This window comes from Polypterus senegalus, chromosome 16 (genome assembly GCF_016835505.1).
Source record: "Polypterus senegalus isolate Bchr_013 chromosome 16, ASM1683550v1, whole genome shotgun sequence".
Classification (NCBI taxonomy): domain Eukaryota; kingdom Metazoa; phylum Chordata; class Cladistia; order Polypteriformes; family Polypteridae; genus Polypterus; species Polypterus senegalus.
In genome coordinates, this window is record NC_053169.1 from 30860688 (window position 1) to 31004866 (window position 144179).

At 39.9% G+C, this 144179-nt stretch overlaps 1 protein-coding gene and 3 long non-coding RNA genes across 6 annotated transcripts; 1 reads left to right on the top strand and 3 right to left on the bottom strand.

The window, feature by feature from the left end:
• Positions 1-2511: 2511 nt before the first annotated feature.
• Positions 2512-17492, bottom strand: LOC120516334. The gene is made up of 3 exons (XR_005630830.1): positions 17430-17492; positions 6326-6550; positions 2512-2614 (listed from the first exon to the last, which is right to left on the bottom strand). It is a non-coding gene; the product is annotated as an uncharacterized LOC120516334 (long non-coding RNA).
• Positions 17493-18886: 1394 nt separating this feature from the next.
• Positions 18887-55160, bottom strand: cdc42ep3 (CDC42 effector protein (Rho GTPase binding) 3). 2 transcript variants are annotated; one of them, XM_039737931.1, is made up of 2 exons: positions 54433-55160; positions 18887-20644 (listed from the first exon to the last, which is right to left on the bottom strand). In XM_039737931.1, exon 2 carries the CDS (start codon positions 20335-20337, stop codon positions 19456-19458), a length of 882 nt encoding a protein of 293 aa, XP_039593865.1. In that variant the 5' UTR covers positions 20338-20644; positions 54433-55160; the 3' UTR covers positions 18887-19455. The 2 variants fall into 2 exon arrangements, with proteins under 2 accessions (XP_039593865.1, XP_039593866.1); XM_039737932.1 differs by lacking the exon at positions 54433-55160 and adding an exon at positions 40618-40698.
• Positions 55161-86937: 31777 nt separating this feature from the next.
• Positions 86938-99891, top strand: LOC120516782. Its single transcript, XR_005630913.1, has 3 exons — positions 86938-86973; positions 87965-88067; positions 99819-99891. It is a non-coding gene; the product is annotated as an uncharacterized LOC120516782 (long non-coding RNA).
• On the bottom strand, positions 94960-116232 carry LOC120516781. 2 transcript variants are annotated; one of them, XR_005630911.1, is made up of 5 exons: positions 116128-116232; positions 115869-115916; positions 115258-115470; positions 100458-100566; positions 94960-95186 (listed from the first exon to the last, which is right to left on the bottom strand). It is a non-coding gene; the product is annotated as an uncharacterized LOC120516781 (long non-coding RNA). The 2 variants fall into 2 exon arrangements; XR_005630912.1 differs by lacking the exon at positions 115258-115470.
• Positions 116233-144179: the final 27947 nt, after the last annotated feature.

Genomic DNA, 144179 nt, shown 5'->3' on the forward strand with positions numbered 1-144179 from the left:
GATAGGTCCTTAAGTTCGTCAAGCGTCTGCTTGCTAAACATACCTGAAGTAAAATGCAAGAAACATGGACAAGTAGCCTTCTGTTTTTATCCACCAAAGATTTATAATAACCTGCCCTTAGATATTCATCAGGCCTCTTCTCCTAGTATTTTTAAAATGCAGCTGAAAATATACTCTTTTACCTTGGCATTTAGTTAGTTTTCACTGCATTATATTCATGTATTTTTATTATTACTTTTACCAGTCTTTTATTTTTATATGCTTCCTTAATGTTTGGTTGTGTTTTTATTTAATTATTATTCTTATTGATTCTATTTTGTTTTTATTATTATTATTGTTTTTACCACGGATTGGCTTCCTCAAATTGGGACCCGAGTGCTGCCGGCAGCGGGTGACGCCTCAGCACCACACCAGTTATGGTTTTGACTCTTCCGGGGATGGGGCTCCCAAATGCTTTCCCCCATCCCCTTCATAATGCCAGCGGCCTTCCAATGGGTCAGCTGCAGCAGAGCTACTCCTGCAGAGAGCAGGAAGAAGTCCTGTCTGTCATCTCAGAGCTTTATGAAGTTTTGTTTACAGTGGCTGGAGTGCCAGTCCTGCCGATTACACTGCAAGTTGGAGGACCGCTTGCAGGGCCAGATGCAGTTTAACGTCATACCCATTCATGTCCCAGGTGACTCTTTCTATGAAGTCACTAAACGGATTGAGAGAGCATGCGGGGTCATGGTCACTGGAAAGGGGTGTGTGGTGCTCACCTATATCTATGCAAAAAGATGAAGGTCCAAGTCTTCAGAGTCCTGGTGCTTCCTGTCTTGCTTTATGGTTGCAATACATGGACGCTATCCAGTGACCTGAGACAAAGACTGGACTACTTCAGTACTGTGTCTCTTCAGGAGAATCCTTGGGTATCCCAGGTTTGACTTTGTGTCGAATAAGCGGTTGCTAACAGAGTCCCGAATGAGGCACATTACCTGCATTGTGAGAGAGCGTCAGTTATGGCACTATGGCCATGACTCCCAGAGGGTGATCTGGATCACAGGATCCTCATTGTTGAGGACCTGAGTGGCTGGACCAAGCCAAGGGGATGTCCACGGAAAACTTGGATGCAGCAGACAGACGGACATTTCTGGAGGCTGGGACTGGACTGCGTGTCTGCCTGGGTTGTTGCCAACCAGTATCCTGAGCTGTTTCGTTGTGTGGTGGGTGCATGCACTGATACACAGCAAACCACCTCTGATCCCAAATTAGGACCCAAGTGCAGCTGTGCAATGGGTAACACCTCAGCACCACATTAGTTCAGATGGAGTGAAACAGTGTGAGGTTTGTTACAGTGGCTGGAGTGTCCATTCTGCCACCAACCCCCAAGTTCTCCATGCAGGTTGGAGGATCTGCTGACAGAACTGGATACAGGTTAACGTCATACCCAGGATGGAGCAATTGCAGGCTAAGGGCTTTGCTCAAGGGCCCAACAGAGTAAAGTCACTTCTGGCATTTATTGGATTCGAACTGGCAAACTTTTGATTGCTGGCACAGATCCCTAGCCTCAGAGCCACCACTCCACCTACAGATGTATGAAACGTGCTATATAAAACAAAATTATTATTAATTAATATTAATAGAAAGAAAGTAAAAACCAGGAATTTCAAAAAGTAATAATGACACAAAGATCTTTTATCAATCCAAATCTTGGATGTTTAGGGGCGCAGAGTATTGTTTCCTTAAAATGTGATGTCATGACACCCAACCACTGACATGGCAGCATCCACAAGGGTAAACAAGACAGTGAAACGGGAGAAGGTAAATAGTTTTTAACAATTTTAAAGACACAACAAAGCAAAAGAGTAACATAACCATTGGATTCTTAAGGCTCAAAATCATACTCACCTAATTTTTAGAGGCTATGGAAAAGTTGGGAAAAATTCATCATGATCATGACACATGTCACACAACAGTAAAACTCATTTTGTTGTGTTATTGCATTTAGTTTTAATGAATCAGAATTCAACTTAGGTGTTATCACTGTCACCAGCACATGCTTCAAAACACAATTTATAAAACTCTCTCATTTATAAAAGCAGCTTAGAATTATTGGAAAATAAAACCAGCTTCTAAATATGAAGGATACTGAGAAATGAATGAATGAATGCATTTATTTCTAATAGGATTGACTACTGCAATGTGTTATTCACCGGCTGTTCAAACTATTCTTTATGCCGCCTTTAGTTAAAATTAACATGCAGCTGCAAGAATCATTACATGAGTGAGAAAGTAAGGCCATATAACTCCAGTTCTCAAGTCATTACATTGGCTTCCAGTTAAACTTTGGGCTGACTTCAAATCTTCCTTCTTCCATACAGTATAAAACCATAAAGGCCCATATTTACTTATCTAGATCAGAGTATGCCTTAAGATCTCCATATGCTGGTATACTAAAAATTCCAAAGATTAACAAAATAACAGTGGGAAGTCAAGCTTTTAGTTACAGGGACCCAAAGCCCTGGAACAACCTACCTGCTTATGTAAGAGATGCCCTTTCAGTCTCAACTTTTAAACCCAGGTTGAAGACTCGCTGCTTCGTCTGCTGTAGCATACCATGATTAGAGCTGCTGTTAAACTGTTGATATTGGATCTCTGTTAGTCATCCTTCATAAAACTAGCAGTAATACAACAATTATGAACCGTCCTCTGTTCTGGCACTCATGTCAGTATCATGCTGTTACACTTGGTGCCACTGCCCTTCTTCCAATTTGTTTTCCTGCACTTTAGAATGTGGACTCCTTCTTACTCACTTACTGCAATGTAACAAGACCTTAACAATGGCTTCCATTGTGATATGTACAGTAGCAATAAGTAATATATGCATTATAAGAGCCCCATTTAAAGTGAGATTTTTTTTTTAGAAAACAAAAAATCTATTTATAATTATTTGCACCACAGTTGACTTTGACAGAGGAACATGGAGCAGTAGAGACAAACCATATTCTGTTCTTTAAACTTGTACATTAAAGCAAGCTGCTCTTATTCTCTATTTGATCCTTGGAGAATCATGAACACAGACTGTCTAATTTTCATTGGACTACTGAAAGATTCTGAAATGAATCCAAGTTACAACCCTACTAAGATGAAAGGAATGTCCCCAGCGGCCAAAATGTCTGAGTGTTAAATGCAACTTTTTTATTTTACAAGATTTGATTTTGGGGATGGGAGCTGCTATAAATCAGCAATAGCACAGTATTCTGCTACTGAGTTAAATCTGGATGTACTGTAGGTGCTTGAATGTGTTTGTTAACTTTAAATACATTGGCATCATTTTGTTTTTCAGGGCTTTAAGTATAGTATGTGATGGCTGAGCAGTGGCATGTAGTTAGTGTAAGTGCCTTATAGCTACAGGACTCATTGTGCAGTTTGCCTGTTGTCTCCATGTCTGTGTGACTTTGTCCTGATGCTCTAGTTTTCATAGCGCATCCCAAAGGTATGCATCTTTCCTTATTTGATTAATCTAAATTTTTGCAGCATGAGTCTGCTGATGAGAATTATCCCATTCAGATTCTGGCTGCACTTTATTTTATAAATTGTATGTCCTGATAACTTAAATGTTTTTTTTTAATTATTTACACTCTTGAGTGTCCTTTCTTGTTCAGAGATTTCTATATATGAATAAATAACCGGTGATAGCAGTGTCGACATTGAATGGAATCGGAAGATTGCACAGATGGGTTGGAACTCGTAGTGTTTTACTGTGAAAACGTGTTCATGAAAGGAATTTTAACCTCCAAAGGTTTATTTTATTGGAGGACAGGATAATCTTGGAAATGTTTAAATTATTGGCCTTGGTTTACATGTAAACCCTGTAATACATACCTCTTTAATATTCACTCTTCACTCATATTCTCACTACCTTCTCTGTAAGGAGTTAACATCCACTCTGCAGTACCTTAACAATGGCTGAGGCTGGCTACCTCAGTTTCCTCCACTTCAAGGACTGAGTATACGAGTATGTTTGCAAAATCCAAGAACTGCTAATAGAGCTCTGCTCTAGCTAGGATTCACACATATACTGATCTGCTCCCAGACCTCTATATTGGAAAGGACTGAACTTTAGGAATAATAATAATTAATCTTAACATTAACCTTTAAACCGCCGGAACCGGCTATAGTCGGTCCCAAGTGCAATTTGCCAGCAAGCCGGAGCCAAGTATATTCGGCAACGTACATTCGTTGAACGCTGTAACTGGCTATAGTCGGTTCCAGTGCAATTTGCCAGCACGCCAGAGCTGATCAGTCCGTGCCGTACATTCATTGAGTAGCCGGCTCATGACCACTGCCACCCCCTGCAGCACTGCAGCATCACTGTCCCTGAGATTCAGTCTCTGCACTAGACTAGCCTGCAAGCATCAATGTTGGCCTCCGTGTGCTTGTGTGCAGCCAGTTCAAGCAGAGTTGGCTTTGTGATTTACTGAATTTCATCAGTGGCATCAGTTGGACCTTGTGCATATAATAATACATTGTTACAGTAGTTTTTTTTAATAGTTTTTACAGTTCATTGGCAGTGTGTAAAATGATCAGATCAGTGTTACAGTAATTGTGATGCTCTTTGCATGTGTTCCATTAAAATTTCACTTTGTCTTGGTGAATTGTGACGTTGCTTTTAAAAGTACAGCAAAAAAGTATTTGGCGTCCACGGGTGCAATGGGTGTGACAGGTTAAGGGTTAATATAGCACCTTTCTCACTACTCAAAGTGAGTGGGGAGCCACTTCAATCACCACCAATGTGTAGCACACACCTGGATGGTGCGACAACGGCCATCTTTTTGTGCCAATACACTCACCACACATTAGCTATAAGGAGGTAAAGTGGTGAGAGAGAGATAGCTTGTTAGGGGTGGGGGATGATTAGGGGGCTCAGAATGACTAGGCCATGGAGGGCAATTTAGACCGTTCATCGAGATACACCCTACTCTTTACAAAGGATGCTCAGGGATCTTTTGTAACCACAGAGAGTCAGGACCTCAGTTTCACGTCTCATCTGAAAGACAGCACCATTTTTACAGCACAGTGTTCCAATCCATGCACTGGGGCATTGGGATCCACATTCAGACCACAGGGTAAGCATCCCTTGCTGGCCTCACCAACACCTCTTCCATTCCAGGAATACCTTAGCAAAGGCCACGAGCCACTGCAAGAGCTCTTCTCTAGCCAGGATTCACACATTTGTCAGCCTGCTAACTTTAAGAATCTTCTTCTTGAATCACTTAAACATGCAAGAAGTTGCACACAGGGAGCCCACTCACACCTGATTGTCATCCCATTGATCGAAAACACCTGACTCTAATTTCACCTTCAAACTAACTGCTAATCCTAGAGGTTCACATACTTTTGCTCCTCACAAATATGTAATATTCGATCATTTTCCTTAATAAATAAATGACCAAGTATAATATTTTTGTCTCATTTGTTTAACTGGTTTCTCTTTATCTACTGTTAGGACTTGAGTGAAAATCTGATGATGTTTTAGGTCATAATTATGTAGAAATATAGAAAATTCTAAAGGGTTCACAAACTTTCAAACACAACTGTACAACCTGAATGATTCAGTTCAATGTCCTAAGCTTTGCAACAGTAAAACCAAGAGAAATGTCCGTAGAAACTGAAGACTTATTTCTGCTTCATCCAGCTAAGGCATTCTTTACATGTACACACCTTTGCATAGCTTTTTCCCTGTTGGGGTGCATTTTCATTTTGTAGGTCGTGTTGTACTTTCATCCTTTGACAACATGATGTTTAATTGTGTCTTCAAAACTATCTCTTTCTCGCTCTTACCAAACACTGCATCTCTCAGATCTAAAGCTGTGTGCCATTTCTGTCAAGTCGATAGTGGTGTCTTCTCCTAAAGTGTGACCTGATGGATATTTTAAGTAAGGCTACATCATTTGAAAACTGGACAACTGAAACATTTCCATGGTTTACTTATTTGTCAATAAAATTACTTGAATCTAATTATGAGAGACAAGTAAACAACAAAATCTCAAGCCACTATGTCACATCTTCTTATAAATAGGTTAGTTTATCTAAGCTTAAACACATACATTCTAATAACAGATAACACTCTTTCAACATTTTTCTTTTCACTTGCATATCCCCCATTCTTACTACAAATGTCTGTGATACGCCATCTGTTAGAATGACGAATGCGATGTTTTTTATTATTACAAGTGCTTGTGATGCACCATCTGTTGGAATGACACACAGATACATATAAACATATCCTTTAATTAAGTTGGATTTTTTCTGGGAGTGGAATACGCATTCAGGAATATACACTTACCTTTTCTGTGATGGTTAGAGCTGTCATCACCAGGGACCTGAATTTCATTCTCAGTCTATTCATTGTCTTGGCTTGATTTACATGAATGTTCTCTGAGGAAAACTGTCTTATTTCATACTGGATATATGATTATTCTAAGTTGACCCGGCAAAAGTGTGCATGAGCTATTGCTTCATCTTGGCTTGCACAGCATGTTTCCAAATTTTCCTCCAGCCTCCCCGGCACCTTGTAATGAGAAATGAGACAAACAATGGGTGAATGAACTTTGCTTTCCATCTAACTAACTTAGCGATGCATTTCAAATTATTTACCATTCACTTTCCTGTGTGCTCCAGTTATAGTACTGAGCCCCTCTGGTGATGCATGAAAGCTTCAAAGCATGCCCTGGTTAATGATTTATTTCATATCCATGGAGCATTTTATGTCATGAGGATCACAAGAATGGCATTGTTTCTATTTCCTGATGTGTATTATCTCCTTTGAAGAGTTTCTCAGAGTTAAGTTGTTTTCAAGACTTGAGCATGGCCGGTGAGTATCTTTCTAGTCCTAAAGTAGCTGCTGTAACAGCACATCTGGTATGAGATGGGTGGACTCTGCACCTGCAGTTTGACTGTTTTACTAAGAGCTTTGAAGAAATTTGGCAGGAGTTTTCTTGACCTTTTCCTTACACAGACTGTTGTTACCTTAAACAGAAAGCTTTCATATCAAAACATATCGAAAGGTTCATCGTAACCAGCAAGCAAAACTGCAGTTCACTTTATAGTTTCTAATCTGGAATATTAACATACTTGTGAGGAAATGGAAGGAGAAGGCCTGGTCAAGTTTACAGAGACTAGCAATTTTAACAGGGACTGTATGGTCTTATGACCTTACTGTGACTGCAGGCCATGTACTGTATGTCACCTTGCAGCCTTTTACAGGAAGTATTCAGACCCCTTCAGTCATTTTGTTATGTTGCCGTGTTATGCTAAAATAATTTTTTCCCTCTCATCAAACAGCTCTCAATACCCAGAATAAGAAAACAAAAGCAAGAATTTGGGAATTTATGCCCGTTCATTAAAAATAAAAACTGAAATATCACACTGACAAAAATATTCAGAGCCATTCCTTATTACTTAGTTAAAGTATCTTTGGCAGCGATTCAGGTCTGGAGTCTTTTTGGGTCGGACACAACAAGCTCCACACACCTGGATTTGGGGATTTTCTGGCATTTCTTACTGCAGATCTTCTAAAGCACTGTCTGGTTGGTTGGAGACTGTCAGTGGACAGCTTTGTTCAGGTCTCTCCAGAGATGTTTGATGGGGTTCAAGTCTGGGCTCTGGCTGAGCCACCTAAGAACATTCCCAGAATTGACTGTAAGCCACTACTTTGTGCTTGGGGTCATTCTCCTGTTGGAAAGTTACCATTCTGAGGTCCAGAACACCCTGGAGTATGTCTTCCTTAAGTATATTTCTGTGCATTGCTCTGTTCAGCTTTTCCTTAACCATGACTACTATCAAAGTCTTTGCAGCTAGAAAACAACCCCATCTGCAGCCACCACCATGCATCACAACTGGAATGCTCTTAAACATTTGATGTTTGGTCCATAGTTTCCTCCAGGTGTGACACTTAAAATTGAAGCCAAACAGTTCAATCTTGATCTCATCAGACCACAGGATCTTGTTTCTTATAGGCCGAGAATCCTTTATATGTCTTTTTGCAAGCACTAAGCAGCATTCATGGGTTGTCTGGTCACTCTGCCATTAAGCTCAGATTAGTGGAGCATTGCAGTGGTGGTTGTCCTTCTGAATCTTCCTCCCATCTCCACTCAGGTTCTCTGAAGGTCACCTCTCTTACCAAGGACCTTCTCCCCTGATTGCTCAGTTTGGCTGGACAGCCAACTTATGGAAGAGCTCTTCTACCATTTAAGAATTATGAAGGACACTGTGCTCTTGAGAACCTTTACTGCTCTAGAAATGTTTTTGTAGCTTTTCCCAGACCTGTGCCTCAATACAATCCTAAGCTCTGCAGGCAATTCCTTTGATCGCATGGCTTGGTTTTGCTCCGATACACATTGTCATCAGTGAGACTTTCTATAGACAGTTGTGTGTGTCTTTCCTAATCAGGTCAGATCAATTAAACTGACCCCAAGTGAACTCCAAACAAGGTGTAGAGCCATCTCAATGATCACTGGAATGGGATGTACCTGAGCCACATCTCAAGTGTCAAATGGTCTAAATACTTGTGTCAATGTGGTATTTCTGTTTTTTCATTGGTAATAAATTCACAAAAATTCCAAAAATCCTGTTTGCTTTGTCATTCTACACTACTGAGTATTGTTTGATGTAGGCAGAAAATAATTTTAAACAATTTTAGCACAAGGTTGAAACAAATATAAAAACTAAAGTTGAAGGGGTCTGAATACTTTCTGAAGGTGCGGTATACACAGATAGGTAAACATCCACCTTGTTCCTGAAATGACTTTTTCCATATCAGTGTCACCAACAGCATTAGTTCTAAGCAACCGACCCACTTATAAGGCATTCACCCCCTCGCTAGCCCATTTAAGGATGACAAGGAAGCCTGCACATCTTTAAGGGGAAAGAAGAAAGCTATGGCAGAGTCAATGAAGAGAACATTCAGACCCGGAACTACGAGGCAGCCATGCAAGGTGCCACTCTCCCAATCCGATAATCAAACAAGTGTCAATGACTGAACCGTGACAGCTTGAAATAAAGCAAGTATGTTTTACACCTTGTTATGACTGTGATATTTGAACTGTAATGCAAAAAAAAAACAGTAAAAAGTACCTAATATAACAGATTAACACTTAAAATAACAGACTTTTCAGAAATATGTGTGATTGGATATGCGCGTCCATATTCCTTGAAGTGAAAAAAGGAATAAAACAAGATGATTGATTTATAAATCTACAAAATAAAAGTGGCACATAAAGATTTTTGTTTCCTGTAGAAAAATTAAACATAAAATTTCAAAGTCAAGTTGGGAGTGTTTACAGGTCTTTAGGGTATTAAAGCTTTTTATTGTTCATCACAGTTGTAAAATAAGGCTCTTTGTGTCTTTGAAATATAAGCTTCCAGTGTGTGGTTTTATTGAAGAATGGTTTATTATGTAAAGGCAAAAATGTCATGTTTATATTTGCCTAATTCAGCATTAAAAGGAAAAATGGATCTGGGGAAAAAAGCTTATTTCAAGTAATTTCTGCTTTTCATAGGAAAAACATATCAGTGAAAATAACAGAAGAGTCGGGTTTTCTTTAGTTTACAGTATATGTGAATAGCTGTGACTTAAATTTTTTTCTCTCTTAAATGTATGTTAATAATTTTATAAACAATGGATTACATTTTTTGCTTTATATAATCATGATATCTGACTTTGTGGCATGCTGCTTTATAAATATTCAGCTTTGCTTACAGGGGCTATATCAAGGAAGGGGCTGAGGCTTATAATGGAAGAATGACATATCCGTCTGTTTCCTTCACAGTCTGGAAGTCGACGCCCTGAAAGATGATCTTTGATCTCCACGCGACTCCACCCTTTGGCTTGCTCTGCATTAAAGTAGCAACCTTGTCACTTGTGGTAATGGCAGTAGGTCTTTAAAAGTGCTACACTTAAATACCCTTTCATTTCATACAATTCAACAAATTGGATTTTGCCTATTTGAGACCCCCAATTTTCAATTCTTTTTTTTTTTTTTTTGCATTTTATTGATTTTATTAAAATCAAATAACATTCCATACAAGCAAGTCAAGTTTAACAAAACTAAGTGTGTAACAAATCAACCAATTCTCTATTCTGATATTTGTGATCTTTCTGTGTAAATTGACATGAAAGAGCATATAGTTATAGATAGGTATAAACAGATTTATTTCTAGATTGATACAGTGCCTTCAGATTCATACCCCATCACTTTTTAACATTTTGTTATGTTGCAGACTTGAGCTGAAATCATTTAAATTAACTTTTTCCCACATCAAGCAACACTGAAAACCCCAGAATGGCAAAGCAAAAACAGGAATTTTTGAGAATTTATTAAAAATCTTCTTCTTTCAGTTGCTCCCATTAGGGGTTGCCACAGCAGATCATCTTTTTCCATATTTTCCTGTCCTCTGCATCTTTCTGTGGGTCACACCCATCACCTGCATGTCCTCTCTCAAAGAATCTCTGAGAATTTATTTAAAAGAAAAGACTAAATCATCACATTGACACAAGTATTCAGCACCTTATCTCAGCAGGTCATCAAAACCCCCTTTTACAGCTATTCCAACCTGGAGACATTTTGGGACTAACCTTGACAAGCTTTGCACAATTGGATTTGGGGATTTTCTGCCATTCTTCTCTGCAGATCCTATCAAGTTCTGTCAGGCTGAATGGAGAATGGTCAGCTAGAAATGTTCTATTGGGTTCAAGTCTGGGCTCTGAAAAGGCCTCCCAAGAACATTCACAGAGTTTTCCCTAAGCCACTCCTGTGTTGCTTTTGCTTTGTGTCCTATTGTAAGGTGAACCTTCATCCCATTCTGAGGTCCAGAGTGTTTTGGAGCTTGTTTTCACTAAGGATATGTTTTTACTTTGTTCTGTCCAATTTTCCTTCAACCCAGTCTAATCCTGCTAAAACACAAACCCATAACACCATGTTGCCACCACCATGCTTCATCATTGCAATGGTATTGTACAGGTGATGAGCGGTGCCTGGTTTCTTCCAGATGTGTGGCTAATCTTCATCAGACCTGAGAATTTTATTTGTCACAGTCTCAGAGTTGTTCGGGTGCTTTTTTGCAAACTCCAAGTAGGCTTCTGTGTGGCTTTTACTGAGTAGAATCTTCTGTCGTGTCACTCTGTCATAAAGTCCTAATCCATGGAGTACTGAAGTGATGGTTGTCCTCCTGGAAGTTTCTCCCATGACCCACAGGTTCTCTGGAGCTGAGATAGAGTGACCAACAGCTTCTTGGCCACCTCTCTAGCCATGGCCCTTTCCCAAGATTGCTCAGTTTCAGCTCTAATAAAAATGGTGCTTGTTCCAAACTTAAGAATTCTGAAGGCAACTGTGCTCTTGGGAATGTTCAGTACAGCTGGAATCTTTTTGTAGCTTTTCTCAGACCTGTACCTCAACAAAATCCTGCCTCTTAGCTCTATAGGCAATTGCTTAGACCTCGTCGCTTGGTTTTTAGACGGATGTGTGCGTCTTTCCTAATCTTGTCCATCCCATTCAAATGACCACAAGTGGGCTCCAGAAAGTTGTAGGAATATCTCAATAATGATTAACACAATTGGAAGCACCTCAGCCAGATTTCAAATGTCATAGCAAAGTCTGAAAATTTGTTTCAATGTGATAGTTCAACTTTTATTTTTAATTAATTTGCAAATAGTACTAAGAACCTGTTTTCATTTTGTCATTCCAGGGTATTGAATGAATTTAAATGATTTCAGCAGAAGGCTGTAACATAATAAAATGTGAAAAAGGAAAAGAGGTCAATATACTTTCTGTGTTGCTATCTTTCTGATATAGTAAAAGTTCAAGTGGATCCTTCACACCTGTTTTGATTCACAAAAAATAATTTATTTTGCTCTTAATACATTTTCAAAGATTTTTTTGACATTGTCTTGCTAGCATTTGTTGATTATTATTATGTGCTATGTGCTCATTGTTTATTCATTGGTGTTGCCTTTTTAAGTAACTGTTGCTAGGATGTGGGTCCCACTTGTTAAGCCACAAATACCCCAGAAGTCACACCATGTGACTTCAGAGGTGTAGTGAATTAAAAGGTGGCACCGCATTCTCATGGAGAATTTGAGGTTGCTGTTATTAGTTTCCAGTGTGTTTGCCTCTAACATTTATCTTCGGTTTAAGAATCATAGCAAGCCTATTACGACTACAAATTTTGCCTGGCGTTTTGTAGTATTTGTTGATCTTCCGGTTTTGAATTCTGCTACATGCTAGGTAATAATTCATTTCTTGGTTCCTTTTTGCCATCTTCTATTCATAGCAGGGATGTCTGGGTTAAAATAAAAACAGGTGGGCTTTGCATATGCTGCAAGTTCCATCTTAGCTGAACTGCTAGGTCTTCCTTCTGGCATTTTGTTTTCGTTTATCTGCCTGTTTTCTTCCATGGCAGTACAATACCTAGTTAGTGAACCATGTCGTTTCCCACAAACGCTGCACAGTTTTACCATTTCTTTTTGCCAATGTTAAAGTCATTACGACAGACACATCTGAGTTCAAGCTCTTCCTTAGAGATAGATTTAGGAATGCTCCTTCATGATGGTCAATTGCCTTATTCAGAAGTTGACAGCTAACTTTTAAATCAAAGCTAATCTGCTTGCCCATCTGTATTTTCAACCAACGTTTGCCATCATAGAATCACAGAAAGCCAGGGGCAATTCTCGAGCAAGTTACGAACCATCTGGATGGTAAATTAGAGGCATTGTCTTTCTTAATGGAGCAGTAGCAGTGCTAATCATGGCGCCACATTTTGTTTCTTTTTTCTCTTAAAATGTCTTCATCTTCAGGTTGCCTTCCACCATTCCATGTTGCCAGTTGCCCACACATCTTCACACAATTCCTCATTAGAATGTTGCATCCTTTTGCTGTCCGAAATGTTTCAGTTGCAGTGAGTACATCCAGAAAATCTACCAAATTGTAAATGAAGCAGTTATCTGTACACTGTAATGAGCTCATGGCATGGCTCCCATCTTCTTGCAACCGTTGAGTTTCAAAATTGATTTATGGTCACTACTGGATATAAGGAATTTGTTAGCATGACACAGGCATTTAGGGAATTTTAAGTAGTTCAATGTAGCATCTAGAGAAGCATTGTAACGGTGCAAACAAATGGGCCCAGCACCTCAAAGAACTCCTGCTGGGGGATGCAAATGATCGGTATGTGGGGAATGTGAGAAGCAGCAGGGACTATCAGTCAAATCTAAATTAGCTATGCCATCTCACAGCTGCTGGTTTGAAAAATTCTTATTACTGACCATTACCATAGGGCAATATAAAAAGAACAGACAAAATGGCCAGGTTTTCTCTGTTTCATTTAAATGCCTTGAGCTTGGTCATACTCAGTTTTGTGCTTGAGATTAGCTGCCTTTATTTAACACTGGGGTGGCTGGGTGGTGTGACCAGTGGAGTTACAACCTCGCAGGACTTGCACTTCAGATTTAATTCAAAGCAGGCATTCAATCTGGATGACATTTTCATGTGCTGCCCAGCTCCAGATGAGTTTTCTCTAAGCATCTGGGGTCTTCCAGTATTCCCAAGCTGTATGACTGTAAATATGTAACTTTGCTTATTGGTACTGTAAATAAGGGTAAGCACTCTTGATTTCAGTGAAGAGCGCAGGATAAATGTTGGTGCGGCACAATGGTGCTGCCTTATAGTTCTAAAGTCCTATGACGGTAATTGTATGAAGTTAGCATGTTCTCTCTGGGTACGCACATTTTCTCCATACATCTCACTGATGTGCATATAAATTTAGTTGTCAGCTTTAAGCTGACCTTTAACGAGTGACTGTGGGTATGGAAGTGTGCCCTGCAAAGGACTGCCACTCCATCCAGGATAGTTTTTCGCCTTCTGCTCATTGCTGACAGAATGGGTGTTACCCTCAAATCGATTCAATGGGCTTGATAAGGATGATGAATTAATGAATGAATGTGTGTCATCCACTTACTCCAAATAATATTCTATGATTGTTAGAAGTGAAACATATGAATAAGGGCCAACACAGTAGTACAGTGATTAATGCTGCTGCTTTATCCATTCTGAATCTTTTGCCAGGGTGTTGTCTGGGGGAGTTTACACATTCTCTCCATGCCTGCATAACTTTTCTTCCAGGTACTCAGGTTTTCCTCCCACATCCTCAAAGAAGTGCTGGTTAGATAGACTTACAAATTCAAACTGGCCTGTTAGGTGTTTGAGTGGAACCAGGCATGGACCGGTGTCCATTCATAGTCATTTCTTACCTGCTATTGACTGGTGTGGCTCCCCGTGACCCTGAACTGGAATAAACAGGTTCAAGTACGTTATGTTATAAAAACAGAGGGGTGGCACAGTAATACAGTGGCAACACTGCCCTGGTAATTTTATAAGGTTTGATGTTTCTCCCATGTTCATGTGACTTTCTCTAAGTTCTTCAGATATTTCCCACATCCTAAAGCTGTGCCTGCTAGGTTAATTCACTTGAGTGTGGGAGGATGTGTGGTCCCTCCAGGGACTGTTTCCCTGTATTTACACTGAAGGTCTACATAGAGTTCCTTGAACTTCAAGTCTAGGTTTTTGTCCTCACATGCAGTGTCTATTGCTGGTCCTTGTATACACAGGTGTGTGCCTTTCTAACTAATGTGAAATCAGTTCAATTTGCCAAAGGTGGACTCTAATCAAGTTGTAGACACATCTCAAGGAGAAAAAAAGGAAATGGGATTCAGCTGACCACAATTTGGAGAGTCTCAACATAGGGTCTGAATGCTTATATGAAAGAGGGATTTCAGTTTTTGATTTTTAATACGTTTGGAAACCTTTCTGAAAATATGTTTTCACTTTTTGTCATTATGGTCCTCCAACTTGCAGGGAAAACTTGGGGTTGGTGGCAGGATTGGCACTCCAGCCACCAACTCCATCTGAACTAGCGTGGTGCTGAGGTGTCACCCATTGCACGACCGCACTTGAGTCCTATTTTGGGATCCTGAGGTGGTTTGTCATGTGGTGAGTGCAACAACACGCTGTATCAGTGCATGCCCCTAACCTCTCTCTCCCCTCTTTGCTATTATGGGATAGCTGAGTGTAGATTGATTGGCAGACATCACTAATTTATCCATTTAAAATTAAATCAACACAGTTAAGTGTGCAGAAAGTAAAGAAAACTCAATACTTCTGAAACAAATTGTGGACCCTGTGCAACAGAAGGCAGATTTGTAACTCTTACATATCCATCAAAAAAAAAAAAACTGTGTATAAAGTTTTACAAGAGAAAACAAGTTAGAAAATGTGTGCACAGAGTAACATTCATTTGCATTTTAGGTACTTAGTTAACCAAGTTAAAAGTTTGAGCAATTTTTGTTACTGTATCACTAGAGATGTGTGAAACAGTTGTGACGGACAGCCGGGTCCCATGCCCGGCCGGGACGCCTCTGATGCATACGTCCCGGGGGAGCCATCATGGACTTTGCAATACCTCCCCCGGGGCGCTTGGGGGCACTCTCCCTGGCAGTGGATTCCTCCTCAATCTCCCCCGTGGCTCCATGGGACATGGAGTCCACCACAGCAGCCCGGTTGGGAGATGGGGTGGCCGCTAGGGGGTGCTGCAGAGAGCCAGCCACCACTCTGGACGGTTTATCAGCCCCACCCAGAGGTGCAATTAAGACCAGCTGGTCAGGCACCTGGATCACTTCCGGGTGGGGTATAAAAGGGCCTGCCTCCCAGCAATCGAGGCCAGAATCGGGAGGAAGAGGACGAGGTTGCCTGGGAGGAGTGGTGGAGCAGGAAAGTGTGGGTTTGTGTTGGTTTGGTGCTTGGGACTGTGTTGGGCCGGTGGGACACGGGGAAGACGTGTGCCCACGGCTGAAGAGCAACAAAAATAAATACCTGTGAGTGTGAACACATGCCTCTGTGTATTCTGTGCCGGGTCGGGCGCTATATAGTGTCCTTATCACACAGTTAAGTTTCAGTTTGTATAAAATATCACAAAATTGGTAGTTTGCAATTGCAAAATGTGAAAACGCAGAGTTATGGGATTTTAAAGTCATTTTTGCTCCTGGAAAACGTGAAATACTAAAGCCTTGTTCACACGTCTGGCTTTGTTCATATGTCTGTGTTCATCTGTGATCTCCTCTGTAGCTGCGTTTTTAAAATTGTCAGATTTCAGGTACAAGGTCAAAGCCTGAAAGTTTTGTCATGCTCAGCAGAAGTGAAGTGTATTCTGGGAAAGCTGAAAGGCAAAGTAGGTTCTCTGAAGCTCAGCCTGAGTAACCAATTTTGGCCACCTCTCTTACCAAGGTCCTACTACGAAGATTGCTCATTTTTGGCCAGGTGATCAGCTCTAGTCATGGTTGTTCCAAACTTCTTCCATTTTAGAATTTTGAAGGCAGCTGTGCTCTTGGGAACGTTCAATACTGCAGAAATTTTTTTGTAGCCATCCCCAGATTTGTGCCTCAACACAATTCTTTCGCTAAGCTCTGTAGGCAATTCTTTCAACCTCGTGGTTTGATTTTTTGCTCATTTGTGAGGTTTTAAGTAGACAGGTGTGTGCCTTCCCTAATCCTGTGCAATGAATAGAATTAACCGCACAAGGTATAGAAACATCTTCTTGATAATCAGCTTTTTTAATTTTTAATAATAGTGTTGAAGAGAAGCGTGTCCTTCTGGACGTTTCTCCCATCTATACACAAGTTCTATTTTGCTCAGGCTGAATGACTAACAGCTTCTTGGTCACCTCTCTTACCATGCCTCAGTTTGATCAGCTCTAGGGAGAATGGTGGTTGTTCCATATTTCTTCCTCTTAAGAATTATGAAGGTAACTGTACTCTTGGCAATGTTTGGTACTGCGGGAATCTTTTTGTAGCTTTCCTCAGATCTGTATCTCGACAAAATCCTGTCTCTTAGCTCTATAGGCAATTGTTTCGACTTCATGGCTTGGTTTTTACTCAACTGTGGGTCCTTCTATAGACTGGTGTGTGTCTTTCTTATGCATGTCCAATTCATTGAACTGACCACAGGTAGACTCCAGAAAGGTGTATGGATGCAGCTCAGCCAGATTTCAAGTGTCAGAGCAAAGAGTGCGAATACTTGTCTCAATGTGATATTTTTAGTGAATTTGCAAAAATTCCTAATTTGCGCTTATCCCAAATACAATATGAAAGCAAAAATTTAGATGCATTTAAATATAAGTAATTTGTTTCCTTATTGTGTTTTCACGGAAAACGTTTGCCTAAATAAACTGTAATAGTTTGTTTTTGATGTAACTCATGATTTTTGCAGCTACAAGTAATTGTTTAGCTTGTGGGGGACCCCTGATAAGCTGTGCCCATGCCTTCAGGTTATCTGGTCCAATCTTGGCTTCAGTATTTGTGAAGATTTCATTTATAAAAGACCTTCTTCAAGGTAAACACTCACCTGACATCTGAGCCTTTTTGCTGCTTGTTTCCAGTAAACGTAAACCCAAACCATGAAAACAAAAGGCCATCCAGACGATAATTGGAATTATCTGTTTTGACATCAGTGCCATGACTCCGTATTCACTGGCAGCTTGTTTATCTTCAGACTTCAGGTTGATCACCTGTAGGGACTGAGACCTTTAATCCAAAAAAAGCCTCTAAATAACTATGTTGATTTTTTTAAAAATGAGATTCAGGGTCACAAAAACAGTTGTTTCTGTGATAAAACCTGCAAACTACAAGTCCAAACTACTATGCCACATGATCTTTACTTTCTTATTTTTAACATTCTTTTTAAATCAACCTATTCTTAATCCATTTTAGGTTACCTGTTTAAAAATATTTGTACAAAAATGTTGGAGGGGATAATAAAAAGTTGAATGTGTTAATGTGAAATGTTTTTGTGCATTTGCAGTAGATTCAGTCAGCACAGGATACTGTGCTGTAGATGTAATTTACAAGAAAATAAATTTACAATAACCCATTAATGATAAAACTGTTGTAGTCTGTATATCCAATTCATGGGTCGTGTTGCTCATATACCAGCTCAACTTGTCAACTGAGGCCAAGATCAAACTTTATTGGCCAAGTATTTTCATGACAGACACACAGGCCTTGGCCTTTTCTACATTTACTTATTTGGCTGACGCCTTTCCCCACGGTGACTTACAGCATTTATGATATGATTGATTACATTTCTTTCGGTTTTCCATTTGGAGCACAGGCAGGTCAAGTGACTTGCTCCTGGTCACACAGTGTCAGTAGTGGGATTTGAAGTCCAAAGCCTTAACCACTACACCACACTGCTGTCCTGCGTTTATATATAGACAAGCCACGGTACTTGTCAGACAGTTAATAGAATATTTTAAAAATAGTTGCCTATTGCCCTATGTGTACCTTCAGTGCCTTTCTTCTGTATTTGAATACATGAATGTGTCTTAACCAGCACTGCATCTCTTGAACATGTTCGCAGACTCTGTCATTATTTTCAAGACGCCTTTCTCACCTCCTGTCCACTTTTATTCTTTCCGTCTTTGAAGGCGACTCTCTCAGTGTGCCTCATATGCCTTTACTCCTCCTCATGCGCCTCACATTCAAACTTCCTCTTTTGTTGTATCACCAAAGCCAAACTGACCAATCACACCATAGCTAAGCTGACCAATCGGATTGCTCAGAGGGGCTGGACACACAGACTTTAGTGTCTTATTATATAGTATAGATAGACTTTCTGTTTTTCTCAATTATAATCCGAGCCTGGTTACCTGACTGGATTTCCAGACCAGACACTATACATCCATATTCCTTTTGCTGTTCTGTCTCTTACATTCGATTTTGGGTGACTCGAATGAATTGTGCCTTCATTATTATGAACAAACAGCTGTGCATTTTAGCCAATATAAAAATTAAAAAGAAAAACACATTTTAAATTTGTTTTTTATTTATTATTCTAAATGAATGTGGATGTTACCAACATCAAAAATAAAACATAAGGTACATTTTCTTGAGTTTCTTTGCATTTTACAGCTATAGTTAAGTGTACTGTAAAAAAAAAAAATAAAATAAAAAAATGAAAACAAAGCCAACAGACAAGCAGAGAAAATCAGAACAGAGATGGAGACATGAGAATTCTATCGAAAATGAGAATATTGCTCACATGTGCTTTAAATAATACTGCATATGTCTCACTATATCTAACGGTAGGCACTGAGTTGAACAATCTTATAAATAAAGCTGTTCAAGAGCTGCAAAGTATTGGGAAAAGTAAACGTAACACTTTCATGGCTGCATACTGACTTGGCAAATGCAGTTTTTGATAACTAAACATACTTAATGGCTTATCAATATTTTAACATATATATATATATATATATAACTTACTATAGTAATCAAAGTACCAAAAATTGTACATATTGCTACTCCCTTTTATTGAAGAAGATGAACGCAGGTTTTACAATGGTAACTGAGCTGTGCTTCCAGCATGACATTTACTGCTGATTAGTAAATTTGGGTTTATCCATGACATTGAGGACATCATCCAAAATGGAAGGTCCTAAATCAAGTTCCAGTGACAAGAGGGACCCAGTCATTTTTGAAATTGACTCCTCTGAGTCACTTTTAGTTTTTGTAAATTCAAACCGTAAGTCTGCAAGGTTGCCATTAGCAGTGTTCATGTTAAACCATTCAGAGTAGGATCCATTGCAATTTGTAGAGTGTGGAATCTTGCCGTTTTTGATAGGCTGATGTGAAGTAGACCATGTAAATCCATTCTCCCCAAAGTGGGATTTGCCATTTTCTATTGGTGTGCTATTCTGTTGTGGGACAGGCTCCTTTGCCTTCTCAAACGAAGACGGATATCGTATTATCTCCTCCAAAGAATCATGGTTTAATGGAAAAGTCATAGTTGAGAGGAGGAGGTCGTTTTCTTCAAGTAACTGTGGCTCCTTTGGTTTACCGCTGGTGAACTTTGAATGTGCAAAGGGATCTGTAATCGTAACAGTTGATAGGAGGGGCAGAGTTAGAGCCTGGGATTCACCAATTGAAGGGAGAGAAATGGCATTTTTGAGTACTGGTGAGGGCGTCTCAGGAAAAGAAGTATCTGGGAGACTGTTATCCCTTAAAAACTCCTCATGTGTGCTGTACTTCTGAGATTTTATTTCCACCTGACCTGGCAAAAGTTCATACCTTCCTTGCAAGAAAGACATATCACCAAAGGCATCGCACCCGCCACCCTTTCCAATGTGAGTAGTGTGACGGAAATCACCAAGTGGAGGGCTTATCATGTCAGGAGATAGAATGTCGCGCAGTTTACATTTCTTGCCCTTTTTGTTGTTGGAAACTTTGAGATAGATGGGTGTTTTAGCAGGCATCCTTGCAGAGAATTTGCAACGGTTCAGGGAAAGAAATAATACAACACGTATTCTTGACAAGCAGGCAGTTCTTTACATCACAGTCTTTAGGGTTACCATTTCTTTCACATTCTTGGATGGCACAAATGCTCTGTAGACCAACAGTTGCAAATGTTGTCGTCGATGTCTCTTTGTCTTGGGGCAAACCCTGTGCTCCTCAGATTGATGAAACTCTGTAGTTCTATTTTTTTTCACAACCCAGGATGTTTTCTTGTAGGGAATGAAACTTTAGAAGGAGTAAATCCCATGTGGTGTTTCTGTGAGAAGCCTAAATGGAGAAGAAAGAAACACTTTATCACTAAGCAGTCCTTCATGGCTCACTAACTGGTGTTTTATGAAAACAATTTATAATGCCACTGGCAACTCTTTCGTCGAGATTAGGCTTATGTTATCGTTTCCCTCCATTACACAAGTTAAAAACAAACCAAATAAATGAATTCATTGAACCTGCTGAACGCCCTTCTTCCACACTTGCCACCAATGCATTATTTTCAGAGTTTACAGCATCAGTTGTGCTTGCATTTATTATTTTACAGCTAAGATTTCTGAAAGATTTTGTAAGCAAGAAACATGTTTACACTGCTGTACTACTGGGTACAGGATTTGTAAGGAAATTTATTCCAATTGTCACTATCTATGGGTATAGCTAATGATAAAATGTAATGCAATACTAGATGTGTTTAGGCTGAATTCAGTTACATCAGTGATTTAGGATCAGGATGCCGAGGCGGAAAATGTTCATGCGATGAACGACTTTGGGGTAAAAGTGAAATTTAGTAAAATAAAAAACCCCATCTGGTTTGAGACCTAACCATTGGGCACAGAATGGACACATTCTGGCACACAACCACACTGTTAGTTTAGCTAATAGTTAACACAGCATGCACATGCTTGGGACATGAGTAGAAAATTGGAGTACCCAGCGGAAACAAATGAATATACTCAATATGAAGAACTCTGAACTGTAGCACCCGCATCTGATTGTGGTTTGTTACATCAAGAGCGAACCTTTGAGACTTGGGTCTGACCTGCTGTACATGGTAGTCCCTTGTATCTTTTGTTTAACTACTCTTTATTTTTTCCTTATTTTATGGGGCATAACTTTGGGAACTCCAACCCCTTTTCTGTGTTGTTTCATTTTTATTAAAAAGCACATTCTGTGTCACAGGATAGTAGAAAGCCATAACATATCTTATGGAGCAAGACAGTATATGCATTATTTAATGAATAGAACCGTGAGATAAAGTTGTCAAAACAAGCCATGGTCAAAGTCAGAAATGAAACTGATCAGAAGGAGTGAATTAAAATTTTAAACCAAACACTAAAAACCAAATAACAGAAAAAAAGAATCTTAATACAAATAGGACAGAGAAAGGATTATTCATGCATGCGTTTTAAGGTTTATATCCATCAATCTCAGATATGGGATAAAAGTCCATACTGATCTAAATATGGTCGAAATGATGATGTCACATTTGTTGCGCTTTTCAGATATTTCTAGGAGGTGATTGCCATGTGAGCACCTGAAGCATAATGACGATACTTTGCAACTTTTCTATATCATCCTCAAATGGGAAACTGATGTTATTTTTAGAATCCTTGACCCTAAAGCCCCCCAAATAGATACCTAATGTGTCCATATACTGTATAGAATGTTCTAGGGAACGAACAGGTCATAAAACGTTTGTGGCAACATTGAGCACATTACAAGAACTAAATGTAGAGTGGGTGCTAGTTCATCATAGGCCATACTGATACTGACATTAAGAAATGACTGTAAACAACAAACTTGAATGTTTGTGAGATATGGAAGGAAACTAGACAATCTACAGAAAGAACTAGTAGACTCTGGTAAGATCTGTGGGACTATGAACAGCAACACCACTATTTACTGTACAACATTGGATGACAGCCAACTTGATTTCATTTTGCACTTTTTTAAACCATTGGGTTCTAGATAGATAGATAGATAGATAGATAGATAGATAGATAGATAGATAGATCAGAAACTCAGAAAGTTTTTGTAAACCAGCCATCACCACCCACTACTGCATGTTTTTTTCACTGTATAATAGCGAAATATTCCAAAAACAAATAGTGTCAATCACATTTGTAGTAAAAATGCATGCAGATGCAAATGTTTGAACACTACTGGCCAAATAACATATTTGACATTTGAAGTACAAAACAGTAAATATTAACTTTGCAATGGCAAAAAACTAAAACTTTAACATTTTTAATGTTGTGATTTTGATGAAGTGAAAAAAGAGTAAATGTGGTTTTTGCAAAATCGGTTACACCCTTGCAGTTGTAAGGTCTCGGAACCCACTTGGCCATTACGCTGTGTGGAGGATTGTCGGCTTTCCATGCCGGTCCGCACCCCCAGGCCGCCAGGAGGAGCTCTCCCGACAGCAGGATCATGCCCCGAGGTCCAGCAGGGCATTATGGACCTTGTAGTATTTTTACACAACCCTGCTGGATACCTTGGGGGCCACCAGGAGTCGCTGTGGGGGGGCTTATGGGCTCTTTTATGCCCTATGACCCGGGAGTACGTCATGTTCACGTGACAGGAACGAACAACGTGCTCCCGGGTTAAAGAAAAGGACTGATTGCCCTGACCCGGAAGGAGTAAGGAACTATGGACTCTCAGGACAGGAATACCTCCGGGTCAGGGGCTATAAAAGGATGGTGCCTCAGTACAGACACTGAGCTGTGCTGGGAGGTGGAGGAGCAAAGTGTCTGGGCGAGGAGGAGAGGTTATTGTATTCATTATTGTTAGTTTATTGTATGAGTAGTGTGGAGGGTGCTTGGTGCACATTTGTGATAGAAGAAAATAAAGAGTCTTGGACTTTTACCCGGTGTCTGGAGTTATACCTGAGGGTTCAAGGGAGCACTAGCGCCCCCTACTGCCACAGCTGGTATAACTTAACTTGTTAGATGTTAGTCTGGTCAAGAATGGCTATTAGGAAATGGCATCTGATGACAAGTCCAGAGCCCAATACATTTTTCAGACTCTTCAAACACTGTGCAACACTTAACATCCTAAACCACTGACTGAGGATCTGAAAATTAAATTCATTGTGGCCTATGAAGCAAGAGAAGCGGGGGGAGGCTATAAAAATATGAAAACACTTCCAGGCAGCAATTTATACAGTCCAAAATGTCAAAGAAATGGCAGTTAAGATTAATCGTGGAAGTCACAATAAGATCCAGAAGAGACAGAACAGCTTGTATTCTGTGCAAGAAGGCAAAGCAAACCCCTCTGCTTGACTTGAAGGGACCTGCAGGTAGCTTTAGCTGAGAAATGTATAGTGGTGCCCTGCTCAGCTGAGAAACTTTACTTACACAAACATGGTCTTAATGGAGGAACCATCATAAGGAAGCTACTGTATACCTGCAATCAACAACATCTTAAGTAAGCAAAACCACTTCTGCATAAGACAGAGGCATTTTGGGACCAAGTACTGTGGACAGATAAAGTTAAAATCAAGCTCTTTGGCCACATCCATGAAGGCTTCTTTGAAAAAAAAAGGAGCAGCATTTGAAAAAAAATGAACACCTTGACAACTGTTATGTATAGGGGTAGATCTAATACTCTTTGGGGTTGTGTGGCAGCTACAGGCAGGGGAAACATTGTGTGAATACAAGTAAAGAAACGATTCTGCTAATTATCAAAAAATCCTTCTGGAAAATGTCAGAAAATCAGTCAGGAAGCTGAACCTAAATAAAGGATGGCTTCTACAACTCCAAAATGTACAATAAAGTACCTCACGAAAAACAAGGTGAAGGTTTTGGAATGGCCCTCACAGTCCACAGACTTGAACATCAATGAAAATCTGTAGATATATCTTACATATGTTGGACCTGCAGGACAGCCGAAGAATATCTCACAGCTGGAAGTCATCAACAAGGAAGAATGGGGTGAAACATGCAAAGCAAAGATTCAAAGACACATAGCTAGCAACAACAAAATATTTGCAAGCTTGCCAAATGGGGTGTTACTAAATACTAACCTAGTAGGTTACCCAAATATTTGCAAATGACACATTTATTCTTATTTTTTATTACTTTTTAGTTCACCAAATAAATTGAAACTGTACATTAACATTTTCAAAAAAATGACATTAAGTTTGTTTACTGTTCAAATGTGAAAAAAGTATGTACTTTGGCCATGTAGGTTTTCTCATTTTCGCCTGACTGCCTGCATGCCTGCATGCCCACCTACCTACCCAACCACCCACCTATTCTCCTTACCTATCCACCTACCTACTCAACCACCCACCTTCCTACCTACAATATCACACCCACCCAACGAACAACCCATCCAATGAACTACCTGTCCGCCGGCCTGCCTGCCTGATTAAATAGAGGCTACTTTAACCAACAAGATAAAAACTGAAACACCCTCATTTTCTATAACAGGTGATTCTGTAGGGAACGCACATATACACATTCAGACACTATAGAGACAGCAACTGGACTGAGATATGGAGTGAGTCTACTGTACACTCTTAAAAATCCTGCTTCTTGAATGGTACTGTGCTGGGTTGTGTGGTTCTTGTAGAATCACTCTGTGACAAAAAACTATTTAATTCTGGGAAGAGTTCTTTCCATATGAAATTTGTTCTTTAGAATTTGAAAATGCTCCTACTACATGGACAAAACACAAATGGTTAATGTATAGAAGGCTACCTAGCAGGATACCAAGAATACCTGAGCTTAGCTTGAGTTATTGTGTGCAGAAAGAGTTGTTTTAAAATCCCGAGTCCACTGGTATCTCTCAAAATTTGTTATCATCTATTTATGCTTATTTATGGAACCTGTTGCAGATCTAAATAAATCAAAGTTTTTTTTCTGGAGCCTACATGTGGATGGTTCTTTTGCAAAATTCTTATGTCACCATTTTGGCACCTTTATTTTTATGGTGTTGGTCCCAAGAGCGGAGAAGAAACAGTGCTGATCACCGCACCACATATCTGTTAGAAATATTAATGATATTCCTCAGACTGTAAATACATTTTTGTGACTTGAATTTAGATTTTATAGCATAACATAACATTCCCTTATGTGTTCATTCTAAGTTTATTCACTCATATCCAGCATGTGACTGTTTGTTCGCATTAACGGGGGCCAATTGGACAGGGATTACAATGGGAACAGTGTTTGAGGTGGCACCAAAAGTCACCTATTTGTTTCTCTTCAAGAGACGGGAACTAGTCAGTTTAGAAGAAGACCAGTGACCCTGACTAAGCTCTTCCTCATTGTCCTATATCAATGGTCCATAGCTCCCCAGCCCCTCAGCTTGCTCTCTGACAACAGAATGAAGAACATTCATATGTGCAAGCACACTGATGGCTGCATCAATAGCCACAAAGGCCTGTGCAACACCAAGCCAACAAATCACTTATTAAATTGGGAATTATTTAACTCAGGACCCCAAAACTTTGTGCTCTCTACATGTTCTTTATATTTATATATTTAAATATATTTATATATATATATATATATATATATATATATATATATATATATATATATATATATATATATATATATATTTTTTTTTATATTAAATATATGAATTCCAGTTACAAAACTGAGTGTAATTCTGGTCTAATCACCTACTGTGTGTAGTTTGCACAATCAATTTGTGACTGTGTAGGTTGTTCTCCAAGTACTGTGACTTCCTTCCCATATTGTAAATGTTAGGTTGACCGGCAGCTCTAACTTCACCCTCTGTGTGTGAGCATGTCTTATGAAGAGTTGGCACTCCATCTTCTTTAACTCCAGTGTTTGCTGAGGTTGGCCAAAGCAGGTTGGAAAATTAGTGGATGGAGAAGCATTTATACACAGTATTTAGAAAATAATGATTTTCTGTATGTTTGCTGTCAGGCATACATCCACTGTTAGGATAATGATATGTTAGGTTATAATCAAATCCCTGATACGCAGGTTACAGTTGGTCCAGAATGCTGCTGCTCGCTTTCTGGTTGGGGCAAGAAAGTCTGGAGATTCTGTTTCTCCAATATTAGCTTCTTTACACTGGCTGCCTGTCAGTTGTTGAATAGATTTTAAAATCTTGTTGATAGTTTTTAAATCTTTACATGGGCGTGCTCCTGCCTATTTATACGAATTATGTGTTTTACACCAGCCATCTACAGTGCTTAGATCTTCTGGTCAGTTGTCTCTTGTTGTCCCTCGTACCAAGTGTAAAACAGGGCTTTTACAACTGCTGCTCCTCGTCTGGGGAACTCTTTACCTCATCATATAAAGGAGTCGTCTACAATTGAACTGTTCAAAACGAGATTAAAGACTCATTTCTATTCACTTGCTTTCTGTGACCTTCAAGTAATACTGATGGTTTCCTCATTGTGATTATGTAATCTTACTTCTATTTATTATTTACAGTATTGTATTTATATTCATTTATTTTATTTCTATTTATGTTATTTATGTTAATTGTATGTTCTTTCTTCTTTTATTGTAAAGCACTTTGGCCACAGCATTCTTTTGTTGTTTTAAATGTGCTAATAAATAAATTGACATTGACATGTCTGTTAAACACTGAATGCCTCACCATGGTGTCATTAATAAGATCACCTTCACTATCAGAACCCTCACCTATTCTGTTTCTCTTCTTGGTACTCAAATGTGGCACTTGGTGCCACTGCCCACCTGCCAAGTTGTTTTGCCTGCCTAAGGTAAAGTCATCTCTGATGGAGAATCACAGAAATCGTCGGGTAGAGGGGTCCTTTAATCGGAATGGCTGGCCCAGCGCTGACTCAGCTGTGGAATGGCCAATAGGGGGAGGCAGCTTGATGGCCGAGTTCTCCAGGACTCTAAACAAATCCAAATCGTATTTTGTGATATCATGTACTGTTGAATTCTGCTCTGTACTTGTAATATTTCTATTGCACTATTAAATTGTATTGAGGATTACTTTTGTTCTGTTCTGTGTATTGTATTGTATTTACCCCCTTTTTTTGACACCCACTGCACGCCCAACCTACCTGGAAAGGGGTCTCTCCTTGAACTGCCTTTCCCAAGTTTTCTTCCACTTTTTTTCCGCCTACAAGGGTTTTATTTTTTTGGGAGCTTTTCTTTATTTTCTTAGAGAGTCAAGGCTGGGGGGCTGTCAAGGGGCAGGGCCTGTTAAAGCCCATTGCAGCACTCCTTGTGTGATTTTGGGCTATACAAATATAAATTGTATTGTATTATGATTTGTGGTCTGCTTGTTATTAAGTCCATGACTCTGTAAATCACATAAAAAGTCTGGCCAGTCACTGTTTTATGTTGACTGTCACCACACAGACATGTTTTTTTTTTCATTTGTAATAAATCACAATTTCATGCAAAATGAATATTTTAGTAACAAAACAAAGTGTTCAACTCCCTTGAACTTTATCAGTACTAGAGGTTTGATGGCTCATCTTAATTGGTACACGTGTACAGCAACGGAAGTGCAGAACTCTCACTCAGATATCTTGTTAGGACTTTATCAGTAAAGAATTCTATATTAAAATCGCACTTAAACTTGTGGCGAGAGGCTTCACAAAAAAATTTCAATCAAGTGGTACAACCTCTCATGTCTGAAAGCCTCTAATATGCCTCCTGCATAGCAGATCTAAATTTAGTCGGTTTAATAGAATGTAAGGCACGTGCATATAAGAGCGCTCCGGGGCCCGGCCAAGACACTTGAGGAATGTAATGAAGTGTTACTGCCATGCTGACCTTCAGAATGATCTTTGTGTGTTGCAGAATGTGTTCTGGGTTTATATAAACAATTCAAAAAGAATTAAAAAACAACCTTAAAACTGCAAGCTTTATCAAGGCCCTACCTTAAAAATGTATTTCTTTTAAACCAGAGTAACCTTAATCATCTTTTTTGTTCCGGTTTTACTAGTTACTAGATAGATAGATAGATAGATAGATAGATAGATAGATAGATAGATAGATAGATAGATAGATAGATAGATAGATAGATAGATAGATAGATAGATAGATAGATGGATGGATGGATGGATGGATGGATGGATGGATGGATGGATGGATGGATGGATGGATGGATGGATGGATGGATGGATGGATGGATAGATAGATAGATAGATAGATACTTTATTAATCCCAAGGGGAAATTCACATTTAGTCCGTCAAATTCCTTTTTGGTAGTGAAGGGTTAAATTGTTTAATATTTAATTGGACCAATTTATCTGGATTATCTTTATCAATGTCTTTGATAAAACAGGAGTAGGTTATTGGATTAGGTCCTCAAATTATTTCCATAAATTTCATTGGAATATTATGGCATTTGGTATGACATGCCCTTTAGCCCTTTGGGACTCCTACAGTGTGTTTTTTTCATGCCAGTTATCAGAATTGAGAACCTTAGCCTTAGATCGTAATTCCTTCCACACTGTTCTGCACATTGGGCAAAGAGTTGTTGCCAGAGATGCAATGAATGGAGTTTCTTCCCGCTTAATGTTGACGGCTTTGAGATCTTTTTGGCAGGTCTCTTGACACATCTTGAAAGGGCACCTGCCTGCTTTTTTCATTTCTGGGTGTCTGATTTATCACTGTCTTGTTGTTGTGGTGTGCTGGGTGCCTGAGGACATGCACATTAGGCACTTTCCACAGCCAAAAATAACATCTTCCAGTTTGGGAATCCACTCCTCTGCAGCACTTCCTCATTGGTAATGTGGATGAAGTACAAGATGCCCACATCGAAGTGCTAGATGATGTTCTTTGTCACCCTTTATGTTTCACTAGCATACACAGCAGTTACTACCGTCATGCTATCGTAAATCGTCAATGCATGTAGTCAACCAGATTCTACACATATGCTAGAACAGGGCTCCAGTGGCTACAGATTTCATTCTAACCCAAGCAACTGATGCCATATTGTTGCTAGTAGTGCCACAGTTGTTGTTCACATGATTGAATGTCAGTATACATTCAATGTCACCCTTATTACATTATTAACATGATTGAATGCATTGGGGAGCATCAGAGCTTTGGAAAGAACAATTAATAACGTGTTTCTGAAATGCTAAAGAATTAAAAGTCAGTCAGTCAGTCAGTCATTATCCAACCCGCTATTTCCTAACACAGTGTCACAGGGTCTACTGGAGCCAATCCCAGCCAACACAGGGCGCAAGGCAGGAACAAATCCAGGGCAGGGTGCTAGCCCACCTCAGGGCACACACACACACACACACACACCCACACACCAAGCACACACTAGGGACAATTTAGGATCGCCAATGCACCTAACCTGCATGTCTTTGGACTGTGGAAGGAGAATTAGAAGTGAGACGTTTCAGTTTTATGGGTGGCTTGAGGGCTTAGTACTGCTCTCACAGATTGGGGTTTATATCCTGTGTTCCCTGCATGAAGTATGCATGTTCTTTTTGTGCTCAGATGGGTGACTTTTAAATTAAGTGAACTGGCCCTAGTGAATGTGTATGTGTGTGCATGTGAGATCACCCTGCAATGATCTGGCACCCTGTCCAGATGCTGTTCCTGCCTTGTGCCCAGTGACTGCTGGGACTCCTGCTGTACTGCCACCATGCTCTGGATCAGCGTGTCAGGAAGATGGATCGAAGCTTCAGTTTTAATGGAGACCACAACATACAAGTGTAACCATAAGCCAAAAGATTAAACCAAAATCATAGCTTCCTTATGTAGTTTGCTGTAGTAAACCCATATAGCAAACCCCGATAATTTGTGTGGAGGTTGCGATAGCCACATTTTTTGCTTCACGAGCTTGTATCATGTCATAAACTTTTGATTAAGACCAACATCAATGTTTTAGCCCCAGTGGTTAGTGAGCAATCGTGTGACAGACAGACATAGCCCTTACCATTTTACATATTTATATAGATTATCTATATATATATAATGGGCGGCACGGTGGCGCAGTGCCTCGCAGTTAGGAGACCTCGGTTCGCTTCCCGGGTCCTTCCTGCGTGGAGTTTGCATGTTCTCCCCGTGTCTGCATGGGTATCCTCCAGAAGCTCCGGTTTCCTCCCACGGTCCAAAGACATGCAGGCTAGGCGGATTGGAGATTCTAAATTAGCCCGTGTGTGTGCCCTGCAGTGTATTGGCACCCTGCCTGGGATTAGTTCCTGCCTTGTGCCCTGTGTTGGCTGAGATTGGCTCCAGCGTGACCCTGTGTTTGGATTCAGTGGGTTGGAAAATGGATGGATATATACAAAACTCTTTTCGCAATTGAAACGGAAATTACATATGACCACGCAAAACGGAAATTACATATGACCACAGAACATATTATAATACAGGAACTAATCACTTCGTTTGTGGACAACATTTTTATGTCGTAGTTACAAATTATTATTTATGTGAGAGTTATTTTACTGATATTGAAAAGAAGTAAACACAAACACGTCGATCTATCCCATAGAAGTGCGCCCCGCGTCGCCCTCTCCCAGCCCTACTCTCTGGACTCCAGCGCTGAGCTGTCCGCCGTCATACGCGTTCTGACAAAGAAGTTTTATTTATTCGTCCACGTGACTGTCGCGGAAACTGCCACATTATTTTTTTTTTAATTGGCAGTACTTGATAGTAGAAGAGATGAGGAAAACAGCTTTGCGTCTTTGTACTTTTCAACTGCGCCGAGCTGTAAATAATGTGAAGACGATACCACCTTCAGTGGCGAAGGGTCGTGAGAACAAAGTGGACACTTGGAGGTGCAGAATGTCAGGCTGCTCCGCTGGGTCAAGAGCTTCATAGTTTCGGGCAGCATCCTCTCTTCTTGCACTGCTTGTGACACTTTGAGTGCCCCGTCGGCTCCTGGGAGTGTGGAAATCTTTGCGAATGAGTGTGATCTGAGCCATCGAAGCAAGACTTTCTTTGTAAATTGCGCTGCACGACTACTTACCATCCCGGTGAGTCCAGGTCACTAAAACCCCGCAACATTTAAGCTTGCTTTTGTGATGAATTCTTTTAAGAAGATGGAGGGTTTACATCTAAGAAGATGTACGGACCTCTTCATGTTAAGTTTTGGACTTGGGAATTGTTTGGACCTTCTGCCCGTTAAGCACGGAAGGGCAGCGTCCACATTTTTCAGAATAATTTTTCTCTTAAATCACAGGCACGTAGAACAAGGTTGTCAGGCAGAAATTTGCAGGATCGCCTAGAAAATGTAATTTCTATACCACAGAGGTCGTGTTGCGCCTTTCACAAGGATCTGCTACTGAGAGTTGATCCAAATACATTTAAGCTGCTGTTAGTGCTATTTACCTATTGTGTTATACCGCCTTTAAAATGTACTTTATCCGAAAGCACTCCAGTACTGCTCAATGTATCTTTACTTCTTACATGTTAATATTTTACTGTTTAATAATTTATATACTACATTTTATTTTTTTCCCTTGTAATCAGTGAGCGAAGCCACTGGGTAATCAGCTACTTATCAATAAATATTACTTCATCAAAAAACTTGTAAGCAACTGTTGTAAGATAAAAATGCTCTGGATGCTCAAAACTCTAACCAAAAAAGGCAAATTTTTAAAATTAAGTAAAGGATAAGAAAGTAAAATTTTAATTGGATTTACCTGCAGCCTCCTCCATTACAGGTAGGGGGACATTGTAAACTGTTTTTAGTGTGCCTTTCACTCACAATTATTTTCAAACTAACAAAAAAGCTAAACAGTATTAAAATTAGACACTAGATCCTTTATCTTAACATGTCTAAAACTGCTAAATTATTTTATTAAGCACAATTTCTTATAATGTCAAGGAGTTCCTTATATTTTATATTGTGATGCTGTGTTTCAGTTTTCATTGAGTCATCACCATTCATCTAACTTTCTTAACTGCATTCAAACAAAAGAGAGCAGTTCTACAGGAATACATGAAAGGTAAAATTTCACAAATGTAGATTTGATAATTCTGTACAATGGGGTTGAGTAGGCCTAATATCAGCTACATTGGTGATTCACTTTGGAGAAAGCCAAGACTCTCCTACACACAACTGAGACATCGAGAAGTCATTGCCCAGGGATGTCACAGATGAATACCAACCCACTATAGTTTATTTTCTCCCCTTGGGATTAATAAAGCATCTGTCTGTCTGTCTGTCTATCTATCTTATTAAGTGGATAGCAGAATGATTTTTCAGAATAAACAAGCATCCATCCATCCATCCTACCTACTTACCTACCTACCTACCTACACAGAACATTTTTTCAGAATAAACAAGCCTTCCTCCCTACATCCCTACCTACCTATCTATCCATCTATGTATCTGATGGTTTTCCACAACAGACAAGCAATTATCCATCCTTTCGTCTATTAATCCATCCCTTCATCACTCCACCTAATTTTTGCCTACCTACCTACTTATTCAAACGTGCTACCTACCTACAATGAGTAGCTAGAGTGGCACCACAGTTTAGAGCCAGAAGGAAATAAGGAGCTGTTACTAGCCATACTCACCAGGCATGATGAATTGTTTGTTGCTAAGCATTTCTTCTGTAAATCAAAGTAACAAGATTTTCTGCCCTCTGATGAAAGTTATTCCCAAGGTTGCTGCCTTGTTTAAATTGCAAGTACGTGCTGTATGTGCAGTGAGGACAATGTCCTACAAGAATACATTATGAAATATGACCTTGAAGGTGCTTATGATCCAAAAAAAACATTGAAGTTTCCTTGGTGTGTTTAGTATTTCTAAATAATGTAGCGGTCCGGTGCTGCTAAGATTAATTCCGTCAATACGATGGTGATTTATTTATTTTTATAGAGGAGATCCCAGGGACGCTCCCAGCCTTGGCCCGACCTGTACACACTCACAAACAGAAACAAAATAATGCACACGGGAATCAAACAAAAATTAAGGAATATAATGAAATTATGCCACCTCTGTACCCCTACGACGATATTACATTAAAATATAAACACAAGCATCTCCACACAGCAAAGTCCATGGAAAACAACACCGGATGCAATGAAAGATGATGATAGTAAGTCCAGAGATCTGCACGCTGAAAGGGGATGAAAAAACAGACACTGTAAGGGAGAAGACGGATGGATGGTTTAGGAGCACTCCTTTTCTTGCGAGGAAGCCATGAATCTTCTATCAGTTCTTAGCACACAGGTAGATAGAAGACTATCCAGACCCCAACAACGAAACAATCCAGAACACGACTAAATACGGCTTAATCAACAGAAGGCAGCCCGACAGGTAAACGGAACACAAAACACAACAACAAAAAATACTTTTTCTTTCTTTGAACACCTGCCCTCCTTTTAAGCCACTCAGACCACCTTTGACCCCAACAGCCCCTGTAGGGACTGCTGGGAGATGCAGTTTTAAGTTATACTGTAGTAGCACTGCTACAATACTGTTATGTAGATGTGTCAGGTTAGCAAGGTGGCACCAGGATAAGAAAGGCAAGACACAGAAGGCCAACAGCAAATAGACCAGCAACTCTTTTTTACCTCTTAGGAATGTGGTAGGGGGACACACAGTGTTGTTAGGCAGTCACTAAATCGATATGTGATTTGGAAACTTCTGGAGTGCCCTAGAAGTACTGTAACTATTCCATGGATGCTAATTAGAAGGTTATTGGGATTTGGTTTCCAGATGTTTCTCCCCATACTACAGTACAGACCACCTTCCTTATACAGGTTATGCTCTGTACCCTTTTACATGGGACAGAAAAAGCCAAGATGGACTAGGAGGACTGACCATTTAAATAAGCCACTGAGCCCACTAATATACAGAAGAACCAGAGGCAACCTGTGAGAAAGACAACTGGACCTCCATTGTTTGTTCCTGACTCCAAAAGTGGCTCCTGGGATTAAATGCCAATCCCTACCCTGGAGTTGAAGAGAGGTGGGGCAAGCGCTTAGAGTACCAGAGAGGTATTGTAGCCAAAGGTGGAGGTGAGAGATTAGGAGAGCATGTGAGAGTTTGGGAAGATAATTTGGAGAGCTGTCTCGGCACTTATAAACAGTGGGTTAAGTGGACCGCCCACCCAACTGGGCAGACTAGGGCTAAAAATCCACCCTGTTAGGCCCAAAGGGTTATGATTTATCTTTATTTTGTATTTTTCCTGGACTGTTTGGTTCATTTAAGGCTTTAGAAAGCTATTGTAACAGTTTTTTGAAAATTAAAAAGCCTATTTAAAGACATTACATATTTTATAGTCTTTCATGGGCACAGCCATTTAGGGCTTGTTTAAGTACTGCTGCTAGCCAAGTAACTATGCAGGACAAGTGAAGTTTGTGACCCATGATGTCAGAGGTCAGAGGTTATACAGGTCAGCTCAATAACTTCCAGGTTATCCAAGTTTGTCGACAGAAGCAAACTATCAATGTTACCGATTTCCTTTATGAGCTTTTTGATTTTTTTGAATTTGATTTTTGGAAATACTTGCCTACTTTATTTTTTTGCACCCTGCTCTATAAAAAAATCTGCTTCAGTTCTTTCTCTGCCAGAATACAAAGGGAAAACGGGGCTTGTTTTCTGTCTATACTTTTGCTACTCTGTGTTCTTCCATTGTTTCTCACTTCCTGGTGATTATTTTATATAAAAACTTATTTTTCACAAGGATTTTGGCTATGGGTAAGGGTGGAACACAGATGTGCCCCCGTCACAAAAATCAAGAAAAGTAGAAATGTCTCAACCGTACTGCAATACCTGAAACTGTTTCTGCACCCTCGAGTTTTCAGGCCAAGCTTTGTTATCAGTTTGGTTGGCTGGCTCTAACTGGTAACTCAATACAGAACAAGATTTTTAAAAGCAAAGTGTGGTGGGTTTCAACAATTTTTTGGAAATCTTAAAATGATGGGCCTCTTTATCCTGTCAATGAGAACATTGACGTCACAGTCAGGTGCAGGGCCATTGTGGACTTTATGGTGCATAGTCATCAGTTCCAAATCGATCTGCTTGCAATTCGTTGGAGAATTGACTGTTTTGGAATAATTTTTAAGGACAGGACTTTTGGTGGAGAAGGCAGACAGTTTACTATCTTTTTCCCTGGCCCAGTAAGAGGTCTCTGGCTTACCATGTGCTAAAGGCTACACACTATTACTTACACTGAGTTGATTGTTTTACTGATTCATCAATCACATGTTCTTTCATCTTTATTTTAAGCCTCTGTACCTCAGGTCATTGTGTTCACCAGACAACAAGTTCATTATAGATGCCTTAGTCTATTGTAAAGGATGGTCCCTCAGTCATGTTAAGCTTCCCGGTATCAGCAGAAGCTCAAGGAAAGCAGGCGCCAGTGGCCACCAACTTAATAATGGCTTGATACTTTAACCATCACATTTTTAGTCGTGAATGTAAATGACTGTCTGATAGAATAAGAGTGGGGGTGAACCAGAGTAGACAGATACGAGAAATATACTGTACAGTACTTGTGTTCCAACTCTCCTGTCAACTGGCTTTGAGCCATTAAGTAAAAACTGCTGGGAAACACAGTCCAAAGTGGTAAGAAATTATTGCCAGCTACTACTGCTATAAGGTGATAGAAAGCAAATTACATTTTTTCATGAAGTATTGTTGATAAAGAGTTGAGCTGGTCTCTATCTACACAACAACCCATTATCAGAGTTCATTCCACCTCCATGGGCGGAATGAGTGGAACTGACAGAAGACACCATTAAGAGGAGGGTTGAGAGCTGTAGATACTTCAGAGCTTGTTCTCCTTTCTTTCCCAATATAGGCCAGATGTGTGGTGAGAGCCAAGCCAACCCGTTAAGGTCGGTAGGTTGAAAGACAGGATTGGTCATTTCAGTCACGTGACCCCCACAAAGAAGATAAAAGGGGATGGGAAAGAAAGAAGGTCAGTGTGCCTGTGACCTAGACAAAAGCCAGAACTATTGATTTATGAGCTCCACACGGCCAACTAGGGAGCAGACACAAGACATTTGGCTTGATTGTAAGCATATTTTATTTACTTCCAGAGGGCCTCTTTGTTAACTAGGAAACATTTAAAGTTCTTTGAGCCTTGAACAGTGAAATAAAAGCTTTGAGCTTGGCTGCCAAGTGCCCCCTACCAGTCAAACCACTTACTGGCTTATGAATCATCAGTTGCATTTCTAGTATGAAGTCAACCATAGGTGAACAGTATTGTCAGTGTTATGCATATAATAAGGATCATATGTAGAAAAATTCATTGCACTATTCATTTTCCAGCCCGTATATGTAGTTCAAGTTCATGGGGAATGCCTATTTCAGCTCTATTGCACAATAATATGGAAACCATCCTTGAATGTGGCTCAACTTCATCTCACAACATGTCCATATATCCACTTTCACTGAGCCAATTCAAACCTGTGCATGTTTAGGAATGAAATCTGCACATGCATCAGGAAAACACACTCCATACACGAAGTGCTCAGGCTGGGACCTGAACTAACTGTGACATAGCAGCACCATTCACTGTGCTATTGTGCTACTTTATACTAATGTCACATTATGCGATTTCTAGTCGGAGAGGATCCTAAACTTCATGATCAAGTTGCTGATCTTGTCACTGGAAGATATTAGATTACGCAACTAGAACTCAGAATGTATGTCAAACTAGAGAATCTTCTAGCGCAGTTTCACCTTTCCAAAGTTTCTTGAGCCTACTCCTTTTTCTGAGAGCTAATAATGTGGTGCCTGATGTAACCAGTATCCATGCAAAGACTTTTAAAGTCTCTGTCTAACCTTTTTTCCATTCTGTAAAATATGTGACACACACACAGCCAAGCCTCTCTCTTCTGTTTGTCAAGCACCTGCCTTCTTTACTCCTCATCCTTGCATTATATGCATCGTACTTATGGGTGAGTTCTCATTGGTTATCAGCTCTCATGCACAAAAAGCCCAACCAATGACTTGGGGCGAGTCACTGACTGGTTTGACAGAGTTGCTGGCTATGTCAGACCATGCGACTGGGGTCATGTATATTTGTAAACTATGAGCAAGTTACTTCACTTGCCTGTTAGAAAAAGCTAAACTAATATATACATTTTATTTCAAATGTTGTAGTCACCTTGGATAAAGTAAGCCAAATAAGCAAAGAAGAAGAAGAAATGATGAAGCCTGTGACTGAAAATTGCTGGAAAGGTTGTGTAATGTGAAATGGCATTTAAATTTTGAAAATATTTTATGACTCCGGTGGGCTGGCACCCTGCTCAGAGATTTGTTCCTGCCTTGCGCCCTGTGTTGGCTGGGATTGGCTCCAGCGGACCCCCTTCACCCTGTGTTGGGATATAGCGGGTGGGATAATGACTGACTGACTGAAATATTTTATGAACTTTAAGCTAATATCTAGCTTAGTGTATCTATGCTCCAGTTCATGACTTTCTAAATAGTGATAGGTTTGACTAATTATGGTTTAATCGTAGATATAAACGTGTACATGTGGAAGTGTGTGTGTCTGTCTGTCTGGGCCTGAAGTGAGAGGTGGAGTTAGGGTAAAGGTTCCACCTCCGAGGAAACAGAAAACTTGCTTAGCCGCTAATAACACAAACGAGGTCAGCACATCAGCAAAACGAAACTTCAGAAGAAACAGGCACTCGCTTAGCTGCTAATATACAAACAATGCAAGCAAGTCGGCAAAACATAACTTCTGAAGAGTCACTCACTTAGGCGCTAATACAGAAGTAAGGCGAACACATCGCCAAAACAGTATCCCTATTACTTTTCCTCCCGCTGCTAATACACAAGCGAGGTGAGCACGTTGGCAAAATGAAGCCTCCGAAGAAAGAGAAACTTGCTTAGCCACTAATACACAAGCGAGGCGAGCACATCGGCAAAATGAAACCACCGAAGAAAGAGACAGTCACTTAGCTGCTAATGCACAAGCAATGTGAGCACATTGGCAAAACGAATCTTCCTAGGGGAGAGATGCTCAGAGTAGTTCCTTTCAATTACCTGACATCTCTACATTTCAATTTTTTTTCTGACGATTTTGATACTTTCTAGAACCCCAGGCTTTTTACAGCACGGGCTTACACAGCTAGTATTATATATTATGGTTTGATATCATACACAATTAACTAGTTATAGTTTAACTCTATATTGGTAATCTGAAACCTGTGTAACAAAAGTAGTTACATTTGTTAAGAATGTGTTGCTTTGTGTTACACTTTAACCATAGTGAATGTTTCTGCAGTTACTGAGTAAGTACAAAGTAAAGATGTCTCAATATGTGTTCAGACCTGAGTAAGATCAAGTATTGTATGCCTCACTCATGTATGAAACAACTGCAACATAATTCTTAAGAAAATAACATTGACAACTATAAAGAAATTTCCTTTTGGAAATACTTATTACATTTGCCAAGAGATTCTTTTGAATAAGTACACAGGAATGTTCATATTTCGGCAATGTTTGTCATCAAAACAGTCTAAAAACTTTCATTGTGGAGTTTTTGTGGTAATCTGTTAAAAAACAGAATGCTTCCTCTGCCCATAGACTCTCATGTTTCCAATATAAAAACAAATTCCAGTCATACATTTTGTTTGGAAATTTCCTTAACATATCCCTTATGTTCCTGCATACCTAAAAAAAACACATTTTCCTCTTTCCTTGGTTTTAAAGTGATCAGTGTTTGAGCCGGAGTTCTTTATGCCCTGTGGGGCTCTCCTCAGATCCTAAAACTAGGAGGACTGCAGCTGTGCTGCGAGTCAAACAGAGACGAGCCATTCAAAGGCAAAGAGTGTTTGCATTCCTGAAAAAGGCAGCATTGATGTGATAAGTGCAGGCCGTGCTATGACCTTGCAAGGGAGCCTTTCCGAGCTTACATTTTGGAGATGTAAGTTCTCCTCAAAACATTGGAAAAGCTCCCTTGGGTGAAAGAAAGCTGAATTTGGAAATTCTCTTCATTTAACGTTTTAAGATTATCCTTTGATAACATATAGATTTTAATAATGTAGGTTCTTTCATTTTCACATTATTGTTCATTCTAACTGACTGAGTGACTGCCTTTCTTTCTTTCTTTCTTTCTTTTTTCTGTTTGTTCGTTCGTTCGTTCGTTCGTTCATATTCACTAAACACCATTATAGTTTCCTACCAGTGTTCTCAGTATTCTGGCTTATTTCAGAGATATGCGCATCACGTTTACTAATCACGGCATCGGAGAGTGGTGACATGTTGCACCTTGATTAGGACATACAGTACATGTTGGAATTTCACTTTACTCTCTATAGGTGACAATAATTATTCATAATGAGAAAAGCATCCAAGTTTTGATCCACATACGGTTTCACAAAACTGAAACTAAAATTTATTGCAATTGTGAAACTCAAATCTCACTGAAGAGTTTTATGGGAGTTTTAAAGGGGATTTAAATGGGATTTTAACAAAGCAAAGAATTCTGCACCCTAAAACCTCATTCACACTTACATGGTTTTGTGTGTTATTTTCTGCAGCTGCATAAAGCATGTATTCCATACAAAAACTGGTAAAATCAATTCCATAAGGGGGGACCCAAAAATTCCCAGAATAGCGTGGGAGTAGGGTGCAGTTTCCGAATACGCCCCTAGGTTTAGTTTACCCACAGTCTTGTCAATCAGTACTGATATTGTGCTAAGTTAATTAAGTGCGTATTTCTGACATTTACTTTACAATTGTGCACATGACTTCTACTATTTTTTTTTTCTCCAAGCTGATTAAAGCACATCAGGTCTTATCAACCATCAAAGCAATGCTGATCTAGTTTTTGCAAACTGATGAACTTATTAAAAAAGAGTTTATTCCCCATGAACAGATGGTTAATCATTAACATTACAATAAAATGTTGAGGCATCTGCAGGAAAAGACCAGGAAAAAAATGTCCGGAAGCAGTGGCGCATGAAAAACTGCATTTTGTACCGTGACCTGCACTCACCGAGTTGCTGTTTTTCACTCCTCAAATTCGTCAGATCTCACTGTGACTTCTTTATGTTCCCAGCATTAAGTTTGAAGCTGAAGGGAATGCAATTAGCTACCGTGTTAGAAATCCAGAAAAAAAATTCTCAGAGGGCTCTAGATATAATAACTAAAGATGAATACAGGAAGTGTTTCCAGGAATGGAAGAAGTGCTGGAGCAAGTGTAGGGCATCTCAAGTAGAATATTTTGGCAGTGACTAAAATGGAATTTCTCTAAGATCTATAGTAGAGGATTCTTTAACAATTCTGGGAATTTTTGGGTCCCCCTTTGTAGTTCTGACACTTGTTTACAGAATGTTTTAAAAATGTGACATTTTGTGTACAATTCCACACAAGGCCACAAAAACACTCACCATTGCAAGGAGCAGTGTGAATTCTCCACAGGAAAGCTCAGTACATAGAAAGTTGTCTCTGCCAAACCCATCTTCCTTCACCTAGCAATGAGGATTATTAGGCACACTTCTGGTGACTTTTATTCAGGTTATTTTTAAATTTAAATACTAAATGACAGGCAAATGCAAATTAATACATGAAAACACTTCCAGACACAAGCAAAATGCATTTTTCATTGTATGAATGGGATGAATTCCATTGGAAGTGAAACACAATTTATTTTGTAAAATTTTTTTGTGAAGTTTGACTATCAATTCAAATCATTTCACTCATCAGTATAAATGACTACAAAAAGCAAGTGTTTAGAAAAGTTAATGCAGGAGGGTAAGCTCTAAGAATAACACTATTTGGTGCTTTTAAGCTGTTATAATGTTAAGATTCTGCCACACGTTTTCTAATCTGTCTCCTTTACGGATGCAGCAACTCAGGGTCTATATCAGCAGCAATGGCCACGATGAAGTAAGCAGTCCTGAGGCCTCATGTATAAACGGTGCGTATGCACAGAAATGTTGCGTAAGAACTTTTCCACGTTCAAATCGCGATGTATAAAACCTACACCTGGCGTAAAGCCACGCACTTTTCCACGGTACCTCATGCCTTGTCGTACGCAAGTTGTCCGCTCGGTTTTGCAAACTGGCGGCACCCAGCGTCAAAGCAATGGTACTGTTCTTGTGTGATTACTCATTATTTTCATGACGCGGCTTTATAAATACACAGAAACCGCATATTGTTTATTAGTGTAATGCATCTGATTGTAATTAACTCGTAACAATATAATGGTCCAGGGAACAGCCATAGTATTCCAAATACCATAACTGCTTTAGCGTTGTTACTCTCACTTCTCCTTCTTCTTCTTCTTCTTCTTCTTTCAGCTCCTCCCGTTAGGAGTTGCCACAGCGGATCATCTTTTTCCATATTACTCTCACTGCACGACTCGGAGTATTTATATCACTGTATCTGAGTGTGAATCACAGCAGCAGCTGATCGGAAAGAGAATTATCGGTATACAGCTTCAAGGACACGCTGTCTCAGCCACTGCAAAATGTTTTAAAGCCTTTCCTGTACGGACCTCGCGGTTCAGAAACAGTTTAATCCCAAGAACTTTAAATGCACTCAATCAATTGCTCCTTGTAGAACGGTTTGTACTTATAAGTACAATCACCCCACTGTAAACTTGCACTACAGTTATAATATCTCACAACCTGGGCCACTTTATAAAGCGCGTATTTACATATGATGACGATATCATTTTTAAGGTGAAATGCAGCAAAATATGTTTGTTAAATTATACACATAAAACTTTAACTTCATTTAAATAATCTATATTCTTCACTGGGAGTGTCGTGAAGGATAGAATAATTAAACATGTACTACGAAGATATTTCAATGTTCTTTAAACGTTTTGAAGAATCGGCGCTAAGCTTACAGATGGCTTAACGTCTATTACAGAGCTGATTGTGTGGCGATCGGTTACTTGGGGAAAGAAAAGCAAGGACTCTTGGGGTGGCCACGCCAATATATATTGAATATAAAACAGAAGAGAAAATAACAACACAGCTAAAACGCAGCGACAAATTTGGACAAAGGATAAATGCTTGTCATGAGCACGAGGCTCATGAAACACATGTTTAATAACGTGCTTTAGCTCCTATCATCATGAAAATGACATCACGTATACATCTCAGTATTTTAGTTATTCAGAGAGCTGTAATATCACAAATGTAATGGACTCTGTGTCCAGTTGGAGGAAGAGAGCCAGTTTAAGAAGCAAGTAGTGATTCACACACATAGATCACATACGAGTAGAAGATCAAATACAAAACAAAGCATTTAACGTGCTACTTTAATTACGATGTAATTTTGAGAAACTGGTTAATTAAATGATTTACCGTGCTACTTTAATTACGATGTAATTTTGAGAAACTGGTTAATTAAATGATTTTAAGATGAAGTTTATAATGTTCTACTAAATGACAAAATAAACTACGTGATTAAAGTGGAAAATTCGAGATTAAAGTTGACATTTCGTGCTTTTTCCCCACCGTGTGCCTTTTTTCTCTGTACCCTAATAAACTTTCATATGACACTCAGACAGTGGGCTTACAACTCGTCTTTTCACGGCAACTTTGATATGTGACTTCTTTTTTATTTCCGGCACTGTGCGATTTTGTGAATGTGAGCTTTCAAGTTTCTCCAACACGCTATGTCACTCGATCAACTTCCTTTTGTTGATTATACCACGGTTTATTTGAACAAATAGTATGTTTTTCCTTTGCCTCCACTTGGTATTCGCTGAAATTCTTATATTTTCCCGTGCTTTTCCCATTGTCTTTTCACAGAAGGCTGCGCTTAAGGGCGATTTATATTGATTTGCATATTCAAATAGGCGTAATTCTGGGAGGATTTGGGCGTTACATAATGCGCGTGCACGAGCGTTAGTTTTCACGCTGATCGGGATTTATGTAGCGGAAGAACGTGGAAGCTGGAGTACGCACAGATTCCTGCATCTGGATTTTTCTGTGTGTAAGCACATTTCGGCTTTTGTGCTTACGCCATGTTATAGTGCGAGTTCTACGCACGGCATTATACATGAGGCCCCTGGACATCTTAGCAATCTTTACCATGTAAAAATATCAAAAATAAATATCAAATCAAATAAATATAACTAATTAATTCCAGGCCAATTGAAGATAATAATGCCACCTAAGATGCAGTCTTTGGGATGTGCAAACAAAGTCTACATAATTATTCGACAAACCACACTGGTGTAGACAACATAAGGTCCCCACACAGGTAGCGCCTTGGCCAGCATTTTAAACTGAGAACTCTGGAGACACAAGTCAGCAATTCTAGTGGATTAACATGAACCTGCTTATCTTTTTAAAAAACTAGTGTGCTTCGCCCCCTGCTCACTTTGCTTGCCAAACCCCTGGCCTGTGTTATGCGCCAGCCACTTTGCGTCTCTGCTGCTTGCGTTGTGAAGAGGTAGGCTGAACACACCCCAAGTAGATGCGGTTGCTCCTCCGAAACCCCCTCTTAAATGGTGATACAATGAGAAACAAATAGTTTTTTTTGTTACCTCCTCTTTGCTCGATCAGCTGCTGGATTGCTACTGTTGCTGCCGTGCGGGGTGATCTGCATCTCACACATCACACTTCTGTCATGTCACCTATGTCCATATATTTAATCTCTTTTCGCTTTTGCCTTTTAATCAATATCACATTGAATTTTGATTCCGTGTTTGGAATTACATTGTGACAATGCAGCGCATAATTGCGTGAATATCATTTCTTTCTCTCTACAAGAAATGTGTCTGACAATATCGCGTGGGACGTGAAAGTGTCTCTTTGAGAAAATCACGTCTCATCTCCTTCCAAGATTTTTTTTTTATAATAGTATAATATAATAATCCTGATAGAAACTTTTTAGCAATTAACACAAAAATGCACTGTACAAAATAAAATGCTCCATAAAAAATAAAATTGTAAGATTCTGTTTAACACTAAATATGTAAGATTTTTTTTACTCTTTCTTTTTTAACAATTCTAAGCCACTCTTACACATGCTTGATATCAAAAGAAGGAGCCATCAAGACCTCTTTAACAGAAACCACCGGCCTGTTAACAATAACTAATGAACACTCTTAACAGTAAGGAATAACTTTCTAAAACCTACCTAATCCAATTCTAAATTTTCATAGGCCTCATTTTTATCACTGGGGACAACGTCAGACCCAAACATTGGCTGGGCCTCCAATCCATCTATAGTCCAGTCACTTACTTTTTCAGATCTAATTTGACCTCACAAACCACCAGACTACCAATCGAAAAAAAAAAACAATACAGAAATGGAGAGAATGTGCATCATGTTAAGTGATGGTGACTTGGCCTGGAATTCCAACAAAACTTGCTAGATCTAGGAAGCAATAGAGCTAACTACTCCACCACTAAGCCTCCCTTAACAAATGAAGTCTAAATTAATTTAGATCTTAGCAATTAGCATTCAATATGTACACTGAACATAAAATTAAAAAGTGCTCCTTATCAATTACCATATAAGATATAATGAACACAAATGTAATAGTTGTGCATTAACAATTACCATATAAGATGAAATAAAACAATTACAGTAAGAGATGCTCACCAAAAATATTTGAAAGATCTTTGACTATACCTTTAAGGAATGCTTGATTTGCACGTATAAAAAGAGTGACTTCTTAAACTTCTATTCAGGAACGTGATATTTCCTAGACATGATCACCTTTAAACCCTAGTTAGCCTCGAAGCAGAAAGATTTGACAGGAGTAGTCCCAACCTTCTCAGAAGGACATTTCAATTAAAACCAATCAACAAAACAGATGTGACTTGGCCACACAATACAGAAGGTATAGAGGTGACACCATCTTGCTCTTTCCTTTATACTTCTTTGTTTGCTAATACCAACCTTGTAATCAGGCACAGCCTCCAGGGCTTCTTGGTAGGTGAAATTGAATGTGGGGGGCAGTCAGCAAGTTAAAAAATCACTGTAGGTGGAAGGTAGAGTTTGAGGGAACCTCACAATCGGGCATTTTGTTTATTAATTACAGACCTGCCATTCCCACTGTCATATAATATTCTACGACATATAAATATTATCCCAGAAATGTATACCCTGTAATAGACAGACACTTTCTTGAAAGTTGGTTCTCACCATTTTATTGATATTCCTGGGATATACAGTATGCACCATCTTCCCAGATCCTATACATGACAAGCCCACCTAAGAAACTACGGATAAAGTACTATCTGTTTATCTATGCCTATTTTAATTTCTTCATATGCCATTTGCACTTATGTGCAACTACATTGAACTGTTGTGTTACAAAACTCTCACCCCTAAGACTTTTTATCTTCTTAAATGTACATGCTACTCTTTATGGTCCTTAGCTATTTATTCAAGAATTTCCCTGTGAGCTCATCACATCTGGAGCTTTCTTTAACTAACAGTTCAGAAGTAAATAGATTCTCTCAGAGGTGACAAAGTAAAGCCCATAAAAAAGCTGACGACATGCTTTATACAACTCGTCAACTCTGAATGTACTGTTTGCTTGAATTTCTTTGCAAAATGTACTCAGGTCACTGACTCTGTGAAAAGTACAGCTGTCTGGCAGGTGTAGACATTGCAAATGTAAATAGTCTAACACGACTGTTGTACTGCTTTCAGCGCCAAAGCACCAGCTCCACAAAACTTGCTTTGTTGTGTAATTTATATGTGAAAACAGCATGCTCTGTGCTTCTCTCGCTGGTAATGTCTACTGCTTAGCTCGTGTTAGCTTCAGTCATCCCTCCAAATTATTATTTATGCTACGATATTCAAAACTTTGCTTTGAACTTTAAATGGGACCGTGTGAAGATACTTCAAAAGGCATACACAGATATTACAAATGAGGCCTGGTGCTTATTAGAAATTAATGAGCATTGAAAGGGTATTAAAGCAATACATGTGGAAAACATGAGGGATTCAAATATGTTAAATATACAGTGGCAGTGGTCAATAATAAAAAAAGAGATTAATGCAATGCTTTTCATAGTTTTCATTGTCAAAAGAAAATAATAAGCAAAATCCTTGAACTATATGGGTTAGGACCTTTGGTGGGTTGAGTTTGTTTTACTTCATTCTAGATCATTTTTCCACATTTTGTTTCTTTGAAATTAATTTTCCTCATTGATTTTTGTTCCATTTTAGTTACTGTGTTGTTATTCTGTTTTTCAAATTACGTTAATGTATGTATCCATCCTGTTGTAGCCCGTGACTGTGAATGTGTTAGTTGGAGGTGTTTCTGGCACCATCTCATTTAGGGGATGCAGTAAACTTGTGTGTACTCTAGAAAAGGAATTGGAAAAAAAAGTTTAAAATACAGAATCTCTACAGCAGGGGTGTCCAACTCCAGTCCTGGAGAGCTACTGTGGCTGCAGGTTTTCATTATAACCCTTTTCTTAATTAGTGACCAGAGTTTGCTGCTAATTAACTCTTTGCCTTAATTTTAACTGTTGCACAACTTAAGACTCAGGCCCCTTAATTATTTCTTTTTTCCTTAATTAGCAACCAAACAATGTTAAGACACAAAATGAGCCAACACATAAAACAACCTGCGTCCATTACACAATAACTGAAAATAAAGAAAGGTGAAGGCCTCAGTTGGAGTTTGAGACCCCATCTGTTGACTCACTTCAAATCAAATTTATGTTTAGGTGCCGTTTAAGGAAAAAAGAATCAATTCGGCGGGTCAGAGTCTCAAGAAAAGCCAATTAAAATACAGAGAAATAGTTCATTAGCAGGAAAATCTGGTCACTAATTAAGAAAAGGGTTAGAATGAAAACTTGCAGCCACAGTAGCTCTCCAGGACTGGAGTTGGAGACCCCTGCTCTAAAGAAAAGAGTTTGAAAAAACATTCTGTTACAAATTTTGAGATCTAAACAACAACAACTATAATTTTGGTACACCTTTACGTGTAAACTTGCCCGAATGATCAGCTTCCGTTGCTTGTTTTAAGGTTACAGCATCTGTTACGTGTGATCAAATAAAAACATACTACCCACAACTTGATTTTAATGTGTTAAGCCTTACAGGAAAGGCCACAATGCTTTAAAGGGGAAGACTGCGAGAGATAAAACTAAGAGTATCAGATAATCGAAACCAGACAAGCAGTTCTACCTTTCAACTGAGCCAAATCGTTAATCAAGAAAACACAGCGAAGAAAATCAAAGCAAAACTCAAGGACCAGAGTCAAAACAGCACATGTAATGTGTTCACAAAGGTTGCTTTTTGTTGGATTATCTGCAAACTCTGAAAATGACATGTCTGCTGTGCCACTGTTTATATCGTCATGTCGATTGTGTTAGTTATGGTATTTCCGGGGATGCACTGATGCTGTGTCATAACAATGGTGCAGAATCATAACATAATGGTAAGAAGCTCATTATGACCCTGAACTGCCTAGGTCAAAATGAATGAATGATAGATGAACGGAACATCCAAATGGACAAACATTAGTATGTTCATTATTCATATTAGTAGATACAGGTAAGAAAATTCACAATTGATTCCATTTGAAACCCGCTGAAAATTATTTATATTGTCTCCAAAAACAACAGAAGAAGAGGAGGCTTTGGTTGATATTTTCAAATGGAAATGAAAGATTATAACTAGCAGGTGAGAGTGTGTTGGCCCAGTGTTCAGTGACGCTGTACCGCTCAAGGACACTTGCATTTGATTCCTAGCCTAGCCACTGTCTGGACAGAGTTTTCATTTTCTCATAGCGACTGCATGTTTTTCTTCCAAGTGTCTCTGGTTTTCCTCCCACATCCCAAAGACGTGCAGGTCAGGTTAACTGACGTCTCTAAATTGGCTCCATATGACTAAGTGTGGTAGCGTTAAGTGTGACAGCATGGCCTTTAATGGACCGGTGCCCTGTTGAGTTTTGAATAAGCAGGATTAGAACATGGATGGTTAACTGACAGACACTTGTAGACTAGAGGTGGTGCACCAGAAAGCTGAATGAGCCTTTATAAAGATGACTGTAGGGAGTCATTGGGACAGCAAGGTTGCTGACTGACTTTAACCTAAGAATTTAGCGGTGTCTGTTTTCATGGATTTTGTGGACGAGAAGCAGCATCCATTCCCTAAGTCTGTAATGGACTGTTTTGAATACACGTGGGCCAGGTGAGGGGGCGACATTTGGTATTTCTCAGGAATGCTGCAGAAGCACTGTTTCCTAACCACCCCCAGCCATACAAAAACAAATCTTGATTTAATAAAGCACAAACTGAAACCAGCAGTGTGTGAAGCTAAAGATTCAGCCTGTGCCAGCACTAAAACAAATTAATCTGAAACTTCCCCTCTTACATTCAGCTTTGTAATTACAGCAGACTCAGAAATTTAACTCTACTTTCTATCCTGTTCGATGTCAGAAAACAACTGCAAAAAAAAAAAAAAATGATCTAAACCTACCTTTTTTGCACAGAGAGCTATTTTTAAAATCATTTTCATAAAAATGTACTCCCTAAAACTGAATAAAGTTTGTAAAGTCTGCTGCCCAAAATCTATCGGGAATCGGGTTCTATCTACAGACTTCACAGTTTTTCTCCCACATTCCAAAGACACATGTGTTACGTTAAATGGTAAATTTAAAATGACGAGGGTGGTCAAGGGTGGGGGTGTGCCATGAAATGGATTGGTATCACATCCACGATTAGGTCCATTGCTGCTAATGTAGATCATGACTTTTGGCAATCCTGCCAGAGAAAGAGTGTGCTAAGAAAATGGATGGAGGGATCCGTTTTATCATGAGCATAAAACCATGTGCCATGAAGCCATAATCACAATATCAGTTGGAAGTAAGTGAAGTTACTGGTTTAGCTCACTAGCTCCAGCAAGACCCCGGTGAGCCGGAGCCATCAACACCAACCCAACGTGCATTCATGTCATAACAAAGGTTTTTGGAGCCCTAACTTGTGACATTTCACCTTCCCACTTGACAGTATTCATGTGAATTTTCGGTCGGAATATCCATTAATGTGCAAGCTCGCTGTTGATTCGTTACTGTTTTTTTCATGGAACTAAAAAATTAATAAAATGTACTGAATGTTTTTCGCTTCACTCCAAATGTGATTTGACCACATACTATTGCATTTCTGGGTATATTTTATATTTTATCCAATTGACTAAGGTGAAAGGTCAATGTTATGTCACAAGTTATAGAATCCAGTTAAGCTTTGTTTTCTCCAAACTGCCCGACACATGGATTTGAGATTGCAGGGCGTTCACATGGACTTTCCAAATCGGAAACTCCTATTCAGCATCAAAGTGCAAATAAAGAAGGCCCTTCCTCTGCTATAAAGGAATTTATCAGGTAGAGCTTAAAAATAACGTTGGCCATAAAAGGAATGTAAAAAAAGCCTCAATTAGCACACAACCAGTCTAATTTGGTGTGTTCATAAGAAATATAATGATTTAGTTCATGAGGTACAAGTACACAATGAACAAGAACAGTTGCATCAAATATTTGAAATATTAAAATGTATACTTCAGTTTAAATGTCTGAGCCTAAATATTCTCAATTGTGATAGAAATTTGTCATTACTGTTAGTAGCCCATAGAGGACCTGATCACTTGTAAAGAATTAAAAATACAAAATAAATAACATCATAATTGTCACCACAGTCCTTGAAAATTGTCTTAAACAATACCCTACATGCTTATGTATGAAATCTGTATTTCGTAACCTACTGAGGAGTGGCTCTCATAGGGACAAGACCACCAGTAAAGAATCCATCCATCCATCCATTATCCAACCCGCTATATCCTAACTACAGGATCACGGGGGTCTGCTGGAGCCAATCCCAGCCAACATAAGGCGTAAAACAAACAAACCCTGGGCAGGGCGCCAGCCCACCGCAGCCAGTAAAGAATCATGTATCAAACATATAATTATATTCATGATCAGCAAACTTGAAACAACAACACCACAAATACCCAAATTAGCAATCCTGATTTTTTCAAAGTCTTTTGAAAAGCAGTGTGGGGTACAGCCCGGACACAGATAGGTAGACATGTTGGTTCACCACACACGTTTATTTGCAATACTAATTTACAGTGCACAACCCAGTGCTGCAGCACCAATCACCCCTTCAAGTCCTGGCCAACACAATGCCCTGCTCAGCCCTCAGACCACCTCCACTCCTCTCCTCCGAGCTCCGTCCACTTCCACCCAACTCTTGCCGTCGACTGGAGGGAGGCGGCCCCTTTTATGCACGCCCGGATGGGCTCCAGGTGCTTCCTGAGGAGCGTGCGGCAGAAGCACCAACTGTGTAGCCGGAAGTCCTCCGGGTGTTCCTGCTCCTCTTCCCCCCAGCACTTCCTGGTGTGGCGGAAGTGCTGAGGTCCAGGGATCCCAAGGCATTGGGGCGTCCCCTGGCGGTGACCACGGGCCCCTATAGGGTTGTGCTTCCAAGCCCTCTACCCGTTGGCCCCCAAAGGAACCAGGGCGGTCACCCCCAGATGGTCTGGGGAAGGCGCAAGCCCTCCTCCAGTCCTCCTGGGCATCCCGGCCGGGTCTCCACCCCAGCCACCTCTGACAAGCAGTAACTTCAACCCCTTGTATCCGATTAGAAACTGAACCCCCAGGGTCGGTTGATGTGACATGAACAACATATTGCTTTACTCTTTTAACATAAGGGTGTGACTTCCTGGTCTAAAAGAAGTTTTTTTTTGGAACTGCATAACTAGACATCAAGTCGTGCTGAAACGGTACATCATATGTAGGGGTTTTCTTGCACCGTTGAGTCAGCAGGTGGTGGAACAAAAACAACAACAAAAAAAAAAAAAAACTGAAGTGATTTCAAAGCGTTTCTAAGTAATTCTTGTGAACACAAATGAGTGTGATTAACAGATGAGTTACTGCGGCCATTATGTGCAACCTCAAACATGGTACAGGCTGAGGGGGCTGCCAGCACACTTATGGAGGTTTACTGCCTGCTGTCATTAGCTGCAAGAAATCAGATGTGCTTCTGGATTAGTATGCGTGGTTAAAATAACACGTTTCCTTTTTAAGCATAATCCTATTTAAATAATACAGCGGGGAATAGAGCAGCAAGTCTCTTATCGGTCAGTATGATTTTTATTCAACCAAGGCAAAGGAAAAGTAAACATTCATTTTCATAAATACTTCACATTTTTGGATTACTCTGATACATTATCTTGTTGTTCTGGCAAATTGTTTCATTCCTCCTCTGCAGTGTCCTTCTCGATTTCATTGCTTTCTCCAGATAACCCTGAAAAATTTGTGAGGCCATCTTAAGCTATTTTGATTCCAAGGCTGCACTGCACTTCTATTCTGGTAGCTGCATTTAATTTGCAATGAAAAACAACGCGTCACAGTCCTGTAATTATAATCAGAGGGCCAGGAGATGAACTACTGTGTTACTCTACAGGCGACTCAACTGAACTTGAATACAATAAGAAAAATCCAATCAGTAGAAAATAGGAAACAATGTATTAAATATGTGAAGGCCCTAAAGACATTGGATCAAAGATCCATTTTATGAACCTGCTTTATTCATCACTGGGGTCGATCACAGGGCACACTTACTCACTCACTCATACCAGGGGCTCAGTCGGAGTCTCCCACTAGCCTACCATGCATGCCTGTGGAATGTGGGAGGAAACTGGAGGACGTGAACAACGTGCAGACAAGAGTCGGCCCAGATTTGAACCCAGGAGTTGTGAGGCCTGTAGTGCAAACCACTGTCGCACCCAACTGTCAAACAGTAAAATTTAATATGAACTAGTGCTGCTAACAAGTGCCTATGTGCCAAAATTGCAAATTTCCAGCTGTACACAACAGCACAAGCTACCTTCTGTGTGACATATTGGATATAATAGAGTGCTGCTCCTCAGCTGTTTTAGATTCCTAACTGTTAAGGTAAAGAACTATCCATTCATCTATCCATTGTCCTCACCTCCTTATCAAGCAGAACACATGCTTTAAAATAATAAAGCTATACAAAAAGTAAACCTAGGAACCTTTTTGGCCATCGGTTCAAGTTCATTGCTACATATTTGACCTCTTCCCCATCTTACGATGGAACAGGAAAATAACCTGAGATATACTGTAACTAGCTTATCCAGTTTAGGATATGGGAGACCTAAGCCTATCCAGGCAGCAGTGATCAATAATAATTAGGAGACAAAAAACGAACCAGAAATAAGACCCTTGAGGGCCTGCATGATGCACATCTGATCATCTTAAGTGTTATCTGTATGATCTACTGTTCACAAACAAACTGCCTTTAGGGATCACATCCATCCATCCATCCATTTCTAAACCTGATTATTAAATCTAAATCTATAACAGAGTCATGGGGCATCCCAGCAAGCATTGGGCACAAGGTAGGAGCAATCTTTGGACAGGGAGAAAGCCCATCACAGTATGAGCAACACACACACCAATTTAACAACTCCAGTCCACCCAACACATGCATACTTCATGTAGCTTGAACCCAGGACTTGAACCCTGGTCACCATCACAATCAATATGAACAAGAAACAGCAAAGTATACTAAACGAAGATAACATCTCATTCCTATTGTTTTTCATTCAAGACATAATGAAGACAAGGGTTCATCCGTAACTTATTTTGTATGACCAACACAGTGGTGCTATCTCACATTTTGGAGAGACTGGTTCAAATCCCAGCTCTGTGAACTTTGCACTCTCTAATCACATCCATGTCAGTTTCTTTAATTTTCAATTTTCAATTCTAAATTTGTTTGGTGTACCCCATTCATGGTTGGGGCCTTCTTGGTACCTCTGCCACAAAGGTGGGCTCTGGCAAACCATCAATCACCCCGATTAAAAAAATTAAGAAAAGCAGACAAGATAGATCAAATGTTTAATGGTACCTCCCAGCACCGAGAACTGGATTAATCGAACTTGAAAGTGAATGGATGGATGGATGGATGGATGGATGGATGGATGGATGGAGACAGAATAAAATGGCTACCTTACAGCTCTTTTGTATAAATCCCAGCCCAGTCACTGTCAATGTGGACTTTTGCACTTTGTCCACTGGGGATTTTCCTCAGGTATGTGGATTATAGCAGCTTTATTGTCTACTCTCAGTTTGGTGTGGGTTAATATTGGCATTTCTGTGGTGTGTGTGAGGTACGTTGGGCTGTCCATCAGTGCGTCCTGCTTTAGACACAATGCTGCTTGAGATTAGACTATCCATCCATCCACACATCCATCGATCCATCCATCCATTTTTCTAACTCATTAATCCATGGTAGGGTTTTGTGGAAGTTGGAGCCAACCCCAGTAAGAACAGACTAATAGGTTTCAAATACAATAAGATTTCTGCCACAGTAGTCACCTCTGCTGCACAACAGCTCCTCAAGATGGGGCTTGAATCCCAGACAGCTCACCCTCTGCATGATGTTTGCAGTTTTACCCTGTTTTCTTCTGGATGCCCCAGTTTTCCTTCTCCATCTCTAAGAAATGTAGGTTAGTTTAGTTAGTATTGCCAGATTGGCCTGGTGTGGTTGTGTGATTGAGGGTGTCTTGTTGTGTACTGGCATCCCGTCCGGGATGTTGCGCAGATTAATTTGATAACCCCAAAACTGAATTGAACAGGTTCAGTAATTCGATGGATAAAATAAAAATAATTTATTTAGTTCATATATTCAAATAATCAAATAATATTTCAAAATAACTCATATCTGATTACTTTATGAGGCAATCAAAAAACATCTGCTTTAGAGCTTTTCATTGAAGAAACAGAGGCGGCAGTGAATATTAAAAGTGAGTTACTGTATATGTCCTTCCAATCTGAAAGGATCCAGCTGCTCCAAAAATTCTTCATCATATCGTATATGGCAAATTTGGGTCACGTTATAAATAGCTCTGCCTTAACATTGTTTTCTGCTTTGCTATGTAACATATACAGCTGTACTTAAAATACGTTAGTGCTGTAAATAACCAACCACTCCAATGTAAATCTGTGACTATTCCTTATTATTATTTATTACTTAGACACATGCCAACACAGGATAGTAACACTACTCCTCGGTGATCTTTCCTAAATTTGTTATTTATAAATCACAGTAACTATTATAAGTGAAAAGTTGTACTGTCCAGTCAGTCACAGTGACCACAGGTGACTATTCTCATAAAAATTTAACTTAATGCCAAAAGTGCAACAAAACATGAAATGAAAATAGAACTTGTGATTTTCTTACCTTATTCCTTGTCAAATCGTTCCACAAAGCGTCTTATTATTCAATTGAGCTTAATACCTTAGAGATGCACCAATGTGTGTCTTAATCACAATCCTGCGACAAGCGAGTTGAAAACAGTAGCAGGAGGAAAACCTGTTTTGTCATCAGTATTATTTTTATTTTGTGCCCAACACTCCCATTAACAGACGTATCCAGCACCTGCACCAGTCTGTCATTTAGCTCCTGTCCATTTCAGTAGTGTTGAATTTCACTTTAAAGTCAACTTTTTTTTTTAGCTCAATAATAAAGTCATCCAGTCTTTTGTCTCCCGTCTCAGTAGCTGTTCAGGGAATGCTGTTTTTTTTTTCTTTTCTTTTTTTTTTTTTTTGCAGCAGGTCTTGATCAGAAGCAGGTATCTCTTTTATCTTTAGATGTCTTTTTTTCTCCTTTCAAATGGTGTGATGTGGGAATAGCCAACAAAGACTGCTTGCCTGTGATCAATCTGAGCATTATTTGAAGCCTTGGAGCAGAAGGCAGGCGCATCAGACTGAGGCAGTGTACCCTGTGGGCTGGACTTTCTGCTCTCTCCTTGTGGCCCTCCCCTCTCTCGCTCTCCTCTCCCTCTCTCTGTGTCTGTCAAAGAGGCTGAAACAGTAAAGATCATACAAGGGATCCCACTCGCTTATCCAAAATCTACCGCAGTATTGGTCTGGCTATACAATTTCCATCTGCATGCTTTGAACAATGAGGGTATTACTAAGAAAAAAAAAGAAACAGAAGGTAAGGAGATGAGAAGAAGAGTTAGCAAACAAAATCTTGCTAGTTTTAGTGACTGTAAATCAGGGGTCTGTGATATTTTACAGTGTGGATTCAGAAAGCATTTGGACTCCTTCGCTTTCTACTAACATATAATTTTAAATGGACATTTGTCATTATTATCACACTCAATAACCCATAATGATACAAGAGAAAACATGTTTTCAGAAGTATTCAAAATGTTAACTCAGTACTTTGTAAAAGAACCTTTGGCAGCAGTTACAGCTTCGAGTCTTCTTGGGGAAGTCACTACAAACTTTGTACACCTGGATTTGAGCAGTTTATTCCATTCTATCTGGCAGATCCTCTCAAGCTCCATCATGCTGAATGGGAAGCATCCATAAAATGCCATGTTCATGTCTCTGCAACGGATGTAGCTCTCTTCACAACAACACAGACACAGGTCGGGTTCTTTGAAATGAGCGTTTATTGATTGGACTTGTCTTACTCACACCGTCACGCCTCCACGGCATGAGAACTACATGGTGAGTAATCAGTACAAAACACATTAGCAAATACATAGTAATTTGCGTGCACACATGATGAAATACAAAACATTTAGTGCAAACATGAAACAAAAGATGTTTTACAAATAAAATACCTCGTTGGCCGCTTGTCATGAAAAGAGGCTCTTAAATCCTTGAGTCACTTTGGTTGTCTGCTTTAGCTTCAGGCATCTATAGTTTTAACTTTGAATGCAACATGGCAGAGCCTCGTGAGAGACATCTGCTCACCTGTGGTCCATGGTCTTTCTCATGTTCTCTCGATAACTCCTAAGTGCGTTCTTGCAAGACACATTACTTTACATACACATTATCTTAAAGTCATTTAACTATAACAAACGAATTGTAACATGTAAATTTACTATACACATCACGTTTTAAATTTTGATATTTTAAACTATATATATATATATATTTATGAAGTTATGTAATCCATCATAAATCAATAATCTGCATCATATTGTTCAACAACATTTACAACGGATCTGTTAAGGGGTTTAAGTCTGGGCTTTGGGTGGGGCACTCAAGGACAGTCAGAGATTTGTCACAAAGTCTCTAAGCTTTGTCTTGGTTGTATATTTCAGGTTATTATTGTCATGTTAAAAGGTAAATTGTCACCTAGTCTGAGGTCATATGCACTCTGGAGTAGGTTTTCTTAGCTGTAATTATCCTTCCCTCAGTTCTGATCTGTCTCCCTTTCCCTGTTTTTGACAAGCACCCCAAAGGCAAGATGCTGCCACCACCACACTTCACTGTAGGGATGGTATTAAGCAGGTGATTAACAGTGCCTGGACTGCACCAGCCACAAAGTTTCTTCCAGAGACTTCAATGTTTATCTCATTAGACCAGAGACCCTTAAATACCATGTGGTAAACTCCCAAGTTGGCTGTCAAATGCATTTTACTCACGTTTGTCCCTCTACCATAAACACCTGATTGATGGACTGCCACTGCGATGGTCTTCTTTCCTATCTCAGCAGAGGAGTTCTGAAGCCATGTTAGAGGTATCATTGTGTTCTTGGTCAGCTCCCTGACTAAGGATCTCCTTGCCCGGTTATTCAATTTGGCCAGACAGTCAACTCTAGGATGAATCCTGGTGGTTTCAAATGTTTTTTGTCTCACAATCATTGAGGCCCCTGTACTCCTGGGAACAGCCAAAGCTATAGAAATGTTTTTTTACTCTTGCAATAATCTATGCCTCACTATAATTTGGTCATGGAGGTCTACAGTGACCTCCTTCGATGCCATGGCTTGGTTTATGTCGGGAAATGCAGTGTGAATTGTAGACTATTAAATACATAGGTGTGTTATTTTCTAAATAATGTGCAATCAATTCAATTTGCCATATGTGGACTCAAGATCTAGACACATCTCAGGGACAGCTAAAGCAAACAGGATGCACCTGAGCACAATTTGGAGTGCCATAATAAAGGGTCAGGTTTGGAGTTTTAGTAAATTTGCAAACCTTTCTGAAAACAGGTTTTCACTTTGTCATTGTTAGTTATTAAACATATATTCATGAGCAGAATTGGCAAATATATCCATGTAAAACATCTACATCACAATAAAGTATGCAGAAAGTGAAGGGGTCTGAATACTGTCTGACTCCACTGTATATGGTGTACCACAAGGATCTTATTCTGGGCCTGCTGTTATTTTTAATCGATTAGACAGATTATTTTGAAACACAAGGTGAACTACTACAGTTATGCAGGTGACATAAAGCTTTACGTATCTGTAATACTTCAAAACCCTGCCGTTCTGTGTCTTACTTGCATTTCGGAATGGATGAGTAGTAATTTTCACCCACTAAACCAAGAAAAAAAACGGAAATCTCTCATAACATCACAAGATGCCGAAAAATGAACTTACACTTCTGTTTTTAGCCAACTTGATTACTGTAATGGACTCCTAACATGAATTAATTGCAGTTAATTCAGAATAGAGTAGCAAGAATCTTAACCAGAGCACATCTCATCAGTCTTAGCATAGTTTATATTAGTTATCTGTGTTACCTATAGAAAAAAAATTTAAATACCATTAATATTATATAATGCGCTCAATAATTTTGCTCCTCTTTATATTTTGGGGTGCCTCTCCCTTTGTATTCCTAGTCATATTCTTAGGTCTTGTTATTCTAAGAGCTAAGCATACTGTAGATGTGGTGAGATGGCCTTTTGATGTTATGCACCAATAATTTGGAATGTCTTACTAATAGAGATACACCAGGCTAATACCATAGGACATTTTAAAAAGCTCCTTAAAAAACCTAGTTTTTTTAATTTGGCGTTCTCATAGCTGTGTTTTAGCACCAGCTCTAGTACATTATACAGGGTGGCCCACCTCCACCGAGACGACTCCTGTCTCGTCTGCCGACGGATAGGCAGCTGTGGTCATGTCGCCTGCCTTATTTCCTTGCTGTTTGTCCCCTGGAAACCACTTTTGTCGTGGCAGATGGTGCGACTTGCCATACTTCCTGCATATCTATGGCTACTATTTGGGAGCATTTCCCTGACGAAAGGATTATTAGCAAGGGTTTATGGCCACCATGATCGCCTGACTTAACAACGTGAGACTATTTCTTGTGGGGTCATTTAAAGGGCTGTGTGAATGAGACAAATCTGCGGACTGTAAATGAACTGAAGTTGAATGTTGAAAATGCGATACAGAGAATCGATCCTGTGACGCTGCAAAGAGTGTACATGAACATGCTGAAAAGGGCACAGAGATGTATTCACGCACAAAGAGATCGCTTTCAGCATCTTCTGTAAATGGGAGTACCAAATGTAATCATTTTTCTCTTCACCACATAATACAGTCGTCTTGGTGGGGGTGAGCTACTTTTTCGTATTATGTATCACAGTATGATATACTTTTCTATTCTTATTTGTTTTCCAGTTTTCTGTACCACCACCATTTTCTAGAATGAAGCACAAAAACAATAATCAACTGCTTTACCAGAGTTATGTTTGGTAGAATGCAGTGTGTTCCTGAAATGCATTTTAGTTGATAGGGATAGGGGCACCAGGGCACCTGCCTCTTACTGCCATCCAAATCCAGACCCTCATGACAACTTCTGCAAGTGGTGGACCCACTGGAGACTCAACACCTGTTGCTCCTTCAGGCTGTACCCAGCCGGGTCCCATAGGATAAAGGCCCAACCACCAGGTACTCACCATTGAGCCCACCCACCCGGGTCTGGCTCCAGGGCAGTGTCCCCGCTTCCCTTATCTGGGTGAGTAATAATAATAATAATAATAATAATAATAATAATAATAATAATTCTTTACATTTATAAAGTGCTTTTCTCACTACTCAAAGTGCTCTCTCTGCAGGGGTGGTCCGGGAAGCAAACTCGTGTTCTCCTTACTGCGACGCAGATATAATGCATAGGAGGTAATTTGCATGTATATTAGAGAGAATGATTCGAAAAATTGGGTTTTAAAAAGTCTGAAGATGAGTCTGCCTCAATGCCCCAGTTTCATCCTTTTGAGAGTGCAGTAGATGATTCTGTTCAACCTTCTGAGTCCTTACATTTATTTACTAAGCAGAAGCTTCTCTGTCTGAAGTAATTTACAAATGAGGTCAACATAATCAAGTAAACATCAGTCTGGGGGACTGTCTGGGGACACGTGTTACAGGAAAAGGTGACAAAATTGATCACCAGATCCTTGATTTCACTTTTCACAGAAATCAATAAATGAATCTGGTCTCTCACTTAGGACCAATTTGCCTTCGCTGACCCTACCAGGGGCAATTGCCCAGACAATATTAATACAGCTTCTAGGATCACTGGAACACATGAACCCCTCCACCACAATAAGGTTCATGAGCCAAGACCAGTTGAGGTCATCTGTGCATCTTATTAGGATATCTTCTGGATGCCTCCCTTAGGGGTACGGGGTGTTTCGCTTATGTCCAACTGAGTGGAGACTTTGTGGCAGACCAATGACATGCTGGAGAGATTAGATTTCTTGGCTGGCCTGGGAACACCTCAGTATCCCTCTGGAGTAGCAGGATGAGGCACTGGGGAAAAGCGATGTCTGGGAATGTGGATGCTAGTCTGCATGTATCAAGGGGACCAAAAAGTTCCACAAAAAAAGCACACACCATTACATTACTACCGCCATCATGCATTGCTCTCTTCAACAAGGAGGATCTCTGGACCCTAAGGTTTTCAATCATATCCTGGTCCTCCCCTCACCATTAAAGAGTGCTCATCAGATCATGAAATGTATCCTCTATTCTCCAGTGTCATATGTTTGTATTTCTTAGCACACTTTACACATGCTTTTATTTTGGAATTATGTTTCATAACCATCTATGAAAAGCTATGACAAAAACTGTATGTACTGTACATTCTGGCCAATATGTACTATGTGTTACTCCACAGGTAAAGTCGTATACATACTACCAGTACCTTTCATTAACAATCTGTTTTCTGACCAAAAGGCTGTTATATGTTGGTGGATTTGTTTTTTTGATGGCTCACTCTTAATTCAAGTGCAACACTGGAATGCATGAAAACTCCTTCGGCATTGTGGCTGATGCTGGAATATCAAACACCATTAAAATAATGCAGTCAAAGTCACTACAGTTGTTAGGTATACTCACTTTCTTTGTCTCATATTCTCAATTCATATAAAAATATATTCGCCTCGTGGAAGTTCTCACATCTAATGAGGGGGTCATGAGGCTACTGGAAAGGGTTCTGCAGTGCTCCCGATATCTATGCAAAAGTCCTGGTGTTTCCTGTCATGCTATATGGTTATGAGACATGGACTCTGTCCAGTGACCTGAGACGAAGACTCAACTCCTTTGGTATTGTGTCTCTCCGGAAAATCCTTGGGTACCACTGGTTTGACATTGTGTCGAATGAGCTGTTGCTCATGGAATCTTGAATGAGGTCCATTACCTGCATTGTGAGGGAGTGTCAGTTACGGCACTATGGTCATGTGATGCGATTCCCCAAGGGTGATCCAGCTCGTAAGATCCTCATTGTTAAGGACCTGAGTGGCTGGACCAGGCCAAGGGGACGCCCATGTAAAACCTGGCTGCAGAAGATAGAAGGTAATTTCCGAAGGATGAGACTGGACCGCATGTCTGCCTCAGGGGTTGTCAACTGGGATCCCAAGCTGTTTTATTGTGTGGTGGCTGTGGCAAACGCACTGTACCAGTGCATGCTCCCCAACCTGACCTGACCTAAGCGCTCACTCCTATTAATGTGACATACCTAAATCATCATTGGTGCAGCCAACTGGTTTTAGAAGTCACATGATTAGTTCACTGTAGATCAACTGTCTGGGATGTCAATTCATTGTACTGTCATGCATGTGTGCCAGCGGATTGCTCCCCTTGTCTCATCTGAGGTATGTAGTACCACTCAGGGATGAGAGGGGGCACTGACACTAATCATGTCCTCTTCTATTCCCTCCACAGTGCCGAGAAGACGCCCAGTGAGGGTAGCTGAACCCAATGTTTCAGGTCTACCACCTACTGTATAAAGCACAGAGTCGCTGTAAGGAGGCGTCACTCTGTGAGCAGAGCGCACACTGCATGATGTTGCTCCTATTTTGTGATTTTCAGGAAGGAACATTTCCGTAAGCTTTAATTTGCTCTCTATTTTTTATTACCATTTGATTTCTATCTCATTCAAATGAGAGCTTGTTTTACTTTTTGTTGACTTTAATTAAAAGGACAGTCGGTTTGACGCCCCGTTTATCTGTTGGACTTGTTGTTCCTCACTCAGCCACATAGTATAAATGCACATCATCTTGAACATCCAGCTTGTAGGGAGTCAGTATGGTGCCCTAACCTACATAATGAAGACAAAAAACACTCCAAGAAACATTGAGAAAAGATTGAAAAATAGAAGCTAGATTGGGACAAGAAAATATCTAAGCCACTGCATGTACCTTGGAGTCCAGTTAAGTCAATAATTAAAAATGGGAGAGAGAATGGCACAGCGGTAAATCTAAATCTGCCTGGAGCAGACCATCCACAAAAGCTGAGTGAATATACAAGAAGATGACTATTGAGAAAGGTCAACAAGAGAGCTTTGAGAACTCTGAAGCAGTTCCCACATACACTTCCTGAGATTAGAGAGACTGTGCAGACAACAACTGTTACCCAAGTGCTTCACCAGTCACAGCTTTAAAGGAGAACAGCAAAGAGAAAGCCACTGTTAGAATGACTCGGGTCAGTTTTCCAAAAGGCACATGAGAGACTCTCTAGTCAGCAGAAAGAATGTTCTATGGCATGATGACCAAATTCAGTTTTTTGCCCTTCAAACTAAATGCCATGTTTGGTGTAAGCCAAACTCTGCACATTTTAAAAAAACATGCCATCCCCACCATTAAGTGCAATGGTGTCCGCATCATGCTGTGGGGATGGATGGTTCACTGAAGGAGGCCCTGAAAGGTTTCTGAGGGTAAAATGAGGGCAGCAAAACACAGGGAAATCCTGAAGGAAAACCTGATGCAAGTCTACAAAAAGTCTGCACCTTGGAAGAAGATGTGTTTTCCAGAAAGATAACAACTCCAAGCATGAAGCCAATGCTACTCAGAAATAACTTAAAAACAACAACATTCATGCCCTGCAGAGGCCAAGTTAAGAGTGCAAATCTCAATCTAAATGAGCATTTGTGGCTAGACTTGAAAAAGGCTGTTCAATCACGATCCCCATGTAATCTAAAAGAAATTAATCGGTTTTGCAGAGAGAATGGGCAAAATTGGCAATGCCCAGTTGTGCAAAGATGAACTATGCGCACAGACGGAAGGATGAAATGGCGGCAAAAGGTGCAGTTACAGGTGCTAAAAACTGAGCTGAAGAGCGTGAACACTTCTGTGATTGATTAGTTTGTGTTTAAAATGTTAGACCACTTTACACTTTCACATTAAACAGTCTTTATCAGTGTGAAATGGGCAAATAAATCCCCTGTAAAATTCACAATGGTGGGGGTGTCTAACACTGTCTAACACATATATATATAAGTATAAATATTATTACATAGTACACAGATCAATGCACAAGGCAGTATATAATAGATAGATAGATAGATAGATAGATAGATAGATAGATAGATAGATAGATAGATAGATAGATAGATAGATAGATAGATAGATAGATAGATAGACATGAGACACTATATGATAGATAGATAGACACAAAAGACACTATATGATAGATAGATAGATAGATAGATAGATAGATAGATAGATAGATAGACATGAAAGGCACTATATTATACATAGAAATTAATGGCACTCATAGATAGATAGTGTCAGGGATGCCAGGGGCAACGACCCGGCCGGGACGCCTTGAGGGACCGGAAGAGGGTCAATGCCCACCCTGGATCACGTGGGGGCTGCCTTCCTGGTTGCCTTTGGGGCCACGGGTAGAAGGCTTGGAAGCCCAACCCTGTAGGGACCTGTGGTCACCGCCAGGGGGCGCCCCAATGCCTTGGGGATCCTGGACCTCAGCACTTCCGCCACACCAGGAAGTGCTGGAGGGAAGAAGAAGAGGGACACCCGGAGAGCTTCCGGGAGAACAGCCGGCATTTCCGCCACACTGGGGCGTGTCCATGGAGGAATGCAGGGACACACCTGGAGCTCATCTGGGATAATATAAAAGGGGCCGTCTCCCATCAGTCGAGGCTGGAGTCGAGTGAAGGCAGGACAAGGCAAGAGAAGAGAGAGTGGAGGTGGCCCGAAGAAAGGCATTGTGTGGCCAGGACTGTGTTTGGAGTTTGTGTGTGCACTTTGACTTGTAAATATTTGTGTGAATAAATGTGTGGTGGTGATTTACAACGTGTCCGCCTGTCTGTGTCCGGGCCGCATCTCACAATAGATATGAAAGGCACTATATTATACATCGACATGAATGGCACTAATAGATAGATAGATAGATAGATAGATAGATAGATAGATAGATAGATAGATAGATAGATAGATAGATAGATAGATAGGCATGAAAGACACTATATTATACATAGACATGAATGGTGCTCATAGATAGATAGATTTTAAAGTAAGTACAGGAGTGTATGGACTATCTAAAGTAATGAAGAATGGCAGTAATTCAGATGGCTTATTAAATATAGATGAGATAGATGGAAATATCCAAAAAACAGAGAAAAAGTTAAGTATTTTATAGCCGTCATATTTTAAAATGTACAATTTCATATTAGTAGCACTTTCTTTATTACATCTTTAGTAGATCATTTATAATAGTCAGCTTACTAGCCATGCATTTCACTTTCTTTTTTCATGATTAGAATATTGAATGACTAGTAGCAGAGCACATGAGATGAGGAGTGAGTGGGGACACTTAGTGTCATGTGCCATATGCTACCAATGCCAAGGTAGGCCTTAATAAAACAGTATTATTTAGTAAATACTGTAATTTAAACAAAATTAATAAGACAATCATAATTGATTGATGATATCTCATAATGCAGACTTTGGCCTTTGATTGTTATTTAAAAAGATCAATTAATATACTAACAAGCATATTAGTCCTTTAAATACAGAACATACAGTAAGAGAAACACTTCACATGTAGCATAGTTTGCAAGTAGTTTAGTTCATCCTATGATACTGATAATACACAAGACCCTTGAAGTAGGTTCCTACAATTTTCCACTGTTTTACATCTGGTTAAAAAGGCTTACAATGTGCTTTAAAAAGCCCCCCTGGGCTAAAGTGTTATTCATTTACCTCTTGCTATAGTTTTGCCCAAGTTCTAATGTTGGAACACATTTTTCCAGCATTTACTTACCCCATTTGTTGTGCTCTCCCTACTGTGCAGTGCTAATTATAAATGAACTGTAAATGTTGGTGTCATCTGACTGATGATATAATGGGAGGGGCAAAGGCAGGGTGGGGTTTCTTCACATGAATGTCTGAAACAGTTTTATGCCTGGCAGCAAACATCAGACTGCAGTCTGGTTTAATATTTTTTGTAGGTTAATGTTAAACATTTGTCAATTATATTTATGTTAAGAATAGTACAGATGGTGTGCAAAATAAAAGAAATACCATGTGAAAAAACAACTTTGAAGGAACTAAATCACAATTAGAAATGCAGTGGAAAATGTGATGCATAAGAAGTTGATTGTCAGTTAGAAGTATGTGTCGACTATAAAGATGTTTAACAAATATGTGACTTTACAAAAACGCTATACACTTTATGGCTGAATTCAACATGCATCTGTTTTGAAAAATGTAAAAATGATGTCATGCATCACAGGGAACTATTTATAAAACTGACAGCATATGACAAACATGGACAAACTGCATCAACAAAGACAAAGAGTGGTCACAGGTCAAAACTCAACAACAGAGATACACATACTCTTTCCAGGATAGATTCTAAATAAAACAAAAGTACTGTCTCAGAAACAGCACAGAATTAAGTCATCATGTCCACATCTTGGACTCAACAAAGCTGCAATTTATGGCAGAATTGCCATTCAGCCAAAGCACAAACATGTACAACTGTGGATCACAAAATCTGGACTGTGGAGCAATGGAAAGATTAGTCAACTTTATGTTTAGAGAATGAAGCCTTGAATAAACAATGTTGTTACCAACTTGTAAGCGTGGTAGAAGTTTAACAGTTGATCATAATGGTATTGACAGCCATCTTGTGAGAATCTTTTGTTTTTCTGATTGCTCCCCATGGTCATACAAAGACTTTTTTTACAGGACTAAGTACTTCCAATGGCTGCTCTTGCATGATGTTTGCCTGGTGAGGAAGGCAGGCTCTATTGCAGACACAGAGCTGGACAGTCTGACATCCGTGGCAGAGATGGGCACTGAGCAGGCTCCTGTCAATCATGGAGAATCCACAGCATCCACTAAACAGTATCATCTCCAGACAGCGGAGGAGCTTCAGCGACAGACTGCTGTTACTGTCCTGCTCCACTGACAGACTGACGAGATCCTTCCTCCCCCACACTCTTCAATTCCACCCAATTAAACGTTAACATTATACAAAGCTATTGTCTGTTTTACCTGCATTTTTATCACTCTTTAATATTGTTTTTTATCAGTACGCTGCTGCTGGAGTATGTGAATTTCTCTTTGGGTTTAATAAAGTATCTATCTATCTCTCTCTCTCTCTCTCTCTCAATTGGAAGTTCTGGATTGCACAGTGTGAAGTAGAATTCTATCTCTTTATCCCTTGAAGAGTCTTTTCTTCTATAAGCATTTCCCACTACACACAGCTGAAGACTTAATTTGTTAGCATTCCAAAAAGGACTAAAACAGTTCTGAAGGCAAAGTTTGGCTTTACTCCTTACTAGGATCTTGATTTTAGTATATTGTGAGGTGTTTCTATTATTCTCTCCACACTCACATATTAACTGATGTGAGTCTCCATAGGAATGTGGACTGTTAGGTACTGGTGTCACATCTACAGCTGATTCTCGCTTATACCCATTGTTACTGGGATAGTCTCCAGCTCCTCAAGAACCAATAATAGATGAAGCAAGTTCAGAAATGTAAGAATGGAAAAATGATATGGACATGGTCTGGCTGGGTCGTATGTTGGTACAGTAATGGGTGACGCTTTTCTTCTTCCTCCTTTGTGGCAAACAGTACTGGCTCATCGGTGGAGACTCATCAGCACTCACACCAGTAGTTTTAGGAAAGGAGACAAACCTGAGAAGCAATACAGTGGAATGGCAAAAATACATTCAGCACCTTCAAGAAATTAGATAGATAGATAGATAGATAGATAGATAGATAGATAGATAGATAGATAGATAGATAGATAGATAGATAGATAGATAGATAGATAGATAGATAGATAGATAGATAGATAGATAGATAGAAATTAAATGCACTATATGATAGATAGATAGATAGATAGATAGATAGATAGATAGATAGATAGATAGATAGATAGTGGGGTGGACGACTGGGGGTGGTACCTAGCCAGGACGCCCAGGAGGACCGGAGGAGGGCTTGCGCCTCTTCCAGACCATGAGGGGGCAACCGCCCTGGTTGTACTGGGGACCACGGGTGCAAAGCTTGGAAGCTCAACACTGTAGGGGCCTGTGGTCACCGCCAGGGGGCGCCCCAGTGCCTGAAGAGCCCTGGACCTCAGCACTTCCGCCACACCAGGAAGTGCTGAGGGGAAGAAGACTGGGGACACCCGGAGGGCTTCCAGGTGTGCCACCGGCACTTCCGCCACACAGGGGAGTGTCCGGAAGCACCTGGAGCCCACCCGGGCTTATATAAAAGGGGCCTCCTCCCTTCATTCGATGACTGGAGTCGGGCGAGGAGTGGACGAAGTCTTGCTGGAGAAGAGTGGAGGTGGCCCGAAGAAGGCAGGCACTGGACTGTGAGGCCTAGATTTTGGGGTTCGGTGCAGAGGCACTGGGTTGTGCACAAAAGTGACTGTATATAGTGTAAATAAAGATGTGTGTGTTGGATGACAAAACGTTGTCCGCCTGTCTGTGTCCGGGGCTCGTTACAGAATAGATAGATAGATAGATAGATAGATAGATAGATAGATAGATAGATAGATAGATAGATAGATAGATAGATAGATAGATAGATAGATAGATAGATAGATAGATAGATAGATAGATAATTCTAAATTTGGGAAACATAGTTGAAAAAGTATATTGGGCTGAATGGCCTGTTTTTGACAAAACTGGCTTCATGGGTGGTGTTGTGCATAGTGATGCTGTTTGATCATACGAGGTTCCCATAGTTCTTCAGGATAATGTCATTCAAATCACTTCAAGCAGGCCACCTCAGTGGGAGGCATGACTTTAGTCAGAAAACCACTATGACCAAAATAAATATAAAAAACAAATAAATAAAAAGAAGAGCCACTCTAAGATGTCTTTGATCACTTCCCATTGCATGTTCAGAATCAGACCAGAATATCTTTAAAGCATCCCAGATTTAAGCCTCTGTAATTAAATTTTGAAATGAGAGATGAAAACAAACACAGTAGTTGCACGGCAACAAGATGCTCAAAGGCCCTTTGAAGCGTTACCTCTAACAGAGCATACAGTGTTTGCTACAAACGTATGTAGACCATCGCCATCAGCCAAAGAAGGCGTGTGTCTGTTGTCATAAGCAATTAAAGAATTTATGAATTTAGTGTTGCATATATCCCTGAAGGCTGGCGCCCTGCCCGGGGTTTGTTTCCTGCCTTGCGCCCTGTGTTGGCTGGGATTGGCTCCAGCAGACCCCCGTGACCCTGTATTTGGATTCAGCGGGTTAGGAAATGGATGGATGGATGGGTATGTAGACCATCGCCATCAGCCAAAGAAGGCGTGTGTCTGTTGTCATAAGCAATTAAAGAATTTATGAATTTAGTGTTGCATATATCCCTGAAGGCTGGCGCCCTGCCCGGGGTTTGTTTCCTGCCTTGTGCCCTGTGTTGGCTGGGATTGGCTCCAGCAGACCCCCGTGACCCTGTAGTTAGGATATAGAGGGTTGGATAATGGATGGATATATCCCTGAAGAATTACAATAATTAGCCAAATTAACAGCAAGCCCAACTAAATCTTTAGGACATGGTTTGTATCATGAATAGATCATTATGGAGTACTAAAAACTATTCAGAGCCTTTTTTGAGGAATTAATTGGTAATATCTAACAAAATCTATCTAATCCAATTCAGGGCCCATAGGGGCTGGGGTACCAGAGCCTGTCCCAGTAGTATTTGTGCCCGCTCACTTACACACACACACTCCCACCAACCAAACATAAGCCAACTCAAGCACAATGGAAAAACCACAAAAAAGAGGATTTTTTTACAAAAGAGGGAGTAAACCTTCTAACTGCTTTGAGTGAGCCATTCACATGCCTGCTGCAGCATTTGCTCTTCAGTACCTTCCTCGCTTCTTATTTTAACTTCTCATTTTTTGACAGGAAGGTGCTGAATACTTAAAAGGTCAGCAAAAGTAAAGCATAAGTGAGTTGTGTAATGCAATGAAAGCACAGTAGTGTCCACCTATATGACATCATAACAAGTGGACAACTATGTGCTAATACCAAGCTGGCAGCTGCTTGACTTGAGGAACAGCATAACATTTGTCAAATGTTCTTCGTGCCTGACTCACTGCTGTTGTAGACAGTACTGATTATATTCTAAGGACCTTCACACTTTGCTGCATGCCACTGGGAAAATCCACTGCCTATGCAAAAGTATTGACCCCTTAGGAGTTTTCACATTATGTTGCTACATAACATTGAATCACTGTGGATTGAATTTGTTTTTTTTTAACACTGCTCTCCAGAATAAGACACTTCAATGTCAATTGGAAAGCAGATCTCTGCAAATCAGTCTAAATTAATTACAAACATAAAATATATTTAAAAAAATGATCTATAAATATTCACCCCCTTTATGATGACGTTCCTAAATCCACACCGGAGCAGCCAATCGGTTTTACAAGTCACAGAATTAGTTCAATGGAGGTCACCTATCTGGGGTTTCAGGTGCAGAACGGGGAAGATCCAACTTGTGGTAAGTCAGTATGGTGCCAGTAAAGACAAAAGAACACTCCAAGAAACTCTGTGAAAAGGTGACTGAAACACACAAGTTAGAGCATGTAACATGAAAATATTCAAGTCACTGAATATCCGCTGGAGTCCAGTTGAATCAGTCATTACAGAATTTAAATAGTATCGCACAGGCTGTCCACAAAAACTGAGTGACCGTGAAAGGAGAGGACTAGTAAGGGACCCTGTGATGATGCGGGTTCTGCTCCATGCTCCCATTGTTGTTCAGGAGCCCTTGAACCCAACACCGTCGATAGATATAACCGAGGTGAGCTAGACAGTGGAGGCAACAACTGAGCAAGGGGATGGTAAAAAGTGCAAAAGTGCTTTTATTAAAAAGACAATCAAAAACAATGTTCAAAAAAAATGGTGCTGTGCAGTTCAAAATTCTTCAATAAATAAATAATCCAATAAAAGAAATCGTGGAGGTTAAAACAGTAGAAAAAAATAAACCTTTTAAATCGAGGTTGAAACGTTCAAAAGGAAGCGATTTTTAAAAATCAACAACAAGCTTGGTGCTCTTCTATGCTGGCGTCTCATCTGCTTCTCCCATTCGTGCCCATGCAACAGGCAAGACGCTCCCTGCAGCTGCCCTTTTCCATATCACCAACACAGGTCTGGAGACCTCCCGATCCTGGCTTCGCTCTGGCACTCATCCCAGACCTGAGACTTGGACTCCTTGGTCTCCAGGACGCCCACACCAAGGACTGCAACACCAAGTCTCGCGACTCCCGCTGCCTTTCTGATCTTCTACGGCCAGTCGCCTTTCTGTGGTCACTCCCGCTACCTGCTTGCTCAGCGGGAGCGACATCAACTCTAACGCCCGGTTGTCGGCCTAACACCCAGCTTCTTCGCAGCTGCCCATGAGTGTTCGTTCGCTCGCCCACACACTCATGTCTGTGTCTCTCTTGCACCGCCTTGCTTCCTCACTCCCTTCCTCTCATTCTCTTTTCGTTTTTTTCTCTGATCCTTTTCATCCCCTCCCCACCAACTCGCGCTTCTTTTTATATTGCGAGGGGCCATAGCAGCTGCAGCACATTAGCCACGGGAACAATCACGGATGTGGGCAGTCCCTCACCTGTGCACACGGTGAGAAACGCCCACACCGCAGATTGCCCCACGGCTTGCTACGACTACTACGCCCCCTCACGAAGCCACCGCGAGTGCAGTGATTATTTATTTAAATAACGGCCTTTGCTAAGCGAGCTGTGGACCCATAACACCACAGACCCATTAAGGGACCTGTGAGAACTCTGAAGGAGGTACAAGCTACAGTGGAAAGGAATGGAGAGACTGTGCAGAGAACAACAGTTGTGGTTTTATGGGAGCTTGGCAAAAGGAAAGCCACTTTTATAAAAAAACACACCTGACATCTCCACACATGGAAGACTCTGAAGTAATGTTCTATAATCTGGTGAGACTGCAATTGATCTTATTGGCTATCAGACTATATGCCATGTTTGAACACTGCACATTTTTAAAAACATACCATGCCTACCATGGAGCATGGCAGTGGCAGCATCACCCTGTGCTAATTAATGCTTCTCTGCAGCAGGCCCTGGAAGGCTTGTGAGGGTGAAATAAATACAACAATATATGGAGAAATCCTGGAGGAAAATCTGATCCAGTCTGCAAGAAATCTGAGCGAAGGGAGAAGATTTGTTTTCCAGAAAGACAACATCTCCAAGAACAAGGCCAAAGCTACAAAGCAACAATATGAATGTCATGGAGTGGCCTACTCAGAGTCCAGATCTCAATTCAATGAGAATCTGGGGCTGGGTTTGATAAAGGCCATCACCCACAATCTCCATGATACCTGAGGGAGCCTGAGCAGTTAGAAAAAATGGGGAGAGATGACAGCGTCCAGATCTGCAAAGCTCATAGAGACCTGAGCACACAGACTGAAGGATGTCATGGCTGCCAAGGGACAGTTACTAAAACTGACTTGAAGGAGACAAATACTTACACAATCAGTTATGCTGTGTTTTATATCTGATCTTGAACTGTTTTCACTTTGACTTTTGTCAAAAAAGTCAAATCAGATCCACTGTGATTCAAAGCTGTATAACATTAAAATGTGAATTCTTTTAATAGGCACTGTAACAGATAGACTTGACATTGATTACCTACTGAAAGTCCTAAAGGTCAATAAATAAATCCATTAATTAATGAAAGTCTCTACACTGATGTACATTCAGTAGTTAGTGAAAGTCATTATATTTCTTAAAGTTGTTAAATGAAATTAAAACTCAAATGTTCTGTATAAGTGTAACTATCTAAACTGTGTAGACTGCAAGTTCTTTAACTGCTAAAAGTGACGTTAAAGGTAGGGTTGCCAGACATCCCTTATATACGGGACATGTCCTATATTTGACCATTTTGTCCCCTGTCCCATACTGACCTTTCAGGGACACCCAAATGTCAAGTATTTAGTTCATTTTCAAATTTCGTAATGAAAATATATTTTTACTACCTTCTTACGGTATTTAGTTGTAACTTTAAAAGTAATTATACTTTCTTTTCTCAGATTCTCTTGATGAAAATAACCCAAATGTGTGTTTGCATCCTGTTTGCTACTTGTTCATTTGCTATGGTTGGCTGAGGACAGCGACACTCTTACCGTTTTGCTCTCCAGCCGCGCTGCTGTGCAGTTCTGTGTCAGCATTGCAACATACAGTGACTGTCAACAAAGTGTGTGGTTACTGCTTGTCACGGCCCACTTTGTTTCTAACTGTCTGTATTAAATAATAATAATATTTCTCAGTTGTCTGTATTAAATAAATATTTTCAAATGAATTCACTTTTACAGAATTTTTTTTTAGCTTGTATTAAATAATTTTCAAATGATTTTACTTTTGTTTTTCTCATAACCCATTAAAATCCTTTTTTTTATGTTTTTAACTTGTGTCTCTACTTTTATATAATATATTGGTCTGGGTGTTTAGCAGGCATGTATAAATATATATATATATAGTAATATAGAGAGAGATTTTAGGAATGTCCCGTATTTCTAATTTTCTAATCTGGCAACCTTAGTTAAAGGGCAAAAGTAGCTGTTTAAAATAATCGATAGATATTGGAGTATTGAAAGACTCTTTCACAAGAGACAGAAAAGAGAGCCAAGGAGCCGCCATTTCAGAAATCCCTTTCAATAAAGCTTTGAAGTAAACAAACCCTGAGACCACATAAATCAGCAAGATGTGAAGCCCTAAGTAACATTACTCTGTTTCCATTACTTTGTCGGTTGTGTTTCATGTCGGCACAGAGATTTAGATAGGGGAGTCAGTGAGGACACCAGGCTTCTAGAAAAGTGGTCCTATTAATCACCATATCCTCCAATATAAACACACACTAGGGACATCCATGACCTTAGCTGTTTCACTGTAGACATCAGATATGTCTGACTCTGCTTAAATGGTCTAATCAGTCTTATTTAAGATAATCATTAAGTAAAAGAGAAAGGCACTCAATGTAATTTTACACTAGCATCACGATTTTCTGTTTTAATACCAAGTCCCCGTTACCCTCACTACCCCTATGCTGAGACCAGGGTGGACTACAGGCCTATGACTTCTTCTCCACTTTGTACGTGGAAAGTCAATTAAAATGAAAAGCACCTTCAAATTCCTGCAGTGAAAATCCACTTTCTCTAAATGTTCAGACTATGACGTTTTGAGACTATTGAGAAAATTGGAATATAACATTCATTTCCTTTATGTATCACAATTTCACAGCACACATGCACACTCCAGCTTCATCCTGGAGGTACTTCCAAGTCACCAGTGGCTTACATTTGTCCTGCAAGAGGAAGCTGAAATCTTAGAGACCAGAAAATGGGAAAACCAAAAGTCACATGCAACTAGGAATCAACTTATAGCTGTCCACTGTGTAACATGGCCTCCCTGCTCATTAATTTCCCCTTGGGATTAAAGGAATTTATCCAATCAAACCTAATTTAACATTTTCATTAGTGAGAGTAGATTTTAGAGCATAAGAATTTTGGCAAACCCGAGGAGACCATTCAGTCGATTCAGCTTGTTTGTTTAGCTAATAGCTAAGCTGTCCTAGTATCTCATCCATATACTTCATTAAAGCTTCTCAAAGTTTCTGCTTCAACTTCATGCCTTGATAGTTTGTTCCAGATTCCCATAACTCTTTGCCTAAAGAACTGGTTCTTGGCTTCAGTCCTAAACACACTTCCCATTAATTTGCACGTGTGTCTGTGGATACGTGATTCACTGGTAAGTTGGCTACACTGACTTTTTCGTTGTCTTTTTGCCTCTGTTGGTGGTGGTAGGGATGTGGGAGATAAAAAAAAGAGCAAAACACCTACGGGGCAATCAAAAAAGACACAAGGAAAACCTGCAGATTTCACATGGATATGGAAATTCAAAACCTAGAATGGTGGATGTGTGAGGCGGTTGCAACAGTTACCGTGCTAGCATACAATTAAAGTTTATTTTAAAAAAATTGTGCAAAAGATTCAAAGTGTCTTATGGAAACCTTTATCGAAATACAGAGGTGTAGTACTCTGCTGTTATTTTGTAAGAGATGGACAAGCTTTGCTGGGATGAATTGCCTATTCTTGTCAAACTGTTCGAATACCAAATAACATATTTCCATCCATGCTTAAATCCATCCACCCTTCAATTCCTAATTCACTTTCCTGGTCAGAGTTATGGGAGGTCGGGGTCTATCATTAAGCATTTTTTCAAAACCTATTTAAATAATTTTTTTAAACCTTTTCAGTGGAATAAGCATAAGATAAATCAAATCAAGGTCCCGCAAAGGAGCAGCTCCCATTGTGTCTGTGCTACTGGGTTCTGCCCTGAATTGGATTAAGGAAGTTTAAGAAAATGGTAGATAAGTGGATTGATCAAGTCATGGGAGGCATGGTGGTATCAGATGTTTGCAGGAAACTGGATTCAAATCCTGGCTCCTTGGAACTCCAAACCCAGACTGAGCAGATATAGTGAATGGATGGTTAAATCATGTCATGGCTTCACTAAATGTGTATGCTACTGTTCACGTTCTTATATGCACTGCATTCTGGAACAGATTGGCACAATCTGGATTGCGCAGGAACAGGGATATGCACAAAGGGTTAGTACAGAGGCTCAAGCCCCTGCCCCTTTCCCATCGCTGGCCCTAGTGCTATTTCTCCTTTTAGGAATGTGTGTCTCCTTTTCATTATAAGAAATGGAGAAAAGGCAATGGTAGGTAATAGACATTGTTAAAGTTAGGTAGGCTACTCAATGCTATCATTACTTAGAGTGTGGCCTTTAACAGGGCGTCACTGAACTGGGGCACTTTTATCAAGTGGAATTCCCGGCCGAGAGGTGAAGCTGCAATGCGCTTATCTGCAGTAAACAGACACATACATCAACCCAGCTTCAGAAAATCATCTGTGTTTTAAGCTGATGGGACGTTCTAGCCACTGGGTATGTTAGGTTTGCCAGCTGCCATGGCTGGACCATACCAATTTACATGACTGGAAATCTCAGGGCATGTTAGGTTTAGTGGCCATGTGATAACTTTCTAGCCTAATTGTGCTGACCTCTTTTTGTAACAGTCATTAGTGTGGTGCCTGACAGAGCCAGTGCTGTACAAAGGGCTAACAGATATGGAGAGTTCGGCCACATTTCTGTTTGTCAAGTCCTAAAGTGCAGTGTTCCTTATTCCTTGTCTCTGCATTTTATGCATTACTAGCCATCCTCCGTGGCTCTGCCCGCTTACAAGTGAAACAGGCCAGTGAGGAGGCCTTGCCTGGCTCCCTACTCCTGACGTCACGCTTCCCCCTCCCCTCAGCCCACAGCCTCTGTTTCAGATTAGCATGAATATATCGCTCCTGCAAACAAACTGTGATTCTTGGTGTGATGAGAAAAGTTGCAAAGTCAACCGGAATGTTCAAGCAAATTATAGAAAAAAATCCAATCTAAACCCGTTAAGTTGTTCTCTCATTCGCTAGCTAAGTGGAGGTAAGGTACACGACCCGCGGCTGGCACGTGAGTAATGAGGGCCCCGCCCCCCTTCCCTCAACCCACAGTGTCTCTCTCAGATTCGTGCAAATAAATCAGTACTGCAAGCGAACTATGATACATGGCGCTATGGGAGAAGTTGCAAAATCAGCTGGAATGTTCAAGCAAATTTCAGAAAAAACCCAATCTAAATCCGTTAAGTTGTTCTCTCATTCGCTATCTAAGTGGAGGTAAGGTACACGACCCGCGGCTGGCACGTGAGTAAGGAGGGCCCCGCCCCCCTTCCCTCAACCCACAGTGTGTATCTCGGATTCGTGCAAATAAATCAGTACTGCAAGCGAACTATGATACATGGCGCTATGGGAGAAGTTGCAAAATCAGCTGGAATGTTCAAGCAAATTTCAGAAAAAACCCAATCTAAATCCGTTAAGTTGTTCTCTCATTCGCTAGCTAAGTGGAGGTAAGGTACACGACCCGCGGCTGGCACGTGAGTAAGGAGGTCCCGCCCCCCTTCCCTCAGCCCGCAGTGTGTCTCTCGGATTCGTGCAAATAAATTAGTACTGCAAGCGAACTATGATACATGGCGCAATGGGAGAAGTTGCAAAATCAGCTGGAATGTTCAAGCAAATTTCAGAAAAAACCCAATCTAAATCCGTTAAATAGTTCTCTCATGAAAAGTGGACAGACATACAGAAAGACAGGCAGACAAATGTTGAATTTTATATATATATATAGCAATACTACCAGAGGAGCATTCATTGGTTGTCGGCTCTTATTTACACAAGCCTGTCCCTACGACTAAAGACAAAAAAAAGACCTGTTAGATTTTATTGGGTGTGTCTTGAACTAGTTTGAGTGAATCACTGGGCATGTCAAATTATGCGACTGTTCTGCATGGGAGAGTGTGCTACTGACTGCTCCAACTACCTAAGATTACATAAATGAAGGCTATGACTGCAAGTCACTGAAAAAAGTGACCTACTGTGACGTGGCCTCAAAATTGTGAATGTTGATTGGTGACCAGGGGACATGATGAGAGTGGGGATTCTGTGAATTAGCGCAACTGTGGAGAATTTACAGAAGTGTTTGCAAAGTATGCCCAGATCTTGACAGCTCACATTTTCATTTTTGGTGTTTTGTAGACTTCAGCCATGCCACAGTCCAACACAAAATTATTTTAATGCTGCTTCTGTAGGATATTAAGGATGAGGTTGTCACTTTTTTTGGCAAGTAGAGGAGACAACAGGCATTTCATATTGTGCATAAGTGTAATTAATAATGGGTTACGTGGACATTGCTGGCTCAGTTCAGGAGTGAGTTAGTGCTTTCCTTAATGTATCATTAGAATGAGATGCAAAAACTCTGGCAAACTGTTGGGATTACACAAATGTTAGATCAGATTAAGAAGTAAAGTGGATGAGGTTTTCTGTTACTTATTACGGATTTTCTTTCCATTAATAATAGCTGCACACTAAGTATTCCACAAACTAGTAAACATATTTGCTATAGGTCATAGTAACACAGTGGCATAATCATATACTGTAAAGTATAGGGCAAGTGTGGCACAGAAAATGGTGTTCATTCTGTGGCATCATACAACAATGGTGTTCCATAACATCCAGTTTATTCTATCTGCCTTTAACTTAAAAATCAGGCAGCATAAAATGATGATATATGATGTGAACTCTTGCTGTTATGGCTTGTTAGGTATTTCATGTTATTACAAGGGAATTTCTTTATTGGTAACACTTTAGTTTAGGTACTGCAAAAATGAATCTGTTACTCATATACTGCCATGTGACACACCTTAGCAAAAACTTCTTTTTGGTCTTAATTATGCCTATAAAGCATAATCGGTAAAATGGTTATTCATCTCTGTGCAGCATGGCACATTAGCAGCTTTTTGTACTCATGTAAAATTAATTAGGAACATGAAGGATTCTCAGATCTCACACTGAAATTTGTCCATTAAGTCACTCTTGACCATTCTAAAGTGGTTAATTTACTAGTCCACATTGCACGGATGAATAACTACTTTACTGTTGCTTTGTAAATGTTCTTAACACCAAAAGAAGCCTTTCTTAATGTGTTCTTACATTAGACTAAATGAGTAATTGACGCATTTTTGCAGTACCTGAAGTGTTACCCCTTTATTTGCTCGTTCATCCTAAGATTTTTTAGATTTTTGATTTGATTTGATATACATTAGTAATCCCCAAGGGGAAATTGTGTTTTTGTATGACCTTTGAATGTGTTATATTTGAAAAAATAAACTGTACGTGCAGTAGAGGAGGAGTAGTGTCTTTTCTGACAATCTAACATAATCAACAATCATGGGCAGTTATGTGAAAAAGTAAGTAGACCCCACAAAACATTTTTTTTCTTTTTTAACACGGGGACATATCAAGATTTGATCTTTATTTAAACAATATTTTTGGGGAGAGGTGATATAATTAAAAAAATCTAAATTTGGACTTTGTAATAATTTGTTTAATGCAAAATAAGCATATACTCCATTGGCATTTGTGCAAGCAGTAAGCTCTAATACAATAGCTAATACTCAAGCTGACATTTCCTATAACTGTCTAATAGTCTCTGACATCGACTGGAAGAATGTGTTCCCATTCCTCCATGCAGAATTTTTTCAGCTGTGTGATTTTTCAGGGGCGGGTGTCTTATATTAACATTTACAGCCTATTTCAAATCGAGCCAGCATCTCAATGGGAGTTGACTTGACCATTTCAGAGTCCTCCATTTCTTTCTTTTCTGCCATTCCTTGGCACATTTACCAGTATGTTTGATGTCACTGTCATGTTGCAAGGTCCACTTTCAGCTGAGCTTCAGTCCTCTGACAGATAGTCTCAAATTATCCTCAAGCACCCTCTGGTACAATTCATGGTGGGTTCTACATGGTGGATCATGGAAAAGTAGCTCACCTCCAATACCGGTGCCACGCTCCCCACTTGACTCACGAAATACCACTTCACGAACAGGAAATTGCTGTTTGGTTCGCTGTGTCACAATCAACTGTGAATACTGTGGTTTACCTGGACATCTTCGAACAATTTTATGACCAACTAACACCAGAAGAAAAAATGTACTGCTTTTTCCAATACGATGGGGCAACATGCCACACCTCACGCGACTCACTGGCATGGGTTCATGACCTGTTTACAGAGGAGCAAACTTGTGAGCAAGGAGTTATGGTCACCACGTTCCCTGGACTTGTCCACATGCAGTTTTTTATCTGTGGGGAAATTTAAAGCAGAAGGTATACGTCAACAATCCATATACCCTGGATGAACTCATGGAAAACATCACAAACACTATCCGCAGCATCACTGATGAAGAGCTGCAAGCAATACCTGCCAACATGTTCCAACGTTCCCAAAGGTGCATAGACGTGAACAGGGACCACTTTCAGCATCTGTTGTAACTTGTGGATAAGCGAATAAAGACAGTCCACTTGCTCGTTCATCTTGTTGTACTATAGTCAGAGGCTGGCTACTTTTCTGTGGCCCACCCTGTATTATGGTATGCTGTCCAGGCACTGATATAGCAAAGAAGCACCAAACCATAACATTTATACCACCATGCTTTACAGTTGGTATCAAATGGTCAAATGCTGTTTTTTGTTTTTCACCAAACATGTCACCTGTAGCCAAATAACTCTATGCCTGTCTTGTCTGACCAGAGCACATTGTTCCAAAACTTCTAATCTTTGCCTGGGTGTTCATGGGAAAACCTTAGTTTTGTCCTGATGTTCTTCCTAAACAACAAAAGGTTCCTTCTGACCTAAATATAGGTTGTGTTTGTATCGCATCATTCTAATGGCATACTCATGCACTACTCAGCTATCTGTAGGTCCCAAGATGGACTTGATGGGGCGGCCTGTAATGGACATATTAGCAACTGTCTTGAAATCTTCTCCACTTGTAGATGATTTTCTGGACAGTGGAATGGCTGATTTCAAAATGTTGTGAGATCTTTTAAAATCCCTTTCCAAACTCAAAGATGCCTTTAACCTTCTTTCTGAAGGCCTCAGAGAGTTCTTTTGATCTCTGCATGCTTTAAGAACAAACAGCAAACCAAACTAAACATCTGAGGTTTAAATAAGACAGGATCAGACAAAATCCCCTCTAGTGATGTTCTAATCATTGGCACCTGATTCTAATTTGAGGTACTGATAAATGTAGGAGTCCAATTATTTTTTTCATGTGTGAAATTTACATTTATATTTATTTAAATTACACAATGGATGACAAAATACATATATAACATGATGTTTATTTTATTAAATCACCTTTACCTATAGATACTGATTAAACAAAAATAAAATCTAGATATGTACACACATGTTAAAAAAGAGAAACATTTCATGGAGTGTACTTACCTATTCAGCTGACTTTATTTTTGCCAAGATTGTGAATATTATGATGTCCATGTTGTTACATCTAAATTTCTAGTGAAGTTAAAAATGCCAAAATAAAGCAGGCACTAATTTGTGTCCAGGAATTAAAATGTAATAAATCCTGTCCCATGAAGTGCCCCTTATCTACTTTGTGAGCTACTGTGCTCACCACTGTACAACAATCTGGACAATGAATATCCAAGATTATAAAAATGACAGAAGAAGCAGGTAGGGAAGTGGGCAGGCATGTAGGTATTACAATGGAATCAGCCATGGACAGGGGGTTTACGGAAATTTCACCCCTCACATTTCACTCCAGCACATTTCGCCCCCAGCACGTTTTGCCCCCACTACATTTCGCCTTCATGATATTTCTCCCCCACCTCAGTAACTTCTAATACCCACACCCAGACATTTTGAGTGTTGGAAGTTTCTAGAAAAAATAAAGTGAATAATTGTTCTCAGCGTTCAAAACTGACTTTCCTAATTTAAACATTTTTATAGCAAAATGTTAAAAAAAAAGTTAGCAACAGTGCAATACTTAAATGAAATGCTCTGTAAACATGTATACATTTTTATTTCGATTAAACGAATCCAACGATTTTACAAAAATTAATATCACATGCTGTTGCAAAAAAAAAATATACGTGAAATACAATTATCTACTAAATTAATATCTTTGTAATTTTAATGTTCACAAAAAAATAATTTCTGTTTACAAAAGTATTGATTAGAACTCAAAGTTGTATGCGATGCCTCTAATGTAATCAATTACATTACGATTTTCAAAATTTTGGGCTATTCCTTTGCTTCTAGCAGAAATAGCAGCATACTTCTTGTTTCTCTGATTTCCTGGATTACCGGGAATTAGTTGTGTAATTTTGAATTTGTACAAACCTTGTTGTTTTCTAAAGCATCAATGAATCTGTAAATATATGGGAATAATGTAGCACAAGTTTCCTGAAATCCCATGTGCCATCCCTCCATGTGATTGTTCATACATTGCTGATCATACAGCGTACGTTCATAAATATTCCATAAAAATAATAATTGGTAATTGCTGGCCTCTCCGTTGTCTTCTTCCAATATTTTTATCTTCAAAGTAGTTTGCAATCACCATGGCTTCATTGGGAAAGTCATCAGTTTCTATTAAATCTTCAAATGCTTGAATAACATTAGCAGAAGGAATAAATGCGAATGCCGGAATCATGCAGACCCAACGGGCAAATTCATGGCCTTGTTCGTATTGTACAATACTATATCATATATATATATATATATATATATATATATATATATATATATATATATATATATATAAGACAGTTAAAAAAATCCTCTAGTACTGTTATTCCATGGAAGACCCAAAGAGTGTCTGATTTAAAAAGAACATGTCGTAGAGCTGAGCGTAAATGGAGGAAAACTAAACTAACTATCCACTATGAAATATTAAAAGTTAAAATAACAGAATACAATAACACTGTCCGTCTTGAGAGGCTGCTATTTCTCTAATATTATAAATAACAATGCTAGTAATCCCAGAGTCTTATTTTCAACAATTGACCGTCTGTTAAACCCAGGTAACACAAAGGAATGCCCCAGAATACTTCCAGTGAAACCTGTGAGAACATTGCTGTATTTTTCACTCAAAAAATTAATGATATTAGAGATAACATAGTATATCTCCCCAACACTGCAGAACCTCCAAAGCCCCGGTACTCCGTTATAAACAAATTAAATGCTTTCACCAGGATAGATTTACCTGAATTACATAGTATAATCTCTCAACTGAAACCCTCCACCTCGTCCTTGATCCAATACCAACCAGGTTTTTCAAAGAAATATCAGGCGTGCTAATTGACAATATTCTGGACATAGTAAATTCGTCATTAGATACGGGGGTCTTTCCAGACTGTCTTAAGACTGCTGTAGTTAAACCCCTTCTTAAGAAACATAATCTTGACCCCTCTGCCTTTGAAAATTTTAGACCCATTTCTAACCTGCCCTTCTTAAGTAAAATTCTAGAGAAGGCAGTCATTATGCAGTTAAATGACCACCTCAATAAACATGCTATTCTTGATACTTTTCAGTCAGGCTTCAGAACAAATCACAGCACAGAAACTGCACTTGTTAAAGTAGTAAATGACTTGCGGGTAAATGCAGACAGAGGCCATTTATCTGTTCTCATCCTCTTAGATCTGAGTGCTGCATTTGACACCATTGATCATAATATTCTTAGAAATCGCCTTAGTCAATGGGTGGGCCTCTCTGGCAGTGTCTTAAATTGGTTTGAATCCTACCTGGCAGGGAGAAAATTCTTTGTGAGTTGTGGTAATCAAATCTCAAAGACACATGATATCCGATATGGTGTTCCACAAGGCTCTATCCTGGGTCCGCTGTTATTCTCAATCTACATGCTTCCGTTAGGTCAGATTATCTCAGGTTACAACGTGAGCTACCACAGCTATGCTGATGACACACAGCTGTACTTATCTATAGCACCTGATGACTCCGACTCTTTCGATACACTAACACAATGTCTTACTGGTATTTCTGAATGGATGAATAGTAATTTTCTCAAACTAAATAAAGAGAACTGAAATTTTGGTAATTGGCAATAATGGATTCAGCGAGGTTATCAGAAATAAACTTAATGCACCAGGATTAAAAGTTAAACGGAAGTAAAAATTTAGGGGTAACCGTTGACTGTAATCTGAATTTTAAATCGCATATTCATCAGACCACTAGGACAGCATTTTTCACTTAAGAAACATAGCTAAAGTTAGACCTCTTATATCATTGAAAGATGCTGAGAAATTAATTCACGCTTTTGTTTTCAGTAGACTAGATTACTGTAACGCACTCCTCTCAGGACTACCCAAAAAAGACATAAATCATTTGCAACGAGTGCAGAATGCAGCTGCTAGAATCCTAACTGGGAAAAGAAAATCCGAACACATTTCTCCAGTTTTGATGTCACTACACTGGTTGCCTGTGTCATTCAGGATTGACTTTAAAATACTGCTTATGGTTTATAAAGCCTTAAATAATCTCGCTCCATCTTATATATCGGAATGCCTGACACGTTATATTCCAAATCGTAACCTTAGATCTTCAAATGAGTGTCTCCTTATAATTCCAAAAGCTAAACTTAAAAGAAGTGGTGAGGCGGCCTTCTGCTGTTATGCACCTAAAATCTGGAATAGCCTGCCAATAGGAATTCGCCAGGCAAATACAGTAGAGCACTTTAAAACACTGCTGAAAACACATTACTTTAACATGGCCTTTTATAACTTCACTTTAACTTAATCCTGATACTCTGTATGTTCAATTCTTCATAATAACTATTCATGGTGGCTCTAAAATCCATACTGACCCCTACTCTCTCTTCTGTTTCTTTTTCCGGTTTCTTTGTGGTGGCGGCCTGTGCCACCACCACCTACTCAAAGCATCATGATGCACCAACATTGATGGACTGAAAGCCAGAAGTCTACGTGACCATCATCATCAGGTCCTTCCATGAAAACGCTAAATACAAAGAGGACTGTTTGATTTATGTTAGGTAGATTGCCCAGAGGGACTGGGCGGTCTCTTGGTCTGGAACCCCTACAGATTTTATTTTTTCTCCAGCCTTTGGAGTTTTTTTGTTTTTCTGTCCACCCTGGCCATCGGACCTTACTCTTATTCTATGTTAATTAATGTTGACTTATGTTTATCTTTTATTGTGTCTTCTATTTCTCTATTCATTTTGTAAAGCACTTTGAGCTACATTTTTTTGTATGAATATGTGCTATATAAATAAATGTTGATTGATATATCACATAACACGGATTAAACTTTAAGTATAATACTCACCTTTTTTGGAGGCAATCACGCATACTATTTTCACTAGAACATGTTGATCTGTGAGTCATATAAGAACACTGCCTGAGTAAACTTTTTTTATTTTCAATGTGGGGTAAGGTTTATAAAATTTTTTAATTGCAATTATAGATATGTACATAAATACTGGGGCAAAATATAGTGGTGGCGAAATATATGTGTGTGTGTGTGGGTGGGAGGGGGGTGAAAATTACCAGGGGCAAAATGTGTTGGGGGCAAAATGTGCTGTTGTAAAATGGGGAGGGTAACTTATCTGGACACCGGACAGGGTGCCAGTCCATCATAAGGCCCACGCATGGACATTTGGCATTGCCAATTAACCTAATTGTTACATTTCTGTGAATGTGACACTAATGTGGGGGCAAAACTGGAATGACTGGCGGAACTTAGACACAAGGAAAAGATGCAAACTCCATGCAATCAACATGGCACAGGATTCAACCAAAGATACCAGATATGTCAGATGGCATTTATGTCCCATGTACCACCTTGCTGCCAAAGATTACACTGTTTTCAACCAATTTTAGTCGCTGTATGATAGGATGGATTGGTATTTTTATTCATTAGCTGCCTGGACTACTTGTTTCCCAACAAAATTGAAATAGCACTTCCTAAATTAAACAGCATGCGTCCCACTGCCTTCTGACAGGTGGTTAAGACAACTCTAAATCTTACAGTGGGGTGTTTGTCATTGACCCTTGTTGTAAATAACAAACACGCCATTCTTCAAATGTTTCACGCCTGATATGTGAGACAATCGGAGACATATGGCACTGCATTGGGAGAGCCTGGACCTTAGCAGCTCTCGACAGCTCTCACTTGGGAAATGTGCTATTAATTAGTTAACACTTCCTTCACAGTCGGCTTTGGAAGAGAGCATGCATGGTGTAAGCAGTTAATGAACACAATTTATGAGAATGGCATTATGTTCAGCTTTCTTCATGTGCAATAGAACAGAGTCTGCGGTTTCTGAAAAGAAATGCAGAACAGCACCCATAAGGAGTTACTTTTCTTGCTCAAATCAGATTGGGTTTATGATATAATAAATTCAACTTTTATGGCCTATAAAATAAAACAAGATATCCATCCATCCATTATCCAACCCACTATATCCTATCTACAGGGTTACGGGGGTCTGCTGGAACCAACCCCAGCCAACACAAGGCGTAAGGCAGGAAACAAACCCCGGGCAGGGCGCCAGCCCACCGCAGGGTGCTCTCACACACACACACACACACCAAGCACACACTAGGGACAATTTAGAATCGCCAATGCAACTAACCTGCATGTCTTTGGACTGTGGGAGGAAACCCACGCAGACACAGGGAGAACATGCAAACTCCACGCAGGGAGGACCCGAGAAGTGAGCCTGGGTCTCCTAACTGCAAGGCAAAAGTGATACAGCAGTGATAGGTTCAAAAATGTTTAATGACTTAATTGATTAATTGCATAGTTAATTAATTGTTGCTGCCATGGTTATCAATGTCACTGTCCTATGTACTCAGTTTGAATCTCACATCATGATTTCCAGTGAGTATATGGTTGTATTTAAAATTTTAAAATATATTTATTATTTTTAATTAATACATTTCCTATATTTATTATTTATATATTATATTTATACAAGTTTAATGTTTTTAAACAGAGACATAGACATGCCTGTTAAGCTAATGGGAGATTATAAATGTTCTTGTGGTTGCATATAAGTAGACCCTGCAATGGACTGGCACTCTGCCTATGGTTGGGGTGGTTCATTCCTGGTGATCACTGCTCCCAGTATAGAGTTTGCTCCCTGATAACTGTGAATTGGATTAAGCAGGTTTGGGAATAGCGTGCCAAGCTTTAAATAAATAAATTAGTAGTATGTGCTGCTCCCTGTGTTCAAATCCCAGCCCAGTCACTATCTTTGTGCAGTTTGGAGATTTTTCCAATGTCCATATGAATTTTTTAAGTCTGCTCCAGTTTTCTCCCACATTTCTTTCCTTAAAACACCTTGTGATGCAAACCTCAACACATTCTTCAGTGATGTTTCTGGCATCATCAGGAGTTTTGGGTCTTTCGGCATCAGATCCTGGCTGGGGTTGATCATAGCCAAGATGCACTCTTCCCAGTTCACTTAAGTATCCTCCATGGTTAACTGGAACAAACTATTGAGACATGTATTTGAAGCAGAAACTCGACAACCTTGAAGAAGTATCTGGATGAGACAGTATGATGTACAAGTGCAAGGAGGTTATGCTCAAGCTTTATAATGCACTGGTGAGGCCCCATCTGGAGGACATAGCAGCACTAGAAAAAGTCCAGAGAAAAGTAACTAGGCTGATTCCAGGGCTACAGGGGTTGAATTATGAGGAAATATTAAAAGAGCTGAGCCTTTACCGTTTAAGACAAAGCAGATTAAGAGGAGACCTGACTGAAGTGCTTAAAATTATGAAGGAAATTAATATAGTTGAGCAAGACTATCACTTTAAAATAGGATCATCAAGAACACAGGGTCACAGTTAGAAACTTGCTAAGGGTAAATTTCGCAGATACATTAGGAAGTTTTTTTTTTACATAGAGAACCATAGACACATGGAATAAATTACCAAGTAGTGTGGTAGACAGAGATTACAGCACGTAGCTGCACCTACCACACAATGAACCACCTAGATTGGGACCTGAGTGAAGCCGTGCAATGGGTGACACCTCAGCACCACCCTGGAACAGTGTGAGGTTTTTGCAGTGGCTGGAGTGTGTTAATGTTATTTTGGAAGAATTAAGTGGATAGGACTGACCAGCTTTTTTGGGCTTAGGTCTTGTCTAGATTCTTCTAATGTTGTTTTAGCACTGGGACATCTTAGCTATTAGCTAAAAAAATGGGCTTGTTAGACTGAATGGTCTCCTCTCATTTGTCAAATTTCTTAAGTTCTTATCTTTACAGCCCTTCTCTTGTCATTCCCATAGATCAGGTGTCCTCAATCACAGTCCTGGAGGGCCGCAGTGGTTGCAGTTTTTCTTGTAAACCGGTTGCTTAATTAGAAAGCAATTCTTGTCAATAATTTAATTTCATGGCTTGCTACTGCTTTAACTCTCCTATGCCAGGTAATTCTCATATCCTAGATCTTCTTCCTCTTTCTAAGGATACCATCCAAATGATTTGAAGGCTAAAATGGACGAGCAATTCTCAGTCCTTCACTTTTTTCTCTTCACTTTCCTTCCAGGTATTTAATTAAATCCAATAGTGCATGATAAATACACACAGGTGTAAATTGTAACAAGCTAAATGGAGAAATGCTGGTCTCTTTTGTCATTTGCATGTCATTGCTAATTAGGAGCAATTAAAAAACAAGAATACAGCTGTTTAGGACTATAATAAGCAATAAGGGTTCAAAAGCAAAGACCTGCAGCCACTGCAGCCCTCCAGGACCGTGATTGAGGACCCCTGCCATACATAATGAGGTTGGTAAGCATCTTACAGGAGGATCTTGACTCTGATTCTCCCATGTATCAGTAAGCTCCACTAAGTATAACCTGCTTAGAGGATTTGGAGAGCAAGACTGGTCTCTGAGATGGTGTTGTAACCTCTTCTGGGAACTTGAGTTGTCTGTCTAAATGAATGCTCAATTTCTAGTGCTCTGGCCAATAAATCTGCCGAGGCTCTGGTGGTTCCAAAGATATGTGCTTTATGTTAAATGATGACTCTGGATTGGCCTGGCATGAATGTATGTGCCCCATCCAGTGCTGACTGCTGTCTTAAATTCCATGGTTTGTGGGGAGGGCCTTGGGTCATCTCATCCCTAAAAGCGGGATCAGTAAATAGATCCAGGAATGAATTTAATCTGCTAAAATTAATTTTATTTATATGTGCAGAAAAATTGGATGATGAATTTTAAAAGACTGGGTCCAGTTTTGTCCAAGTTACACCTAAAACTAGTAAAATAGTGCACACGTAGGTGATAAAAATACTTAATGACATAAACTTGAAAGTCTCCCTGCAAACTGTTATTGGGAGGTGTCTTCAAAGTGCTGGAAAGGGCAGATCTGCTATCATCATCGGGTTTCACATCAAAGGGGTTGTTGCAGAGAAGACGTTCACCTTTAAGGTCGGCCACTAACATCATAAAGTAGGGACAGTATTGTATCTGTTAAGTCACTCTATCTTCATAATGGATTAAAAAATCTGTGAAATTATACAAAAGCAGATTTTCCCTGCATGCTCAAAGAATCTTAATTCTGAATTACTTGAATGACAAAGGAGAGGTCTTTTCTTTTTTGAAAAGGTATTTTTTAAACTGACTTTTCATTCAGTCTCCGCTTTATAATATTAGGGAAAGTAAATGTTAGTCCTAGAATGACAACTTTAATGTGCTCTTAGAAGCCTATTCCATCAGATCCATTCATTCCACAATTAAACTGTATTAATTAATTGTATTTGTTTATCTTTTTTCAGACCCATTTAATTAAATTCTCAGTGTCAGGGGGGCCACAGTCCACACCACTAACATCTTCTGAAGGCAGGAATCAAACCAGGACAGGACAGAAGTCCATCACAGGTAAACTCACTCAAACACATACACAGTGGGCCAATCTCAAGTTGACAGTTCATCCAATCTGCACATCTTTCAGCTGTAGGAGGAACACCAGAGTACTCAAACATGGAGAGATCATGCTAGCTCTACAAAAACAGTTCCCGAACTGAGGTAAAGACAGCACTATTAATCTACTGTACGTCCTAAAATTTGCACCTTAATACCATTTTATTCATTGATTGTGCAGGGTGGCGCAGGGAAAGGGGAAATTTTGAAACTAAGTGTTTGGCGACCCTGGGGTGTCGGCAGTTGTTTAGGAGCAATGCAGCCTCATTTAGAACGCCTTGCTATTAATTATAATGGAGCAATGGAGTGGTGCGCAACGAACGTTCGCTTTGAAAGCCTTTTATAAGAATGGCGATAGTGTGACTGCCGTGCAAAGGGAATTTCAGCGTCATTAACAGTAAGGACGTCATGATGCGATTACAACATGGGTGTGTAATTTTGAAGAAAGTGGTTCAGCCTTAAAAAAGAAGTCCCCAGGCAGAGCCACTTCTCATACTGCCCAACGATTGACGATTGTTTGGAAGGAGTATCATTTTATGTGTGGAAGTTGACCCGGACACAGACAGGCAGACACGTTCATGTCACCCACAAACACGTTTATTTACAATATTTACACTAATAAGTGCACCACAAACCCCCAAAGTCCTGGCCACACAATGCCTTCCTTTGTTCAGGCCGCCTCCTTGCCTTCTCCAGCTCAGTCCTTTCCGCTCACGATTCTCGCCCTGAATGAAGGGAGGCGGCCCCTTTTATCCGCACCCTGGTGAGCTCCAGGTGCTCCCCGGCAATCTCCCGCTGACACGCCCCAGTGTGGCGGAAGTGCCGGTTGTTCTCCCAGAAGCTCTCCGGGTGTCCCTGCTTCTCTTCCCCCCCAGCACTTCCTTGTGTTGTGGAAGTGCTGAGGTCCAGGGTCCCCAAGGCATTGGGGCGCCTCCTGGCGGTAACCACGAGCCACCTTCAGGGTGGGGCTTCCATGCCCTGAACCCGTGGCCCCCAAAGCAACCAGGAAGGCGGCCCCCACGTGATCCCAGATGGGCACACGCCCACTTCCGGTCCTCCAAGGCGTCACGGCCGGGTCGTGGCCCCTGGCATCCTCGACATATGCAACGGTGACATTCCATGGCTTCCGAGATCCCGAAATCTCACTGTTTATGATTTTTTACTTCATGGACATCTTAAAATCTAAGTGTACCGCACACGTCCTGCAACCTTTGCTGAACTAAAAAAGAGGATTGAAGAGGAAATCACTGGCATTCCACTTGACATGTTACATCGAGCAATGCAGAATTTCCACAACAGAATATGTGCGGAGAAATGGACAACACCTTCATGATGTTTTCTTCAAAACATAAAATGAATATTGAATGAATAGGGATTACCACCATTAATTGCATATCCTGTATAATATATTTCATCATTAAATGTATTTTGTAATTCGTGCATTGAATGTCAATTGAAAATTTCCCATTTCCCTAAGCCACCCTGTATTTATTATTCTATTCACCATTTAGAGTTTGCACTGGGTACTCTGGTTTTCCTCCCACATCCACAAAGACATGGAGGTTAGTCTAACTGGCAGCTCTGGTTTGGTCCAAAAATTCTAATACTCTAACTTGGTATAGTATGAGTGAGGGTGGGTGTGCACTCCCTGTCTAGTGCTTCTTCCTGCATTGAGCCGGTGTTGTCAAGACAGTTTCTGGCATCCCCAACCCCTAAATTAGATAAAGGGAGTATGTATGCATGTATGTAAAGTATGCATTTCACTCATTTTCTGTACCAGATCAATCCGTTATAGGGATGTTGGGGAGATGGAGTCTATCAAGACAGCACTGGGTGCAAGGCAGAGAGAAACGCTTGCACCTGCAACCTATCAATCAGCTGACACACTCACGTATACCTACACTACTTTATAAGAGACTAATGGTGAGTTTTCAATGAACTTTGACAATCTTTGGGATAAAGCATCTTCAAAGTTTTCACATTTTATTGTTATACAACATTGAGTTACCATGGATTTAATTTGGCTTTTTATTTACTTCAATGGAGATCGCCTGTCTATAATCCATTGATTGTATTATAAATACACCTTTATGTAGAAGCACCAACTTATAAGTGAAGACAAAAGAACACTCCAAGCAACTCCCTGAAAAGGCGATTGAAAAGCACAAGTCAGTGAATGGTGAGGTTAGTAAAGAAGAAGCCACATGGCACCTCGGTTAGAGTTTGCCAGAAGGCACATATGAGACTCTGAACTCAGCTCGAAGAAAGCTCTGCAGTCTGATAAAACCACGATGTATCTTTTTGGCCATCAGACTAAATGGTGTTTTGCACACTGCACATTATCAAATACACACCATGCATCTCTACTGTGAAGCATCAAGTTGTGGGAGTGCTTCTCTGCAGCAGGTACTACTGGAAGGTTGGTGAGGGTAAAGTGAATTCAGGAAAATGCAGAAAATCCTGGAGGAAAACCCAGTTCAGTCTGCAGGAAACCTGAACCTTGGGAGAAGATTTGTTTCCATGCAGGAATAACAACCCCAAACGTAAAGCCGAAGCTTCACAAGAATGTCTTCAAAGCAACAATGTTACTGTCCTGGAGTGGTCGAGTCCCGATCTTCATCCATTTGAGAATTTGTGGCTGGACTTGAGGAAGGCTGATCACTGACGATCTCCATGACACCTGATAGAGCTTGAGCAGTTTGGCAAAAAAGAATCGGGAAACGTGGAAGTGTGCAGATGTGCAAAGCTGAGAGACTTGTGCACACCAACTTGAGGCTGTCATAGCCAACAAAGTTTTATCTATTAAATACTGATTTCCTGTAGATCAGTGTTTCCCAAAGTCGGTCCTGGGAACCCCTTGTTGCTGCAGGTTTTTGTTCCAACCAGATTCCTAATCAGTGGCAACACCTGATAACACTGATCTCATTTAATTAGCTGGTATTTTTTTTTTCTCTTATTCTACATTCAGAAAAGCACAGCAGCATGATTTGTAGATTAATAAGACATTTAGAAATATTTCTGTTTTTTCTATAGATTTAAAAGCTTAACTCTCTTTTGTTGATTTCATTATATTTTGCCCTTTCACTGTGCAGTTTTTCCCCTTCGTTGTATCTTACTAATGACAATTAAAAATGAAAGTAGCAGAGACGCAGGTAAACAACTCTGAATAATCAAAGGCTGCTACTTTAGCGTTAGACCCACTGATTAGTAAATAATGGATTAATTAAACAATTAAAACACCTTGAAAAGTAGAATGAAAATCAAGATGAAAATACTGTTAAAAAGAAAAAAATACATTATTCCTATATAACTGCTTGGTACATTTTAATATATTTTGTTTTTTTTTTTTACCAAACTCAGTTTTCTAATTTCAATATTCCCAAAACACAGAACTTGGGAAATAACACATCACTTAAATAGCTCAGGAGTCTAATTTAAAAACAGAAGCTGGTTGGAACAAAAACCTGCAGCCACAGGGGGTCCCTAGGACTGAGTTTGGGAAACACTGCTCTGGATTGTCTTCTCGGCACCCCACCAGAGGCCATGAGCGACCGTGGCAGGGCCGATCCGAGGACCTCACTAAACCATCCCTTACTTCCTCTAGATATAAAATACTGATTTGAAGGGGATAATTACTTCTCTGATCAATTATTTTGAGTATTTTTTATTTTTAAATAGTTTAGTTCACTTTATATGAGAAAACATCCAAGACAGTTTTCATAGGAACTGTATGGATGCATTGGCAGGTCCTGTGGGGACACAGAATGAATTGCTGTCCCACAGTGCAGCCCAGCATTTATTCACTTTAAACTAATTAAGTTTTATATTATGATTTCACATTAGAATGCTGCATGTTTAAAATTTCTTAAAAAATGCCAACATTGACAGTTTAATAGAAGCAGATAGGAAATTAAAATATTAAGAGTATGCATAACATACATATTATATCCTAATTTAACAGACTTGTTTCATGCAATTCAGGGTGAAAGTTGATCAAAGCTTGTCTTGGCAGCATCTGGCACAAGGTAAGAGCCAATCCTGCAGAGCGAGGATGTCAGAGTACCCAAGAGAGCACATAAAGAGATAATGACAGTGCTAGTATGAAAACCCAGGTCTCTGGAGCTGTGAGACAGTAGTCATCAGAGGTTGGCAGGAAAATGAGTACAGGACACTAGTGAAGGACTTTGTCCTCAGTGGTGCAAATTGAACCACCTGCAGCTCAGCATTAGTAAGACAAAGGAGGGTCAAACCTAATCTACCCCTAGTTCTCATTGGTGGTGAAGATGTGGAGGTGGTGAGGACATACAAAAACCTTGGAATGCATCTGAACGACAGACTTGAGTGGAGCACCAACAAAGAGGCTGTATACATGAAAGGACAGAGTCGCCTTGTTTTCTGAAGTGGTTGACGTTGTTTGTTGTATGCAAGCCACGCTCACATGTTTTTACCAGTCTGTAGTAACCAGCGCAATTTTTCTATGCGATAGTGTGCCTGTGAAATGGCATCAGTACAAGTGATGCCAACAGACTAACCAAACTGAATAAAAAGGCTGGTTCATTCTTAAGAGTCAAGCTGGACCCACTGGAGGAAGAAGTAGAACAGAGGTCACTCATGAAGCTGTTTACTATCCGGGTCAGTAATTTCAACACCCTGTATGAGGTTTTGACTAAACAGAGGAGCACATTTAGTAACAGACGCACACCACTGCTTTGCTCCAAGGGACTCTGTGTGAGGTTATTTCCACCCTCAGCTATCAGGCTCTATAATAAGTCACCCCACAGCCAAGGTGGTCTTGTTCCCTGTGTGTAGAAAGGTACTGAGATGCTTTAGAAGATATCTTACAAACAATAATGCCATATTCAATATACTGTGCCAATGACTGACATCATGTACTGTGAAAATGTAACTGGCAAAATAAAGTATGTGTGATTCTAATCACTTTACACTTAGTAGTACCTACACTTTGGTAATTTACTTATAGACAGTTCTTTTTACAGTTAGGTCCAAAAATATTTGGATAGAGACAACTTTTTTCTAATTTTGGTTCTGTACATTACCACAATGAATTTTAAATGAAACAACTCCGATGCAGTTGAAGTGCTGACTTTCAGCTTTAATTCAGTGGGTTGAACAAAAAGAATTGCATAAAAATGTGAGGCAACTAAAGCATTTTTTTAACACAATCCCTTCATTTCAGGGGCTCAAAAGTAGTTGAACAATTGACTCAAAGGCTATTTCATGGGCAGTTGTGTTCAAGTCCGTCTTTATGTCATTAACAATTAAGCAGATAAAAGGCCTGGAGTTGATTTGAGGTGTGGTGCTTGCATGTGGAAGATTTTGCTGTGAACAGACAGCATGTGGTCAAAGCAGCTCTCCATGCAGGTGAAAGAAGCCATCCTTAAGCTGCGAAAACAGAAAAAAACCATCCGAGAAATTGCAACAATATTACGAGTGGCAAAATCTACAGTTTGGTACATCCTGAGAAAGAAAGCAAGCACTGGTGAACTCAGCAACGCAAAAAGACCTGGAAGTCCAAGGAAGACAACAGTGGTGGATGATCACAGAATCATTTCCATGGTGAAGAGAAACTCCTTCACAACAGGCAACCAAGTGAACAACACTCTCTAGGGGTCGCCGTATCGATATCCAAGTCTACCATAAAGAGAAGACTGCATGAAAGTAACTACAGAGGGTGCACTGCAAGGTGCAAGCCACTCATAAGCCTCAAGAATAGAAAGGCTAGATTAGACTTTGCTAAAGAACATCTAAAAAAGCCAGCACAGTTCTGGAAAAACATTCTTTGGACAGATGAAACCAAGATCAACCTCTACCAGAATGAGTATGGAGAAGGTGTGGATCAGTTCATTATCCAAAGCATACCACATAATCTGTAAAACACGGTGGAGTCAGGCAGTGTGATGGCTTGGACGTGCATGGCTGCCAGTGGCACTGGGACATTAGTGTTTATTGATGATGTGACACAGGACAGAAGCAGCCGAATGAATTCTGAGGTGTTCAGAGACATACTGTCTGCTCAAATCCAGCTAAATGCAGTCAGATTGATTGGGCGGCGTTTCATGATGCAGATGGACAATGACCCAAAACATACAGCCAAAGCAACCCAGGAGTTTATTTAAAGCAAAGAAGTGGAAAATTCTTGAATGGCCAAGTCAGTCACCTGATCTTAACCCAATTGAGCAGGCATTTCACTTGTTGAAGACTAAACTTCAGACAGAAAGGCCCACAAACAAACAGCAACTGAAAGCCGCTGCAGTAAAGGCCTGGCAGAGCATTAAAAAGGAGGAAACCCAGCATCTGGAGATGTCCAGGAGTTCAAGACTTCAGGCTGTCATTGCCAGCAAAGGGTTTTCAACCAAGTATTAGAAATGAACATTTTATTTCCAGTTGTTTAATTTGTCCAATTACTTTTGAGCACCTGAAATAAAGGGATTGTGTTAACAAAATACTTTAGTTCACTCACATTTTTATGCAATCCTTTTTGTTCAACTCACTGAATTAAAGCTGAAAGTCTGCACTTCAACTGCATCTGAGTTGTTTCATTTAAAATTTATTGTGGTAATGTACAGAACCAAAATTAGAAAAAAGTTGTCTCTGTCCAAATATTTATGGACCTAACTGTATATGTGCCTTGTTACCATACTTAAGATTATGATCATTCTTATTATATCTATATTTGTGACTTTTTTGTCTTCTGCTGCAACCCTGCAGTTTAATTTAGGATTATCTATCTATCTATCTATTGCGGAGAATTATTCAATAAAGAAAAGAAATCCACAAAAATAAAGTTTTTGGGACCGTCCCCATATATTGTCCTGCGGACAAATAGAAGCAAAATCGATCAAAAACACTGGAATACAGTAACAGATGACAAAGTGTATATGGCAAGATGACGTTTTTATAGAGAAATGCATTATGGTAACAGGATCTGGTTGGCAGGAACAGAAAGTGATGTCCATGGTGACAGGAAGAAGTAATGAAAAATGGAGTTGCCGGAAGTGATGTTATGGTGACCATTTTGAAACCCGGAAATTACGGGTATTATTTTCTTCAGTTTTCCTGTTGAGATAAAAGGTTCAGGTAAGTACCATGTGACTATCCTTCATCTCACGATGTTTCACTCACCTTTGGGCTTTCTGACTGCTTCCCAATCACATCCATCTATCTATCTATCTATCTATCTATCTATCTATCTATCTATCTATCTATCTATCTATCTATCTATCTATCTAGAGCCACCATGCCATCTGACTCTCAAAATGCAACTGCTAATAGTTTTATGTAAGGTATATAGGAATTCTCTTTTTATGAACTATTTACCACTTCTGTCACATTCCACCCTGAAGTAAGATTTCGATTTGATTTTATGTTTTGGTATTGAAATGCAGATTGAATTAGAGAGAGAAGTTTACTGACCAGCAGCAGAAAATGACTTGAGCCCCTGTCGCCACATGCTTTGGACACGTAATGTTTTTGAACATGAGTGTGAACATCTGAGCAGGATAGTCCGGAGGTATTTAGTGATTGACAAAAAGGAAACGCTGATGCCAAAGTAGCATTTCAAGGTCACACATAAAACAAGGAAGAATAGAAAACCATATACTGTAAATTACCAGAGTTAAAACCTTGTAATGTGAGATATATACAGTATAACGGTACATACAGCAAAAGCAGAATTTCCACTTGTATGGTTCAAGAATTCGTACTTTATATTTTGAAAAGGCCGGGTTTTATTTTAAGGCAGGAAAGTTTTTCCAATTCTTTGTATTCAAAGACTTTCTGGAATCTCTAGTGTATAGATTCAGCGCCATAATATAAACACTTACAGGTCCACTTGGCTATTAAATGCAGTTTCTCGTGCTGTAATATAACCCCCAGGGAGTTTTTATGCCGTGTTTACATGAAGACAAAGGAATTCCAGGAAGCATCTTCTTTGTGTCACTGTGTAGTCTCTTAGTCCTCAAACACACAGTCAACATGGCATTTAACCAAAAGGAGGTTTAAATTATAATCTGTAGGAATGTTCTCTATTTTTTAAATTTAAATGAAAAAACTAAGACCAGGATTAAGGTTTCTTTTACTTTACCTTGGTTGCTACAGTATGTTGAAAGGAAAACATTTAAAAAAAAAAAAAAAGTATTTTTTTCTTGCATTAGTGCAATGCGGGACAAAATGCATTTTTGTGGTAATGCTACATGCTAACTAAAAAACAATTCAAGACAAAGTGAGAAGCTGAATCTATAGTGCTTTTCAACAAGGACAGTATCAAAATAGTGATGACAAAATAAAGTTACACTCTTTGACTATGAAAACATCTCCGTTGTTGCCAGGATACGACTCCTTGTGATTCTGAACTGTAAAGCCTGGTAACAAAATGAATTGAGTGACAAATGTTTTGGAATGCAATGAGAATGTTTACCCTCTGTTATGGTCTGGATGCGGAAGACGTGACTGAGACAATTGTGCAAGTAAGTGTATGTGTGTAAAGTCAAAATGTACAGTTTAAAGCCAAAGTGAAAACAGATCTCTGCAAAGTGGTCTATATTAATTAGAAATATAAAACTCAGAATAATTCATTGCATAAATATAACACACCTCAGTTGTCACTGGTGCGGCCAATTGGTTTTTGAAGGTCACATGATTAGTTCAAAGGAGAGCACCTGTCTGGGGTTTCATTGTTGTATAAATACTCCTTATCTGGAAGGTCCAACAGTCAGTATGCTGGCCTGACCTACACAATGAAGACAAAAGAACACTCCAAGCAACTCCGTGAACAGGTGAGTGTAAAACACAATCAGATGATGGAAAAAAAGAAAATGGCCAAGTCACAGAATATCCCCTGGAGTACAGGTTAAATTACTAAGAAGAGGAAAGACTATGACAGAACTGTAAATGTGCCTAGAGCAAGCCGCCAACACAAGTTATTGTGAAAGAAGTTGACTAGTGACGGAGACCACCAAGGAAAACTGTGAGAACTCCGAAGGAGTTACAAGCTGTGAGGGGAGTGACTGTTTAGTCAAGAACAGTTGCCCCGCTGCTTCACCAGTCACAGCTTTATGGCAAAGAGAAAGCCACCATTATATAAAAAAAAAAAAATCTACTATAATATACGTCACTGCGGTGCCCCAACCCTTAATGTTCTACTTGTATTTATTTTCTTACAGTGGTGTAGTCGGCAAGATTACTACCGAAGGTGATGGAGGTGGTAGATCTAAAAGCGATAGTGGCAGATAGATGGAGATCCAGTCCTCACAAGTCCAAGTCAGAGAACAAAAAATCCAACTCACCTTGTAATAGGAAAGGGCGCTTGGGCCATCCAGGGTATTGATGTCACTTTTTGAAAATTATGACATTGACACACACTTCTTGATATGTGAGTGAATGGTGCCAAGACAGCACTGGGAGCCAGAGGAGTGAGTGCACATAATGGCACCGTTTCGGTCAAGTTTTGGCTCCACATCTGTGCCAGTAGGGGGATAGAAAGGAGCCTAATATACACTGTTAATTTTACAGTGTAAAACTGTTAAATAGCAATGGTAAACCATTGTAAAATGTAAAACGGTAAAGTACTGTTTCAGTAACACTGAGGCACTGAAATGAAATTCACAGACCAATGTAATATTTTTTACATTGTTAACCCATAAAAATATATTCTTTTTCTGTGAAAATGGTAATCACGGCACCAAAAAACAAGATAATGCCATCAGAAAGGACAACACAAAGCTGTTTAGAGAAAGGTTGCTGTCTGTTGACCATGTGTAGTTTGCTCTAAAACACGGTCACAAGAATATACGAGGGGGAGTCAAGCTAAAGTTAGAAAATGGGATTTATTAGAAATTGGAATGAACCTGATCAAAACTGATCATGTCATTTCTCAATGTAGTCTCCACGCTTCTCAAAGCACTTGGGCCACTTGTCCGGAAGTGCAGGTATTCCAGCAGAATAAAAGATTTTGTCTTGTCCTCTCCACCACTTGTGCACCCAAGTTATTATTGAACACTACATGCTAAGAGGTACTACAGTCACTAGTGCATGTTACTGTGACTTTCTGCAGACCAATGTGAAGCCTACTATTCGATCCAAGTGGCGGGGACTGCTGTCTCAGGGAGTCCTTTGGCCGCAAGACAATGCCCACCTGCCCACACTCTGCTAGTTTGAGGTATTGCCACATTCTCCTTATTCACCAGATTTGGCACAGTTTCATTTTCACCTTTTTGGTCCGTTAAAAAAACATCTGGGTGGTCGTCGATTCAAGACAAATTTAGATGTGCAGAAAGTGGTGCACAAATGGTGGCAAGGACAAGACAAAAACTTTTATTCTGCTGGAATCCCTGCACTTCCGGACAGGTGGCCCAAGTGCTTTGAGAAGACTACATTGAGAAATGACATTATCAGTTTTGTGATGGTTTGTTCCATTTTCTTATAAATCCCATTTTCTAGCTTGACTTTAGCTTGACTCCCCCTCATATACAGTAAACCCTTGTTTATCGTGGTTAATCCGTTCCAGACTCTCCTGCGATAAATACATTTCCGCAAAGTAGGATTCTTTATTTATAAATCGAATATTTTCGCAGTTAGAGCATAGAAAACCTGTTTACGACCTTCTAAATACATTTTCTAACATTATTAGAGCCCTCTAGACATGAAATAACACCCTTTAGTCAAAAGTTTAAACTGTACTCCATGACAAGACAGAGATGACAGTTCCGTCTCACAATTAAAAGAATGCAAACATATCTTCCTCTTCAAAGGAGTGCGCGTCAGGAGCAGAGAATGTCAGAGAGAGAGAGCGAGAAAAGCAAACAATCAAAAATCAATACATGCTGTTGGGCTTTTAAATATGCAAGGCACCGCAGCTGCAAGGGAGGCAGCAATGTGAAGGTAGTCTTTCAGCATTTTTTGGAGGAGCGTCCGTATCCTCTCGGCCAGTGTGCGAACACATCCTCTGCTTACACCCCCTCCGTCAGGAGCAGAGAATGTCAGAGAGAGTGAGAGACAGAGACAAGCAAACAATCAAAAATCAATATGTGCTGTTTGGGCCTTCAAGTATGCGAAGCACCGCACAGGAAGCATATCATATATCATTGAGGAGTTTTATTTAATATGTAATACGTGCTCTGATTGGGTAGCTTCTCAGCCATCCGCCAATAGCATCCCTTGTATAAAATCAACTGGGCAAAGCAACTGAGGAAGCATGTACCATAAATTAAAAGACCCATTGTCCGCAGATATCCGCGAACCAGCGAAAAATCCGTGATATATATTTAGATATGCTTACATTTAAAATCCGCCATAGAGTGAAGCCGCGAAAGTTGAAGCGCGATATAGCGAGGGATCACTGTATTCTTTAACTCTGACTCAAAATGATCATATGTATTTGGTTTATGTAGCTGTTTCTTCAAAATTACTTTTGATTAACATGCACCCAAGGTAAAATAAGTTTGTGTGGTTTCCATGTGATGCATCTTTTCAAAACTTAAAAATTTTCTTGGTTTTTCTCTTGGCACCAATTTCTAAATTTGCATAGAGTTGCAATATTTGCATAAGGAAACCCCGCCCTTTTACCATTTTGCTCCTTGTGAATCATATACCTTTGCATAGTGGGGAAAAAAAACTTAAACAGAGCTAGCAGACTTCATGTTTAGTTTTTTTTTGAAGTTATGGAAACTGATTTATTATGATTTATTGTAGGTTGTTTTCGATAAACTGGCCAACCTCTACCTCTCTGATACCAGACACCACAAAAGCAAAGATTACTTCTCCACCGGACAACATGCCATAACTTCATTGAACATTGAAATCTTTTCAATATATAAAATTAAATGGTATAACATATTTGCTGCTGATTGTTGTTATTGTATTTATGCAAACTGTATATTGGTCTGTGTTTTTTGACAGCATTTCCTGCTGGTTTAATGATTGGCAGATTTATTACAGTGCATGGATTTCACTTTATGGTTGAACATTCACTTCTATTGTAATGTGCTGTAAACAAAGAACAGTTATTCACTATAAAGTTATGACATAAACCACCTTACTTTTGACAAGAAAATTTTGGTAACCGCAGTTTACAGTTTTTTACCATAAATTTACAGTGTAGGTAAAAGTGACTATGCGGAAAAGCCAAGGTACGAGAAAGAGCAAAGGCAGGATCAGGAGTGTGAGCCAGAGCGTTAGTGAGGAGGCAGGTGGACAGTGGCCTCCGCGTGGGAGTGAGAGGAATGGCACTCCTGGGGTGGATCATCTCCTGCTGATCAATAAGAGAAACAGGGGTGATTACGAGGCCTCATAAGGATCTCATAAATGCCAAGGTGGAAGATGGATACAAACCTTACAGTTTCCTGGAGAATGCCAAAGGATGGCGGTTGGGAAGAGAGCTGGAGAGAGAGAGACCACAGCTGTCATTGTCTCAGTCTGGCTGTAAGACCTGCAGGGTGATCTGGGGAGACAGAGAAAGAAAGATGTCCTTGGCTGGCAGGAGATTAGTAACCAGATGTCTGCATGGTTTTATACTTTTATCCTCAATAATACACTATTTTGTTCTGGATTATTGGATTATTTATTGTTTTATTTATTCATGAAGAAGCACTGCACGTTATTTTTGGAATCTTTTTTTAAACAAAAGCAACAAGCACTCTTTTGCAGTATCTGTTGTCATTGTGTGTCTATCCATAGTCCATCCTTGGTCTATGACTATCGATGTCTGGGGTTCAAGGGAGTGATGCCAGCTACAGCCAACCCAGACAACATAATAGTATAATTTAAAAACACCCAGAGCATCCAAGAAAAATTAAGATATACAGTAACTTATGACAGTTACTCCTTTAGATGAGGTATTCTGAGGAACCCACGTAAACAAGAATAGAAACAGACAAAAGGAAAGTGATAAACTACCAGTACATCTGGGGTGCTGTGAGAGCATTACAGATACTGCCAAACTAGGTAGATGAACATATAATATAGAATTAGCTAAATTGTTACAGAGGGATATGGACAGCACACAGGCTTAGGCAGATTAAATTAAATGCACAGAAATGCAAAGTATTATATGAAGAAAGTAGAAATGTTAGATTTGAATAGTGTCACACATGTGTGTCACCTTCCAGTATAATCTGAGGTAAGCAATACCACACTGGGACGGGAGGGGGGCCCTGTTACTAACGGTATAATTTCTTTCTCTACACACAGCTCAGTGACTATGCCTACTGAGGGCAACTGACTCTGCTCCTTCCAGATTGAGAACTATAAATTCAAGGAGATCCCTGAAGGTGGCATCTCATTTGGTTGCAGACCTAGTTCAGGACTGAGCTCTACCTCAGATCTGACTGCTCAAGACAGTTACTGCAGCCTAGTGTTTTTGTTTGCTTTTTGTGCCATTGCATACTATTTCTGTTGTTGCTGGAACCATTATTAAAACAGCCAGCCCAGCTGATGACCCAACATTTATTCTGGAACTTGTGTCGTACCTCACTCGACCATAATGTGTAATCGGAGGTTTGAAACTTAAAAGTACAAGAAAGATCTAGGAGTCATAGTGGTCTCCCCACTATCTACATCCACACAGTGTGCAGAAGCGGTCAAGATGGTTGTTAAGTTATATAGCATGAATGTAGAAGTCAAAGGAGGTCATGCTTAAGTTATAAAACACACTGGGGAAGCCTCACTGGGAGTACTGTATACAGTTTTGGTCTCCATATTACAAAAAAGACACAGAGGTACCTGGGAAAGTCCATAGGAGGCCAGCCAGGCTGATTCTGGGACTGAGAGGTATGAGCTACTGTATGAGCTATGAACCTTCAGTTTAAGCAAATGTAGATTAAGAGGTGACATGATAAAAGTACTTAAAATTATAAAAGAAATTAGGACAGTGCATCCCAGCTTTTACTTTAAAATAAATTCTTCAACAACAACACAAGGACAAGGTTGGAAACATTACATCTATATTATATCTATCTACAGTATATCTATAAATATAAAAAATATATATATATATAAAATTCAGCGTCTGTATGTCTGTCCCCTTTTCACGAGAGAACTACTTAACAGATTTAGATCAGGTCTTTTTCTATAATTTGCTTGAACATTCCGGTTGATTTTGCAACTTCTGTCATTGTGCTATGTATCATAGTTTGCTTGAGGTGCCGATTTATATGCACGAATCTGAGAGAGGCGCGGTGGGCCGAAGGGATGGGGTCAAGGACCTCCTCACTCATGCACCAACCTTGGGGCATATCTTACATCTGCTTAGCTAGCGAACAAGAGAACTACTTAATGGATTTAGTTCAGGATTTTTCTAGAATTTGCTTGAACATTCCAGCTGATTTTGTGACTTCTCTCATCACAATAAGAATCATAGTTCGCTTGCAGGAGCAATATACTCACACTAATCTGAGTACAGAGGTTGCGGGCCGAGGAAAGGAGGAAGCGTGACATCAGGAGTGGGGAGCCAGGCAGGGCCCTCCTCAATGTCCTGTTTCACTTCTACGCGGGTGGAGCCGTGGCAGACAGCTAGTATACAGTGGTATGAAAAACTATTTGCCCCCTTTCTGATTTCTTATTCTTTTGCATGTTTGTCAAACAAAATGTTTCTGATCATCAAACACATTTAACCATTAGTCAAATATAACACAAGTAAACACAAAATGCAGTTTTTAAATGATGGTTTTTAGTATTTAGGGAGAAAAAAAATCCAAACCTACATGGCCCTGTGTGAAAAAGTAATTGCCCCCTTGTTAAAAACAACCTAACTGTGGTGTATCACACCTGAGTTCAATTTCCGTAGCCACCCCCAGGCCTGATTACTGCCACACCTGTTTCAATCAAGAAATCACTTAAATAGGAGCTGCCTGACACAGAGAAGTAGACCAAAAGCACCTCAAAAGCTAGACATCGTGCCAAGATCCAAAGAAATTCTGGAACAAATGAGAACAGAAGTAATTGAGATCTATCAGTCTGGTAAAGGTTATAAAGCCATTTCTAAAGCTTTGGAACTCCAGCGAACCACAGTGAGAGCCATTATCCACAAATGGCAAAAACATAGAACAGTGGTGAACCTTCCAGGAGTGGCGGCTGACCAAAATTACCCCAAGAGCGCAGAGATGACTCATCCGAGAGGTCACAAAAGACCCCAGGACAACGTCTAAAGAACTGCAGGCCTCACTTGCCTCAATTAAGGTCAGTGTTCACGACTCCACCATAAGAAAGAGACTGGGTAAAAACGGCCTGCATGGCAGATTTCCAAGACGAAACCACTGTTAAGCAAAAGAACATTAGGGCTCGTCTCAATTTTGCTAAGAAACATCTCAATGATTGCCAAGACTTTTGGGAAAATACCTTGTGGACTGATGAGACAAAAGTTGAACTTTTTGGAAGGCAAATGTCCCGTTACATCTGGCGTAAAAGGAACACAGCATTTCAGAAAAGAACATCATACCAACAGTAAAATATGGTGGTGGTAGTGTGATGGTCTGGGGTTGTTTTGCTGCTTCAGGACCTGGAAGGCTTGCTGTGATAGATGGAACCATGAATTCTACCGTCTACCAAAAAATCCTGAAGGAGAATGTCCGGCCATCTGTTCGTCAACTCAAGCTGAAGCGATCTTGGGTGCTGCAACAGGACAATGACCCAAAACACACCAGCAAATGCACCTCTGAATGGCTGAAGAAAAACAAAATGAAGACTTTGGAGAGGCCTAGTCAAAGTCCTGGCCTGAAACCAATTGAGATGCTATGGCATGACCTTAAAAAGGCGGTTCATGCTAGAAAACCCTCAAATAAAGCTGAATTACAACAATTCTGCAAAGATGAGTGGGCCAAAATTCCTCCAGAGTGCTGTAAAAGACTCATTGCAAGTTATCGCATAAGCGCTTGATTGCAGTTATTGCTGCTAAGGGTGGCCCAACCAGTTATTAGGTTCAGGGGCAATTACTTTTCACACAGGGCCATATAGGTTTGGATTTTTGTTTCTCCCTAAATAATAAAAACCATCATTTAAAACTGCATTTTGTGTTTACTTGTGTTATATTTGATTAATGGTTAAATGTGTTTGATGATCAGAAACATTTTGTGTAACAAACATGCAAAAGAATAAGAAATCAGGAAGGGGGCAAATAGTTTTTCACACCACTGTATATATATATATATATATATATATATATATATATATATATATTGTGAAGGACAGCCGGGTCCTATGCCCGGCAGGGACGCTCCTGCTGCTTATGTTACGAGAGAACCACCATGGGCAGTCCAGTACCTACCCCAAGACACTTGGTGGCAGCCTCCCTGGCCGACGGCGATTCCCCAACCACCCGCAGGGCTCCATGTGAGATGGAGTCCTCCAGAGCCTGGTTGGGGGCTAGGATGGCCGCTAGGGGGAGCTGCATGGACTCAGCAGCCTGGCTGGACGATTCTTCAGCCCCACCCGGAGGTGCAATCAGGACCAGGTGGTCAAGCACCTGGAACACTTCCAGGTGGGTTATAAAAAAGGCCAGCCACCACCACTCAAGGAGCCAGAGTCGGGAGGAGGAGGACTAAGCTTGAGGAGGAGTGGTTGAACAGGAGAAAGAGTGTTTTGGTGGTATTTGTGCTTTGGGACTGTGTTGAGCTGTGTGGCATGGGGAAGACATGTCCTACAGCTGAAGAAAATTAATAAACTTTGGTATTACTTTGTACGTGCCTCTGAGTCAGTCTGTGCCGGGTCGGACGCTTATATAGCGTCTTTTTATTTTATATATATATATATATATATACAGTATAGTATGTGATATTATAATATATATACAGTATAGTATGTGATATTATAATATATATATAATAATCTCACACAATTGTTAGAAAGTTTCTCTTCACACAAAGAATAGATTAATAAGTAATGTAGTAGAGACTAGGATTTTAGAGACCTCTATATCTCAACTCAATGTTATTTTGTACAATCTGCTTTAATAGAATGGACGAGCATGTTGGGCTAAATGGTCTGTTCTTGTCACAACTGTTCTAATGTTCCTCATCAGAGGTTGTCTAGAGAGGAGAGGAGCTTCTCAGAACTGTTTTCTTTATTCAAATTATGGAATATGCTGTCAACAGCTTTGTATAGAGTGCAAGTCCACTTTCATGCACACTCACTCAATTCAGGACCAGTGCAGAGTCACAAATTAACGTGATGCACATGGCTTTGGGTGGAAAATCAGAGCACACATGCACACATGATGGGACTGGAGCCATTGACTTCAGGGTTGTGGGTAAGCAATTTTAACCATTGCACCACCCTGGGCACAAGTAGAAATAAATACTGCACATGACATTGTAGCAGAAAATTGCTTAGCCAACAGACCTTCCATGGGTGTATCACACGATATGCAGTGTAAGAATAAAATATTTATCTAGCGGGTCATATGTGGGTCATGAGAATATATAGAACTTGGGTCTCCCTGTGCTGTGCTATCTCAGTTTCAAACAGCACCCAGAGATACTACTGTTTGAAGTTGGAAATAAAAGGACCTACAGCCCAGTATCTGATATCCATTTCAATTTTGGAACAAAGTAATCTAAAAAAAAAAACCATGTGCAGTCAGCCAGAGCTTTGAGATAAGATTAAAAAAACTGTTAGATATGTTTTCCTTGGAACTGGATACAAAATCTTAAAATATCTGTTTATCCTAAAACATGTCATTCACTGCACATCAATTCTCTGCGTAATGGACGGCTGAAGCCAGACTAATGAAAAGAAGAACAGACGCTCTGCTAAATCATTAAACATTGTCTTCACTTTAAACTACTTTTATACGGACATCTTGTTGCACTATTTTCACACACTATTAGTAAAATGGAAATCCCTTAAATAAAGTTAGATCATAATAACATACATTTGACAAATGAAGTCAGACCACAAATAATTGTGACTTTCATATTAAAAAACAGCAAGAGAAGCTGACAGAAGGCTTCTATGGCAACAGCAAGTCTTGAACTTGAAATCATACATTCATATTAATAGAGACAGGCTGTAGGAGAGGCACCGGACTTTACACAAGGTTTACAGATAAATCCCACAACTGAGAGAGTGTGTGACACCGACTACAATTCTCTTGCCCAAGCTCCAATTATAAAAAATAAAGAATATATAAGAGTAATTGTGCTGTAGTGCTTTACTTTTGAAGCACCTTGGGAAGATGCTCACTGTAGAAAGGTGTCATATATTGGAGTGTGGTGTATATTGTTGCTGACTCAGTAGCTCAAGACTCAGGGTTCAAATCCAAACCCAGACACTACTGCTATACAGGTTGGAAAAATCGTGTATTTATATTTTTTTTCTTTCATATCACAAAAGACATGCAAGACATATTGATCAGCAAAGTTAAGCTTGCTTAATATGTGAAAGCTTGGATGTATAGTGTATTCAAAAAGTATTCAGCTCCCTTCACTTTCTGCATGTTTTATTGTGTTGTATATCTCTCTATATATAAAATCCAACATATGTCTGTCTGTCTGTTTGTCCGCTTTTCACGAGAGAACTACTTAACGCCTTTTTTTCTATAAATTGCTTGAACATTCCTTTTGATTTTTTGATTCGGGTCGTGTACCTTACCTCCACTTAGCTAGTGAATGAGAAAACTACTTAACAGATTTAGATCGGGGTTTTTTTTGTATAATTTGCTTGAACATTCCAGTTGATTTTGCGATTCCCCTCATTGCTCTAAGAATCATAGTTCACTTGCAGGAGTGATATATTCACACTAATCCAAGACAGAGACTGCAGGCCGAGGGGAGGGGGATGCGTGACGTCAGGAGTGGGGAGCCGTGTGGGGCCCTGCCTTGCTTTCCTGTTTCACTTCTACGTGGGTGAAGCTGTGGGGGATGGCTAGTTTGATTAAAAAAGATAAATTTGCCATTGTTACCCATCAGTCTACACTCAATAACCCATAATGGCAAAATTAACAAATGTTTTCACAAAGGTTTACAAATATATTAAAAATTTAAAACTGAAATTTCTTATTCATAGAAGTATTCAGACTCTTAATTCAGTACTTTGGCATCAATTCCGAGTTCAAGTCTTCTTAGGCAAGCCAATAGAAGTTTTGCACCTCTGGCACTTTATCCCATACTTCCGGGCAAATCCTCTCAGCACCATTAAATTGGAAGGGAAGAGTTTGTGAACCGTCATCTTCAGGTCTCTCCACAGATGTTCAATGAGGTTTAAGTCTGGGCTTAGGCTGGACCATACAAGAACACTCAGAGACTTGTCCCAAAGCCACTTTAGTGTTGTCTTGGTTGCATGCTTTGGATCATTGCCATCCTAAAAGGTGAACCATCACCAAAGTCACAGGTTACATGAAATCTGGAGAAGATTTTCGTTGAGGAACTCTTTGCTTGCAGGTGCATTTATCCTTCCCTCAAAGTCTCCCTGGTATCACACCCCTCTATACCATGATGCTGCCACCATCATGCTTCATCATAGGGATGGTATTAGTCAGATGATGAGCAGTGCCTGGTCTTCAGCAGATAAAGTGCTTGGAGTTCTGCCCAGAGAGTTCAATGTTTTTTCTCACCAGGCCAGAGAATCTTTTCCCTCGTGCTTTTAGAGTCATTTAAATGCCATCTGGCAAACTCCCAGTGGGAGTTAGATACTCTACCATTAACGGCTGATTGATGGAGTGCTGCTGAGATGGTTGTCCTTCTGAGAGGTTCTTCTATCTCAGCAGATGAATGTTGAAGCTCTTTTAGAGTGTCCATTGGTGTTTTGGTCGTCTCCCTGGCAATGTTCCCTCTAAAGAGTAGCATATAGTGAGCAAAAAACATTATTTTTGAGCGACATTATGTTTAAGCCAAAAATTTATGGGCACCAATTTTTGCGATAAGTACGAGCGACGCCGTCGGAATGAGCGATCATGCGGGAAGTATGAGCGATGCTCTGAATTTGTGTGAGCGATCGCTGACGCACTTAGCTTAGAGGGAACATTGCTCCCTGGCCAAGGCCATTTTGCCTGTTTACTCAGAGTCCTGGTGGTTCCAAACTTCTTCCATTTCACAATCATTAAGGCCACTGAGCACCAGTGCAATCAGAGCTTTAGGAAAGGTTTAATCCTGTTGCCCTGATCTGGAATCATGGAAGTCTACAGAGAGTTCCTTGGACTTCATGGCTTGGTGTTTTTCTTGACAAGCAGTGTGAATTGTGGGACTTTATATACATAGGGGTGTGCCTTTCTAAATGGTGTCCAATCAATTCAGTTTGACACAAGTGGACTACTGTCAAGCTTTAGACATATCTCATGGATAATTAAAGCAAACAGGAAGCACCTGACCACAACTTTGAGCACCTCAGCAAACGGCCTTAATACATACAGAAGTGAGAGATTACAATTTTTGATTTTTAATAAATTTGCAAACCTTTACAAAAACATAATTTCACTTTGTCATTATGTGATTCTGGATGTAGGTTTTCACGGCCGGGACGTCTCCACACTGGAAGTTACTGGGGGAGGAAGCATATCCAGAGCAGTACCTCCCCCAGAACGTCAGATGGTAGCCCCTCTGGGTTGCAGCAGTGCCTCAGACTCCCACAGGGCTTCATGGGAGGTGGAATGTAATACAGCCCTGTTGGGATCCGTGGGCTAAGCCAGGAGGTGCTGCCGCAGCTGCTGAGTCCTTATGGGCAGTTCTTCCGCCACACCCGGAAATACTGCTGGAAGTTGAACAACAAGCACCGGGAGCACTTCCAGGTGCCTTATAAAAGGGGCCAGCTGAGACTACTTGGGGAGACAGAGTCGGGAGGAGGGAGATGAAGCTTGCCAGGATCAGTGGAGGAGAAAAGGCAGAGAAGAAGAAGAGAAATTTGTATTGTGCTGTGACTGTGCTGAACTGTGTTGTGCTTGTGGGAAACGGGGGAACGCGTTTCCCATGATCAAAAAATAAAAATAAAAGTTTGTGCTTGTACTTGTGTCTCTGTTGTGTGGCTGTGTCGGGTTTGGGTGGTGGTTGTCACGGACGACTGGGGTTCTGACCCGGCAGGGACGCCTAAATGGACTGGAATATCATAAGAATAGCTTCCGGGCCACAAGGGGGCAACCGCCCTGGAGAAGGAGAGGACCACGGGAAAGGAGAAAAAAGGGTTCTGGACTGTTTGGAACCGTGGCCTCCGCCAGGGGGCATCTTAAGCCTCGAGGAACCTGGAGACAGTTACTTCCGCCCCACTCTGCAAGATGGCGGAGGAACCTGCCAGGGATGCCCGGAGTGCTTCCGGTGCAAAGGGCAGCACTTACGCCACACCAGGAAGTGCTGCCGGAAGTTCGTCATCAGCAACCTAGAGCACATCCGGGCGGGAATAAAAGGCGCCGCCTCCCAGCAATCTGGGAGCTAGAGTCGGGAGTGGGAGCAGGACAAAGCTCCCAGGAGGAGACTGGCAGCGAAGGATTGAGTTCATTGTGGGTGATTATTGCTGTGTGCTTTGTGTCGTGTTTGGGACTGTGTTTATTTGATGTTAAATAAATGTGTGACTTTTATAAAGATGTGGTCTCCGACTGGTGGTGTCTGGGCAAGTCTCACATGGTGTACCTGCCTGGTGGTCCACAAGGTTAATGGGCAAAACTGGCAAATTTATCCATTTCATATTAAATGTACATCACAACACAGTGTGCAGAAAGTGAAGGGGTCTGAATAGTTTTTGAATCCACTGGATGTGTGTGAGTCTGCACAACATATATCGGTGGAAAGAGGTATAGAATATGGATGACTAAACGAATGTTTAATAATAGAGGCTATGAGTGTGATCAGTCTGATGCATTCTCATTTTAATTGTATGTTCACTTATTACTGTATCCCCAAAATTATTTAGTCTCTTACTTTAGCTGAAGGAAGGAAATGAAAAGTCTTATGGCAGCATTTGAAACAGGGACAAAGCAAACCTAACCCAACTGAAGGTGTGCAAATGAATGTTATAGGGTAAGAAAATAAAGAGGTAGCGATCTTGGTAGGTATAGCAAGCATGTCTGGTTGCTGGGACTAATGACTCTGTTGTGTGTAACTTAAAGTTCTACTGGGTGTGAGAATAGCAGTCCTATTCAGGATTGTGGTGATTCTGGACGTCCCCTATTTGTATTTTATTGTTTAGGAAAATAGGCCCTTCTTGAGTGATTGGCCTGGGGCTAGATTTGAAAGGCTAAGCCTCACTGGACTCAAACGTCTCTTTTATGTAAGTTTTTTTTTATATATATTAATGTTGTTGGTCATGTAGGTTCTTTATGTTTAGGTAGTTTGTGTACCACATGTTTTGTCGGTGGTTCCAAAGCTGCAGAGCCTCCTGCCCATCATTGTCCAGGGACTACCCTTAGCCCTGTAAAGGCTGAGAAAAACTCAGTTCCTGTGGTTCAGTGAATGCGTTGACATTGCTAAGTTTCTTTTGTGATTATTCAGTGATATTTTTGTGACATTACTGGAATTTTTTAAATCGTATGCTCTGTTTTTGACTTTATATTCTGGATTTGTGTATTGGGACTTGTTTGCCTTAGATTGCCTTTACCCTTTCAGGCATCCCCTGCTGTGTGTACTCTTTGTGCTTCACTGTTTCCAGAAGATATTGGCTAATTAATTCTTTATTTATAAAGATTATACATTTGCCATTTTGTTTCTAGCTGGGATTTACCACTTTTTCCCACTCTAGTTAGAATTTTAGATGTCTTTTGGGAGTCAGTTGCTACAATATGTTATTTTTGGAGGTGTGTATCCTTTGTTTGTAGGTGTCCAGTTTGGCAGCCACAAGTTAACCCTAATTTACTGACACTCACAAACACAATCGCACACCCACATGATCACTCATGCTTGGCTTATTTAAAACACTAAATGACCTGGCAGCCTGAGTTGAGACTATGACAGATATGCCAGCTTACCAAAGAAAGTTCACATCAACATGGAAAAAACACAAAATCTTCACAAAACATACAACAATCGGGAATCTCAACAGCAGACCAAGAACTGCAAGGCAGCAACTCTCACCTGAAGCTAAAGCCACTACTCTCTTTCTGAAAGGATTCAAATTATTCAAAATCTTAGTGGCCAAAAATACTGTGATTAATATAGGTGGTGGGAGGGCTACATTTTTTACATTATATGCACTTTGCCAGGTAACTAAACTTGGCATTTTCTATATTTTCATATTCAGCACTTAAGCTCCCTTGTCTAAAGGTTACTGTTTTGGGTTCAGTAACAATGAGAGGTTATTGTAAAGTCTTCTAATCTAACTGCAGAAAACTGCAAAGTTTCATGTTTGGTTTGGCTCGTCTACCAGCCTTCTGCTTCTTGGTGGTGGGTTAGAAACACAAAGAGCTTTCCAGACGTTTCCCCAGAAACACTTGACTAGAATCGGCTGTAGCAGGGCGAATGATGAGGCAGGACAAAAGCCAAATGCTTGGGGTGTCGACCAGGCAAAACTTCGTTTAATTCAAACCAAATACAAAAAAACGATAAAGGATGTGCTTGTATCTGCTGTTTGTAAGGGACAATTCACTTTAGCTATCACTCAACAACACATTCTAGTCTTGGTCTGCACGTTATCATGGTGAGCACCTTCTAGGAGCGTCTTCCTTTTATACTGAGTTAACAAGAAGAGGTAACAACCTCCTTGGCTTTGTTGCCCTCAAGGGGCTGCAAGAGAAAAAGGAGACCTGACTTTTAGCAACAGCACCCCCTCTTGGCCCAGGGTGGTACTACTTACTTTAGGTGAGTCTGGAAAGTGACCCTCTGGCACACATGCGCGACAGGGCAAATAGAAAAAATGTAATTTGCCACTAGAAATTGAGTTACAAGTACTCCTTAGACCTGAAATCTAGCATTTCAGTTATTCTATACCTTGGCTCTGAATGCTTTTGTGCCAGGTTCACACCCAACATGGGGACAGCATACACTTCTCACAGTGAATGTGATATAAATCCTTCAAGGACACAACCAGTGCAATATCTCATAAATGTTTGTTTTGTATCTGAACAGCCATCCCCTTCCGGGTTTAGAGGGCTGTGTAATCAACGAACCGAAGATGAATTAGTTTTTTGTAGATACTGGGCAATCAAAAAGTTTAACAGAGGTCCTGCTTGTTTATTTTAAAACAGTATTTGTAAATTCTTGTCAACTTCTGAGAAGGCTTTCTGATATTCCATCCATCCATTTTCCAACCTGCTGAATCCAAACACAGGAGTCTGCTGGAGCCAATCCCAGCTAACACAGGGCACAAGGCAGGAACCAATCCAGGCAGGGTTCCAACCCACCGCAGGACACACACAAACACAACAGGGCCAATTTAGAGTTGCCAATCCACCTAACCTGCATGTCTTTGGACTGTGGGAGGAAACCAGAGACCCTGGAGGAAACCCACGCAGACACGGGGAGAACATGTAAACTCCATGCAGGGAGGACCTGGGAAGCAAACCGGGGTCTACTAACTACGAGGCAGCAGCACTACCACTGCACCACCGTCCCGCCCTTTCTGACATTCCTTATAGAAAAAATACAAATTTATTTTTTATAGTTTTTAGTAAAATAGTTTTCTTGCTGTGATTACCTTCAGAGCCTAAACTGGGCTTGGTGCGAGATATTAAGGTGTCTGTACTGTCTGGACATTTTCAGTCAGCTAGCATTTTATTCAGACTGAATTCCTGCCATGAAAACTTAGCTGCTACAATAAGATGTGGCATCTCTGCTGCCCTGACTGTAATAAACAACTGGTGGAACAAACGGTTAATCTAAACACAAATATAAAACAACAAAATAGTTTATTTCATATGCATTCATCCCCTTTAATATGACATTTCTAAATCATCCCTGGTGCAGTCAGTTGGTTTTGTAATTTGTTCAATGGCAGGATAGGTGCATTGGCGAGTCTAAATTGTCCCTAGTGTGTGCTTGGTGTGTGTGTGTGTGTGTGTGTGTGCGTGCACCCTATGATGGGCTGGTGCCCTGCCCAGGGTTTATTTCCTGACTTGCACCCTGTGTTGGCTGGGATTTGCTCCAGCAGACCCCCGTGACCCTGTAGTTAGGATATAGCGGGTTGAATAATGGATAGATAGATGGATGGATGGGAGTCTCATAATTAGATCAATGGAGATCACCACCTCTATGGGGTTGCATTTGATTACAGTGTATAAATGGACTTTATCTGGAAGGTCCAATTTGTGGTGAGTCAGTATGTTGGCCTATATAAAATACAACATCAGTGTGTCTGTCTGTCCGTCTGCTTTTCACGAGAGAACTACTTAATAGATTTAGATTCGGTTCTTTTCTATAATTTCCTCAAACATTTTGGTTGATTTTGAGACTTCTCTCATCGTGCTAAGTATCATAGTTCGGTTACGTTACTGATTTATTTGTGTGAATCCGACAGAGAGGCTACAGGCCAAGAGAAGGTGGGTGGGGCCCTCCTCACTCACACACAAACACTCCATTCAAGTCGCTCTACCTCTTGCCACATGTTGGAGCGTACCTTGCCTCCACTTAGCTAGTGACACTTGTTTGTTCAAAAGACATTATCATCTACAGATTGTTAAGGAGCAACGTTTGACATTTTTGAGAGAGACATCAGAGCTATGTGTGTTTTAGAGGGTAACTGGTGATTGCCAGTGATATCATGGCCATGTGCTGAGGACGCTCTCCCGTCAGAGCTGAACATGATCAGATAAAGTGCCAGTGTTTCACGTTCGAGCATACCTACCTTCCACTTGGCCAGAATTGCATTTTTTTGATTGATTTTTTAAAAGTTTGTCCTGTTTCACTGCTGCATGGGTGGAGCCACGGTGGACAGCTAGTTGAAGATAAAAGGAAATTTCAAGCAACTGAATAAAAAGGTGATTGAAAAGCACAAGTCATTAGATGAAGATAAGAAAATTTCGAATTCAATGAATATCTTGGGGTCCAGTTAAACCAATCATGAAGAAATGGAACGAGTATAGCATAGATAAATCTAACTCATTAAATTCTGCCTACAGCAGGCCATGAGCAAAAACAGAGTGATTGTGCAAGAAGACAGGGGACCTTTGAGTCCTCTAAAGCGGTTACAACCTATCTGGATGGAAAGTGGAGAGACTGTGTGGACAACGAGTTTCACCAGTTGCATCTTGCAGCTAAAGTTTGCTAGAAGGCAAATCAAAGACATGGAAATCAGCGGGAATATGATTCTGTGGTGTGATGAGATCAAAACTGAGCTTTTTGACCGTCAGACTAATTATTATGCTAAACACTACACATTATCAAAAACACAACATCCCCACCATGAAGTAAGGTGGTGGCGGGCTTGCACCATCTCTGCAAAATGCTGTGGAAGGCTTACGGGGGTAAACTAAATGTAATAATATACAGGAAAAGTCTGGAAGGAAACCTGTGCCTTGGAGATTTGTTTTCCAAGAAAACAACAAGCCCAAGCCTAACGCCACAACTACACAGGAATGGTTTTCAAACAATATTAATATCTCAACTCAATTTCTGGTGAGAATTGACAAAGATTGTTCACTCATGATCACCATACAGCCTGACGTTAGTTTTGCAAAGAAGAATGGGGAAAAAATGGCTGATGTGCAAAGCTGCCAGGGGCCTGTGCACACTGACTCAAGGCTGTCATTGCTGCCAAAGCTGCATCTACTAAATGCTGAAATGTGAAATAAAGTCAAGGATTTAATTTTGTCTGACAGGCGAATTAAAGTTTCCCAGATAGCTGAAGAAATGGGCATCTTAGCAGGTACTGTTTGGGAAATAATCAACGAAAAGTTGGGCATGTCAAAGGTCAGTGCAAGATGGGTTCCAAGAATGCTGACACCATGCCTGAAGGCCACGAGGTTCCAGTGCTATTAGGAGAACTTGGAGGTGGTCTATGAAGATCAAGTGAATTTTTTCATCATTTGGTGACTGAAGATGAGATGTGGGTCTATCATAAGAGAACCAAAGTAAAAAACGGAATCAATGCAGTGGAAGGATAAGTCATCCTGCACCCCAAAAGACAGAAAATCTGCAGGCAAAGTCATTGTGACTGTCTTCTGGGATATTGAAAGACTTTTACTTCTAGAGTTCATGCCTCACAAGACAACGATAACCAGGGAGAATTACACCAACACAATGATCGCTTTGTGGGAGTCAATCATGGAGAAAAGACAAAGAAAACTCACAGCAGGTGTCATGGTTCTTCACAACAATGAGTTGGTTCAAATGTTACGTCAATCACAGGCTACCATCCTAGAATGTGGGTTTCAGCAGCTCAACCATCCACCCCACGGTCGTGACCTGGATCTCTCAGATTATTTCCTGTTCTGAGTTTTGAAGAAATCTCTCCATGGAGAGTGGTTTTGTAGTGATGAAGACATCAAGGCAGCTGTGACATTCTGGTTTGAAGGTGAAACAGAAGATTTTATTTTTTCAAAAGGGGTTAAAGCCATTGCAGGAAAGTGGATGAAGTGTATGGAGCTATCAGGGAACTATAATGAAAAATAAAACAAAAATGTTTTGAAAACTCTTTTCTTTCCTGCTGAGGTAAATTATTGAATGCCCCTCATAGATAGATAGATAGATAGATAGATAGATAGATAGATAGATAGATAGATAGATAGATAGATAGATAGATAGATAGATAGATAGATAGATAAACACTTTATTGATCCATAATATTTGTGTTCATTTAGGTAGAGGGTGGGTTTCTTCACAAGAAAAATGCAACTCAACACGTTACATAGAAAACAGAGGAAATTGATGGCACACACAGAGAACACTCTTTCTTACTTACCTATCCAACTTCTTGTCATACATTACATAGTCTCCGGTGCCTCATGATCTTGGATTGAAACAGGCACAGTAAGAAAATGAATAGAAGGGTGCTCAATATACACACATATATTGCAACAGACTGATGACTCATCTGGTTCTAAATTATATTACTCATCATTTGAACTATTATTAGATGCTCTAACATTCAACTTCAGAACACCAAATAAATAAAACCTATAACATTCAGTCTTGGATAAAAAAAATAAAAGAAAACTCACCAGTTGGTTTACTCTGTGTTAAATGTTTTCCGGGAAAAGGTGAAGTCTATTAGAAACTCTGGATTACCAGAATTGTCCATGGGCAATCCCATATAGCAATCCTGCAGTCCTGATTAAGGCATCCTAACTTATCTTCTTCTCCTATCTTCTATATATACATGTAAAAGGCTAAGGGGTGGTCTTCTGTCATCCAAAAATCTGTGCATCGGTGCGCCTTGAACTTTGATCTTGGTCTCAATTGAGAGTTTACAACATGATATGTGTAACACAGACCCAGACTACCTCAGCCATGTAATTGGACTTTGGGTCCCTCTCATGGCAAGTAGCTGTGGCTGACAGGAAAAGGACAGTGGCACAGGTAGGCAGCATTGCTGATCTGAAAAGAACCACGGTGACATCTGTTGACACAGATCGCATAGGCCAACTGGATGCATTCCAAGCACAATGGAATGTCATATATGATCAAAGAATTCAAGGTGTACGACATGGCTGACAGAAACAAATAGAGCTGGGTGCACAAGACATGTGTGATAGGGTAAGAACCGTAGCATTATCTGCTCGATATGTGTTTTTTAAAATGTATAAAATATGCTTAACATTAGAACACAATTTCTTCTGGCAAATGCATATATACCAATATTTGTGCAGAAAAAAACTTTGACATGAAAAACTCTAAACTTATATGTTATGTTTCTCGCTATTGTGTACCTTAAAATCTTATTCCAGGTAAGCATGGATGATGTAGTAACAGTTTATATTATGTATATTTTGTTTACTTTTAAAGTAAAAAGACTAACAATTAAAAAACAAATTAAAAAGTTAAAAATCCCAACATACCTTTGTAATGGGACAAAAAATGTTGCTTTTTACCATTTATTAAATTCAACCCATAAAGTATAATTTAATTGAGTTATTTAGAATATATTTAGCTTTTAACCAGAAAAGGTGATTACAAACCTCACAATCTAGGATTTCAATAAGGCATTAGAACACAACGCCAACTCCTGGAGCCACTGGGAATTATAATCACTAGAGCCCTTAAGCTTTCCCCCATTTGAAAATGTGAAAGCGGGTCTTTGTAGCCATCATGTTTCTCGTAGAGATGGCGAAGGTGGATGAGTTTAAATACTTGGGATCAACAGTACAGAGTAATGGGGATTGTGGAAGAGAAGTAAAAAAGAGAGTGCAGATAGAATGGGTAGAGAAGAGTGTCAGGAGTAATTTGTGACAGACCGGTATCAACAAGAGTGAAAGGGAAGGTCTACAGGACGGTTGTGAGACCAGCTTTGTTATAGGGGCTGGAGACGGTGGCACTGACCAGAAAGCAGGAGACAGAGCTGGATATAGGAGAGTTAGAGATGCTAAGATTTGCATTGGGTATGATAAGGATGGACAGGATTATAAATGAGCACATTAGAGGATCAACTCAGGTTGGACATTTTGGAGACAAAGTCAGAGAGGCGAGATTGCATTGGTTTGGACATGTGCAGAGGAGAGATGCTAATGGGAGATGGATGCTAAGAATAGAGCTGCCAGGGAAGAGGAAAAGAAGAAGGCCTTGGAGGAGATTTATGGATGTGGTGAGAGAGGACATGCAGGTGATGGGTGTAACAGAACAAGATGCAGAGGACAGAAAGATATGGAAGAAGATGATCCACTGTGGGAACCCCTAATGGGAGCAGCTAAAAGAAGAAGAAGGAGGTGGTCAGCTACCTAGGCACTGTATATAAAAATTGTTTTGAGAGTACCTATTGACAGACAGTTTTCATATACATGTAAGAGAGATGACAAACAGCTTTGGATAAGAGAGTGAGTGGAGGCACCGTTTTTAATATGAGAGAGACAGAGGGCATAGACAGTTTTGAAGACAAAACAAAACATTATGCTAATGGAAGTAGAATGTACTGTGCCACCTACAAAATGAAAACACGTCTCAACGAATAAGAATAAGAATACTCAACTTACATGGACATTTATGTGGAAGCTTTCTTTATGGACTTTCATTTCTTGTTCAGGTTATATGCTTCCACTATTTTGAATTCTAGTATTTGATATGCCTGGTTTCTCTGAAAATCCACATAAGTTTTGGGTGTTATCTTACTGAATCTGCCTTGTTTACTGACATTAGCAATTTTAACTCATGCAAGATGTGTTAATATAATTAGTTGTGTTTTGTTCAAGGCAATCTCTTTCAGAGGTAGTGATCTAGAAGCTACAGGATGTAGGTAACCCAGTGGGAGCGGAAGGATATAAACGTTTGCTGAAGTTTTCCAGAGGTTTAATGTGGATTTCAGAAAATTGGGGGTTATTGCAGAGTGTACATGTAAAACAAGGCTAATAATTTAGGCATTTTTAAGATTAATGTGTCCACCAATCCAAAGTAACTTTGGAGGTTAAAGTGCCTTTCGCAGACATTGTCACGATAAAACAGCTTTAACAACTTCAGTGTATTTCATTTGGGTAAAGGTTCAATTCAGAATGCTCTTTCTATATTTCATAAATCCTTGGAATTTTACTGACCATTGGACAGTTTTAGGCAAAAATACTATATTTCTTTACTAAAGATATCAATGGGATTTTGCATTTAAATAAACTTCTGTGTCTCATGGTGAAGGGGTCTTAAAGGTTGGAACAACCTTTCGCTAGTTGTGAGCCAGCGATCAGAGTGCCTGGAAACATCCGTATGCTGCACAGACCTGGCAGGACTCTATATTTTAGTTTAATTTCAGTTTTCCTTTTTGGTCTCTTCCGATGCGAGAGATGGACGTCTGAAGTGGAGCTCCGCTAGCAGTGGTGCTATTTTTCATATTATTTGCTTATTATTCTGAGATATCCTGTATTTATTCAACCCGAGAGGGACCGCTACAGTATATGTAAACACATATAAACATGGCCAACAAGAAGGGGGGGTCCGAAAGAATCGAAGACTAAAGCTACATCCAAGCTGCGATCAGCAAGCCCTAGTTCGAGATCGGCCTCTCAGAGACAGACCTGGATCAGATGGGAAAGTACAGACTCCTCGGGACCACGGTCCGCTACATCGTCGCCTGCTGAGAGCGAAAAGGGGAGCGAAGGTGCGATCGTGAGTGCAGATGTGGATAGCTCGCCGATTGGAGAGGATTACCTGAAACTGGAAAAGGCCGGGAGGTCCGCGGCTTCAATTACGCAATCACGCGGGACTGGAGCAGCGGGACACCGCTTCAGCAGAGTCTGCTGCTTCATCTACGGTACAAGAAGGCACATTTGAGCTATCTGAACTGAAAGTGTTGCTCGCTGACCTCAGGCAAGATATAAAGAAAAGCGAGAAGGCTAATGAGAAAGCAACGGCAAAGGCACATGAGAGACTGAAACAGGAGATGAAACAGGCCAATGAATGTCTGCGACAGGAAATCCAACAGGCAAATGAAAGGCTCCGTCAAGAGGAACAGCTTGAACTTCGACAGGTGCTGGGTAAAATTGAAGAGCGCATTGAGAAAAACTCGCTAAACTGAGCACGCTTGCTGAGCGATTGGAGCATCTTAGTGAGACATTCACGAATCGGATCGAAATAGCCGAACATCTAGCTGCCAGTGCCGAGGAAAGAGCAGTAAATGTCAGTTGAATGTAAAAACTCGGAGAAAAACTTGGAGACAGACTGGCTGCTTTAGAAGATGGGAATAGAAGGTATAATGTCAGAATTGAAGGCTTGCCGGAGAATCGAGAAAGTTTAAACCCGGTGAAATTCGCAACTGAACTTTTTTCTAAAATAATCGGGGGCGACTTTAAAGCAGAATCTGAGATAGCAGCGGCTTACCGCGTACGCGGATCAAACACCGTCAGACCCGACCAAGATCTTTTATAGTCCGTTTTGAACGATTATCATTTAAGTTAGAGGTGATGGAACTCCTCAGGAAAAAAAGGAAGATATTATATATGAAGATTGCCAATTGCGTCTTCCCTGACTTCTCTCCAGCAACAGCTATCAAACGCGCCTTCTATAATATTAAACAGCTGCTACGGCAAGCCAATGTCAAATCGGCCTCCTGTATCCGGCAAAACTGAAAGTGGAATGGCAGGGCATTTCTATGTTTTCGCTAGCAAGGAGGAGGCAGAAAATGAGTTAAGAAAGCTGATCCGGGACTATTCTGATACATAATTGTGAGTCATGGCGGTAAATGATAAAGCTAGGATTAATAATCTACTGTCTGATCTATTTGTTTTAAAATACGGGTTTTTATCAGCATATATTCTCATATTCTTATATTATTATTACTTACTTATTACTTATCATTACTTAGTATTACTAGGGCTAAATGTTTGTGTTTTATTGTGCTTAATTACGTTTTCCTCCTCTTTTTTTTTTTTTTTCTTTTCTAATTATTTCATGTGTACCCTAAATGAGACTGTTCAATATCATACCCTTGGTTTGCTGTTATTGCTATTACTGCATTAAGACTTGTTATGCTTGTTTTGGACACATCTTTAACACCATCACCTGGGTTTATTATCTGGGGATATCATCTTAATGCACTAAAATTGATGAAGATTATATGTATGTATGTATGTATATATATATATATGTATATATATATATATATATATATATATAAGTGCAAAATTCTTTTCTTTTTTTTTTCTTTTTCCTCTTTTAAAGACTATATTGGTAACAGATATCTCTATCTTTTAACCTTAAAGCGCCACTGCATGGGGGCTTGATGTGCTTTGGGCGTGCTCTGTCTCTGGGTATGTCAGAGGACTGGGACTGCATGAAGTGGGTTTTAGCCTCACCTGGGGAGGCAAAAAGGGAGGGTGGGGGGTTAAGGGGGGAAGAGAAAGAGAGCAGGCTTGATCTATATCTAATCTATCATCTCAATCTTTATAATTATAACTATCAACGTAATAATAAGCTGCATGGCAACAACTCTTGGGGGAATAGGAAATTAAGACCTAAACTATTTCACTTCCAGTTAAGACTATAATATGACACCAAAAACTCAGAATCAGTGTCTCCATGATGGGACAGTTAACCGTAAGCTGGAATGTTAAAGGCCTGAATCACGAATTAAAGAGAAAGAAAGTACTTTCTCACCTAACAGGTCTAAATGCTAAAATAGTATTTTTACAGGAAACCCACTTACTAAGTAAGGATCAGTTCCGGCTGCAAAAGACTGGACTGGCCAAATGTTCCATTCTAGTTTTACAAAGAAAACTAGAGGGGTGGGAATTCTCATACATAGAACAGTACCATTTGTAGCATCAGATGTAGTATTGGATCCTGAAGGGAGATATGTGATGGTCATGGGAGACTTATCTAACTGTAAAATGATTTTGATAAATGTTTATGCACCTAATGTTGATGATAAGGAATTTATACAAAATTTATTTGCATCCATTCCCAATCTGAACACTCATAAACTTATAATGGCTGGGGACTTTAATTGTGTTCTAAATCCACTTTTAGATAAGACTTCCTCCACAGGGGGAACGGCAACTAACACCGCAAAGATAATTACAAAGTTTATAACTGATCACAACTTATCAGATCCCTGGAGGTTTTAAACCCAAATTCAAGAACATATTCTTTCTACTCACCAGTACATCATTGCTACTCAAGGATTGATTACTTCTTTATAGATAATAACTTCTTGCCTAAGATTAAATCTTGTAAATACGATGCTATTGTTATTTCAGACCATGCTCCGATGATCTTGGAGCTGAAATTACTAAGCCCCATACACTCACCCCAGATGGCGTCTCAATCCGCTTCTATTAGCTGACGAGAATTGTACTGAATTTATATCCAAACAAATTGAATTCTTTCTAGAGACAAATACATCCCCTGAGATCTCTGCAGGAACACTCTGGGAAACTCTTAAGGCCTTCTTAAGAGGACAGATTATCTCATATCTTTCCCACAGAAATAAATCCGAAGCGAAGAAAGTAGCAGAGATAAAAGCGAAATTACTAAAATAGATGAAGAACATGCCAGACTACCAAGCGAGACTCTACATAAGAGGAGGCAGGCTCTACATTCAGAATTAAACCTCTTGACAACTAAAGAAACCGAACAACTAATTTACAAATCCAGACATCATTATTATGAACATGGAGAGAAAGCTAATAAGCTTTTAGCGCAACAAATTCACAAGCAAGAAGTCATAGCGCAATCTCGTAATTACTAACACGAATGGAGATAAAATCATCGAACACAAAAATATAATGTGCACTTTTAGAGACTACTATAAATCCCTATATACTACTGAGTTTAAAGAAGACAATATACAATCTAATGCATTTCTGGATAAATTACAGATACCACAAATTGACGCTATTAGTGTGGAGGAGCTCGATAAACCTCTGTCATTATCAGAATTACTGGATGCTATAAAGTCACTCCAAGGTGGAAAAGCAGCAGGCCCTGATGGCTACCCTGCAGAGTTTTACAAGAAATTCTCCGCTCAGCTAGCTCCCTCCTATTAGCAACATTTACAGAAGCCAGAGATAACCAATCTCTTCCACAAACCTTTCGCCAAGCACTAATCACTGTCTTTCCAAAACAAAATAAGGACTTATTACAATGTGCATCATACAGACCAATTTCACTTCTGAATAACGACGTTAAAATACTCTCTAAAATCATAGCTAGAAGGATGGAGAAAGTGCTCCCCTCAATAATATCACAAGACCAAACTGGATTTATTAGGGGCCGACACTTATCTTCAAATCTTCGACGCCTGTTTAATGTAATATACTCACCAACTAAATCAAACACCCCAGAAATATTATTATCATTGGATGCAGAAAAAGCATTCGACATGATTGAATGGAAATACCTTTTACTATTTTGGAGAAGTTTGGGTTTGGCCCGAACATTTGTGCATGGATTAAATTACTGTATACTAACCCAGAAGCTTCAGTTTGCATCAATAACATTTGCTCAGACTACTTTAAACTAGAACGTGGCACAAGACAAGGATGCCCTTTGTCACCACTGCTGTTTGCAATTGCCATTGAACCACTGGCAATACATTGTCGAAATACTGATCAGATAAAGGGGATTAGCAGAGAAGGACTGGAACAGAAAATCTCATTATATGCAGATGACATGGTACTGTATATATCGGACCCAGAAAATTCTGTGCCTGCAGTCTTAGCAGCACTCACAGAATTTCAAAAGCTCTCTGGTCTCAGAATTAATCTGAATAAAAGTGTACTCTTTCCGGTGAATTCGCAAGCATATAATATTAGATTAGACACCCTTCCTTTTATCATTGCAGAACAGTTTAAATACCTCGGGTAAACATCACAAGTAAACATAAAGCTCTTTATCAAAAAAATTTCGTCGTCTGTATGGAAAAAATTAAACAAGACTTGCATAGATGGTCAACCCTTCATCTCACACTAGCTGGAAGAATTAACACTGTTAAGATGAATATTCTTCCTAAGCTCCTTTTTTTATTTCAAAACATACCAATATACATTAATAAATCGTTCTTTAAGCAATTAGATTCAACAATAACCTCATTTATTTGGAATTCTAAACATCCACGCATCAAAAGAGCGACCCTACAAAGACAAAAGGCAGAAGGCGGCATGGCTCTACCTAACTTCCAGTTTTATTACTGGGCAAATATACAGTCGATAAGAACCTGGACACAAATAGAAGAACATACACAGGCATGGACCGCAATAGAAGTAAAATCCTGCAGTACTTCTTTGTATTCCTTGCTTTGTGCTCCAATAAACACACGTTATCGGCAATACACTAATAACCCAATTGTGCTCCACTCACTTAGAATCTGGAACCAATGTAGAAAGCATTTTAAGACGGAGAAGCTTCTTTCTGTGGCACCCTGCAAAAGAACCACCTCTTTCAACCCTCACAAACATATGCAGTTTTAATATCTGGAAAAATTTGGAATTAACTTGCTTAGAGACCTTTATATAGACAACGTCTTTGCATCCTATGAACAATTACGTTCCAAATTTAACATTCCAGCTACAAATTTCTTTCACTATCTTCAAATCAGGAACTTTGTTAAACAGAACCTTCCAGATTTTCCTCATCTTGCACCCTCATCCACGCTGGAAAAATTATTGCTCAATTTCAAGGAGTTAGACTCCATCTCTACAATATATAAAATCCTTTTACAATCCCTTCCTTTCAAAGATCCAAGAGGACACTGGGAAAATGACCTCTCAATTAATATATCAGAAAAGGAGTGGAAAGTAGCAATGCAGAGAATTCACTCAAGCTCCATATGCAAAGCATACAATTATACAACTCAAAATTATATATCGAGCACATCTGTCTCGACTAAAACTCTCAAAATGTTTCCAGGGCATGATCCAACCTGCGAACGTTGCAACCAAGCCCCAGCCTCACTAGGTCACATGTTCTGGGCCTGCTCCAAATTAACATTATTCTGGACAAAAATTTTTAATTACCTCTCAGACAGTCTTGGACTCACAATCCCTCCTAACCCATTAACAGCTGTGTTTGGGGTTCTTCCAGAGGGTCTTAAAGTGGAGAAAGACAAACAAACTGTGATTGCATTCACTACACTGTTGGCACGCAGACTTATTCTGATAAACTGGAAGAACCCAAACTCTCCTCTTTTAAGTCAGTGGGAAACTGATGTGTTATATTATTTAAAATTGGAAAAAATCAAATACTCAGTTAGAGGATCTGTGCAGACTTTTTTCAAAACATGGCAGGATCTAATCAGTAATATTTTGAAATGATTTTATAAAGCACAGAGAATTTGTTGATTTAGGTATTTTTAAAAGCCTTAAATTTTACACCGTTTGGCTTGCTCTCTCTCTCAAGGGTGGGGATCGATCTGTTCTTAGCATAATTCTTTTTTTTTGTAAAAACTTGATTGCTATGTATTGATTGTAATAAAATTAATAAATAAAAATAAAAAAAAAAAATAATTTCAGTTTTCCTGCAATATTCTGAACTGACAGTAAAGAATTCTAAGCTGTTAGACATTAATACACTTCTCACTTGCCAGTTTAAATTTAGTGTGTTTGGGTAAATTCACTGTCGTAAATTTTGTTCAGCGGTATTTCTGCTAGGGGTAAAACAATGCTATATTGTGAAAGGATACAGCATACATTCATAAAAAATCATAAGGGAAATATCAGCTGAACAATTTTACAGATTCCTTTCTTCAATGAAGTGGCCTTGGCAGGAAATTGCCATGAGACAAGTCATCTGGCTTTGAATTTTGTTAACGCTTTGCAATCTTGGCACTATACCAGTGCCAGAACAAAAGTACACAATACAATGCTACTGAAAGTAAAGAAAATATTTAAGCATGTTTTAAATAATAATTTGCCCTGTCTGGGTTTCCCTCTACCTAGTGTTTGGGCCTCTGAACAGCTATGGAAGCAGCTTGTTAACTTTTCTAATACATTCATCTTTAGCTCTCGTCTCCACTCTAGCTTTTTAATTTGATGACAAAGACTGGTGCCTCTTCTTCTCACTCGGACTTCACATTCTTGTCATCCAGGGTTTTCTTTATCTTCATATGCAAAGTCAGGCAGTCATGACCAATGTTCCCTCTAAGGAGTAGCATATAGTGAGCAAAAAACATTGTTTATGAGCGACATTTTGTTTAAGCCAAAAATTTATGAGCACCAATTTTCGCGATAAGTATGAGCGACGCCATCGGAATGAGCGATTGTGCGGGAAGTATGAGTGACGCTCTGAATTCGTGTGAGCGATCGCTCACGCGCTCAGCTTAGCGGGAACATTGGTCATGACCCAAAAGCTTAACGTACGTCACAGGTAAATTAATAGAAGTGATTATTAAGGAAAAAATGGAGAAGCACATGTCTAGAACAGGCATATTTGCAAATAATCACCTTGGGTTCAGGCAAAGAATGTTGGGTTTCACTACTATGCTGTAGTTGTATAAGGAAGCAACAAAAGCATACGACAAGAGAGGGACCTATGATATTACTTATCTTGATTTTCAGAAGTGTTTTGATAAGTTGCCACATGAGTGGACTATGGTCAGACTAAAAGAAGTGGGAATTCGGGCACAGTTTATAGGTGGATGCAAATTTGGCTCAAACACATGAAGCAAAGGGTTTGGGTGTGGGGAACGTCTTCAGAATTAGGTGATGTTAAAAGTGGTGTCCCTCAGGGATAAGTGCTTAAAATATATCAATGGACAAGAATGTAATTAATAAGCTGGTTAAGTTTGCAGATGATACCAAACTAGTGGAAGGGCAGGTAATGGAGAATCAGCTAAATTGTTACAGAGGGACTTGGACAGCATGCAGTTTTGTGAGGATTTATGGCAGATGAAATGCAGTGTAAATAAATGTAAAGTATTACATATAGGAAGTAGAAATGTTAGATTTGAGGTCTGAAACTTAGAGACAGTACACCTTATGAGAAGGATCTAGGTGCCATGGTGGACTCATCACTATCCCCATCCAGATAATGCACAGAAGTGATTAAAAGGCTAATAGGATTTTAGATTATACAGCACCATGTGTAGTGTGAAAGTCAAACAAGGGTGTGCTTAAGTTAGATACTGTAACATACTGGTGACACCTCATCTGGTGTACTATGTGCAGTTTTGGTCTCCATATTACAAAAAAAAAAACAGCAGTGGTAGTAAATCCAGAGAAGAACAACTAGTTTGATTCTGGGACTTAGGAGTTTTGAACATAAGAACATAAAGCAGTATGACAAGCAAGAATTTAGTCTTGTTTGATTACCTGACATCTAAACTGCCTCACTATCTCATCCAGGGTACTTATTAAAGTTGATAGGGTTTCTGCTTCATCTACTGGGTACGGATTTCTATGACCCTTTGCTTCTTGGCTTCCTTCAGTGTGGAACTCATTATTTAACTGAAAGGATGCTGCTGGATCAACTGTATGTCTTTCAAGACTAGATGTTTGAGTCCACCAGTCTGTCAGATTTGAACATCTTTAAAACTTAGTAAAGTATGTACATAAAGTTTAGCACACCATCTCTCTAGAGATGATCTCGGAAATCTTTTTATGTGCTACAAGCTTCCATGTACGATCAGCCTACTGCAACTTCAGCACTTTATCAAATAATAATAATAATAATAATAATACATTTTATTTAAAAAGTGCCTTTCAAGATACCCAAGGCCACTGTAAAACAATACAACATAAAACCAAACAATCCAATGTACAAGCAAAGTTAAGAACAACAAATGGAAATATTAAAAAGATAGGTTTTAAGTTTAGATTTAAAAACAGAAAATGAGGTACATGCACGGAGCTCCAAAGGCATGGCATTCCATAGCCATGGCTCTCATACACTAAATGCCCTGTCGCCCATAATGGAATGGTTAATGGCAAGTAGTTAGAAGAACGAAGTGGATGTGATGAAGTATATGGACAGATTAAAGAAGACAAGTAGGGTGGGGATAGACCATGAGGACCCTTAAAAACTTAAAGGAGAAGTTTATATTGAATATGGAAGGGACCAGGTAGCCAATGCAATTTTAGAAGCGTAGGAGTGATATGCTCCTAGTGTTGTAAGTGGGTAACCACTCTAGCTGCTGAATTCTGTACATATTGTAATTTGTTTAGACTCGAGGCAGGGATACCAAACAGCAATGCATTGCAATAGTCAAGTTGCGAGGTGACAAAAGCATGAATAAACGTCTCAGTTGCAGTGACAGCAATGGTCGCAGTGTTAAAATTTGTGGACTTGTCTTAACTACCTCTTGAGCTTGCGTGGTTCTCCCGCTGGAGAGACATACACTCACCTAAAGGATTATTAGGAACACCATACTAATACGGTGTTTGACCCCCTTTCGCCTTCAGAACTGCCTTAATTCTACGTGGCATTGATTCAACAAGGTGCTGAAAGCATTCTTTAGAAATGTTGGCCCATATTGATAGGATAGCATCTTGCAGTTGATGGAGATTTGTAGGATGCACATCCAGGGCACAAAGCTCCAGTTCCACCACATCACAAAGATGCTCTATTGGGTTGAGATCCGGTGACTGTGGGGGCCATTTTAGTACAGTGAAATCATTGTCATGTTCAAGAAACCAATTTGAAATGATTCAAGCTTTGTGACATGGTGCATTATCCTGCTGGAAGTAGCCATCAGAGGATGGGTACATGGTGGTCATGAAGGGATGGACATGGTCAGAAACAATGCTCAGGTAGCCCGTGGCATTTAAACGATGCCCAATTGGCACTAAGGGGCCTAAAGTGTGCCAAGAAAACATCCCTCACACCATTACACAACCACCAGCAGCAGCCTGCACAGTGGTAACAAGGCATGATGGATCCATGTTCTCATTCTGTTTACGCCAAATTCTGACTCTACCATTTGAATGTCTCAACAGAAATCGAGACTCATCAGACCAGGCAACATTTTTCCAGTCTTCAACTGTCCAATTTTGGTGAGCTCGTGCAAATTGTAGCCTCTTTTTCCTATTTGTAGTGGAGATGAGTGGTACCCGGTGGGGTCTTCTGCTGTTGTAGCCCATCCGCCTCAAGGTTGTGCGTGTTGTGGCTTCACAAATCTTTGCTGCATACCTCGGTTGTAACGAGTGGTTATTTCAGTCAAAGTTGCTCTTCTATCAGCTTGAATCAGTCGGCCCATTCTCCTCTGACCTCTAGCATCAACAAGGCATTTTCGCCCACAGGACTGCCGCATACTGGATGTTTTCCCCTTTTTCACACCATTCTTTGTAAACCCTAGAAATGGTTGTGCGTGAAAATCCCAGTAACTGAGCTGATTGTGAAATACTCAGACCGGCCCGTCTGGCACCAACAACCATGCCATGCTCAAAATTGCTTAAATCACCTTTCTTTCCCATTCTGACATTCAGTTTGGAGTTCAGGAGATTGTCTTGACCAGGACCACACCCCTAAATGCATTGAAGCAACTGCCATGTGATTGGTTGATTAGATAATTGCATTGATGAGAAATTGAACAGGTGTTCCTAATAATCCTTTAGGTGAGTGTATTTCAAGGGTCTTAGGACTGTTTTTTGCTGTTGTTTTGAATTTAAAAGCCTAGTGTCCTTTCTGAGTCCTAGTCAGGCCTAAAGCCTTCTGTATTTTTGGGGTCAGGTTTGCCTTATGATGAGATTTGTTTTGTGAGCTTTTTTGAGCTATTTACCCCTTTGTTATTTTGGCTGCCAGAGCAATCATAACACTGACTTTCAATGGATATGGTATTTGCTTCACCATCTTAAAAATAATATATTTATCTGCACATACCTTCTAGTCAAGTTCCAGGAACCAATCTACCTGTCTGTAACAATTTATACATAGCACACTAATACTAAATACCAATTATTTTGCTAAAAAACTTTTTAAATTCTTTTTTGCAGTATGTGGCCATTTCTATTTGATCACAATCGTCCTCCCTTTGCTTTTAATTGGAACTGAGTAGAAGATGTTGAAGAAGTTGTAGGGTGTCATAGACCACACTCTTTTTCCAATAGTTCATATCTGTCTTTCAGATGATTGTATTTCAGACTTTTGCAAAAACTCATAGCATAGAAGTATTTATTTAGAAGCAGTGGGAGGTGGACAGGGAGGTAGGTAGACAGGCTTGATCAATAAACACTCAGGGTGTTTTCACATCTAGTTCATTTGGAGCAGGTTTTTCAAGCTCAGAAGGCATTTGAAGCAGTTTCTTTTTTTTTTTTTTGCAAAATCTGAAGCGATATTACCCCCACCAGTAAGCCTGATTGTTTAAGGAATATTTGACCACACCAGACTGCGATCCTTAAGAAAAGGTGGTCTCAGTGTGGTAGCAAGAGAAAATTGGACTGGTCTGTGTGAGGCATAAATGTGATCCTGTAAGGGACTGATCTAACAACAGGAAATACTGTGCATCATGGGAAACATTTCTGCCAGACCTCACAGCAACAAGAGATGGTGCAAGAAGTGGTTTTATTTCCAACAGTGTACAACAATAAGTAAAGTCCAGTGCAGTTTCAAATTCTTGAAAAAAAAGTGTCCAAATGGAGGTTAAAAATCCAAATAAATAATCCAATAACAGGCTAAAAATCAAAAGGATGAAATGGGGTGCTGCCTCTTCACCTGATCCTCAGTGCTTCTCTTCCCTTCTCTCTGCCCCAGCTCATCCAAAAGGTCTACTTTCAGTATATGGGAGCTAAAACTCTGGCCTATGTGGTCAACCCTTTTAATGGCTTGCATTCCAGCCACCTCAATTATTCATCACAGAGAGACTCAAGCTCAACTCTATCATCCTACCACCACCATAATTTGCCGTTCTTAGGATGTTCTCTTCGGATGAAGCACCTTTAGCCGCATCTGCTCCCAGTATGCTCAACAGGAGAGACCCACCCCTGTACCTCACACCAAGCAGGGCCATCTCTTCACTGTTATGCCTCCTGTCCTCCACACCTCATCATCTGCCCGATCTCCGTTCTCTACTCCGTGAACATTTTCTCTTGATTTCTTTTGTCTTTTCTGATTTCCCTTTCTCTCACTCACAGACCTCTATTAACCCCAGCAAGGTTAAGTGTGCACAGCAACCTAAAGAGCTCTGTTACGTTAACTGCTTACAAGCATGTTTAACGCAATTAGCAAATTCCCTCATCAAGAATCTCTACAGCCACATGGTTCCTCTTACACACCTACACTCATGGAGTCTGCGCTGCTGCACTGTTTCTTAAAACCTTGCACTGCCACAAACCCTAACACACCTTCCCACAAACCTACTTATGTCAATTAGTTCTTCTTTTTGATAAAACACGATGAAAGTACTGCATCTCAATCGTGTCTCAAAGACCCTCCAAAAGTCACTTATATCAACAAGATTATAAAGTGGGTGCTGGTGTTGACCACCAACAGAATCCCACAAATAGAAAAAATGAAAGGGCAAAGTCATTTTAGTCCTGACAATGGTATATGTGGTCCCCAGAGTCACTCCATCGGATTCTTTTGACGACATCCTCAAGAAAGGCAAAACCTGACTGCTGCTCTGTAGACGTACAGACACATGTTGTATAACACCACACTCAAATACTTGCACCTGGTGAGCACTCATATGTTTACAGTATATTCTGACTTTTTAGACACATGTTTCAGGTCAGGAAACAGGAAAAGGGATGGACATTTTTCTGATGGAGAGCCAAGCATTTGCAATATGGAGGATATTAGCACATATAAAACCAAGCTTTGTTTAAGGACGAGGCATAATCTGCAAAGTCTGCATTAAAGCAATACGCACTGGGCACTGTGTGCAAAAACAAGAAATGGTCTTTTTCCATGGAGTATTTCAATATTAAGCAGGGGAAAATGATAAATGAAGCCAGAACGGGTTTTATAAATGAACTCTTTATTTAATGTAGCCGAACTGCTGCGTGCAATTTATCAGCCCTTACAGACTGAAAGTACAAGGAGCCTTGTAAGTCCACGCAAGGAGATATGGCACAGTCAAGTAATTTTATGCACTATTTTAAAGCAGAAAATTCAGAGCTGAAACAGAATGGTGACCAGAACTACTAACAGCATGGAGTTTACATTTTCTCTCCACATTCAAGTAGGATCTCTGCAATGTGTTAGACTAGTCAACTGTTAAGAGGTTGTCTTAGACTGAAGTAATACCAAAATGTAACATAGAAAAGGACAATCTCAATAAAAAAAATCCCAAAGAAGACATCATGTTTTTGCAATGGCAATGGCCGAGTATCTTTCCAGAGCAAATAAGGGGCTGGTGGATGCTGTTGGTCAGGGGTGGTTTCAGAGTAGGGAAAGGCTTTGGATAGCTAGTATGATGTCAGACAACCTTCCAGTCCTATATGTGTATAATAAGATGCAGATGCAGGGATCATTTTGCCCCTTTAGTCAAGAAAAAGAAGTCATTAATGGTGAAAAGAGGCCCAAAGACCTTCAGGCTCGTAGGTGGCAGAACAATGTCTCCTTTTGAAATGAGTGACATAACATGGTCTCTATTAGAGACTCGCCCATTTGAGACTCCCACAGTAGACTTCTAGCCTGGTGGACTTGTCATGGAGGGCTACACCTGATCCCCAGAAATGATTCCATGAATTAATCTGAAGAAGCAGAAGAGCGTTTGAGCCTCAAGTAAGGAGGAGGCCTGGTGTCAAAGGCTCACTAATGAATGGAACAGGCCAGTGTTGAGAGACATAAGGAGAAGTGGGAAATGAGAAGGAGAATGCTTTGTACTACTGGGGAACTGAGCAAATGAGCAGTCTGACAAAAACTGACAAACATGAAGGAAGGAAGGCTGAGGAGAACGTTCAACTTTTCTTGATTTGTTTGTACCTTCCGTACTTTGAATTTTACTGTGTGATCCTTTCTTTTGTGTTTGAATACACACTACATTTGAATGATCTTTGACTCCAGTGATTTTAATTCAGAAAGTTATGCCATAAGGACAGTCTTCTTCTCTGTTATATACCTGCTTTCATTGTGCATTTCAAAGACGTGGATTTTAGTGTGTGCCCTGTGATAAACTTCCATCTTTTCCATTGGTGGTTTTAGGCATTGCATCTAATGCTGTCTGGGGATACTCTGACTCTCTACAGTACTGAAATTATGAACGCGAGAATGGAAAATGGATGGGATTCATTTAGAGACTGAGCTCAAATGGGCATGATTGAAGCCGTTAGTGGCACCAAGATTTCATAATTGGGTGGCCTATATTTATTATGAGTGGGCCTAATATTATTTCTTCTATGTAAATGGATGTTGAGTGAATTAAGTTCCAATTCTGATTTTATTGTGCTAAAAATGTTGAGAAAAGTTGACTTTAGCATGGTATCTGTATGTGTTGGGTGTCAATGAAAAATCAATTGTGTTACAATTACAATTTTTCTCAGAAAATATAGAGTTTTTTTTATATTGTGTACAGCAGTGGTTCTCAACCTGTGGGGTGCGCCCAAAGTAACAAAAAAGGGGGCGCGACGTTGTGAAAAAAAGAAAACAAGAATCGAAAGTATGAAAAATACGTCTATTGAAACCAAAACAAATTAACTTAAACTACATTCTGATACTAGAAAAATAAATACAGAGTTAGATAAATGTCGATAAAAGTTAAATAGGTATAATAAAACTTGTAGCGGTGTATTGGCAAGAAAACATATAGGAATAAATTTTATTAGGGTTTCAAAAAAAATGTTAGAGGGGCGCGATTAAAACTGTTATGAAAACTCGGGTCACAAATACTTAAAGGTTGAGAAATGCTGGTGTACAGATCTTGAATGACTAGCAAAGATAAAACATTTTAGAACAAACAGTTCTCGAGATATCTGTCCTAAAGCCAAGACCTCTGTACAATGATAACATGAGAAAAAAGGACTTATCTTCTTCAAACAAGTTGTTTACCTTGTTACAGGCTCCATGTCTATTGTTTTTGGTCTAATTTGTGTTTGTACAAATTTAAATTTACTTACAATTGGTGAAAATAACTGACTGCCTGCCTTTTGATAATGCATATGACATACCAGTCCATGGCAAGGCATAAATGCCCGAATAATGTCAATGTTATAATTTTGACCACTAACATTATACAGCAGCAAACAGTCAGAATTCTTTGCAGTGTGTGTATTATAAAGTGCTACCCAGTGAGTTTTACGTATCTTGTGTTTTAAGCATGCCTGAGTCTCGCAATAAGTGAATCAGTCCTCAATGAGGGTATCACCAAAGTGCCAAAATCGCCTCTTGTAATATCCTGTACTCTAGCCACTTCCTGTACCAATGAAACACAAAGCTGTGTGCCTAACTAGCTGTAACAGAATTTGGGAATTTTGATACCGATACCAATCTGGGGCCCCTTTTGGCCACTGAGCAATAGCGCGAGGACGACAGCCTGGAGGATCTCCCAGAGGAGGATTCCCCTGTGGATCAGGGGGCAGTGAAAGAGCAGGAATTCCTCCCCGTGGTAGGTAAGGGGGTGGAGTGTGTGTGTCGGCTTGCCGCCATTAAAAGAATACAGGCAGGGCCGACGAACCTTCATACCGTTCCCAAGCACACCAAAATAAAGCACACCACACTCTTCTTCCTCCACCACTCCTCCCAGGCAACCTCGTCCTCCTTCTCCCGACTCTGGCTCTTGGAGTAGTGGCTACTGGCGCCTTTTATCAGGCATCTGGAAGTGATCCAGGTGGTTGATTGCCGAGTTCCGGCTGCACTTCCAGGTGTGGTGAAAACACTACCCATAAGGGCTCAGGAGTCCCAGCTGCAGCACCCCCTGGTGGCACCTGTGGGACCCAACAGGGCTGCACCAAACTCCAATTGCCATGGAGCCCTGTGGGAAACCGAGGCACCGCTAAAACCCAGGGGGGTTGCCATCTAGCGTCCAGTGGGAGGTATTGAAAAGTCTATGGTTGCTCCCACTGAACATATACCGAAGGGGCGTCCACCACACAATCTTATTTTCTAAACCTTGTTAGTTAGACGTAACACTGTAAAATCGTTATTCATATATAGTATACGTTTTTCTAATAATTTATAGTTATAAAGCAACACTGACAATTTTGCTGTGTAGGTTTATAATTAAGTAATATTTTATCAAGACAGGTGCATATTATAATACATTTAAGCAATATAGGATAATTTTCATTTGTGAAAAGAACTTTAAAAGATAAACTACAAAACAGCATGGCCAAATGAATAAAGTCGGTAGGCCCTATACTGGCCCTGTGCCTGTATAGGTTGAAGCTTACCATCATGGCAAAAGGTATACCACCATCAGCTACTCTATGTCAAGTCTTAGCAAAGCAGGACATCCAGGTAGTAATTCAAGGTCTACAACTCTGAGAGCTGTTCTTCATGATACTGTCCCTGTCAAAATTACCTGAGACGATGCTTCTTCAATGCTTCACTCTGCTCTGAAGCGGTTACAATGACACCCCTAATCTCAGGAGCGGTTGAAAGGTTATATCCATTCTCTACGCAGCCATTGCCCTTCATATGTTCAGTCTTCTAGTAAATCAGTTAGCACTGCCAATAGTCCTTGCAAATTTCTATGACCACCCAGGCAGCAGATTAAAATATTAACAATTTTAAAAATCATTTGTCAAATAGACCAGGGATTCTCATCCTTTTGTAATTTAAGGCCCACTTTGGAATGTGTTCAGATGATGGGACCCTGCATGTTATCCTGCATAAATGCAGCATTCTGAACTGTAGAAAATGCTATGCTACTGTTAGTGGTGCCTGAATTAAACTGTGCCTTTCTATCAGTGCTTACTTCTGAGAAATTATTAGATCAAGCCACGATGGGATGGCTTAGAGGCAGACACACAGAGTAGCATTCAGTGTTGCTTAGAGTTGGTTCCTGGCTTTTCATTTTGTAACAGTCACAGTTGAAAACCCTGACGGACATAAATATGTGGTGGTGAAAAGCAACAGATATTTAATTGCCTGCTGTGACAAAGAAGGATATTCATTGGCCGCCAATATCCACAAAAGGCAAGGTCAAAGTTGGATACTTGAGGCTTCAAGCTGCTTTCACCTGATTGTTCCATCAGCTTATTTTCCAGTGGAAATAGCCATTTCTTCTGAAGGGGGATCCACTGAGGCGGGGTCTAAAATCCAAAGATGTTCATGTCTTGGGTCTTCTGAGAAGTACTGTGAAAATAGTCAAATTTTGTGTAACAGTACTAGAATTGCTGACATGATGGATTATATGCAAACGTTTCATTTAGGATTAGACTCTAAATGACCAAATAAGGGTATTATGAGTCCATTTTTCTTAAATTCCTCTATTTGGTCTGCAGCCAAAAACACTGTACTGTTTTACCCTTTCTTTATAATATTCAGCTCATTCAACTGAATAAAAATACCACACAGGTGGGTGAACTTCAGACAAAAGTTGACATCGATGTTATGTTCTGCCAGACAGGGCTGCTACTCTTCAAGGAAGCAATGAACTTCATTTCTTGGTCTGATCAGAAGACTGAGTGCACATCTCCTTGAAAACCATCTTATTTCACTGCAGTACAAGAGCTGCAAATGATTGCCGTCCATTCTTTCACACAGAAGAGCAAAACATCTTAAATGAGTTGTCCTTGTGAACAGCTTCCACCACTGAATGACATTACATAATTATGGTGACATTTCCTTTGTAGCAATCGACCTTCCTAGTTTTAGGAGATATAAGCCCCTCAGATCTTCATTCTATTCACCCTGTCTCTGACCATAGGATGGAGATTCCAGCTAATGCCTTCACGAGTGCTGCCCTGTTTGTAATCTATTACTATTCACAACCAACAATTACACTGGAATTTCCCTGCTGAGACTGAAACCCTTTGCCCATTTTACCTTTGCCTTGTTTTACAACAGTTATTCTAATATCATAAATATGGGCTGCACATGCTACACCCATCAAACTGATCATAACTTTTGTGTCACAGTTTGTCTGACAAACATTTGTCTGTCTGAGGAATAGCAACCTTTGGAAAGTGACAAACTGTAGTGGCATGGCCACAAAACTTTTACAAAAATCCAAAGATATAAATCTAAAGACATGAGCTCCAGTGATCTCACTGGGCCATTAAATCAAGATTTGTCCTCATCTGTTTATATATATATATATAGAATCCTACGTCTGCCTGTCTGTCTGCTTTTCACGAGAGAACTACTTAACAGATTTAGATCGGGTTTTTATCTATAATTTGCATGAACATTCCAGTTGATTTTGCAGCTTCTCTCATTGCACTATGTATCATAGTTGCAGTAGTGATTTATTTGTGCGAATCCAAGAGACATGCAGTGGGCCGAGGGAAGGGTGGTGGTGCCCTCCTCACTCACGTGCCATGCTCGGGGCGCTTAGCTAGCGAATGGGAGAACTACTTAACGAATTTAAATTGGGTTTTATTCTATAATTTGTGACTTTTCTCATCCCGCTAAGAATCATGTTTTGCTTGCAGGAGCGATATTTTCTCACTAATCTGAGACAGAGGCTGCAGGCCGAGGTGAGGGGGAAGCGTGACATCAGGAGTGGGGAGCCGGGCAGGGTCCTCTTCACTGTCCTGTTTCACTACTACACAGGGGGAGCCTCGGGGATGGCTAGTCTAAAATATGACCAATCAATATTTTGATTATCTGTGGCTGTGTCACCATTAAAGATAACTGTTAATAATTACTGATAGATAATAGTTATAATAAAGTGTTAGAATAATATACAACATTTTGACTAAGCCAGTATTCTATGGGTATATTTTTAAAGAAGCCATTGTTGAGGAGATATGCAGGGAAGAATTTCATTGAACTATTTGCACGTGGCAATAAACTTGACTTGCTGCTTTTGCTGTTCCCTCAGTCAAGTGCTGCTTGGTAACCTCAATTATCACATAATACACAGTCACAAATCAATTATTTTTGCAGGACATACTTGAATTAAGAAGCAGCATGCAACCCGGGCTTGCCAAGAAATTCTGTGCCTTAAGGGAGTTCTGCTCTTGCTCTCCTTACAAGGGATGGACCTTGACCTTGTTGTCCTCTGTAATTTTCTGTTGGATTTAGAACAGCTCCAGACCTTGAAAATAATTGTTTTTCTTCTTGCCTAAAAAGAACTTGCACTGTTGGCCTGTATTTTATCTCGGTTTCAAGAACAGGTTCTTAAAATAAAGCTTGGGATTTATTTTGGAACACTGACAGGCCTTCGCATATCTTTTCCTGTGGTTTCCGCTCTCTGGGTTGTTGTGCAAAATGATTTTTTTGGTTTTTTTTTGTTTTGTCAGACCTGGTTTGACAGTTGCATGACTACTAGGGGCTGAGCCGCAAAATGCTTGTGGATAAAGTTCAAACTCCATGCAAGCGTTTTTTTTATTAGTGAAAGTCTGGGTCATCTTTAGTTAAATTATCCCAAAAGCTGCATTTTTATATAGTGGGTTAAAGTGGTTTATCTACACCGCCTAAGTCATCTCATCGGAGTGGCTGACTAGAGCTGCCAGATTGTGGCCTCATCCATCTGGTTCTACCACATAAGCGCATGCTGTACCCACTCTGTGTAAGTACTCACCTCATTAGGTTAGATGTTAGAGATATTTCTAACAAGAATGGCCAGAAATGTCCAGAACATATAATTTACATTTTCAAAATGTTATGGAGTGGTGATGGAATTTTGCCATGTTTTAGCTTTGGCACACTGAAAGATTTGTTCTGGAAGTCAAACTAGGAGCATAAATGCATATTCAGAGATACATAATGTTGCCTGAGTTATATATTGGACTACAGTAATTAAAAATATTACAAAGTAATCTATCCTTTGTGGAAGGATCAGTCCAGATACAGACAGAAACGCAGACCCACAGTGTCCAGAGCACACATTTTTCATGTTTGTTTCTTCTGCACACACAATACACAGTATACCAATCACCTCAATAAACTCACAGTCCTTTTTCTTCTATTATCTTTCTCCTTATTCTTCTGCGGCCTCCACTACCCTCCTCGCAAGCTCTGTCCGCTGCCTCCCGACTCTCTTATGTTGCACTAGGTGTGCTCTGATGAACTTCTTGCAGCACTTACTGGTGTGGTGGAAGTGCTGCATGCCCATGAAAGCATTCCAGGTGCGCTCGGATTCTCTTCCGACAGAACTTCCTGGTGTGGCGGAAGTGCTGCAGTCCAGGGCTCCGGGATTGTCCAGGTGACCCCAATGTAATGTAGGGGGGCTGCCCTCTTGCATCTTGGGGGAAATGTTGCCTCTTTCTCGGCCCTTCCGTTCTCCAGGCGTCCCGTGTGGGCATCTGCCACACCTTCTATCCATTAACTGAATTTGGTAATTCAGTTTAGGGTGTTTGGGATCCAAAGTTTATTCTATGGAAGGAACCAGCCATGAAAATCTCTGCAAATAAAATTTAAACACAAGGGAGAAAAAGTGTATTTAATATCTATTTAACAGGAATGGTTCATCTAATTAAACAAACTTTGTTTGTTAAACAAACTTTTTTATGCACAACTTTGCTTATCAAGCTACAAATGTCAAATCTGGCACACAGGTACTTACAACCATAAGCCAGGTTTCTGAAATAGAAAAAGCATTCACCCCTTGAAAGATTTTACATTTTATTATTATACAACATGGAATAACATTGAATTTAATTTGGTTTTTTTCACTCTTTAATGTCAAATGTTTAAAGTGATCTGAATTAATTACAAACATAAAATAATTAATCATGTATAAATTTATCCTTTTAATGACACTCAAAAATCCTAACTGGTGCAGCTTATTGGTTTTAGAAGTCACAGAATGAGTTCAGTGAAGATCAACTATTTGGGGTTTCAGTTGATTGTGCACTTCATCTGGAATGTCCAACTTGTGGTAAGTCAGTATGGTGGTTTAACATACACAATGAAGACAAAAGGACACTCTAAGCAACTCCATGAAATGGTGATTGAAGAGGACAAGTCAGGATGGAGACCAGACAATGTCCAAGCCACTGAATATCCCTTAGTCAATCATTACGAATTGAAAGAGCCTCTGAATAACCCCAAATCATCAGCAAGAAATGGAAAGAGTATGGCACAGCTTCAGATCTGCTCGAGCAGGCTGTCCACAAAAGTAGAGTGATTGTGCAAGAGGACGACTAGGAAGGGAAGCCAATGAGAACCCTGTGAGAACACAAAAAGGGTTACAAGCTACAGGACAAGACCGAAGAGGTTTTGTGCTGACAACAACTGTTGCCTGAGTGCTTCGCCAGTCATAGCTTTATGAGAGAGTGGCAAAGAGAAAATCATTGTTAAAAAAAGACACCTGACATCTCAGCTAGGGTTTGCCCAAAGGCACACAGGAGACTCTGAAATTAGCTGGCAGAAGACAATATGATTGATCTAAACAGACAACAGACTAAAAGCCATGTTTAAACTGTGCACATTATCAACAACACATCCTCCCCACCATGAAATATAGCAGTGGTAGAAGCGTCTCTACAGTAGGCCTTGCAAGGCTCGTGAGGGTAAAATGAATGCAGTAAAATACAGAGATTTCCTGGAGGAGAACTTGATGCAGTCTGCAAGAAGCCTGTGCCTTAGGATAAAATGTGTTTTCTGTCAACAAAACAACCCTAAGCATAAGGCCAAAACTACTCCAGGAATGGCTTAAAAACAGCAACGTTGATGTTCTGGAGTGGCTGGTTTAGTGTCCGGATCTCCATCCTATTGAGAATTTGTGGCTGGACTTGAAAAAGGTTGTTCAATCACGATCTCCGTAAAACCTGACAGAACTTTGGGGGAAACATCAGTGTCCATAGGTGCAAACCTAATAGAGGAAGACCTGAACACTCAAACTCAAGGCTGTCATGGCTGACAAAGATGCATATAATAAATACGTACATGAAGGGCAGGAGTACTCATGCAATCAATTATTTTGTGCTGTGGATTTGTGATTAATTTACTCCACTTTGCAGATATCTGTGTTCATTTTGACATTAAAGAGCCTTTTCTGTTGAGCCAATGTCAAAGAAGCCACATTAAGCTGACTCTGATTCAATTTTGTATAATAATAACGTGAACATTTCCAAGAGTTTAAAAACTTTAATATTGGCACTGTATATTAATATCAAGGGCCTAACCTTTGCCTTCAGAACAACTTCTGTTCTTCTTAGAATGCTATCATACAGACCCTGAACTGGATATAGGGGAATATTACATTATTCTTTAAGAAGAAAAATTTGCATTTCTTTCAGGGAATAAGAAGATGGAAAAAATATGTAATTGTTATGGTACAGCCAGGTTTGTTGCCTTTCTTCTAGTTTATTTCTTGTTCATTTGATTTTTGTGCTGCTATTTAAACCATATTTTGGATTTTTTGTAATTAATTTTCTTTTCAGTTTTGTCTTTTCTTTGTCTTTATGTCATGTTATGTTTTTTATTAATATTTGTACTGATTCAGAGTGACAATAAGGGTTTGGAATGATAAGGATCAAGAGATTAAACATAAACAGGCAATGTGACAAAGTCAAAACTAAACGTCAAGCCAATCTATTGACAAGTTTCAATCCCTAAACAAACTTTCAAGCATCTGAAAACAAGAGTTCTAAAACCAGAAAATAATTAATCAAAAGATTTGTACGTTATGCACTTTAACACAGTGATTTATCTGCAAACTCAGATGCTGACGCTTTGCATCAATGACATCAGATGCTGTGATCTCCGTTACCACGTCCCCTGGCAAACGGGACTCAGGAATTGTCAGCATTCATATACAAAACAAAGATGCCATCGTGATATAATGCTAAAAAAATTCTAAGTTTCTCAAAACAACTTGTAAACAGAAATTCTTGTCTTCCAAGAGTATACCTTAATAAAATAATTTCTGGGGAACCCATAAAAGTGAATTCAAATTGCTGGTAACATAAACATTGTGCTAACTTATTAAATTGCCACTTAGTATTACAGTATGTTAATATTGCATGGTTTACTTTTACTTATCCACCGCGCCTCTTTAAAGTGGAGCCAAGGTGGCGGGACCACCTGATTATGCAGCTGAGGGGCCGTCACCATTTCGGCATTCTGGTTTTGACTCCTGGTTTTTTGATTAATGATTTTGCTTGGATTTCCTGGCTATGTACCTCTTATGTCACGTAGGTTACTGATCATGTTTTTGTATATGTTTAATTTGTTTTCTTTAGCTTTACACCTTTTAGGGTAAAGCCTATTTTTGCTTCTTTTTCTACTGCCTAACCTTTCTTTTTTTCCTTTTGAATTCTTTAAACAATTTTTAAAATTTAAAGAATTTTTTGATATTTTATTTTGTCTTTTACTACTATTTTCCCTTTCTCCATATCAGGATATTTTGTGACTTTGAACTGTCAAAGACGCCTTAGTCTTATATTTTTGGCCTAGGCAGGCCTGAAGCCTGATGGTTGAGCTGAAGGCCTGGCTGGCTGCAGTGAGGCCTAATTCAGAGTTGGCCTGGCATTTTTGTGTAGGTTTTCAGCCTACGGCCATTTTTTGTGCTTCATTATGGCAAGGAAACCATAACACTAACATTTACTATAGTTTATATACTATACTATAGTCATCATTACTGGAAAAAGACTCTGTATCCATAAAAAATATGACCACAGCCATCAGAAATAACCACAAAACAGCAGCACTCACAACAAGCGGTCATTGAAAATAGCGCTATGGTGATATCACTGTCATAATGATAAAAACATGAAGACTAAGTGCACAGCAAACATAAGATATTAAATACTACAGAAACCCAGTACTTAGACTTCAACAGTTAACCATCTGTTTTTACATAATATTTAAACACAGATATAGGCTAAATATAGGCTGTCCTGCTAAACATTACTGCCTGAAACACTTACGATGGTGCCAAAGGGCCAGTTGCAGAGTTTTCAGCCTCTGTTCACTGATGTTTTCCTTCATTATTTCTGGGACATTTTAAGTTGGCAGAGTAGCAGAAGGGCCCTTACTGCCTCCCTGCAGCAAACCTAAAAGCCTTGTCTTTCCAACACTTTGTCCTCCCATCTGAGCCAGAAGATCCCTTGTTCTGCCTATTCTGCCAGCTCCCTGAATTACCCTCATTAACCCTAGTCTGGTAACTTCAGGGACCAGCGGACACTGGGTGAAGATTCTGATGAAGCCTCTGCAGCTGACTTCAGTGGGATGGTTGCTTGCTTTCCACAATGCTTCTCTGTATTTTGCTATCAGCTCCGTGTATCTCTGTGTATTCGCTGATGACACTGCTATTGTGGGCTGCATCAAAAGTGGGCAGGAGGAGTAGTACAGGAAGCTAATCAAAGACATTGTTAAATGGTGCAACTCAAACCACTTACACCTTAACACCAGCAAGACCAAGGAGCTGGTGGTGGATTTTAGGAGGCCCAGGCCCCTCATGGACCCTGTGATCATCAGAGGTGACTGTGCAGAGGGTGCAGACCTATAAAAACCTGGGAGTGCAGCTAGATGACAAATTGGACTGGTCTGCCAATACAGATGCTCTGTGTAAGAAAGGTCAGAGCCGACTATACTTTCTTAGAAGGTTGGTGTCCTTCAACATCTGCAATAAGATGCTGCAGATATTCTACGAGACGGTTGTGGCGAGTGCCCTCTTCTACGCGGTGGTGTGCTGGGGAGGCAGCATAAAGATGAAAGACGCCTCACGCCTGGACAAATTTGTTAAGAAGGCAGGCTCTATTGTAGGAGTAAAGTTGGACAGTTTAACATCTGTGGCAGAGCGACGGGCATTAAGCAAACTCCTGTCAATCATGAAGAATCCACTGCATCCACTGAACAGTGTCATCTCCAGACAGAGGAGTAGCTTCAGTGACAGACTTTTATCACCGTCTTGCTCCACTGACAGACTGATGTGATCGTTCCTCCCCCACACTATGCGACTCTTTCAATTCCACCCAGGGGAGTAAATGCTAACATAACGCAAAGTTATTGTCTGTTTTTACATGCATTTTTATTACTATTTAATTTAATATTGGTTTTTGTATCAGTATACTGCTGCTGGATTATGTGAATTTCCCCTTGGGATTAATAAAGTATCTATCTATCTATCTATCTATCTATCTATCTATCTATCTATCTATCTATCTATCTATCTATCTATCCATCTTTCTTTCAAAGGTCACCTCTATTTCTTCTTCCCATGGTAAGCTCTACCACTGTCATGACAGAGACATACAATAGAACGATGTCTGGGCATAAAAAGGTTGTGGTGATCTCAGTCGGGAACTTAAGCTGAGACGTAAGGTCCACTCTTATACTGCACTCACCTCTTTCCTAAAATGAAGGAAAACTGTTTCAGTCTAAAATAATAAGTTGAACATCCCTGGTACACAGGAACTACTCTACATGATAATCCTAATTAGGATATTAATACATAAAACACCTAGTCTAAATGCAATTACACATTTTTTCTGTTTAGACTATTTGAAGTGGACAAGGTTCTCATATTGCAGTTTAATCACAGTGTGATTAAGTCTATCATATCATGTTCAGCTTCATTCCCCAATTTAGTAATCTCACAAACCAAAATTTAAAAAAGCTCCAGTAGATTACATTGCACAACAATTTTTTTGAAAAGTCTTGCTTCCTGAAAAGGTTTTGCCAATTGTGACAGGTACCTACTGGGTATGTA

Coding starts and splice junctions, on each gene's coding strand:
- cdc42ep3 (XM_039737931.1), bottom strand. CDS start 20,337: ATGCCTGCTAAAACACCCATCTATCTCAAAGTTTCCAACAACAAAAAG.